General features: G+C 39.0%; 5 protein-coding genes and 1 long non-coding RNA gene across 9 annotated transcripts in view; 3 read left to right on the top strand and 3 right to left on the bottom strand.

Moving 5' to 3' along the window:
• ranbp10 (RAN binding protein 10) overlaps nucleotides 1–5,115 on the top strand; it is a 33,883-nt gene extending 28,768 nt beyond the window's left edge. For both annotated transcript variants that reach the window (XM_079345940.1, XM_079345941.1), the window contains exons 13-15: nucleotides 66–177; nucleotides 626–761; nucleotides 1,763–5,115. In XM_079345940.1, coding sequence (XP_079202066.1) covers nucleotides 66–177; nucleotides 626–756 — 243 coding nt within the window. In that variant the 3' untranslated portion in view covers nucleotides 757–761; nucleotides 1,763–5,115. The remainder of the gene's footprint in view (nucleotides 1–65; nucleotides 178–625; nucleotides 762–1,762) is intronic.
• Nucleotides 5,116–21,470: 16,355 nt separating this feature from the next.
• Nucleotides 21,471–29,082, bottom strand: LOC306825477. The gene is made up of 3 exons (XR_013779271.1): nucleotides 28,871–29,082; nucleotides 28,571–28,630; nucleotides 21,471–22,178 (listed from the first exon to the last, which is right to left on the bottom strand). It is a non-coding gene; the product is annotated as an uncharacterized lncRNA (long non-coding RNA).
• A 12,086-nt stretch (nucleotides 29,083–41,168) lies between these two features.
• det1 (DET1 partner of COP1 E3 ubiquitin ligase) lies at nucleotides 41,169–48,730 on the top strand. The gene is made up of 9 exons (XM_079345701.1): nucleotides 41,169–41,556; nucleotides 42,168–42,488; nucleotides 42,574–42,840; nucleotides 42,971–43,183; nucleotides 44,063–44,286; nucleotides 45,486–45,615; nucleotides 45,819–46,009; nucleotides 47,441–47,632; nucleotides 48,497–48,730. Exons 2-9 carry the CDS (start codon nucleotides 42,240–42,242, stop codon nucleotides 48,684–48,686), a joined length of 1,656 nt encoding a protein of 551 aa, XP_079201827.1. The 5' UTR covers nucleotides 41,169–41,556; nucleotides 42,168–42,239; the 3' UTR covers nucleotides 48,687–48,730.
• Nucleotides 48,731–56,082: 7,352 nt separating this feature from the next.
• map1lc3b (microtubule-associated protein 1 light chain 3 beta) lies at nucleotides 56,083–62,868 on the top strand. The gene is made up of 4 exons (XM_079345278.1): nucleotides 56,083–56,353; nucleotides 58,869–58,924; nucleotides 60,932–61,038; nucleotides 61,455–62,868. Exons 1-4 carry the CDS (start codon nucleotides 56,314–56,316, stop codon nucleotides 61,630–61,632), a joined length of 381 nt encoding a protein of 126 aa, XP_079201404.1. The 5' UTR covers nucleotides 56,083–56,313; the 3' UTR covers nucleotides 61,633–62,868.
• Nucleotides 62,869–64,698: 1,830 nt separating this feature from the next.
• On the bottom strand, nucleotides 64,699–89,683 carry zcchc14 (zinc finger, CCHC domain containing 14). The gene is made up of 14 exons (XM_079345241.1): nucleotides 88,099–89,683; nucleotides 86,547–86,774; nucleotides 81,149–81,386; nucleotides 78,773–78,843; nucleotides 78,542–78,613; nucleotides 78,273–78,340; nucleotides 77,752–77,933; nucleotides 75,361–75,397; nucleotides 74,739–75,246; nucleotides 74,435–74,532; nucleotides 73,114–73,211; nucleotides 72,833–72,982; nucleotides 69,554–70,759; nucleotides 64,699–67,419 (listed from the first exon to the last, which is right to left on the bottom strand). Exons 1-14 carry the CDS (start codon nucleotides 88,591–88,593, stop codon nucleotides 67,364–67,366), a joined length of 3,507 nt encoding a protein of 1,168 aa, XP_079201367.1. The 5' UTR covers nucleotides 88,594–89,683; the 3' UTR covers nucleotides 64,699–67,363.
• A 76-nt stretch (nucleotides 89,684–89,759) lies between these two features.
• Nucleotides 89,760–123,558, bottom strand: jph3b (junctophilin 3b). Of its 3 annotated transcripts, none has more exons than XM_079345242.1 (6): nucleotides 121,750–123,558; nucleotides 108,697–109,183; nucleotides 106,824–107,189; nucleotides 100,910–101,034; nucleotides 98,947–99,956; nucleotides 89,760–92,691 (listed from the first exon to the last, which is right to left on the bottom strand). In XM_079345242.1, exons 1-6 carry the CDS (start codon nucleotides 122,129–122,131, stop codon nucleotides 92,578–92,580), a joined length of 2,484 nt encoding a protein of 827 aa, XP_079201368.1. In that variant the 5' UTR covers nucleotides 122,132–123,558; the 3' UTR covers nucleotides 89,760–92,577. The 3 variants fall into 3 exon arrangements, with proteins under 3 accessions (XP_079201368.1, XP_079201370.1, XP_079201369.1); XM_079345244.1 differs by having other exon boundaries at nucleotides 89,760–92,699; nucleotides 98,956–99,956; nucleotides 121,750–123,557; XM_079345243.1 differs by lacking the exon at nucleotides 89,760–92,691 and adding an exon at nucleotides 97,317–98,864 and having other exon boundaries at nucleotides 98,956–99,956.
• Nucleotides 123,559–144,179: the final 20,621 nt, after the last annotated feature.

Here is a 144,179-nt window from a genome sequence, read left to right as displayed (position 1 = left end):
TGCAGAATCTATACACTGCACTGATTTCACGATGTTACTCCCCTTTTTTATCTGTCTGTCTGTAGGATGCATTCAGCCTGCTAGCGTACTCAGATCCATGGAACTGCCCAGTGGGCCAGCAGTTAGATCCTACACAGAGAGAATCCCTCTGCTCCGCTCTCAACAGTGCCATACTGGGTAATGGGCAAACATGTTGTGTGTTATACACTTATGTATTACAATTTCACTTTCCTACAGTGATACTGTGCAGATGTAACACTCTTAAGGAAGAAAGTGCAAACAATGTCACTTACTTATCAGTGGTGATATTTAAACATCATAAATATAAAGTGAAGTATGCATTGGCTTAGACCTAAGAGAGTCCACGTACAGTTCATATTTTATATATTTACCATTTAACAGTATCCGACAGGGATGTGAGGAGTTTGGCTACATTGAGTGCTACAAAGGCTGATTTAGAAATATGAATAACCCAAACACATAATGCAACGTTTAAACAACACAACTACAGCTTATTACACATTTATTGACACATTTAAGTTGTAATAAGTAAGGACAAAAAAATCTATGTATTTATTATATTTATTTATTCTATTTAATTTGACGTTTCTGTTTTCTGCTCCAGAGTCTCAAAATCTGCCGAAGCAGCCTCCGCTGATGTTGGCGCTTGGCCAGGCCACGGAGTGTGTTCAACTCATGGCTCGAGTCCGGTCTGGTTCTTGCTCCTTCGCCAGAGTGGACAACTTTTTGCACTAGCCCAGGTGAGTAGTATTAACCAGACAAGGAATTAATACAAGAGTCTCAAACAGCCATCTACTCACTGTGAATTAACAGATCAGTGCTTATGGTTGCCTTTGGCTATAGGGGACCAAAGCAATCAATCAAATGCTTTATACAACCTTGCTGTTTTAGAATCTTTTGTATTGTAGACATTTTCTATTAAAGTTTCAACAATGGGTCATTTTAACTTCTAATGTCACCTGTGGACATTGAGCCTCTAATTGATCATATTTCATGGTAAACATGCTTCCTTATTGTTTCCACAAAACCTTAACTGGATACAAAGCATTTCATTGTACCTTAAAGAAAACCCAGAAGTCTTTTCCCCTGGATAGCTGTTGAAGCAACACGCAAAGGTATCCATAACTCAGTCAACCGGCAGCTAACCAAAGCTATTTGCCAGCATTAATGACAAACGGTTGTTATTTGGTGTTGCAGTATTGTATGTTTTGACTATCCAGAAGTGAGCTTGTATAACACAATGCCCTAAAAGACTTAAATTACTCGTTTTTTTGTTTTTCTGCCAGTTCATTTCAAGGGGATCAAGCTCACAAATTGTGTTTACAAACCCATATGCAGCTAGCTTGGTTTGCTGAAATAGCTAATGAAGGGGGCTAATTTCTGTTATCTTTCAGTCACACTCAGTGACAGTAACCCTAACCCTGTGAAATAGTTATTGTGAAGTTAGTGTTAAAGATTGAGGAGGCCAGTAATGCTTTCAAAAATACAATGTTTGCGCAACACACAATCAGAACTGCAATAAGAGTGAGAAAGTACCGGAATTATGCGAAACAACAACTTAAAATCCTGCTTGATTTGGATTATTTAAACACAATCAAAGCGTACATAAGTTAAATGGAAAACAATTACTGCTACATGAATTTAAAATAGTAAACAGTAGTTGTATGATAAATAAATGAAAACTGTTTTACGCAACAACTTCACTTAATTTCTTGGCTTACAAGACTCTTTCTGTCCATAGGTTAATGTTAAGTAGCACTGAGAGAAGGCTTGTCCAGCAGGTAGGTGTCATGGCGACAGAGGAAACAGCAGGAGTGTGATTGGTGTGTTTGGCCGTCTGTCAAACCGAGCCAGCGGCACAAAGCGAAGCGGAGGAGACGAGGAAAGAAGAAAGCTTCCTTTTAATTTAGTATTATCAAATAAAGAAATGTGTGACACTATTTAAAGATAATTATTATTCTGTTTATCTAGCCATTTTTATAGTTCTATTTTTGTCAGTTTGTTGTGGTCATCCTGGACAAGACAACATGTAACTCCCCTTTTTATTTTTGCTTCTGTTTTTCATGGGTGGATATTGATTCCCTACTGTACCTTCAGTATTTGACTCACATTGTTGTTGTTTACCATATCACAGACCACAATACCTACATCTGTTTAGTCCAACAACTGAAGGTTGTCTGACAGCTCAATCTGAACCTACATTCACACGGATGAGCAAACACGAGCTCAGCATGAAAAACACCTGTTGTTGTTGTGTGGAGCATTTCATCTTTTTCTGGTCATTGCTTTTGCTTTCTTGTAAACACGCTGCTACAGTAGTTAGCTGGACCAAAGTTGGACATCAGTGGGCCCTCAAAATTGTTCCAGAAGGTTTCAGAAGGAAAGGACATAGTGCTCTGTATCACAGCTATGGTATGTTTTAAGAATGTAAAATATCTGGAGGAAAAAAAAAACACATCCTGAAAATACAAAACAATAACTTTTATAAAAACACATGATTGACAGGCCTCGGTGGGGGTGACCACGACCAGCAACCAGATCTGAAATTTGACTGCAGGTGTTGTAGTCTTGATTTTGCTGTCAGGATTAGACCATCACACAATCAGTGGTGTTGTTGAAGGTGGCGGAGCTCAGCCACAGCTGCAGCTACTATACCTGCTTACACAACTCCACACCATGCCAGCATGGAGAACCTCATTATCATAGGCAGACTAACAAGCACAGGAAGAGCGCAGCTAGAAGTCAAGTCAGTCCTGGGCGTTTCATTAGAGCAGAATTTATTTGTTCCTTTCTAAGACTGCTGTGTTTTTGTTTTTTTTGTTGTTGTTTTTTAAGAAGCAAATGGTGATAATTGAATCGCACTCTTAATTTCATTTTGGACTGGTGATACCTAACTTCTCAATAGTTGTAAGAAAAACAATTGTTCTTGTATCTTATTTTTAAATTCAGGACTTGAATCTGTTTCTCTTCTACCTGTAAAGTGACCATTTCTCATTATACAGGTTGATATAGGTAAATCAGGCTCATTAATATGACCAACCACAAAAACAGAAGAGTGTCCCAAAGTTATGCTGAATGATAACAGTATTTAAAATAAGATTTAATGAGTAACCACATTGACCTCAACAGAGTCAGATGAGCTTTAACAGAAAAAAATGGCGAGTTCAGCTTCAAACGGCTTTGAAAAAGATAACAACACAGCTACAGCATGCTTATTGAACCGTCATTGCTCTCAGCTACGTCGTAATGAGCCCACATCTATTTATTATAGTAATCAATAAAAGGGATGAATAATTGAGATATTGGGAACAAATCATACAAATTACTTCAGTGGAATGTATGATTGAACTAAAACGTAAATATCGGTCTACAGGTCATTATGATGCCCTTTCAAAAAAACAAAAACATTTCATGATTGCAACGTTCATTGAATTTTTGTATTTCCTGCTCCCTCTCTTTTCAACAAAGGCTCTAACAGCTTGTGCAGGTACTGTAGTCTAGCTTCTGTAAGCCTTTAGGCTATTTACAAGCTCTTTGTTGTGTTTTGTACTTAACCAGCTCAGCTCAGATGGTGGTTGCTTATTGACACACTGCACTAAATGGAAACTAACCTTTTTTCAAAATATGTTCAAGGCTTTATATATGACCCGCCTATCAAACTATTAGTCAAGACGTATTCTTGACCTTGGGTTTATTACTCTGCGTTAAAATGAGAAGACAGTGTTGACAACATGATGTAATGAGCCTGTTTATCCAGAGTGTGGCACTATTTTTTTCATTATGGAAATTTCTTTCAAAGGACAGACGAACAACTCCTGAGAGCTAAACACACCTTTTTTTGTTTCTTTGACTAACAGGAGACGATCAAAATGAAGTTATAACTCAATTATTTCACAATTTGTTTCTTTTACTTAAAATTATGAATTTAGCTTGACAGCCTGGTTAATCCTTTAATAACTGACTCTTTGGCTCCTCGTACAGTTATTTTGACCTTTGTCCTGATACTATCATGATTGTGTGTTTCGCTGCAGATCAGGAGGAAGGGGATTGGTTATGACAAAACTTCTGAATTAGATTAAACAATGCCATACTTCTTGTTCATATATTTCCCCCTTGGTTATACGTTTGAGTAGTTCCTCCTCATAGCTTTATCTGATATATTTGAATTCTTTCGTTTTTACACCAGACCTTTTTTCTGCCAAATAGCACTGACTGAATGTTGTTTGACTTTTTTGGTGAGCTGTTACTCCGGCTGCTTTGTCGTGCCCTGGGAATGGCTTGTGGATCCACCTTGTGTATATTACCATTTATAAGATTTAAGTCTATGGTCAACAAAACATGGTTTAATATAAAACTGGAGATGTGTGTATGCAATGCGGGGTTTACTACAGGGTATGTGGTCAAAGTTTTACCTTGCTGTTTTTATAAAGACCTTCTGCTATAATAGGAACTATTCTAATACACACTCATAACTTCTGCTTCCACAGCTGAAAAGGACTTCTGTTACACACACACACACACACACACACACACACACACACACACACACACCGTTAATGAACAACCTTTGTTGCATACCTGTAGGGAACAAGTCTCCCAGCTGTCCTTTGTGTTTGAGCCTGGGCTGAGTCTCAGCACTGTTATCACGCTCTCTTCCTCTAAATCCTGACATAGACATGGGCACTGATGTGATCAGTGATTGTTTTAACAAACAGGAGGGTGTGAACACTTTTGGAAGTGGGCCCAAGGCCTGTGAAGCCACATGGACTTTTTTTTTCTTTTCTGAGGGGCTGGAGGACCTGATTTCGGCGTCACAGTCAGATGACTTCTATCATGTTTTTCTTTCTTTCTTTCTTTTTTTTTTTTCTTTTTTTTTTTTTTTCATATTTTGAGTTTTAACAAGCAGTGAAAATAAAAACAACAACTGGGAACGGAGTTACCCTCTACTTAGCATGACTTTTAAAACAAAATAAAAAAGGAAAAATTGTAATTGAAAAAAAAAAACCTATGTACTGGAAACATGTTAAAAAATAAATATTGTATTCTGTTTAATTTTGACAGAATTATTTTTATTAAAATACATCCATAAGCATATATTGGAACTTCTGTTTTTATTCATGTTTCTCCTGTTTAACCATTTCCTTCCTGGTGGCACAGTGTTAGAGGAGGTGGTCTCAGTGGGTGGTAGTGGGCTTAATCCAAAGCTCTTGCAGTCACATGTCAAAGTGTTGTTGGACAAGACACTGATGTGAATGTGTATTAATGGCATTAGTTCAAACTGATGGACACTTTAAATATCATCCTCTGCCAACTGTGTGTGAAGTTAAAGGGATACTTCACCCATTTGCATGAAGCTGTGTATCATTAGAAACATGGTAGCAGTGTTGAATGGTTGTGAGTCCAGCCCTCATTTTGCCCTGAGACGAGAAAAACCTCGTTTTTCTTTACCTGGAAGTTTTCTTCATGTGATGCAATATTTTGCATTTATGTTATTGTCTTTATTGACAGTGGAGCAGGCATCTTCATGGCTGCTCCTCATAGGATGGTGAAATGCAAATCAAGGAAACAATTCTACAAGGGCCCACAGTATATTGTCTGCCAGACATGAAGTCAACACTGGAATTGTATTGGGCTTCTCAGTGATCATAATCTGTACTGTTGTCTGTTTTAGTTACTGTTTAGTTTACTATTTTGGGCATGTTAGAAAGGATCTGTATGGATTTTTTTAAGAGAGAAAAGCGTTGCCGATAAAAGATTATTTATTTTTTTACCTTGCAGTGAATACAAACGTAAAAATGTTCTGCATTTGTAATCTACGATCTATGTAAATTCAATTGCAATTTTCTGCAATTGTCAGGTTAATAGTTAAGCTTAATGAATGTAGTTCAGTGGTTACAGACAATTACCTATACACTATTTACTGATGTAAATGGGACTTTTTGAAGCGTGAAATCCGTTTAAAGAACATTGAGAGTGGTTCTGAATCATTTGGTAGGCATATAGGAAAGAAGTAAAGCAGCTTAGAGTCCCAAATCATTTGCTTCTTCATGGGTTACACATAAGAGTAATAAAAATCAGAACCTGCCATCAGCCAAAGGCAGCGTAACTGTTGGCTATGACAGATAAAGATTTCATGCCACCTGGCACCATGGTAGATATTTCTCATATAAAGACGAATTTTATTAAAATGGCAAATATTGAATTAAGACTATTTAGCGATGAATGTTACATGATGTATATTTCACATAGATTCTGTTTGTTATTAGTACAACTTTTACCTTTGCAAAAGTCTTTAAATGTTCAGTTACACATGCAAAATAAAAAATGTAATCTCTGGGCCAAGGGCAATGTTGTGTTCACTGCCACAGATCTGTTTGATAGTCTGTGCATGGTCAAATTCTATCACTGTAGTAAATTAAAAAGCAGAATCTTTTTTTCAATATTCAACTAATGGTATAAATAATTTTCAAACAGAATAGTGCGACACCTTTCAGTTCTTCGGAAGCTGGACAGCAGAGGGCAGAAGAAGGTTAGAAATGAATCCCAGTCAGCGTGTTTAACTCTTAAGTATGCTTACATTCAGTTATAAAATGTCTCAGTTCATTTCTCACATTTTTGACTAGTTGGAATGTTTAAGTTAAATCCTGATATATATATTATTGTAATTCTTAGCTTTAAATTCTTCTACATTTTTAGTGCTTTTCTACTTTGTATTTCAGCATTATAGTGTATTGTTAATAACATTGTGTGTTGGATGTCCTTCTGCTGTCTGTCTGTCTGTCTCGTTATTGATATCAATTGTTGGGTTACACTACTAAACAACTATTAAGACTATGCATTGATTTTAATTGATTAGTTACAGTACTTCATATCTCAGTGAGGGTTGTGTCAGACATCTATACACAATTTTAAGAAGGTAAATATTGTGAGGATTTTGAGAATAGAAAAAGCAATGAACTAATACACTCCCGTGGGACACTGTAGTCCACACCTGCACACCTTACACCTACCGTGTTCACAAGATGAGAAGCACTTAAAGACAATAAGAGACTAGCTCAAGTTCATTAAACATTGTCTGTGTGGTTGTTTGTGTTTATGTCAGCCATGTGATTGACTTGTCACCTGACGAGCGTGTACCAGACTGCTGGAACGTCCAGATCCAGATCATTATTTAAAGATAAAAAAAGAGTCCGTAGAAAAATCATTTTATGACTAGATTGTGTAGACAGTGTGATGACGTATTTATCCTTGAACCAAATACAATAATGTAAACAAGTGCAATTTGCTTTAAACCTCTTTGACCCTGCTGAACTAAAGCCTGGTTCACAGTTCAAGGGGAAAACCTGCATGAGCTTCTTGACTATGACGCATAGCCAATCAGAAAGCGAGGTGACGTAGTAGCGAAAACACCGGTAGCAAAACAACAACTACTCACATGCAGCATGCTCCCGTTGTCTCCGCTCCTTTGACCGACGCCTCTTTTTAAAACGTGTTTTTTCAGATAAAAACAGCACAAACGATCCCTATTACATCTATTTTGCGAGATTTCCCGTCTGATCGGGGACGTTCGCGAGTGAAATCGGTTCATGTGTGGTGTGTTGATGTTGCCGTGCACACCACACACTGTACGACAAAAACTGTAAAACCTCCGATTATTTATCGCCATGTGTGTGGTCTCTAAAGTTTGGGAAATCGGCCGACAATTTTAAAATCCTGCCGTGTGAACCAGCCTTAAATTATATTAAAGGAATATTTGTTAGTCAGAATCTAGTTGGGGGAAAAATTGTCTGTATATATTAATGTCATGTAGAGTTTGAACATGCCTAAACATGAAATTTATAGTTTGTCAAGTTATAATTGTCTGACAGTGGTGAAAACATATTTCTGAAGATTACCACAGAAGTTGATGAAGACTAAATATTGAAACCAACATTAAGCGATAAATGCCTGATTATTGATTATATTAATTGACTATACCATCCTTATTTTGTGTTCCTGTGTTCACACACAACTGCAGTAATACTATACCTAGTCAAGGGAGAAATTAACACATCAGTGGTTTAAACACATGGTTGAAAATTTCACATGAAGCGGTTTTAAATCCCTTTGTTGTGCAGGCATAAAGATGAGCCTGTAATTATGCACAAGGTACTGTGAGAGTCGTGGGCCGCTCCTGGCTGATCGTGTGGTTAACAATGAATTTCCTACAGCATATATCACGCCCTTGAGGCTGTAAACATCCTCAGAGTGCTGTGAGACCTCTGACCTTCAGAATTAGGATGCAACATGTTGCATGGTGCATGATAGTAACCATAGCAACCGCTTACAACGTTCTCAGAGGGGGCTTGTTTGGGTGTAAATAACAAAACACCCACTCTTATTTCAAAATTGCTGCTATGCATATTCACAGTCACATGTGAGTCATTAGAGACATGTTTTATAGCTCTATCCACCATTTATCATTCTTTTATCCTTTGCAGCCTTCTAGGCTTTTTTGGCTTGACTAAATAGTAATTACTTTGAGCCCATTCGAAGGATGCAGACCCTGCTTGCTCGCAGCTAGATTGTAATGGGTTCATAAGCACTGCTGATTGAATTGATTGCAACAGTTGGAGTCTGGCTGAGATGTACAATGGGGTAGAATATGTAGAGGCATTAATCATCTCACACACAGGGCTACTGGCTTTTCTTTTTATTTCAAGGTACAGTTGAAAATGTATACAATACAGTAAATGAGCAAGAGATGGCAGGAAATAAAAATACAGATTTTTTTTTTTTAAATCACCTTGGTGGTTGTAATGATGCACAGTCTTATCCTCAGGTGCACAATCATCATTTTTGTCCATCTTGTATCATAGTGAAAGTAATGCAATAGTACTACAAGTGCATACTGTTTAGCCTCTTTTTAGATTTAACGTATTGAAACAAAAACATAACGGAAACAGCAGGGAGGGAGGGAAATTAGCCTGCAGTATGCTGATAAATTGACTGACAGTTCTTACCTTTAGAACAAAGCCTCCTGCCACGACCTTCACCCATGAGACCAGGACCAAAGTACAGTGTGTTTCCAAAACTTACCTTTAAATTGTTGTAAGCTACCCCATAATGATTTCCTTTTATCATATGTACCATATACTGTATATATGATTTTACCTTAATCTAAGCAAACATAATGTTAATCATTAATTGTGTGTTGACAGATGAAAATAGGGCCCTGTCATTTGAGTCTTTATGGCTGCCTTGTGCATCTGAATATAATTTCAAAAGGGCTGAGACAAAGCGTTGGTATTTGACGACCAGGGATAGAAACACATTGTAGCCTCAAGTTTTGCCAAATGAATCACAAGGGAAATCTTAATCCCTTCTTTTCTATCTTTATCGAAAATCATTATGTTATTTTTTTTATTAATCATAATTTTTGTGTAAGTAATAGCATGAATGTTTGATCGCATGTCAGTGTCATTGGAGCTGGGCATTCATTGTTGTGCTTTGCTTCTGCTCGCTGGCTGGCAGCACCTGTGTCCGAACACATCTAAAACTGTTCATTTGCACTGAAATTGTTTCCTCCTTTCTCGATCTTTGTTTGCTTGTATCTGCTACATGAATTGTAGGATTGTGAGTTCCAGAAATAGCACAGACACCAGAAGTCCAAAACACCCAGACGCTGCTCATGTGTGACTCGCTGAGGTAGACTATGACATGTTGTCAAGAACATTAATGTACAACAACAAAATCACTAGTCTTCCAAAACACGTCACACTGGTCAAGATCTTATATTTGAGGAGAGAAAGTCATCAGGCTTCAAGTTTAAGCACATTTATACTTAGTAAAAGCTGTGTCAATTCAAACTCAGTACTTTATAATAGCGATCTAAATCTGTTTGCTTTTGCCTTCAAATGAATTCAATGTTTATTATGTTTGCTTCTAAACAACAGCGAGGACATTAGGCACTTTGAAACAGCACGTGCTGCTAAAAACAGAAGATAACGAAACAACATGCAGCTGGAGAGGAAAAGAAACCTTGATGAATTCATTCAGCTGATGACCCCTGCTGTTGACAATAAAGCACTGATAAGTACAGCACTCACATAATAAACACAAACACACAAGTCTTAATGTGGATATTACAATGTGGAGCTCACTGTGCTGTAAGATGGGCTGGAGTGTGGAAAGACACACACACACATACAGATAGAATGAAAGCTACACAGTTGTGACAGAGCAGCAGTTTTATTAACAGAAGAGTAAAAGGACACAAGTTTAATCTCCTGGTATTGGTTCTGTAAAGCTCTGCCAATAAAGTTGGATCTCTGCAGGATAAAGGAGAAGCGAGTGGAGAAGGGACATGGCAGATGAAAGAAAAAAGGTATGATGGAAATATGAGGGAGAGAAAGGAAAGGAAATAAGAAAAGGAGTGTGAGGAAAAGGTCATAAAACCGTGAAAGAAAAATGAAATAAACCAGAAGTGAAAACAGGTAAAAGAAATGGCATATAAGGAGAGGAGAAGGAGATGGAAGGACAGTAAAAAGGAATGGCAAAAAGAGGAACAGAAAATTAAGTAAGAAGGTGGAGGCAAAAAAGGGGTGGCTGTAGCTTAGAGTCATTCTTCTCTCAACCGGAAGGTCAAGGGGTTTGATCTCCAGCTCCTGCAGCCTGCAGTCCAGTGTGTCCTTGGGTAAGACACTTTACCTCACATTGCTCCCGATGAATGAATGGGATTAGTTACTTCTGATAGACATTTTACATAACTGCCTCTGCCATTAGTGTGTGAATGAATGTGAATGTGGAGATGTGACCTGCGGTGTGAAAGGCCTCTGAGTAGTCAGAAGACTATAAAAGATCTCTCCAAGCTCAAGCCAATTTAAAATTTAAAGAGGACAGATTATTCCTTTTTTTCACCTTTTCAAACAGTCTCCTGTGGTCTAAATGAAACATCTGTGCTGTGCTTTGGTCAAGCTATAACATGAATCAAGCACCAAGGAGGTTTGTGACCCTGTATAAACCATCTCTCCTAGAATGTTCTGTTTTGGTGTGTGTGTCTCTTTAAATGCAATGAGTTTTCCCCGAAGACACCACTCCACTGTCGCCAGAATAAAAATGGCAGACCTGCACAAAAGTTTTGCTGTCGGCTGGGAGTGGAGTCCATGGGTTGGTGGACACTCAGGTTACCTAAATATATGACAAACAATGTAAAAGTGGATTTTTCATAACATGTTCCCTTTAACATTTTACCAAAAAAAAGGAAAGGCAAAAAAGAGAGGGAAGCAGGGAAGGAAGGGAGAGGAAAAGATGGAAGGAGAGAAAATTGCAGAGGAGTGGAGGAAAAAGACATTTTCAGAAAAAACAGTGAAGTGTAAAAGAGGTTTTAAAAAGGAAATGAAAAGGTAAATGCATATCCAGCTGCTGCAGGTTATCCCAGTCAAACAGCACAACAGTATTTATGTGTGCTAGTTGTGTTGTGACTGACAAATATCTCATTAATGAACAATAATGTCTTGTTTTGCTGAATCCCGCCTTCAGCATTTGTGCTCAGTCCTATGTCCTGTTAATATCGCTGGCTTCAGCCGTGCTGACCCCTTTGCTGTTCTTCTATTTCTATTAATCTTTAATGGCCGGTAAACGGCTGCTTGCCACACACTCACTGACGTAGCTCTTTCACCTCATTACTGTCCTGGAGGAGAAAAGAAAACAAACCTACCGATTTGTCTGCAATGTACCATGTGATGTCCCCTATGTTTCTTTATCGTTACTTTAATCAGCTCTGAACTGTTTCAGGCCTCGACGAATTATCATTATTGCTTTCATTGCCCCATGGAGGTTGAGATGTGTTCCTTCTTTGGAAGCTGTGTCGAGAAAGAAGTGTAAAAATGCACCATCTGTTACACACTCATGCATGCACGCACACATACATACTGGTGCCCTACTTGCTGATCTCGACAAAGGTCTGTGACGCTGTGACATTTGAAAATAGATGAAATGACGGGCAGCTTCAGGAAGTGTTTCGCTCTATGTTTTACAGCCTTGGTCTAAGAGCTCTTAGGACCTGAAAGAAACATATACCGTAAATTCCGGACTATAAGCCGCTACTTTTTTCTCACACTTCGAGCACTGCGGCTTCTACTCCGGTGCGGCTAATGCATGGATTTTTTATGGGGGACAATGAGCTTCTGCCGCAAAAACATTTGACTTCGTCACATCGGATCTTAATATCAGTCATTTTGCGCTTCATGCACGCACACTCATCATGGAAAACACACGGAGAAATACATATGATGCAGTTTTCAAGTTAAAGGCGATCGACCTGGCTGTCAAAGAAGCTAACAGAGCTGCTGCACGTTAAGATGACACTGACAGCGACAACAGAGACTGAGGAAGTGAGTAATGAAGTCATTCTGAGGCAGTGAATGGATGGACTTTTTCTTGTGAAATATATTACGGTCATCTTTTTCATCAGCCGTGTTTCAGACACCGTCGGCTAGGCTTCGTATTGTAACGGTTCATGTTGTAAAGTCAGTAGTTGATAATATAGCGTGGACACCTGCGGCTTATAATCAAGTGCGGCTTATATATGTACAAATACATTTATTTACTTATTTTTAGCCGGTGCGGCTTATATCCAGGTGCGCTCAATAGTACGGAATTTACGGTACTCACAAACACATGCACACACAAACATGCACAGTTCTTGGTTTTCCCTGAAACTTCAATACGTCTCTCTTCCCCCTCTTCTCAGCTGAGTCCGAGTTGTGCTAAGACTCTACAGGACCCCATCAAATCTCTAAAGCCCTTCAAGGGGCCTCACCTCTGGTCCTGGAACAATTTGAATTTCTATATTTTTCTACAGCTAAACAAAGTCAACGTGTGTGAGAAAATGACCCTCTTCTCTATGAGAATTAAGTCACAATTCCTGCTTTGCAAATTTGCAAACAAAGCTGGTGTTTCAGTTTAAAGAGTGCGATGATTGAGAAATAAAGGCTTTTCACAGGAACGACACTTTTTAAAAAATAACACTTTCTTTAAAAATAAATCAAGTGGTCTATCCTTCAGGTTCTTTAATTGATATTCATGTCTTGCTAACTGGCGTTGGACTTCCTGAGATCATTTGTCAGTAAGTGGTTTTTGTAGCACGTCTTTGCATTACTGGGTTTCTCTAAGTGTCACTCTTTAATTATCTGGCACTAAGTCATTTGTTTGGTTATTTTCTTTTTCTTTATATTCAGCAAATCCGACCACAAGATCTAATCCTGAAGGATCCTAAATACAGGGTTGCTGTCTTTTAAAGATTTTGAGTTGGACTGAATGGGCATTGTGATAAGTGCCACCGTCAAGTGAAGAAAGTCTAGAAATACAATGCCTGCTTACAGTGCATACCTAAAAAGTTGTCTAATGACAGTTGGCATGATTTTTTTTCCCTGCATTTTGAATGCACATCTGTCTACCAGGTGCGCATTAGACGAGACATACAATAACATATGTTCAAGTTTTAATTAAAAGACTATCCTTATACACTTAAAATGTTAGCACAAGTTAGTGAAACTGACATTTACTTTTAGGAAAATGTCAAGGAATGACCTTAAATACATATCAGGATTGTGCTTTAGTATAGGAAAAGTAAAAGTACAGTCAACCTGCTTTTTCAAGGCAATAACAAAAAGAAAGTAAGTGACTGGGGTGTGTTGTTTTTTTTTTTGCTGCTATCCATGGAAACAGGATACAATTTATATCAATTAACATAATGTAAAGTTTAAAGATTAAAAAGCTGTATTATCTTGAGGAAAACATCAACTGCCATCAAATGGAACATTAATGGTAAAAGGTTGTTCTGTGGCAAAAATTACATGAAAATATTCTAGTTACGCTTACAGTAAAAAACTGGTCACTTCAAACAGGAGCTCTGAAGGTGCTGTGGGACGATTTGAAACAACTCCAAATTTACATTTTTAAGACAAATATTAATCAAATAACATGAATTGTATTGTGTAAGATACAAATCTGAGACGGTCATATAACCAACACAATGTCTGGAGAGGCATTGGCATTGTGAGGCAAACCTTTCAGTATTTATCTGTAGGGGTCTGCAAGAGGTATACAACAACTCCTTTTTAGCCAAAGCCTTCCTTCCACAAGTAATTTCCAGCATTTACTAACTCTTCTTTCAGCTGCTGCAGCTTTATTTGAAATCTTTATCATCTCTTGGTGAACATGTACAGCCTCCACATTGCACTTTACAATGCCCTCATCAGAGGCTGCTGTCAGAGCAAACAATACTCAGAATGACAGCTGCCTTGGCTTGACAGTACTGCCACCAAGTTTAAGTTACAGGAGCCATTGATTCTCTATGGGGTGCTGGCTGCCTGGGTTAGCACACACAATGCTGGAGCAACAATACGGCAGCATTGTCTCGGTCACAGCGCTGAGCAGGAGACTGACAGTGTACAGTGTGCTATGAGTTCATTAGACCTGCACTGTTCTCTCTTTCTCTCTCTCTCTCTGCTCCCAGTTCCCCTTGTCCTGTTCTCTTTTCCTCTCTCTCAGCCGGGGGAAGGTGCGCCCTTCTCAGTACTCATTTATGTCGAGTATTGCCACTGAGTTTCTGGTATTAGGCAAGGAACATTGGAGATTGCCACACAAGGACATGCAGCATTGTTAAACCTATGAACCCATTTGCAACACACATTTGATCTGCACACAAACACATATGCATGCACGCACACACGCAGACAGAATGACCCATTAGGAATAAGCTCCACGTCCAGTCTGCTTCTAATTTTCAAATTAAAAAAGCATATTAAGAAATAATGGGCTCCCCATAGTTCACATTACTTAGTGGCTCTGATTATCTCTTTCTACCTCTGTCTCTCTCTGAGATCTTAGGTCACTGCATGTGTAGAAGAAAAGCTCAGAGGGTAAGGGTCTGGGACTATTACGCTCCCGGCCTTGGTTATACAATTATAGGCAGCCGAATGCCGCTGAATAGTTCTATCTTAGTAGACTGAATTATACTCTTCACTTTGGGATGAAGGTCCTTTCACTCAGAGGCAAAGAGGGAAAAAAGACAGTAGTGTTCCCTATAAGAGTGCCCAAGGATGGCGCTCTTTCCTTTTTCTTCTGGTAATGTTCTCCATTAGACTAACGCTCAATCAAGATGTCATGGCCAGTTAGTGAAATCTGATTCTTATACAAAGGTTGGGGCCAAAAGTTAAAAGGTATTCCATCACATCCAATGAGAATAATATCCTTATTCATGTATTGTAAAATAATATCACCATTAACAACTCATTAATGATGGAGTTTTTAAAAAGGATATGACTACTTGTTGGAAACTTGCTAAGACTAGATGCTCTCTTCCAAAAGAGTCCTCTTCCACCATCCATAAATACAGCTCTTCATCGCTCTTCATTCAGTGACTATGCAGGTTCGACTGTGTATAGATGACGCAACGGGGCAACATTAGATGTGCTTCTTAACAACGTGTATCTAATCAAAAACTGCACCAACAAAAGTGAAATTCTCACTGTCTCATGAAAGAGCATCATAAACTTGCAGAGATCTTCTATTGTATCACAGTGTATTCCACAGGTGCTGCTGTTCTTATGAGTACATCCTCTGTATTATACAGAATGCTAATAATTGTGCAGCCAACCCGCCATCCCTGCTCACTCTTCTCTCATGCAGCTTGCATGTGATGCACGACCATAACATGAGTTTGAAACCACAATTTTTTTTATTTTTTTTAGTGCATGATTTCTTGTACAAAATAATAAGAAACTGTTTCCTATTGATTTTTGTCAATAAAGGGAAAGTCCATTAAATGGAAAGTCAGGCATCACTTGGATTTCTTGGATTGTGCCAGAGAAACAGGATATTTCCTTATTGAAGATTATGATTCACTTGTGAGATGATGAAGATTTATAAGGACAAAAGTGTTAGGACTGGTAAACAAAGCCTAAACTCAGGAGGATCAGGGTGGATTTACAGGTAACAGAGGTAACATCTTCTAAACTTGTCACAGTGTTGATTCTTGTTTTTACTTTAAATTATAAAAAGAAGGGATGGTTGCAGAGACTCATAAACTCAAATGCCACAAAGGACAGCCATGGCATAAACAAGCTTTGTTAATGGTCTGTAAGAATAAGAGGGGTCATGTTGTGCTGCGGTGTCGCAGTAAAACACACATCGTACTCTGTAGGACATGTAAATACATACTCAGTCTTTGTCAAAGACAACAAAGCCCCTCTTGTCTTTAGTAAATTGTATTTAGTTCAACAACCTTCTAGATTTAAACCTTCCTTGATTGTTGTGGATTTCATTAAAAAAAAATCCTAGTTTAAAATAAATATGGTTTAGTCCCCTATCACAACATTCCTAAGTAAACGCTGTTCTTTTTCCTTTAGCCTCCCCCTTGTTTCTTTCAGTATCCTACCTCATTCTTTCTCTCACCCTTTAAAGGCTTTCGTGTCATTTTTCACTTTCCTTTCTTCTCATATTCTGCCCTTTCACGTTCATGGAATGTATTTTTCTTTGCTTCTTTATCACATATTCTTCTTTTATCTTTGCCTTTTCTCTACCTTTCCTCTCTTTCCCCCTTCCCCCTGATCCATCCCTTCCTTCTCCCTTTTCACCTCATCCTTAGTTCCTGTACCCCCCTCCTTCTCCACCTGCTCACATCGATTCTGTGTTAGTGAATTTAGAGCTGCAGGAGCTCAAGGGAGGGAAAATGGCCAGTGAGCGGAAGTGAGCAGAGCCGGACATGGCTACTTCCTGCACAGCATGGTAGTCATTGCATCACCTGGGTCATTTGTCCTACACCCACACCTCCATCACCCCCCCACTCCTTCTCCTCCCCAAGCTCTTTCTCCTTTATTCACCTCTGATTTTGCTCTTTGTGCAGACAGGAAGATGACAGCCCATCAAGGGTCGCTGTAGGCTGATCATTAACGATGCCCTGTGGTTGACTTCAATTAGCCTGAAGAGACACTGAACTGCAGCTGTGCACAGTGAGGACATGCAGTCGGTGGATTTCTGGGCTTTCAGATGTACAGTTTTATCTGACCCCTTGAGATACACACAGTGTCTGAAAAGTAAAATGAAGATTTTAACTTTATGTAAAATTTAGCTGACAGTTCATTACTCTGATTGTGCTCTCCTAATGAAGCAATAAAGGTACAATTCTCAGCTCTCTACTTATATTAGCACATTTAATGTATTAATAAGAACAAGTCAGTGATTAATTGTCTTTCGGTCTGATATTGTTGAGCTTCTAATAACCCTGATTGACCCGACAGACCCTTTCTACATATTTTGACTGCTGTTATTGTCAAAAGTGAGTCCTTAAAAATGTCACATAGCCTGTTGACATTTGATGAGGAGGAGGGAAAATCCGGGGGAACGAGTGAAACTGCATGATGGAGAAATAGAGACAAGAAACAGAGGAAGCCACAGAAATATGTAAGGACAACATAGAGAAAATATGTGAACGGAGAGAACAAATGCACTGCAAAACTCTAAGATTATCAACCATGTTGAGAGTAGATGATTATTACCATGATGTATGTGTGTGTGTGTGTGTGTGCGTGCGTGGACAAGGGGGAGGGGGGGGGGGGCAATTATGTATAACTCCCCCTTCTCTAGCTACATTCCCCTCTGTCTGTCTACCCCCTACAGCGGCCCTGATGGGACCCAACCTTTCATTTGCTCATTGCAGTAATTGGCGTGTGTGAGGGGGAGGTACATGTGTTCTGCTCCCCCTCTGCGTCTGTCAGAGAATTAGAAAATGGAATTCTCCGAAGAGCAGTGTGCGTCTGCTTTCTTCATCCAAGATGACACATTTTCATTATTCACTCTCTGACAGAACAGATCTCTCTGTCCCCTGGCCAAAAGCATACATTATTTTCAATTCTGAAGATAATTCATGTGCTTGTTTAATTTGTTAAAGTACATTTAGACAGATAAATCGTAAATTAAGAGCCTCAGCAATTAAGCCTTTTTTCCTTTGCCACTGGTCATTCTCGACAGGGATGACAATAATGAACGATAACGTCTGTTTACATTTGAAAACAAATTGGTTCACAAATTAATTAGTCTTATTACATTGAAGAAATCTAATTGTCCCTCAAGTATCATCCATTCAGGTCAAAGTTTGTTTGTTAAATTAAATGTCTTTATAACAAAGTGGCACAGTGGCAGCATGGATGCTAACCAATATGAACTTTATTCTAAGAAGTCAAAAAGCTGAAAAGGGCTAGATAGATAGATAGATAGATAGATAGATAGATAGATAGATAGATAGATAGATAGATAGATAGATAGATAGATAGATAGATAGATAGATAGAGGGGAAGAACAGGGAAACATCTAGACCACCACTGACCTCTCACAAAGCGAGCATCCTGTACACGGCACCCTGAGATGAGGGCTGACCACAGGGGGAGAAGGAGTCAGAGAAAAGGAAACAACTGGCAGGGGGAGGAGGTGGAGATAGAGGTGGGGGGGAGGGGGGGGGTCTGTTGATGGAAGAGCAGCAGGGAAGCTGAGATGTGGAGGTGAGGAGGGCTCTCAGGAGGCAAGGTTATTTGGTTAGGTGAAAGGATTGCAAGTGGAAAGAACAGAGTGGAGGTGAGGTGCCTTGTAGAAGGGGAACGGTGAGGGAAATGGTGCAAGAGAGGTGCGAGAAATGGCAGGGATTGCAAGTGAAAAGAAAAGGTGCTATGCAAGGTTTAAAGCCATAATAAGCCATTACATGATGGAAGAAAGCATTGCAGGGAAAGGTGAAGGACAGAGAGATGTTCCATTCAAAAAATATTATATATTATTTTCTTTAATTTTGATAGAGTCTCCATGTGTACCAGAGACTAAAATAAAACCTGAGAGGAATCCTAATCAGGAAAGCAAACTTCGATCATGGCAGGTGTAAGCACACCACAGGCACACTGCATATGTTTGCGTCTACATGGCGTACTTATGCGCACAGGAACTGAAAAACAGGAAGCCAACTCAAGCTGCTGCTCACATGTCAATATGGGTCTAAAAGGTGGAGATACAAGTGTATCGAACAGCTGACTGAACAAGACTGAGACCTGTCAATATTAATTCTCGGGTAAATAGTATCAACACACGCAACATGTAACACGCACAAACACAGATACACACACACACACACACACCTACACACACACACACACACACACACACACATCAGAGCTTCCTTTATTTTGAGACATGCCATATATGAGACATAATGTATGTTTGAATTATGCCTATGAATTATACATTGGTTATAACAAAAGTTAAGTAGGGGAAATTTAGAAAAATCCTGTTTAGATTCAACATATTGGAGATGTGCATTATAAACAGCAGGATGCCATGATAAAAGTGTGCACCACAAGACGGAGTGATGGGCACGAGGATGAATAGAAGAACATGTGCTGCGTTGAGGCAGGGGGAGGGTAGTGGAGAAGGAAGGCGCTGTGTATAACAACAGGATGAGGTGGAGTGACAGGATCATGGTGGCAGTGCAGTTGACACACTCTCAAACAGGGGAGCGAGGTGAGCAAAAGGGAGAAAATGGTTGGGGGTGGTGGTTAGAGTAATGGTGCGCAGGCAGGTTCTGCGAGTGAAAGAACACTCAGTGGGTTTACAATTTGATACAATGCTTTCTTCTCTTGCTCTCTGGCCAGGCTTAAAACACATTTCTCTGGTCTTCAAATGTTCCCCTTCCTTCCACTTAATTTCCTTTCTTTAGCTTTTTTTCTCTCTTGAGAACATCCTTTTCTTAACTCTAAAGAACTCAAAAACTTAAATCTCAAAGAAGCATTTCGAAACTGTCACATCTGGAGTACACTGAAGAAGTAGAAATGTGAGGAGTATCAAGTCAGAGACAAGCGCTCGAGAAAGCTCGATGAGGGTTAGCCCCGTCTTCTCTTGAGTAAAGGTTCAGGCCTGTGTGGGAGACAGTTCTTATTGTAAATTTGTATTTTGGGATTTGGATTGTAATTTTTTCTTTAGTGATGGTTACTCTTATTTATATGCCTAATTCTAAGATTTTTAAATGTTTGGGGGTTTTTTTATTGCTTATCAAAAATCCCCAAATTGTGTTCACAAAAGTACCATGAAATAAAAATCATAAAATATTATACAGTGATATGCATATGAACAAAAAGGAGATTGTGTGCTGGTAGTTTATCTTATTTCAGTTCAAGATTTCTGTACATTTCTCCATTTATTCTGTGTTCTTAAAATTGTTTGCTGGTCTTCGATCACAATTGCGTAATCTCTCTTATGTATGGTTGCAGTAGCTCAGTCATGAAGCAGCCCCATTCTGACATCCCTTCATTAATGCATATCCACAGTTCCTGTTTGTGCATGTGTATGAACATAAATAACTAAATAAATGTATATTTAGGGAAGCTGCAAGGTAAGAAAAATTATCATAATGATATCATCAGTGCTGTTTTTAAGAATGTATATCTACAGTCTGATGTCAATTTGATTTGTTATAAAATGGCTCATACTTAAAGTCCAATAAAGAAGCAGTAGAGGATTCTTTGAGTAGAAATGTGGATATGACATTTTTTATGGCCCTAATGCCATTATCTCTAAATCTGGTCTTTATGGATTACAGCACTTTAGCAAAGATATGTCACATTTCCACCGTTAAACAGCAGTTTCCAAGATACTGGCACAATATTTTTAAAAGGGAGAATGGAGTCTTTCTTCTTTCCACAATACAGCCAGACTTTTGTGAAAAGAAACCAGTTAGCCTGTCTCTTTACGGGCCGAGGCTGAGAGGAAGAGGACAGTCTGGGTTGAAGCTAAGAAGAGAACAAGAGAGAATGGCTGAGCAAGAAGCACACATTCCTGCAGATATTCCTTATAGACCTTGACGTTCAACGTTAGGCTGCATCATTATTAATGTCATCGTTGGTTTGTTTTTAGAAGCCAGAGACGGTAAACAGGTATTATCTACTCAAGTTATGTCTTGTTTTCAAAAAAATTAAAAATAAATCTTACTTATTCCAAAAAGTTGTTAGCTTTATATGTTTGGAATCTTTCAAAACTATATTTAGCTTTATAAATTATCCTCTCCAGTAGCCATTTAGCTTTGTACTATTACAGACATCATGGTAACAGTTGAATACCAGAGCCTGAGTACGCATCCATTACTCTGCCAAATGTCAGGGCTTTCATATTTTTATGTTTAAAAAATGATGGACGTTAATTTAAAAAATAATAATTATAGGAATATTAACTTCTGGTAATTGTGATTATTTCCCTTCAATTGACTTTAACCAACTCCTGTCAGCTGGCCTTATTTGCACTTTACTGTTTAAAAACATCCTCCTTCATAAAAACCTAATAAAATGTTTTTTTTCACATGGACTACAAGTACACACACACACACACGCACGCACACACACACACACACACACCAGTTCAGAATGGAACTGTCATCAGAACAAGATTTTTGCATTCCTGCTGGTTCGTCTCTGTCGGCGACAAGCACCTGTGAGTTATGTGCAACAAAGGTTCCTAGCAACAGTCGTCTAGGAGAGACATCATCAGGATGCACACCTGTTTGATCTGCTGGGACCCTCTGTGATAAGTGGCCTTGGTTACCATAGTGACCTGGATATGTGATGGATCCATGTGGTGCTATTGAATGGCCTTGGATTATAAACACACATACATATAAAGACACAAAAGGACCCACAGAAAAAAAAAAACTTATATCAAGCTTATAAAAGTACACTGCACAGGGCTACAGTACAGACAAAACACTAAAACACACACTAAAATGAAGCTGCATGCATGCACTGTGAGCAGAGAGATACAAAGAACAATGAAGAAGTCTAGCATAATGAGGCAGCGGATCACCTCAAAACAGTCCCACTTTCACACCTGCATGACGACTCGTAACAGAATGCCCACAAGGAAGAACGCAGGGGGAAAATAGACTAAAATTCAGAATAAAAACAATCAGCAGTGTAAACACATAGACCAACTCCAAACATTCCTTTTATGAAAAAACAAAACAAAAAAAAACACTGCAGTGAAGGGAAAAACGAGGCGGCAGATGGCAAGTACATGGTGACAGTTGCTTACAGTCTGCAGGTGGACGGGGAAGCGCTTTGCCTCACGTTGAAGATCTCTGCATTGACCTTGGAGTAAAAAATGTGAATCGTTAAGTGCAGCAGTCATTCATACCAAAAGACGTACAAATCTGTACACAGAAATTCATAATTGTCTGAACTGTTGCATTTGGTATTGACTGAGAACCCTGATAGAAACAAAAGCATTTGAGTGCATTCAGAAACAGACAATGCTGCATGCTCCACATTCCAGTCTGATACATCAGGAACATGAATAGTTACCAATTATGAGACTGCAAGGGCTGTTCTTTTTAGTTCTCTATATGTACCCATGTACAGTGTGTAAAATCTAAGACATTTAAATGTAAATGAAGCAGCAGTCGCTCGTGTTATGTTTTTGAATGATGATTGCTAACTTGATAGAATGCATCTGTACAACTCTACATTACACAGCTGACATCAAAGCTGCTCTGGAAAGAAAGTTGTATTAATATGTAGAATGAACCAATAAGACAAACTACACTTGTTTTGTATTTAAAATGTGAGGTAATTAGCTCAGAAATGTTTTTCAGTCTGTCCCTGATTAACAAAGCCAATCAGCAGATCTTTAATTGTATTTCCCCTCACATAGCCATCCTGAAAATACTAACAATCATTATGCACAACAATTTGAATTAACACACTATTCAATAAGTGAGGGATATCTCTTTTTGTCTGCAAACATGGTTCTCTACAGAATATGTTGCATGATGTCTTCAGTCATTTTTATTGAATAACATGTAATACATTTAAAATACGACGTAGACGTACTTGTGTGATCGTTGCAGAATTTCTCTTTGACCTTCCAATTTTATGCATGATGCTATATTTGCATGAATCTGTATTTTCCTTAATCCTGACAGTCTTTTGTGATCGCTATTGAAATAAATCCTTTCTTACCATTGTGCAAGGGGCGAGCCTGACAGCTCAGATGTTAAAGTCTGTCAGAAAACGGACAGACAGACAGACAAACACATCCTTTATTCTACCAACCAATCATGAATCACACTCGGCATGAGGACTGAACAGCTCCAACTAAACAGCAGCGTCTATAAAGGCCCAGTGTTTTCCACTACTTGTTATACAGCTGGTAAAGAAATCTAAGACCAGATGTGGAGATGGTTCCACATCACTTTACCTGGTTGGCTGATTGGGAAAGTCTGGCTTGACAGTTTGTCAAGCCATAATTTACATGATCAGTATCTGTAGAACTTTTTCACCTGTCAGATAACGTAAATAGATATCTCGTCAGATAGCCTTTGTTAAGGAAACACCAAAAAATAAAGAACCCGTTTTTACTTTTGTAAGCAAAAAAATAAATAAAAAATGTGTTAGCCATCAATTTTTTTCCTGTTTTACTTTTTTTTTTTTTACATAATGAGTCAACGTTTGGTCACTTGATACGTTTCTGCTATTACTTCTCATAACATGTTTTCTGGACGCTTAGTATTTTTTCTATGCATTTGATGTGAAGATTATATTTTTCTGCTTTTTACTTATGAGGAATGGACACAAGCTGAGGAAGTTAGCTTTAGAAATTAAAGTAATGAATGAGGAAGAGGAAACAGACATCATCACTTTTCTGAGGCTTAAATAAAATATCAATTACCCAGCCTTTTTTAAGGTCAATTTTTTTCTTTTTTTACATGATCAGTGATTTATGTAAATAAGTAAATAACATGTGCTGTAGCATGTAGAGCACAGAACATGGGCTTAACATTGGTCTGTATGATGATGCAGAAAAAAAGATAAATGTGGTTCAGTTTCTGTTTTGATCAGTTTAGCACTCCAATTCATCAATCATGACACGCCTGCTGCTTTAGAACACACGCCTCTCCTTTCCCTAGCAATATCTCTTCTTCATCCTCAAGCATCCTCAAATCACAAACCAACCCCTCCTCTCCCCTGCTTTCTTGAGCAAATGAAAAAGGCCACATCAAACAATGGGTGAAGTTAGAGCAGATGATGGGGACAGGAAACAGAAAGATGAAGACATAAGGCCGGGAGAAGGTGAGAAGGGAGGATGGGTAAGGCTGTGAGTGGGAGTGAAGTGTGGAGGAGAAAAAGGCGAAAAGTAAAAGAGAAGAGCAGAAAGGGTTAGGAAACAGTTGGTAGGATGTAAAGGATATATATGAAATGTGCCTTAGATCTTCAAAATATGAGGAGGATTAAACGTTACATTTCAAACCGCCTGGCACACAAGTAAAAAACTATGATATAACTTGTAAAAAAAATATTTTTGTGTATTTTCGGATATTCATCCATCCATTGTCCATCTGTTCTCCATACTGCTAATCCCCTTTCAGGTGGCAGGGAGCTGGAGCTGAACCCTGTCATTGGGAGACCCTAGACCGGTTGCCTGTCAATCACAGGGCTGACATACTGACAAACAAATATCCGCTCTCAGACCTACAGGCCATAAGGGATACTAATCAACCTTGCAATCATATCTATGAACTGTGGGATGGAACTGGTTTTAATGATGAAAACCAATGCAACCTTCTGAAAGATTATGTGCTGTAAATGTCTGACTGAGTTGGAACCTTGTACGGCAGCACCGACCACTGCACCCTCACCCTCGCAGCCCTTTTCAATATTTTCACATTCATTATTTTGATTAGTATTAAAACTAATTTTGTCCCTGCAAGCCACTCTGTGTGTTTGTGTGTGTAAGTCTTTTTACCTCGCTAGCTCTTTCTTTAGTAAAGGTTTTTTTATCATAATAAAATCTGATTATAAATTCACTGGTATTTATATGTGTGTATATATGTGTGTGTGTGTGTGTGTGTGTGTGTGTGTGTGTGTGTGTGTGTGTGTGTGTGTGTGTGTGTGTGTGTGTGTGTGTGGTGTGCGGATTTGTGACTTAAATTTAGAATGACCAGCAGGTCCCTTAAATATATATAATAATAAATCTAGGTAGGCAAATGCTCAGCTACTATACTTGGCATTTTAATGATTTCACTGATTTTTTTGCTTTCACTGTCTTCAAATAAAGTGTTTAAAATACAGAATTCCCTTAGATAAAAACCGTAATTGAAAATCAGAACTGACTGTTTTTACTTTGTGGTCTCCTGGCAACATCTTTTTATAATTTGAGCCTATGTTGATTGTGCCTAAAAAAACATATGGGTGTTCTATGCTGCCTGGCCACCACACAAGACACGAGGCTGAGTAGCAGAGGTCCATCCAGCTCTTTTTACTAAATCTTGAGAAAAATGTCATTGTAGCCTACAATGGAGTCATGTCAATGACTGTATCCACAGAGGCAGGGGAAAAAAATGCACGACCAACAAATGTTGAAAAAGACTTTAGGGCCATTGTTGGGCCAGATGGTAAAATAAAGGAGAAAAACAATTTTCGTAGGCAATTTAATTTATCTTGTTGGTTTTGTCTCATGGAATGAGGGTTTATCAAAGGATAAAAATTATGTCCATAAAAGGTCAAGATTAGGTTACACGGTATAAATAGTCCAGAGCCCCTGAAAGTGTGGTGATTTTCCTAAGGGGTAAATGTACCCAGGATCAATTTCACTGATTAAAAAAATGAATTGAATAAAAAAAGCACTTTTATTTAACCCAGAAAAACATTTGTTTCTCAAGAGTATACACCAAAAGTTAGTGTAAGTAAGCCAGGGTTAATACAACAGAAATCCTTTATAATGATAAATGTGGCCTTAAGTATTTATTTGGTACCATATCTGTGTTTTCTAAAATGTTTGTATCACATAGCTACAAAAACCACCATGTTTTCACTGCTGCACAAAAAGAGACATTTTGAAGTCAGATTTAAAGAGCTCTAAAAGTATTATAGGCACTCAGAGTAGAGGAGGAACACAGGAAGTGCAGGAGGGAGGCAAGGCGGTGAAGGGAGGTCAGAGAGGAACAGAGGGTGCAGGAGGAGGAGGAGGAGGAGGAGTTGGTGGAGCAGAAGGTGAAAGCAGGAGAGCGGGGGAGTGATGGCAGAGTCTCCCACCAGCACTGTCACAACCACACGCTTGGCTGCTGCCGCCGCTGATTGTGATTGCTGTTCAAACAAGGCCGACAGCTGCCACAAACATCGCCTTCTTAATATGACACATGTACGCTCACCTGTGGACATACACTAGGACACACATGCACTGATATTGCTCAGATGTCACTCTTTGCTGTCCCGTTTTATGGCACCCTGTTATCTTCCTTTCTTGTTCTTGCTTTCTGATAAGACTGTTGCCGCTGTGATTGCCCTCTGCTCTCTGCTATGTACGACAGCTCAATCACTTATCAAATCAAGATGTTCTCTCATCATGATGGAATACACTGTCATTCTGTGCCTTCTTGGAAAACACAAGTATTCCCATCAACTTCAGAATCACATAATTATTACCACCTTTAGTCAAATGATAAACCCTTGCACATGCTTTTTTTTTTGGTTCATTTGTTCCTTTTTTTTTTTTTAACTAATATTTTATTACTTAAAAGCAAGGCAGCACACAACTCTGTCTCACAAGTTGATGGTAAAAAGTCTTCTTAAAAGACCTTTTTACATAAGAAATTCAAAGCATTGACATTTCCAGTTTCTCAGATTTGATGATTTTCTGTTTTTCTCTATTTGATATAACCCTTAATTAAAAAATGTTTTGACATTTACAATGGAAAAAAGACCCTGGGTTATAGAAAGTGTGATGAATGCTTTCTTTAGAAGCTTTTTGATCGGCGTACTCACACACACTGCCTCATAGCACAGCTATGTTATGCTGTGTATTTGCAAACATAAGATGCAACTACTAATCACAACCAGTTTATCTTTAACACTTTGATCGCTCTACTGTACCATGGGAGCCTTTTTTGGATTAGAAATTAAACATTGCTGTATGCAAGTGAGGCAAAAGCCTGCAGTTTCTAGACAACCTGCTAAAGCTGATAATGACTCGGGGCAAAAGGGATTAGTTTTGTATTCACAGCGCGTTCTCTCTGTAATATATATGATTCTCAACAATCTCTACATCACCACAGATGCACTGAGGGGCTCTGCTTTCCTGCTGTTTTCCCTCTGGTGCCATCTATGTGTCATCCTCTCCTTTTCTCTCCCTCTCACTATGCACACACACACACACACACACACACACACACACACACACACACACACACACACACACACACACACACACCTCCATAGCAGTTGTACATTATGGAGTGGTAACTAGGCAGCATCTAATTGCAATAATTGGAAGAATGTACTGAGCGGCCTGTTTGAACACCTGTTAGCACTGAATTTCTCTCATGGCTACAGATTGCATGTGCTGTGTCACATTTGTTGTGTGCATGTGTATGTGTTTGAGTGTGTAGATGTGGGTGTACCCATGTGTGAGCTCGGATCACATAAACCCCCTTCCGTCACCACCCAGGCACATGTAATGGGGGTGGTTGGGTGTGGGGGTTGGGGGGGTATGTAAATAGAAAATTCTGGCTGTGCTCCAGATTCAATTTTGACACCTCAGACCCTGCCAGAAGGAGTCTTCCCTACTACTGATACATCCTAAGAATATTTACCCAGAATAATTTTGGGCTTCAACAAAAAATGAATAATATGCATGATAAATCTTGGCCTTCACACTTGTCATGCTGTCAACAGAGGCCTCCTTTTGAAGACGGTATTAACTCTTTTTATCAACTAAACATTATCTTTTTAAGTTATCTGCCTGTTTTAAAATCTTAAGTATAACATGGACTCTGTATCTTTTGTTTGTGTTCCTTTATTGCCTTTTCATTGTATTCATAATTCGGCCAGTGTCACTATATACACTAGCCTACCTCCTCCCTGTCCTCTTCATGTCCTTGCTGGGGGGCTTAAACTCAGATGTGTGGAGCTGTCCACTACTGCGGTGCTGAAATCTGCTGTGAAAATCTCCCCATGTTAAACATCCACCCGCAAGAGCCATTGAAAGTATTCCTTTCAAGGACAGGGTTTTACACAAAAAATATACAATTAAGTACGTTTTTAATTGTAATTTATTCTCTTCTTCACCAGCTCTCGTTTCATACGTTGAACATTAAAAATGGCATTTAGGTCTTCCCTTTCTGCCCCTCTCTCCCGCTTTCATGTTTCCAGTCTGCAGGAGACCGGTCGGATATTGATTGACTTTAGAGGTTCAGCATTGAGCTGTTGTCATTTGACCCCAGGGAGGCCAAACAGGCTGCGGGGCGAAAGACGCTCGTGAACCTTTAGGGGACCGTTAAAAAAAAAAAAAAAAAAAAGTAAATCTGGTGTTGCTGTTTGTTATATACCAATTAGGCTATAATTGGTCAAATTAAGTATTTAGATCAATATGCACTGCTTTAAGATCAAACACGAGGCCGAGACTTACTTTGTCCGAAGAGGTTGGCCCTTGTTTCTAACTCTAAATAGTAATTTATTTTATTGTGAAGATGATTTGGCTCACTTACCTGTTGATATCTTGCAGGTCAGTCGGCACCTCACACGCTGCCTCTTCATGATCATCAAATCTGAACATGGAGAAAGAAAACATCGAATCAGTCAAGAAAATGGTGAGTTGTCTGTAGTTTTCATTTAACTTGTTCAAAGTGGTTAGAATTCTATCATTTGTTACTCCATCCTGTGTCCCCGCTGGCCGCTTATCTCCGACAAACACCATCACAGCGCGTTTCTTTCCTCTAGCCCATCTCTAAACCTTTACTCTTCCAGGTCTAGTCTTTTAGTAAAGTGCGGAATGCCATGAGTCTCACCTGCATGGTCGCTTTCAGTCCGGCTCCACTGTTGCCGCCGCCGGCGTGTTTTCTGGAGAGATGGAGGGATGGAGAAACACGCTGCCTCGGAGGACGCGTACAAGCCTCCGGTGCGCTGCTGCCTGCTCCTTTAAAAGCAGTCAGTGGTCCAATAGGAGGTCTTTCATCTAGATGGGGGCCTGACGTAATCCACGACCCCCACTCAATTCGAATTGTATGATATAGTATATATAAGCGTAATTTCTTTGACATAGAAAAAAATAATACATTTGATGCCAAACAAAAAGAAGGACGAACTCACCTCTGTAATGTTCCTCCCCCGGAAATGTGTTTATCATTAGGCTATTTCATGCTATTATTTAGCTATTTCTATTTCACTCTCTTTTCATTAAGATATGCTTCCTTTAATTGTTTATTGTTGTACATGAGAAAGGCGTGCTGGACTATACAATTCTAATGCGTCTGTTATAAAATCCCCATTTTTTAGTGCAAATGTTTACTTTGAAATTCTTGTTGATTTCAAATGTATGTGAGATATGCTTCATACAAACGCTTCATTTGCCTCAGTTCTAATAAAAATGTTGAAATAACAAGAAAACTATTTTTTTATTAAAGAAATACAATCAAGAATAGTTAAAAAAAAAATTAAGTTTTAAGCATAACTGACGCAGGTTTATATTTTATTTGATATACAATATGACTTAAATGTTTTGCTTCCTTTTTTTGGACAAGCTTAGCAAGTAGATGCATACATACATACAATGTATGTATGTAGTATTCATCCTTGAACCACACTATTAGACAACTAAGGATACTATGTCAATGTCATTCATATCTTTTGTACTTGATTTTAGTCTTTCAATGGTGAACATGTTAAAGGAGGTCATTGCTTTAATCAGGTTTCTGTATTGTTGTGAGCCTTTTTCGACTGCTTTTTATGCAAAATTTTACAAGTTTAAAATACATTGTGTGTTGTAGAACACACCCCTTTTAAAAGAGAGAAAAATAAACATATTATAGACTTCAGAAATGTGTTAGATTTGACCAAATTTCATTAATATAACTGTTAAGATTTCAAACAGCTGGTAAAGAGACTGATGAAACGAGAAGGTTTCAGAAGTTTATCTCGTGCACTAAGTTAGGATTACAGTTAGGGCTGTTTCTTCACTTTTCTCTTCTTAGCCGTAAGCAGCAGAACTACCACAGTGTCTAGAGCCAATTGACAAACTGTAACAAATTAAGTTACATTCTTCACATAAACGGTAGTTTCACAGCAGATGATGAATATGCATAATCTGTTACTGTGTATCTCTCTGGCTTGTGAAAGCAGATACGTTAGAAAAAAAGGTCTGTTTTCAAAATGAGCCGTTTGTAAGCTATTGTATGTTGTGTGCATCATTGAATTTTCTCTTCTTTTTTTTACTCAGAAAGAAAGCATTGTGGGATATATAATTGTTTTGTCAAGTGCTTTATTGTTGTTGTGGTTTTCTGTGGGTTTGTGTTCTTTTGTGCAACTACTGAAATTGGTCTAACACACACACTCACACACACCTACACGCACATACATGCACATACACGCACACACACCAGACACACGTGTAGTCACAAAAGCATTTTAACAGTGTTTGTTTTTTCCTCTATCTTTTAGGGAACTTGTGTTTGCATCTAAAACATGTCACAGCCCTTTTATGACAGATTCAAGTAGTAGATTCAAAGGTTGTACTGACTTTTCTGCACTCAGCTTAAAAACAAGCAAGTACACTTCACTTTTTGTAACCACATCAGTTACAGATAGTCATTTTATGCACAAATTACAAATTACATTCTGCCCTCAGTAAAGACCCTGATGTCACTGTTCTTATATCTTTTATATATATATACATACACACACACACACACACACACACACACACACACAAATATATACACATATATACACATATATACACATATATATATATATATATATATATATATATATATATATATATATATATATATATATACCGGTATATATATATATATATACATATTTATACGATAGCATAAATATGAATACCCTTGAGTCAACTCTATTGAAACCAAACAATGTGTCTCTCATTAACCACTGAATGTATTTGAAGCATGCAGCATTGTGAGCTTGAATGGACACTCATAATGACGTGTGATTATTGCACCAAGCATCCACCTCACTCCGCCATGGAAGCACACTTACACTTGTTAGATGTAACAAGACATAAATGCTCTCGCAAGGGGAAATTTTGACAAAGTTAAATTGTTGTTGATTGATTGTTTTTCCAGATGTTTTGCACAAACTACTGTTATCTGACATCCCGACAGACAACCCAGCGCTCAGGAGAATATTATATTTAGTAATGTAGTACTTTCATGGAAAGAGGTGTCATGGTCAAACACGCTGCTGAGTGATTAATATCAACTGGCAATTCTTTCACTTACCTTGGCCTGGTCAGCTCCACATTAGCAGTAGGCTAATACTTTCAATGTGCTGTTTGGCAGAACTACAATGCACAGTTAGTCGTCTTTAAACAGCTAATGGAAACGTTTCAGGTAATCTTTGAGACAACCAACCGAATAGAAAGGTTAACACTTACCAACAAACAACAAATGCTGCTATGATCACGTTTACTTCTTTTACCTGCTTTGAATAAAGAACAGTAACATTTTCATCGTAAAATTACTTGTTTTTTTAGCATCACGTTACATTTTATCTCTAGGTTATAAACAATAATAATAACTTAATTGTATAGCACTTTTTAAAATCATGGTTTGCAAAGTACTCTGACGTGCAGAAGCAAACATAACAACAACACATAAGAACCCAAAAAACAAGACAAAGAAAAGAAAGTGTTCATTATTTTAAAAGATTGCTATATATACATTCTAAGTAATCCTGAATTAGGTCCATATTGTAAGAAAGGTTATGGTCTGAAACACACATACACTCACATAAATAGTTACAAATTGATTCCTGACAACCAGTCATGTGTGGGTCAGTGGTCAAGTTGGTCGTCTCTTAAGATTTGGGGTTCGATCCTAGATTTCTACAGCCATATAATGAAGTGTCCATTAGCAAGACACTGAACCACAAATTGTTCCCACTGTGCCAGTGGCGTGTAAATTCATGTGAACGCTGTTTGGTGGTTGTACATACATACTGTACGTGTGTGAATATGTCAATGGTTGAATTAGACATGTAATGTAAAGGCCCTTTAAGTGTTCAGAAGACCTGAAAACTCATCCTATTGGTTGCCAATTCGAATTCATGATAATTTTTTAAACAATGGATGAGTACATTAGATAATTATTGAGACACATAACTGCTGATCAATGTTTTGTTTACTGAAATAGCTTTTACAGGCAGAGTTTATTAGTGATGGTTAGTTACTATAACTACCTTTCCCTTACTTATAACATATAAGTTGTACACAGTAATGTTTTTGATTAGCTGTGTTTCCCTCTTTCGCAGTGGTCTTCTATCATACTAAATAGTTTATATTGAACCAACCTATACTTCAAGCATGAATATCTTCTCTTTACTTCTTCTCCGTGTCCATCAGTCTCCTCCAATAGATAATCTGAGAGTGCTTCAACCTGCAGACACATAATGCAAGTCAAATTGTGTTTTCAGTGGCCTTATTTCACCTCGCTCCACACCGCGATCTAAACTTAACCCTGATTCATGAGTCAGTCCACAAACTAACTGCTATCATTGTTTTGGAGGTGGCGGTGGAGTTGGAGGTGCACATCTGCTAAACAAACACACTCTCTCTCACACACACACACACACACACACACACACACACACCCACACACGTATAAACCACACAGACATTTTTAAAAAGTCCTGTTGTTTTTATCCAGCAGTGGGGGCCCCACCCTGGCAGATAAGCTTCTGGTTACATGACTGTAAAGAGCAGCAACGAAGGCAGAGTCACCTCAGCAGATGGCCCTATCAGTGTAGGGTAAACCAGCGGCCAGAGCAGCCGTGTTTGGCTTAACAGCCTATAAGTAATTCATTGTGTTCACTGAGAAGGAACATCTGCTGACCCCTTTGGCCATGGAGACACACAGACACCACACAGACACATGCACACACACACACACACACACACACACACACACACACACACACACACACACACACACACACACACAGACGCTCACACACACACACACACACACACACACACACACACACACACACACACACACACACACACACAGACGCTCACACACACACACACACATACACACAAAGTTGTGCATAGCTGCATCAATAAACATACTTACATGAGCATTCGGTCACATGCACAAATGCAGGCACACACATGAACACACAAGCACACTCCTTTCAAGCTCATTGGCAGTACAGGTGGTTGGAGGGTAGGAGGAGTTTTTCTTTTATTTGACCTGCTCCGATCAGATAACTACCGCTTAGTTAATACTCACTAAGAACTCATTAACCTGATAACATGGAGGTAGGCCTACATAGATTGACACAGACAGAAAGAGAGATGATGTAAAAGCAGGAGGAGAAAGATAGATAGATAGATAGATAGATAGATAGATAGATAGATAGATAGATAGATAGATAGATAGATAGATAGATAGATAGATAGATAGATAGATAGATAGATAGATAGATAGATAGATAGATAGATAGATAGATAGATAGATAGATAGATAGATAGATAGATAGATAGATAGATAGATAGATAAGAAAGATAGATAGAGCAGCTGCAGCAGAAGGTAAAAACTCCAACTACGGAGTCTTAATACTTGGAAATTGCCTTTTAATGATTCAGTCAGTAATCATTTGCCATCACTTTTGGTCTTTATTCAAAAGAATTTCAAACAATCACAGCTCTCTTGCATACAATGGATTCTGAGTCTTTAAATACACTGCAGCAGTCAGTGCAATTATAATTACATTCAGAGGGTATTTCTGTCAACCTAAACATCCACTTGAATTGCATTTCTTTTTTCATAACAACTGATCATTTCTGCATCATGGTAAGTTTTCCGAAAAGAGCGCTCAGAAAAAATATGGTAATTTTATAAATGACTTTCAATTCAAAGTTGGTGATTTATCATAAAAAGATGATGACAAAGAACAAAAACACATGCAAAGCCAACAAAGGTGGTAATATTTTAGACATTGTGATTGTCAAGAAATAAATACAATACACAGATGGTTGATTGAGTCAAACAAACATACTATTTAAAATAATGTCTGTGTATCTAAAGTTTGATCTCTCTTAACACCAACATGCTTTATAGTTCCACCATAGTACTGTCGCACTGGATGATTTGCTCCTTCAATACAATACAGATGGGCTGAGTTCAGTTGTCTCACTCCTGCATATTCTGTCCTGTTTTAAATAGAGCATTTAATCTGTGACCGTCTACCGCTGAGTATAGTTCCCTTATAGCTAGTGTCATAATTACTCATAAATAAAACAAACGAAAAGGAAGATTAAAAACAGCTTTGAGTCTCAACTTTTATGCTGCACAGATAAACTGAAGAAATGCTTATTGTTGTAAGGAAAACACGTTGCACTTGCATATGTATAGCAGGCTGGCATAGACATTTTTTCCAACAATAAAAGAGGCACACAAGCAACATAAAGGAGTACTAAGATTTACAAATTGTAGATGTACATGTAAATCACTTTTGAAATAATGTTGCACATTTCACACACATTGAAAGTTCTGTCAGACAGAGTTGTTAGTCAGTAAGGATCCAAGTAGTAAAATACAAAGTTCTGCTGCAGAGCAATTAGCCAGCAGGTAAAGAAACAGTTGCTGCCTCTGCCATATAATGCAGGAGCCAAGGATGGCAGATGGAGGATGGGATATCAAATACTGTAGCATTTGCAGCTGTACTTGCTTTTCAAAGTTAACGATACAACATGACAGAGTTACTTTTACAAATACCTTTTCCAAATACTGCCTATGTCTGTTGGACATGTTCTTAAAGAATGGTTGTTTCCATCAGCAAGCACTCTGGAAAAAGAATAATAACAGAAAAGTGGCCATCACTCTGCTTTTCAGCTCACACTCTAAAATGGCAGAAATTACAGGCCTGCTTCAGCTCGAGCTGTTGAGACTCGGCTGTAATGTTCAGAGACGCTCAGTCCCCAACCAAGGCCATTCGCCTCTGACTGAATTGGGAAGTGAAAGGGTTGTGAGGCAAGTTTAGCTGACCCCTTTTTAAGCTCTTCCTTTGAGCAGGGTCTATTTTTTCTTTGTGCCTCTGACTTCATTCATTCATTTCAGTCAAGTTCAAACATGGTGAATGTGAAATTAACAGGAAGTAATTGTGAAGGAAGCCACTTAACTTAAATGCAATTATTTGAGAATTATCTCATTCTCATTTTATGCTTGATTGTTCTTCTGGCTGGGGGGGGGGGGGGGGGGGGGGGGGGGGGTTGGATTCGAACCCTCGACGACATTGACTCTACCAACTGAGCCACAGTAACCCCATTTTATTGCTCTGATTTTGTCCCGAACAGAACACTGTTGTGATACACATAGAGCTCAGACACCCACCCCAGTTGTTGTAAATGGTAAATGGACTTGAGTTTATATAGCACTTTGCTATTCTACTACTCCAAGTGCTTTTATGCCACACCTACCCATTCACACATTAATGGCAGTGGTTGCTATATATTGAGATTCATATATATATATTGATACAAAGCTTCATGCAAATGGATGAAGTATCCCTTTAAGTGTCTTGCCTATGTCTTGCACATGCTGCTGCAACAGCTGAGGATTGAACCTTCAACCTTCCTGCTTGACAGATGAATACTCTACACGAGCCACAGCCGCCCCTTGACCCATTGTCCATGTTGCCCCCATGCAGATTTCTGCCAGATACTCCAAGAAGATTTAATACCTTAAACCCTCTTGTTCATTGGAAAATATATTATGCATAATGTTGATTATGGGACTACATATTGTATAATTAATCATTTCATTGATACCTTTTTCAAATGTCATCTATTGTTTTTTTTCAAATATAACTACTAATTTAAAAAAAATTGGAAAGTAATTTCACAATATTGGGTAAAAATGTAGTGTTTTTGTGTATATATAGTCTTTTTGGAAGGCATCCCACAACCCCCATCCCCCCTCTCACTGCCTCCCCCACTTCACTGAAACACTGGTTTAGACTGAACAGTTGTTGAGCAGAGCCTGTAAGGTCTTACTAAACACTGGTAATGTTATTCAGTGTTGTCGTGCTGAGTTAGAAACAAGAGACATATCAAGCGTGTGATTCTGTTGAACTAATGCTTTCATAAATACAGGAGAAAAAAAAAAAAGTCGACCCCTACCTATAGAAAGTACCTGTACCTCACATAAACCTCATGTGTGATTGAGTCATGTGCAGGTGCACAGGCAACAGGCGTAATATAACAACTCACATGCTCATGAAATCACATATATACACAACCCCACTAACACACATACTCACACACACACACACACACACACACACACACACACACACACACTTGCACTTACACTCTCACACACACCTATAGCCATGTGTATTGGCTGTGGCATTTTCACTATTCTTCCTTTTCCCCTGGTAACTGACATCTAAAATTATGTCTCACTTGAAGAAAATTGAAATTGAAAACGTTGAACATTTAGCAGAAGGGCTCTAAAGACATTACACATGAACCAGAGCAAAGCTTCTAGAGGCTCAGGAGTCATTATAAGCTAATGTGTATAAAAAATGTGTATAATTAATTGAATTATGTAGGTCTTAATCTGAAGATTAATTAAGCTTCACAAAGAAATGATGAATCCACCATTAGTGGTATTGTAACCAAAATGACTAAGGTTGCATTTTCTTCTGACTTTAAAGACCTGTTGCTATGACCTTGTTTAAAAGAGAATGAAGACAAATATAACAATGTTTTTCAGTGTGTGTGTTGGTGATTTGTGAGTGGTGTCCTCTGTGTGTATTTAACCCCAGAGACCATCTTGTGCATGTAAATTGAGATGTGATTTGTGTGGGTGGATTTACTCAAAAGAAAAGAAGAAAAAAGCAAAAAATGCAACATGATAACATTTTTTGACAAAAACATTATGACTTTGTTTCTCATTTACACTGTTGTGACTCTTGGCCTCTGCCTCAGCACTACATATGTTTGGGAAAAATTTGTTTGAGGAAGTAAACACTTAAGTGCTGGTTAGTTTATGTGTTCCTTTTTTAGGTATTCATATTTTATTCCATATGAAATGTGTCTCACAGCAATGTGTTCTGTAATTCACTTGAATATTTTTTAAATGTAAACAGGCAGTGTATAAATTTGTTTAATAACATCATGGACAAGGACAACATGGGGGTATTCTTCTGCAGTCTTCGTAATTTTTGCACATTATTAGTTAAGAGGCTATTAAGCTGTCCATCAATTTAATGTTATACTGACTCAATTACAAAAACTCTCACACCTATGCTTTCGTAGCAATGTAGGTTTCAGTATCCTCCCCAAGGACATGTTGCTGCTGACTTCTCTTTCTTATCCTAAGCCTGTGACGACCAGGGAGTAAGAACATAGAATCAGGTGTTGACTATAATGAGGTTTATTGCAATGAAAGAGAGATGGAGATGTGTTAATGATTCCAGAGGTTTGAAGAGAGAAGGGGAAGATGGCTGACCAGATGGCTGATGAAGAGGCTTTGACTCCAGCGAGCAGGTTGAGGCAGATGGCTGAGCAGGAAGGCAGGTGGGTTAGTGGTGATCTAGAAGCAAAAGAAAACAGCATGAGAGTTACAGCATCAAGAACTAGAAAAAATGATAGAACACTCTTCAGAGAATCAAATCTTTAGAAGAAAAGCCTTGGTCATGGTTGTGATGGAATTTCTCTAATTACTTAATTAAATGTTATGTTAATTCACTGGTCCTATAATGTCAGTCAGACCTGAGTTCAGCTTTGTCTAGAAACCAAGGACAGCTTAGAGAGTCTCAACAGCTCTTCTTGACATCTGCAAGTATGTTTTGGAATACTTGTTGTTTGCTCCAAGCTCTTACACGTCACAGATGGATCAATGTGACACAACCCTGATAATGATAATATCTTTTTAAATCTATGCAGAGTCTTAGGTAGAATCTGGCAGTTATGTTGGAGCATGACACTGAACCACAAGTGTGATGTTGAATCATGTCTCCTGTCGTATTCATCTGAAGTATAAACTTTCACCAACATAAACCATCTGAGTGTAGTGACTTTTATTGTGTGAAGTCAAGTCTTGATATTTTTTTTCAACTGTGGTTTACCACAGTAGCTGACAATGGAAATCAGGTGTGCAGGTCTGAGCAGGTGGATGGAATAAACAGCAATCGGGAGGGAGCCATGGAGTGTCATTTGGGAAACCCACACCCACACCCCAATGCTTACAGTCACACACACAGATAGACAGACTAAACAAGGGAAACAAGGGAAGCTGTTGGCATGGCCAGAGCCATGACAAATCCATTAGATGAATCCTTGTGCATTTTATTATTTGAATTATACAAAACTCTTCCTATCTAGCTCTCACTGTCCAGCAGTTCGGACTTTGCAGAGCTGAGGACATAATGCACTTGTAATTTCTTAGAAAACCCCACCAGAAATCATCCACTGCCAAAGGGACACAAAAAGTTCATAATAGAGAAGGATTGGAAAGTTACAGTGTTAAAATGTCCTATTGTGCTTTAAAATTAGACTGGATCAAAAAGTTAAAAGCTTTGTTAAATGCCAAACCCAACTGTCTGACTAAAAACAGCTGCAGGAAACGCTAAAACAATGTATTACTTTTACTGAATAACCTTTTCTAAGTGCCTCATATATAGGAGTTTTATCAAGTCAACGACTTTGCTTTATGCTGTTCTTTTCTTTCTGATGTCCTTTAATGCAAATGCCCTTTTATATGTCTGCCTCTAAAATGATGGTGACGGCATCACTCTGTTAAACTCCATTATTTACCTTTCTGAAACGGGGTGAGAGCTCTTTTTGTTTATCTTTTAACTTTTTTGACCCCAATGGGAAATTTGCTTTGCAGCCAGATAAACTGTAAAACAAAGAAGAGGCAGGTACAAACTGTAAACTCAATTAAAAGAAACATGTAAATGTTAATTTTGTTTTCAAATTTAAGTGAAGTACTAACAAATGTCCTGTTGATATTAACTTTCCAAGGAAATCAAATCGAGCTTGAGCTTGGGTTTTCTCATTGATTGTGAGCAAGGAAACTTTCTTTTGTCATCAACCTTTCTTCCCTTGTTGGATTATGAGGATGTTGTATGGGTGCCTTGGCCAAATGTTTACAGCCATTGGACTCCGTGTCTCACTGTACCGTAAGATATGTGACTGGCTGTAGATGCTTTACTCATTACTGTGACCTATACACTAAATCTGATTGGCTGTCCTTGAAAATGTGCAGGTATGTACTGTTCTTGGTTTAGTTCCTTCTTATTTATGTTCATATTTTTCAAGAACCAGAAGCCATTATGCCTTGAGTTGCTGTGATGTTTTTTAAAACTGTCTGTTCCCCGTGTTTGCGCTGAGCTTGGAAAAAGACTGTTTAGTTTCGCCTTGCCCTATGCTTGGAATTTTCTCCAAAGTGACTTGAAAATGGTCAACCATTAAATTTCTCATTTCATTTTAAGCCTCTGGCTCGATAATAGGACAAAAAATGTGAATAAATTGGACTGTGTCTGTGTTTTTTGAATTGTAATCTGTCATCACGACTCTGCACTTTATCTGCAAACTAATTTCTACTTTGTAATTGTTGTTTTCTCTTGACTATTTCTTAATCATGTAACATTTACTATATTAAGCCTGCTGCTGCAGTTTTGGCCAGGTCACCCTTGTAAAAGAGACATTGATCTTAATTGATAGGAACTTGTATGATATCCAGAGTTTCTCTCTTATAAAAGTTTTGAGACAAACCTTTTATAAGACATTCGAGGTCTCAAAAAAATCAGTACATCCTGTTTTGTATTACTTTAAAATCCCTTATTTCACTTAAATGTGGCAAAAAAAGAACCATTTCAATTCTCCAGTAACTCCATTTTAGGGTACGATGATAGTACCATGTTATGTAGTAATGAACAACATTTCTGTGCTGTTTCACCTGTAGAAGTGAAGTGGAGACACTGTCCACTTTGGGCAGTGAAAAAGCCCACAAGGATGAAAAAGCGATCTTAAATAAGCACCTTGTTTTTTGGCTGAAGGCTGAAAGCTGAGGCGAGGGTCCAGCAGTATGTGGTTAATAGCTATCTTTTTATTAGCAGAAAAGCAAGCAAAGGCAGAACAGAGTTTCTATTTTGAATTACTGTGTGAGTTATTGCTGTAGGGAACAAAACATGCAAGCACACATTGTGAGTAACAAGACACAACAGGTTCCGCTAAAACATGGGTACTTTCGCACACAAAGACCACATTTTGAAGCGGAGGCTTAATCAGGCATGGTTGGGAAAGAAAATGCCATTAGATTTCAAAGTGGATAATTTCACATTTTACCTCCATTCATTTTTTCATTTTTCTTTTCAAACTGGCCTTTTATGCACACCTCATGTGCTTTTATGGCAAATTACAACATTTAAACGAGACTCTTTGGTCAGAGATAATTTGCACAAAGAACCATTAGCAGTCTTCAAGACCAATGTTCTCTGAGAATTTTTCTTTTCCTTTTTATAATGCTTCTCTGAATCGGTAAGAACATGCCTCATAAGAAAGATGATAATCAAAATCAATTATCTGTTATTATGGGGAGCAAAACCCTGTCACCTTTGCTTCACTCTGTTACATGCTGTTTAAAACAAATCTATTATATTAAATAGGCTAAACAAATAAGGGATATATACACAGTACAGTGGCAAAAGATTTGCTGTTGTCATCTGCCAATTTAGCTGAAGTGATTATAATTGTGTTTAAAGTTTTCCATGGCACTTGTGCCCCTCACATGGAAACCCACCAACTGATCAGTAAATTGCCACTTCAGCGAAATCAGCAGGTGTGTGTTGGGTTCAGCCACTGGGAATGTTACCTCAAAATGCAATCCATTGCAATTATCTTTTTAGAAATTGTTACCAGTGTGGTCATTTTAGTTGTATGTATATGTATATATGTGTATATATATATATATGTGTGTGTATATATATATATATATATATATTACGTTTCGTGGCATTACATGACTTAAACATCACCATGGTTTTGGTGAGTTTTAGTATCTGAACATATCACAAAGCCAGTGATTTGACACAGCTCAAACAGGTTGCAATGCCATGTTACACCTGAGGAGGATGTGGTGGCGCTGTTTGAACAGCAGCGCTCTTCTTCAGCCCAGAGCTGCTCGCTTCCTCTTCTTCTTCTGCGCTTCCTTCACGGGTCACAAACATAGCGGCTGCTTGTCACCACATTTTCTAAGGCTGTTTGGTGACTTATTCAACTATAAGTTTTAACTAAACGTTACTGTGACTTTTGCACTTTTCGAAATGAAACAAGCTGGACGAGCTCTTTCTCCATCGACTCAGGTAGCAGTTAGCGGCTGATAGCTGACTGCTTGTTTGCCAAACTTCAAACCTCTTACTAACATTTACAATCAGCTGTTCTGGAGGACCAGTCAGACCTCTCAACAAGGAACTGATTGGGTCAGAAAAGAGGGTAAGGGCAAACTTTGTCATTGCTTTAATATTGTAGTGAACTCACAAACTTTTGAGAGCTGTGTCAGAAATCTAACCAGACCAGGTTAGTGGGAGAGGGTGACTGGTCCCATCCCTGTTATAGTTTATGGGTTGTCCTGTGAATTGGATTTATGTACTCATTTATAAACAAATGCATTAGGAGTTGTTTTACATATTAAGATCAGAAAGCATACTTTGTAACTGGGGGGAAGTGGAGGATTTTTTGACGCAGGGATCTATTAAAAACATGTCTGATCAAGTGTTTCAGATCTTTAGACATGTAGCAGGCATTAAAAATCAGCAACGAATGTGCGTCAGTCTTGACCAACTCAATCTCAAGCTCGTCTCTTGTGTGATATTTATGTAAGGCCAGATATCTGTATTCAGTGGGGTTTTCAGTCATATGGAAAGTGCAAGCAACTCTTTGCTTTTTTTTAAACAGCAAATGTGTTTTACTTGATTTATACTAACCCTAAAGTTAATGAAGTTCACAAAATAGTCAATCTATTTATCAGAATTATAATTAAAACATGTTTTACCTAAAAAATGTACGTAACTTTCATCTTCTCCTCATCTCTCATTTTTTCCTAGATATTACCCCTGACAGGTCTCTACTTGTGATGTAGTCATTTCCCTGTTTAAGATCATTCCTTAATCCCTGCAATGGATGAGGATACTCAAACGTTGAAACCCAGACGTATCCAGAATCAAAACGTGGTCTATCGTCTGGAGAGGCGTAGGATCTGCTCAGGACGACCAGGAGCTCATTGGTACAGAGTGCGTTGCTTCCATCAGAACCTTTTCCCCAACTTCACCGTGGTCAACGTGGAAAAGCCCCCCTGCTTCCTGAGAAAGTTCTCACCAGATGGACGCTGCTTCATCGCCTTCTCCTCTGACCAGACATCTCTGGAGGTAAGAACAGAGAACCGAGGGTTACTAAGCAAAGCGTTGTTTGCTAAACCCCTCTAAACTTTTTCTCAACCCTTCCTTCCTGCAGATATATGAATATCAAGGCTGCCAGGCTGCTCAGGACCTGTTGAGAGGCCAAGAGGGAGAAACCCTTCTCACAACCAACGACCAGCGTTCACTCAATATCAGGGGCCGCCTCTTTGAGCGCTTCTTCTCTTTGCTCCACGTTACTAATGTTGCTTCAAACGGCGAACACCTCAACCGGGAGTGTAGCCTTTTCACAGATGACTGCCGCTATGTCATTGTTGGGTCAGCCGTGTATGTCCCAGAGGAGCCACCACCTTATTTTTTTGAGGTACTGACACAAACACACCTGCAACAGACAAGCAATCAACCACAAAAACACCGAAAAAGATATATTCTGACCTGATTCTCACCATAAGTGTCCCATGAGTGTCATGTTGCTCCCTCTTCTGTCCCACCAGGTGTATCGGAATAACGAATCTGTCACTCCTAACCCCCGGTCCCCTCTGGAAGACTACTCCCTCCACATCATTGACCTCCACACTGGCAGGCTGTGTGACACCAGGTCCTTTAAGTGTGACAAGATCATCCTGTCCCACAACCAGGGCCTCTACCTGTATAGGAACATCCTGGCTGTGTTGTCAGTCCAGCAGCAGACCATTCATGTGTTTCAGGTGACACTTTTGTCATATAAATCTGTATTTTTTTGTAATTAATTGACAGTGATTTTCAACTTTAAAGATCCTATATTCTGCTCTTTTTAGGGTTCGTATTCTAATATCTAATTTGTGTCTACTAAAGTACGTTCACAATCGCTAATCTACTCGCCGATCTACTCTCTCGTAATTTGATCAGTCGTTCGGCTTTGTTCTTGATATGTTTTGTCTTTTACCATATTGGGAATGCTACAGTCATTTTTAGGGGAGCTTGTGCTAGCTACAACGAGCCTATGGACTTGGATCAGTGACATCATGGGTTTGTGATGTCACAAAACTCATTTTCAACCAGGGGGGCTAGGGACCGAGCGTTTCATGCAGCTACTGGAGGAAGCTAACAGGAGGACGAAGGAAAAGCCACGTTTCCGCGGACTTTGAATTTTTGCATATGGATGTGCCCAAACCTGCACAAGACACCTAGAAGACACACTAAAGAGCATGTAAAACAAGAAAAAGCAGCATATGAGACCTTTGCATATTCTTACAGAGTGACTTGCCTGACCAATGATTGAACAGCAGAAGCCATGTAATCATGTCATTAGTGTGACTACAAACGCATACACACATAGTCCTGACCTGTCCTGCTGACAGCCCCATTAACACAGATGATTAGACTCTGTTACTTCCTCCTTTGCCTAAAAAGTGGAACAACTATGCCCTAAAAATCCACCTTCGTACCTTTTTATACAGAATAATTTGGCAGAGTACGTGTGAAACACCTTGCTCCTTGTCTCAAATTGTTCTGTATTAACTCACCATTAACCATAATTATGTGGTGTTTAGGTTACTTTCTGTTCAAACGGATTAAAAACGACATCCCTTCTCTCCTCTTCAAAGGTCACTGCAGAGGGAACGTTTCTAGATGTGCGGACTATTGGCAGATTTTGTTACGAGGACGACCTGCTGACTCTTTCAGCAGTTTACACTGAGGCTCAGGCCGAGAGTCAGTCAGGCTTCCCCCGCCTGTACACTGACAAAACCATCAACTCCCTCAAGCACAGGCTGCTGGTGTACCTCTGGAGGAGGGCCGAGCAGGACGGCAGCGCCACCGCAAAGAGGAGGTATACAACATTACTGTTTTTCAAACGGTTCTTCACTTCAGGGCCCAAATTTTAACTGTTTTTGTAATACTAGAGTTGCTCAGCGGACTGTCCCGTGTGATGCAGAAGACTCTTTACTATGTTTTAAGTGATGACTAATCATGTTTACTTCAGTTAAACTTTTCTTGGGACAGAATCTTTAACGATGATCACTGAAGCTCATTGTGAGGCATTTGTGTTCCCAAAAAGTTTAGGTCGAGACGTATTAAGTCCTGTGTCATTGCACTCTGTTATTGTCATTGAAAAATATTTCAGAATATACATTTAGCCTTCAAAACCAGCTGAGTACTTCTGGGTTTCAGAACACTTGAGCCAAGCAGAATAAAAGTCATCCGCAGTGTCCGTAGCTGCTTTACAGACTGAACGTGCACGAGCTCCTGTGACGGGACGCAAACAGTGTGATCTCCTGAATGTATTCTGTAGCGTTACTAATGGAGCTTTATGGTTCAGAACCTTTAAATAAATGGATATAACCTCCTCTCGGGCCACAGGAAGAGTTCAGAGTGAACTAAACATGATGACCCAGCCAGCGTGGATACATGGGGAAACTCTGACTTTCAGCCCAACATGCCTGACAAGAGTGTGAAAAAGAAGTCTTGTGAGCCCTCACACAATCATTATATATCCTTATCATCGGTCATAGTGGAGGCTGAGTTTGCCAATAAAATTTCTCTTCATAATATCCTAGTGTGGACAAGACGGCTGATTTATAGTGAGCACCTGGAAAAATGTGTGTGAATCTGTGTGGGTCTTGTCGTGTACACATGAACACTGCAGAGCCGCTTGGCGTGATGATCAGTGGTGGATGTTTTGGCTCTGCATGAGGACTGCAGTGTGGTGTCTGATTTATCTGTAGTTTCGGATCATCCTGCTGTAACAAACAATGTGTTGTCTAAACACCAGTTCTTCCCCTTTAAGTTGCTGTGATCCACCGCAAGGAACTAGCAGCTCATTGAATGTGTTCACCATCATAAGGTGCTGTGCATTGATCGTTAATGGTTTAATCTGGGAGGAATTTGAAGCTGATCCACCTGTGCACATTGAACTGTTACAAAGGGCGCTCCCCGTTATGTACCCTTGAGGAATGACTTCTACCTTTTCTGATAGAATATAGTTTTATAATAAGTGGGATTTACCCAGCTGTCTGTTTTGTCGTCAAGATTCTTCCAGTTTTTCGATCAGCTGAGGAGGTTGAGAATGTGGAAGATGCAGCTGTTGGATGAGCATCACCTCTTCATTAAATACACCAGTGAAGACGTGGTCACACTCAGAGTGACTGACCCCTCCCAGGTAGGAAAATACTAAATGTATTAACTAGATGTTATTTCCTGTCTTTGTCCCATGGTTCTCTTGGTTGGATTTGTAAGACATAGTCCTTTTGTACGTCCCCAAGGACACCGTGCTCCTACCGAGTGTGTTCAGTCTAGTGATTCGTTCATGGCAAAAAAAAAAAAAAAAAATGTGTAATTAGCGCCCCCTTCTTTCTTCTACAGCCCTCTTTCTTTGTTGTGTACAACATGGTTTCTACAGAGGTGCTGGCTGTTTTTGAGAACACCTCCGACCAGCTGCTGGAGCTGTTTGAGAACTTCTGTGACCTGTTCAGGAATGCTACGTTGCATAGTCAGGCTGTCCAGTTCCCCTGCTCTGCTTCATCCAACAACTATGCACGTCAGGTCCAAAGAAGGTACAGATCTGAATAATGTACTGTTCACTTACTGCTGAATAAATGGACTTTTTTTTTTCTTACATATTTCAGATATTTTAGTGCTAAAAATATTGTGTAAGCAAGCTGCTGAGGTCTGATGTTCTCTTCACGACTCAAAACCTGCAGCTAATGTAGGAAGGAAGGAAGGAAGGAGGGAAGGAAGGAAGGAAGGCAGAACAGCAGACATTTCCTGAGAGAAGGAGAAAAGAACCTGGATAGACACCCATTAGGCCGGACAGCGTGACTAAAGGACCTGTAATTGAATTTTCCTGATTGACTTGCCAGTGAAGGTGACAAAATCCGATCTGAAGGGGGAGTAGAGGGGAACAGACACAAGATAAAGTACAGTTTGAGTGGGCAAAAGAGCTTTGAGTTGGGTTATAAAATAGAGAAATTAACGTCTGGAGAGAAGAGAAGCAGATTTGAAAACCACTGAACCACAACTCAGTTTAATTCTGGGTTTTTAACACATCTTTAATGGTTTAAAGTGGAATAAAGAAAATGGTCTTGCCAGGTTTCAGGTATTGAAGCCTCTGATAAAGTTTTTCAGCTGGTATACAACAAACTGTGCTGAGAAAAGAAGGCAACTAGGAAGTGCCCAATATTCCAGTACCTCCAGTAGACGGCATGAGGCCTGTGGAAATATGCAATTTAACACAATTTAAAGGTCCCATATTCTGCCTTTTCTGGTTTTTATGTTCTTCGGTGTGTTTTCCAGGTATCTTGTGAATGCTTAGGCACATCTATGTGCAAAAATTCAAAGTCCTTGGAAACGCGTCGTCTCCTACTGTATGTCCTCCTGTTAGCTGTAGCTGCATGTCACGCTCGGTCTCAAGCCCCCCTGAATAGGATTTGCCAGTGTGATATTACTGATCCAAGCCCATTGGCTCGTTGCAGCAAGACTGAGCTTGTGCTGCACGCCAATGTGACATCTGTGCTGAGCGACTGACCAATCAAAACAGAGTGGAACAGCCGACCAATCAGACCAGGCCCAAGTGGAGACCCTGAGCGTTGCAAACACAGGCAGATGAGAGACGCTGCATCAAGTGGCAGGACATGAGAACAGACACCTTTTTCAAACATTAGTGATTGAGAACGTACTTTAGTAGACATGTAAATTAGATATATGAACCCCAAAAAGGGCAGAATCTGGGACCTTTAACAATGAAACTTACATCAGCTACAGCAACACAATTTAATCTAGTTCTGTGAGGCATATGATGTTTAAAAAAAATGTTTGGCCAGATAATGAACCAGCCAAGGTTTCAGACTGTACAGCTCTGACAGTTTGGATGTTATGGAGTTTTAGACTACAGTATCAAAAGACGCTGCTTATTCAACGATAAAGAATCCTCTCTTTTGACTGATTTAATGCCGTTATCCTTATTGAGCTTGTTATCTGTGCCACAGATTCAAGGACACCATAGTGAATGCAAAGTACGGCGGGCACACAGAGGCTGTGCGTCGACTGCTGGGTCAGCTGCCGATAAGTGCCCAGTCCTACAGCAGCAGTCCTTACCTCGATCTCTCCCTCTTCAGCTATGATGACAAGTGGGTGTCAGTGATGGAGAGGCCAAAGACTTGTGGAGACCACCCTATCAGGTACACACAATACCACGTCCTCAATACATTTCTATAAATAATGTCACTAATAATACATCCCCAAGGACTATGAAGAACATTATCCATGAAGCTTAAATGATGACTTTACGTTATCACAATCAATTGATTGTTTCGTCATTTTTTAAGAAAAATGGCAGTCACTTTCACTCCACTTTGATTTAGACAGTTATAGTACTTTCACGAAACTCCTAAGAAAAAAAAAACTGTTATTATCTGGAGTTTCTCTCCAGCCACTTTGTGATTTTCTACAGAAAGTCACAGTGAGCTGACGCAAGAAGCATCAGGAGTTTTCCCATTGAGCGAGTGTGAGGCGGTGGTAAAGTTTGTACGTCGCTAATCCTCTGCTTTCTGTTGACACGATGGCTTTTTTTTATATTGCGATTCCATCGAACTATATATAACATTGTAGGATCATTCTTTTTACTTCATGTATTACCTCAGGAGATCTCCTGTCCCATTCAACCAGTATATGGGAGCAGACCTGAGTTTTTCTCGATATTTCCAGGTGTGCCTATGTGAAAATGGCTTCAGTTAGGCATCACGAACTAAAGCTGGAGAGCATTTCTACAGGAGAGTGATTCATTCAAAAAAAAAAAAAAAAGTGATTGTGAAAATGATCATTAGATGTAGCCATAATTCTAACATGTAACTTTTTAACAGTTGAAGATGTAGTTCTGTTTTTAAAGATTTAAACTTCTGCATTTAGCTGTAAAACCTCACTCTTCCAATTAGTCCTGGGGAAGCACAAACTGTGTGACTTGGATGAGCATTCAGAAACCTACATACTGGACTAGATTTATCCTCAAATTATCCTGTTTTCTGTCTCCCTCTGTCACTCACAAGGTTTTATGCTCGGGACTCTGGCCTGTTGAAGTTTAAAATCCAGGCTGGCCTATTGGGACGGCCGGTAAATCATGCTGTGCGCCGACTGGTTGCCTTCACTTTCCACCCTTTCGAACCTTTTGCCATCTCTGTACAGCGCACCAATGCAGAGTATGTGGTCAACTTCCACATGAGGCATGTATGTGCATGACAAGCTCCTGGATGTAGTTGCTAGCTTGGACACAAATTGAGGGACTGTTTGGCTTCTGTTAGCCACTACCATGACAACTCAACAGACAGTGAAGAGTTTGATCTGTTGGTCGCCCTCTTCTGCTCCAAAGGAGATCACAAGTCCTCTTCATTGTCTTGGTGGAGGCCAGTTGTCTTCTCCTCTTTCCTGCTTCATGCACAGTGGTCAGTACACTCTTCCCCCTCAGCGAGATGAGAGCAGCAATTCTGCCTTCTGCACTTCTTCGCCTCCTCTTCCCCCTTCCTTCGCTACAAAGAGCGACCTAGAGGGGGGTAGAGAGAGTGATTGATGGCCATTGGAGGCGGGAGCTTTAGGCAGCTGGATGTCTTACAAGGAGCCAAAGGTGTTTTTATTTTCCTAGCATGCTTGGAAAGCTGCACATTCAATTGCTTATCCAGTCAGTTTAGGGTCAGCTGTCCATTAAATGTCTTTTCCTCACATGGATAGGGCAATAATGTCTTATGATTTCTTACATGTTTTTATACTTTTTTTTTACACCTAATATTGCTTGTATATATTTTATGCCAATAAAATTGTGCAAATTTTGATGCTTATTTTGTATCAATATTTAACGTTAGGTCAGGGGTTGTAGTGGGACGAGGAGGTTTTCTAAATCATAAATAGCTAGTTAGCTGTTGCTGTTACAATATTGTTGAGCTAATCTGTCTACATATCTACATATAAGAATACCTGTAAAAATTGGCTGGTGTATTTTCTTCTTTGTGAGTGGAAGTTGCATGTACCTGGCATTTCTTTGCCGTATGTGGGATTGAAGAAATACCCGTTGCATATATTCTCTCTCTGGATAATAAGTTTTTGTGCTTCAGCAGTAGTACTGCCTAAGACCAAGTAGTTCTCAAAAACATCTTGATGTGTAGCTTTAGTGTGTGGTGCCTCAATATACCATCAAACAAGATTACCATCAACCATGGCAAGAGTAAACAAAATAGTGTAATATTATCTTTTATTTGAATAATGATAATTTCTTCTGAATCTGAAATCTGCTCTCCTTTAGTCGAAACGATTAGGACTTTACTGTTTCAGATAACACTCATTCATTCTGGAGACTTAAACAGAACAAACATCTGTTTGGACCCATGAAAACAGACCCAAAATATGCATTGTTTTCACACCCCCACTCCTGGCGTGAATGCTGGACATAAGGGCAAAAGCACACAGCCAATAAGCTGCAAGTGGCCACGGTTGTATGGAAAGCAGGTGCTGAGGGATTAAGTGTTCTCCCAGGTTACACACTGCACTGGACCTGAGAGACGTGTGCCTGGGAGGTAAGCTTGCAAGGGTTTAAGGCAGATGGAAGATGATATTTAGAGATGAAAAGATGATTGAGACGTATAATAATAAGAGATTGGTGAGAGATGATTGGAGGAGGGAGGGGGGGGGAAACAGGGGACAGGATAAGGAGAAGATGTATCTGGTCTGTGTGCAAGGACTGTATTGTGCAGCTGCTTGGTGTTTGCATAATCACAGTACTATCCTGTAGATCACGGCATAAAGAGGCCATATTATGTCATTGTTATTAAAATGGCTTTGTTTAAGCCAGTGTGTCACAACATGCTGTGATAATCAACTAATTAAAGGAAGCAACACAGCAGGGACATATACAGTATGAGTTGATTGTTGCCTATAGAATATGAACAGGAATGTATATGTTTAACTGCAGGTGAGGAAATGTAGTGCACCCTGTCATTGTTTATGGGTCGGTGCAACGTTTGTGATGTTTTCACCAAATCAAAAATTGCAAGGTTTTACAAATTTTTTCAGTGAACCTGTAATGTAAGCCACGTCGCACCTTATATCTAAAGTGTACAAACATAATAGGCAATTTTAGTTTTATCACAGATGTCTGAAAGGCAATGAGGATAACGGACTGTTTTTAGTTAAAGTTAGTGCAAGGATCCTGGATGAAAAAAAACATCACTGTGTGAACTCAATGCCTCCCAGTAGTACAATGAATATGTCGTACCTACCTTATTCCTATGAATCAAGTAAACCCAGAGCCTTCTCTCTGACCTTGGTTGCTACGGAAACATAACTGCTCTCTGCTTAGTAACCCAGTCTTTTCTAATTGCTGTTGTCTTGGCAACAGTGCAACCAATGTAATCCTGTAAAGGCCACAATCCTAACTGCTTCCTGTAGCAGTACTCGCCCCTTTTTGGAGCAGTCTCTCAACAAACACAGACATTCAATTAGACAACAGTCGTCTCCAAAAACCTGGTGCATAGGGTGCAACTGTAGCTATTTAGTTATGTTAGTGAAATAGGCCTACACATGTAGAGTAACAAACCCCTTCCCAATCTGACCAACTTTAAATTTATCAGTTAAATGATTTTTTTAATGTTGACTTTATGTTTTCAAGCACAATAATTCAAGTGTTCCTTTTCTCTCTGTTTAAAAGCAATTGAAAACACAAATACACTAACAAGAATAGAACAGAAGAGCCCTGAGCATACAGATGGCAGAAATTACCTTGGTTTAAAAATAACAAAACACAACCATATTTAATAAATACATTACTTTCAATGATAATCCTTAAATGGTGTGGTGATATCCCATCAGAAGTAAGATGGATGTCCTTCTACAGTTGCAATAGAAGTACAAATATGCAGGAAAATAATGGACGTAAGTGTAAAACGTCTTGAGAGACATTATTATTAAGAATAAAACTTGGTGGAAAGCCAGCAGATTGGTCGAAGCACTTTGATAACAGTATGATAGTATACAAATAATGGTGTCCTTAATATAATGAAAAGAAATGCTGGAAATAGATACCTGAAAGTAATTGATAATGGTTGAAATACAGCTTAAGCAGATGACAGGCTCGTTTGAAAATCTTAATTAAAATATCAAACAACACTTTTAACTAGTACAAATAAATTATATATTTTATTTATTCACATTTTCTTAAAATTATGTGTGGTGGAGTTCAGAGTTTGACCCATGAGTAGTGCAGCAAGTGTGCCTGTTGACTATTTCAAACAATAAAACACACAAAGATAGTGACGGAAGAAAGAGTAATTACAGCTGTGAGCTGGAGCCTGGCATTTTTAGCAGCCATGTCCAGACCAGATCTATCATTAAACCTTTAAGTCATATGACAGCAGGCAGCTGCACAATGCCTGAGAAGGTGTAACCTGCATTTTACAGTTGGTTGTAAATGACAGATTGTGATAATGTTGAGCTACCAAGCAAGATGTGAGACATCAAGTTGGTTTGCAAGAGGAATTATGAATCCACCTGGTTGGTGATAAAAGCTGTATACAGAATTCAAACTAGTGCCAAATATATGTTGATCAAAATACATGCACAGTGGTCAGTACACTCAGCTACAATGAAAATGAAGTACTTTATCAAAACAACTTAAGATAATTTTGTGGTTTATTATTGCAAAGCTCAATCCTTCTACCAGTAACAGGCTGATGTTCAAAGAGGTTAAACTTCAATTAATTGAAATAGAAATCAAGAAGATAAAATCCAAAACTCAGTCAAAAAAATGGTATGGGGATAAATTCAGCCATTTAAAGCGCTATATCTACCACAAAGTCAATTAATCCTATTTGATGGAGAAGGTTCAGAAGATAATGCATGTCATGTTTGGGATAAACTGAGCACAAATTGTAGGAGAAGAAATAATTAGTTTTATAGTTTCTGGAAAAAAGGAGGGATGTGTCTTAGCAATGCAAACTCTAAGTGTGTGCATGTAATTCTGATTTGTTCAGAATCAACATTTTAGCTTCAGACCGTTTCTGAACATTGATTAAGTCTTTGACAATTTCAGTAGAAACATTTGATACGTGTTCCCATAGTAAATGCCATCTTAATGATAAAATAAATAAATGATGCCTACAACTTACATGGTCATGTTCTGAACTCAATAATGTTCTTACAATTAAATATGAAACAGTTGAAGTTATTGGTCTAATCAGATCATCAATAAGGAATAATGGAAGAGGAAGACTTGAAGAAACATACTGGAAATCATTCATTGTGCATTTTTTAAAACTGTGTGGACAAGTGTAGAGTTCTGTTTAACATTACCCAAATACCTACCTGCATTTATACGTTTATTTACAAGTCATGTAAACATCAATGCCGCGGGTTTCTGTGTTTGCATAGAGCGGAGTCTTTGTCCTGGTTACAGTAGAAACCCAACAAACCTAATTTGATCAGTTTCTTGTGATTTGTTTCTCAGAATGGAAAAGTTCTGCTTTTCTGTTGTATCAATGATTAGTAAATAAACTGATTCTATGTGCCATTTCCTTTTCTTTGATTAATTACACTAATTTAACAAACAAAAAAACATTCTAAGATTTCTTGTTACTCTCACCCTAGTGTACTCCCTGTGTGGAAACTATTACACACAATAGGAATACTCACACTTGAAAACACATGATCCATTTTGCACCCCTGCCCCCTTAATTCCCTCTCCTGATATTGTTATCGACCCCAAAGACATCGGTCCAAAAAAGGGATTTTTAACACTAACAGTGTCAACATTTCATATCAGTGGATTAGCACTTGAGTCGGGGTCAGCTCTTGTGAGGCTTTCTGGTGAGCACAGTGAAAACACACAACTTAATGAGTGGAGGGAGCAGGCTGCACATAGGAATCAAGGATACAATCCAAATATTGTTAATAAATATTTGACTGAAGGGTAGGGATGTTTCCAGCTTAGATGTGTGTTCAGAAACAGTGTGCACACACAGATAAACACACACTCTGGAAATACAACTTCCAATTTCATGTGTCTGTGCAGTGATCAGTGTTTGACTTGAAAAGAAAGAGGTGAAGCGTCATATACTCACAGTCACATGGTCCTCAGAGCCTGGACCATGCTGAAACAATTACACTGCTTGACTTTGGTAGACTGTTTGATGACGAACAGACGCACGCGTGGCTGAACAACAATAAAGGAGGTGGAAATCTGCAGGGAAGGTTTCATAGCACAACCAGCCAATAAACAGAATCTGTTTGGGATCTTACGCTAACAAGCTAATTTAGCCATCATTGTTGCAGTAAGAACAGGGAAAACTGTTCTTTTACATGTGTCTGTTCATGTCAGTGAAGTTTATGGTTTATGTTATCAATTTGGATAAGACTTGTCAGTGACTCTGCAAAATAGAAACGGGTATCCACATAAACTGAACTCCTCTACTCCTGTCCCCGGAGTCCCCGGACACAGCCAAGGTCCATTTCACATGACAGAGCAGCAGCAACAGGTGATCAGAGTGCGCCACCTGCTGGACAAAAAAAGAACTGCATCCTTTACGTGGCCTTTTTTGTTTCAATTATACAATTACCTACCACTATTTTCATCAAAAAAAACGGATGTCTACTAAGGTATTACATTTTGCTTTTTGTTATGAAGAAATATTACTGTGATACAGACTTAGATCTGTAAGTAACAACTCCAGCCTTGTTTCTTGCTCTTTTTAACTATTTTGATATATTAATATATATTTAATTTACTTTTTCACTTTGAGTTTGTTTAATATCCTGCTTTGCTGCTGTAACACTGTAAATGTCTCTGATGTGAGATGAATAAAGGATTATCTTATCTTACCTTTATTCATCTTTTCTCTTATACTCCACAACAACTCTGGGGGAAAATAATGAATGATTCTAACAGAAGAAGCTCACATGCAGCATGTGTTTGAGCTCATTACTTTGGTAAGTTGCTGACGAACTATTTACATATCGAAAAGAAGGCACTCGACCTCAAGGAACACTACCAATCAATCAATCAATCTTTATTTATATAGCGTCAATTCATAACAGATCTCGAGATACTTTACAAAAGCAGGTAAAGGACCTTACTGTTTGTCTGTTAACAATAACGAAAGAGCAGGTAACAAGACCATGCTCATCATTATGTTTACAAAAAGCAGGTAAAGGACCTTACTTATGGCTATATTACAAGAGCCCAGCTTAATCCGTCATAGCGTGGCAAGAAAAAACTTCCTTTTAACAGGCAGAAATCGTCAGCAGACCCGGGCTCATGACGGAACAGCCATCTGCTAAACTGTGCTGGGCTTGAAATGGGATGGGGGAGATGGGACAAGATGCAGAAAGAAGAATAGGATAGGATAGGTTTGGGGGCGCGGGATCTGGGCAGGCCATCCTCGTGGGGGGGGGGGGGTTGTTTGGGCAGGCCATCCTCATCAACAGTCCCAAGGAACCTAAGAGAGCTCATGAGCTCCCAGAAAAAAGGAGAGGTTAGAATATAAAGATAGTGACAAGCAGTAATAAGATATGAAAGCTGGGAGAGAAACACTACAACAATACATTTCTTTTCTGCGTATATAACTTTACTGTTGAATTGCAGTTATTAAATAAAGACTTTAACGCTAAATGTTTAAATCTCACTTTAAATATTGTTTAGTTTACTGAAGTTTGAAATTGATCAAGCTTAAATGCATATTTTAAACAACTCCAACTAACCACTCAACTTATTTACCATGACTTTTTGCTAGACTTAAAGTTGTTGTAAGGAGATTTTAGCTGATTTGAAAACAGAAAGGAATAAGTACTGATGCCTCTTCAAGTAAAAATGACAATCAAAAATATGTTGATTATTCATTTGTAATGCCTGTAACTGCTGCCACAAAATAGAGAATGAATCTATTAGCTGCTACATTCCAACTGTTATAATTAACACCATCATGATTTCCCATGTTATTGCCATTTAAGTTGTTAATTTTAATTAGTGGATTAAAATACTTTACTGTTCCCACTAATATATAATAGTATTTTAACCATTTACTAACAAGCCATTAATCTCTTGTAGTCTGTGTTGTTTTTGTCTTGTTCTGTCTCTATTGCTGTAAGCCCAACGCATTCACAGCAGATGAATTTTCCACATAAGTCTGGATATGCTTGAGGGTTTCTGCCAAGCACAAATAAGTTTTCCTTGACGCTGAGTGTTGCAAAGTGCTTTGGCCATTGTAGATTAATATTGGTTCTCTATAAGTTACATAAATTATTGTCTAGACCTGCTCTTTTTAAGTGTCTTCAGATAACTTTTTTTTACCCTTTACAGATAAAGATTGACTGGTCGACAAAATGTTGACAGTTTATCATAAAATGTAGTACATGAAAATCAAGTCGCACACTTTAAATGAGTTGGCAAAAAAAAAAAAAAAACAGTCAGACAGACAGAAAATACAGAGAATAGAAAAAAAACAGGATCTAAACAGTTTACAGGTCATCCACACAAAAAATGTCAAAGAGAAACATGCTGGATTTTACAAAGTGAACTAAACGTGACGCTGGATAGGAAAAACGTCAACATGAGAACGAGATCCATGATCCAGACAGAAGAGGAGGAGGAGCATGACGTCAGAGGTCAGCTGATAGGTTTGTTTTGCTTGCTCGAGTTGATAAAAACACAGCCAGAGGAAGGAAGCAGCGACATCAAACTGTCTATGATCTACTTCTCTTCAGCCAACATTTTAAAAATAAGATAATAACGCCGACGCCACGCCATATTTTATAACCTTTTATATTTTTGCCTTGAATTCAGCCGCCACCTTTGTTTTCACCCTCTGCCAGCTGGTGGACTTGACGCAGTATGCCTTCAGAAAAAACCTTCAAACAAAGACGGACATTTGGTAGGTGATATAACTGTTTGTTTGACCTTTTTGCAAACAACCACTTTGCCTTGTGTTTTATGTGTTCTTATATTGTTTATATCAAAAGCTGTCGGCTGTTTTTTTTTCTCTAAATTGCACAAGATAAACCTATTTTACCACAATGTAAACGGGACAGCTGGCTGCTAGTTTAATCCGGTTGATCATATAAACGACGGACTTGTGTGTTTGTCTCAATTTATCTAAAAGAATATCTTTAGGAAACACACTTTTATGGTATTAATAGACGTTAAGTTGTCAATACATCCGAATAGAAAAGGGTAAACTGCAGGCCCATCCGTGTATGCGCGTGCGTGCGTTTGTTTATTTGCATCAGAGCGGTTGAAGAAAACAAAGTGGTGCCGAAATGCAGGGCAGAGAAAAAGAGCTGCAGTATTGGGGGATGGGACACTTTGTAAAGGAGATAAAAAAAAAAAAGGGCAGAACAAAGAAGGAAATGACTCAGCTTGTACACGAAAGTGCGAAGTTGGCCATTCCGTTTCTTTCTGTGCATAGATGAGAATTATTTTAGGTTGTGTTTTCTGAGTCACAGAGAGGAAATGTGTGTTTGTGGTTTGTAAGTTACTTCAAATTATCAAATAAAAGTTTCAACAGTGAAACGTAAGCATGTGTATGCTTTAAAGTACTAGTCAGTTTGTCGTACACTTTACACATCGATTTATCTGTTGCTGGAAATATAATTCCCAGAAAGAGAAATACCTGAGGTAACTGACTTCCGGTCTAACATCACGTTATTGGTCCAAATGTTCACAACGGAGCACGTGCGGGGCAAGACAGCAAAGACACAAAGTGTCACGTGGCCCAAACTTTTTCTACTAGAGCCAAATTAATCTTTATAGAAAATTAACCATTTCAAACAACAAACTGATTGATAGACCTTTTTGGTTAAAGTTGCCATATTGATATTGGAACCAACAGTTGTTCTTGTAGTTGTTGTTTATGAAGTGTAGGCAAAGTGAAAACTACCAACCTTTGTTTTCATTCCACTTCTGTATCATCTTTTATTCCTAATGTAGAGGGTTAACATGATCAGAATGTTTTATTTCAACAGCCATTTTCAATTTTGGAGTGTCTAACAGTTAACGTTTAGTATCTTTATACTGTATAATATGACTCAGGTGACCAAATTGAATCTTCCAGTCCTGTCTGGTGGTAATGACTAAGTCATACATTATGACAGAGAAGAAACACCTCTTATGAGTCATTGGCTTCCTGTTTTTTTGTGTTCTTCCTTGTTATTTTGCCTTTGACACAAAGCAGATTTTGACTTATCCTGGTCATGGGACACAGGTGATCAAGCCCTTTTTACATTGAAGTTCTGCAATAAAGTCCATGGATGTAGTCGCCATTGGTTTCAGAAGCTCACTTTTGAACCCCTTCGGTGGAAGTAAACATTGAAAATGCTTTCTTGTGCTTTTTCAACACCAAAAGTTGCTATTTGGCTATAATGAAATTCAAGTGCCGACGGGCTGTCCTGTTGATGTCTCTGATGTGACAAGCTTTCTTTTTCCTGATTAAATGTAATCACAGAACAATGACCTTCATTTGCATTGAAATGACTGTATCTTCAGGAAGACATTGAAACAGATTGTCTCATTAGTTTGGCAAACATTTTGGTAATGGTATGTCACAAGACTGGATAGCATTAACTCAGTTTCACCTGACTATTGATGACTAACTGGTTCTAGTTTACTTCTTTTGACTGCTTAATTATAAGCAATCACTTTCATTTCCACCATTACATGATTCACTTCATTTCAAAGTTTGAAGGAGATTATGATCAAATTGAGATCTTCATATGTTCTGTGTTTATGTCAGTCTGTTTATTTGATCAGTATAAAGTCAACGAGGCAGTTAAAAACCCAGGTAGTTCGGATCCCATTCAGCCTTAGGTTTTCATTCAGCTTGATTGTGTGTGTTTATAACGGCTCTCTTCAGTGAAGTATTGGATGAGTCTAAGATACTGAAACAATCCAGGCTCACTTCAATTTTAATGTCTTGTTTGTTAGCTACTCACACTTTGAACACACTCTGGAGAAATTGAGTAGAACATAACTGATTTGTTCTTTTTGCCAATAATCTGCTAATCACAATGCGGTTACAGCGTGAATGGATTTTAATAAAGCCCATTATGAGTTCACCAGGGTTTCATATTCTCCTGAGCAGGAAGCTAAAGATATTCTGTGTTTTATACAACGTTTTAACAAAAAATAAACTTTTGATATCGGATCATAGTTTCTTTTTAACTACTGTTTGATAAGCATGGTGGAAGACAAATTACAGCTTTTACATTCTGAAACTAAGATTTAAAAAAAAAAGGCCTTGATGGCTGCTCACCAAATAGGAGTGTGTGTTTGGGGGGTGGGGGCTTTATCTTATAGTGTCTTACATTTTTTCTGTGCGTATTGTATGGTTGACCTAATTTTTTTTTTCTTCCTGCCATTCAAATATCTTTGTCTGTTCTTCTGCTCTACAGAACAGAGAGTAGAAGATGTCAGACTGATCCGAGATCAACACCCTAACAAGATACCTGTGAGTAAAAATGGAAGCTTATGCATGAAACACTTTGACCACTACTATAAGAGCAGAAATGCATTATGTGCACAGATCCACGGAGGAAGACAGACTGCATCTGAAAAGGTTTCCTGGTTGAAATCAAACGTCCTTTGTTGGCCCATTCCTGCAAGGGATTTGTGCTTGTTGAATTCTGGTTAATCATCACGTCACCGTTAATTAGCTTGATTGAATTCATTATTGCGATATCATTCTTCTCAATATAAATATAACAAATGTTTGATAGATTTAAAACTATAAGTGCACCAGAAGACGTGAGGCTAAAACGGGCAACATCACATACCTTTTCCACCATTTGAAATAATATCACCTGTGAGAACACATCGAAAGTAAGACATGTGCAAACGTCCAGAATAAGTGTTTCGGATTGTGAAATGTTTTTCTGGTATGGTTTGTCATGTTCAGACCATAAAGAATGAATACACCACGATTAACCAAGTGGTTTATTTAACTTGCACTGAGAAGCAACAATCAGCCAATTAACACAAACCTCAGAAATAAAGGTTTGTGTTAATTATTGATATCGTGTTGCGTTTTTAATCGTGATAGCATTTCTTGTCATATCACCCAGCCCTGTGCCATTAGAAATGTTCTCATATAAAATGGGTGTGGTTGCATCTGCTAATTTTTTTTCAGATGTGAAGTGACTCCAAGCAACCACTAATAAACACACAACTCGTGTTTCACCTGCTCATTTGACTATTTAGCGATAGAGTTTCACCACAGTCTTCCATCTGCCGCTCCGTAAGAAGCCTCTTCTTATCTTAAACACCCTGAGTGTTTGTGTGCGGGGGATTTCACTGCACTTTCTAGGGGTCATAAACTGCTGTGTCATAGTAAGCGTTGAGGCCAGAGGCAGATGCACTGTACTGAAACTGTATTCGTCAAAGGTGGCACCTGTGGGGGAGCACAATGCTGTATGACAGACTGATTAAGTGTCTCAAACCAGATCCTGCCTCTATAAAAGGAGCTCAGTGCTCCTTTGCACATAATATGGAGCGTGTTACAAGTAATTTGTATCAAAGGAAAATGTCATTTTACAAACAGTTCAGGAGAAAATCAAGTGTCTACATGTCTGTCTTTTCGTCATCTAGATTTTATGAAACACTAAATGGACTAACATAGCACCACTCAAAGTGCTTTTGTACAACATGTCACCTTCACCTTTCACACACTGATGGCAGAGGCTGTTACAGAAAGAGCCGAACTTGCAGGAGCTGAGAATAGAACTGCCTACCTTTTCACTGAAAGATGACCCCCTACCACTCAACCCCAGCTGCCCCGTTACACTGGTTATTAAATCCTTGATCATATTAGAAATCTGTTTAAAAAGGTCTAACTTTTTATATAACCAATGTTTATGTCAGCAAGCGTTGCTCTTACCAAAGAGCTAAAAAGTATTTCTTTATGATGCAAACCAATAAAAACAATTAAACCTCACTTTATAACACACAGTTAATCTATTTTCCAATATAGAGCTCATCAAAACATGTACTTTACTCTGGTAGATTATTTTCAGCCTGTGAAAACAGGATTTTTATTAAAACATTGGTTTCTTTCCCTGAGTTAGCAGTTAGTGTGCCCAGGTGGTATGGATCAGTCTCCTTTTTGGCTTCGACAAAACTCACGAAAGGTTACCCAACAAAAGATTAAAGTGTGCTCTATGCAATCCTATCAGAGGTAATATAAACACAAGTGTTAACATTTAAGATTAGAAATTAGTAAGCAATAGAGAACTTTATTTGTCAAAGTGTGTGCTTAATTGTTTAATGTCAGAGTCGGACAGGATGACAGGGTGTCATGGTGTTACAGCAAATTCAACTTCGAAGAAAGTGAACTGTCAGACATGAACCTTTATATGTTGACCATATTTTACAAAATCTTAGATCACTTTCCTTTTACATCTGAAACAATCAGAGTGAAAGGGGAGACGTTATTCACTGAGCATATCTGTGTCTCCTGTAGGTGATCATTGAGAGATACAAAGGAGAGAAACAGCTTCCTATTTTGGACAAGACCAAATTCCTGGTGCCAGACCATGTCAACATGAGCGAACTCATCAAGATTATAAGGTAGAGCTGAATTTCCCGCCTGGCGTCTCCCCTGTCCTTCTTTCTTTTTTCGCCTCTCCTTTTCCCTTCTGTTCCTCTCCACATATTGAATTATTTTTTTGTCCCTCTTCTCTCTTATCATTGTTCTTTCTCTTTTCTTTCCTTTTATTTATGTGTCCATTCTCACCTCCCTTCTTCTTTTTCTCTCCCTCTAGATCTTTCTTCTCTTCTTTCTTTATCTTCTTGTTTTTGCAGGTTATTTGCCTTTTTTTTTTTTACTTTTTCTCTCTGACGATTCTTTCCCTTTCCTTCTTATCTTTTTTCCTTTCTCTTCTCTTTTTCCTTTCATATCCTCTTCTGTCCTTATTTGTCTTCTAAAATACAGATTTTCTTCTTTTCACTCCTCCTACCTCTGCCATGTTTTTTCTGTCCACTAGGAGGCGCCTCCAGCTTAACTCCAACCAGGCCTTTTTCCTGCTCGTCAATGGCCATAGCATGGTCTCAGTGTCGGCTGCCATCTCTGAGGTGTATGAAAGGGAGAGGGACCAGGATGGCTTCCTTTACATGGTGTATGCATCCCAGGAGACCTTTGGTGCTGCAAGGACCACCCAGTGAACAACCTTCCTTCTTCTTCCACCCCACAAGCCATTGGACAATTGTAGTTTTTATCCTCCTAGTGTTTGTTGCCACACACATTTAGTCTGGACCGTTTAATCTAAACCCAGTGTAGAATATTTCACAGCTCTATTCGGCTCAGATTTTATTGTTTGATATCATGATTGCTGTGAATGAATCGACTGCTTGAGTACAACCACTCTCTCACAGATGCAGAAAGACGAAGGAGTTGATAAGAGTGGCAGTATTTAAGTAGAGAAATCCTCAAATCTGACTGTAACTCAGGTCAAAAGTGTTTGTAGTGATTGCCTCTTCTTCACACTTCCTGGTGGATCGTGTCCATTGTAATGGCAACTTACTGCCTGTTGATGGCAGTTACTTTTAGTGTTGTGGTAACAGGTCTCCGGAGCGGTCTTAATGTATGTATACATTTCATGTAGTATGACATGAAAGTGGAAATGTTTCACCATGTTACCATATATACATTAGCCATTTAACATGCCAATCTAAACTATGAAGTGTTTGGAGACATACATGAAAGAGGTAGTTAAAGGTGTCTGGGGTACGAGATGCAGTTTGGCGATTTGATCACAGTTTGAAGGTAAAACTTAGTAATATTAGTTTCCATCAAAGTTATTTTCCCAGAGAAAAATGCTAAATGATGTAGAGAAGCTCCATGTTATTCGTGACATTGCTGCTGTGCGTCTGCTCTACATTCCCTCAGTGGTTCTTTGGTGTTTTTATCCCTCCCTGCTTTTAGTCTAAAGCGTCGCCACTGTAACAAAGACATGTAGAAACTGCTTTGACTTTTGAAAAGGATGATCGTTATCTGCAGCAGAAAACTTGCCTTGCTGTGCAGATACCATTGAATTTATGGCTTTGAATATACAGTATGAAGAATGTTACCAAGTTGAATTTAGACACGCTTCAAGGAGCATGTATGACTATGTGTGGATGAGGGTTGATAGTGTTTCTGTAAAGATTGAAGAGTTGAGTGGGTTGCCCTTTTTTTTTTTCCTTTTTTCCCTTTAAAATGTATTTATTAAGGTCATCAAGGAGTGAAGTGAGAAAAAAGACGGTTGAGCATCATTACTGATAATCTGTTTGGCCTTTGAACCACAGGGCTGATGATTCAGACCTGTCGTTGTTTTGAGTGTCACTGCACTGAATCCAACAAGTGCTGTCTTTGTTTTGCACTCATTAATTGGGTTCTTTTGTAAAAAAAAAAAAAAAACATGTCCCTCTACTGATGTTCCTTCACACTTTTTATTTCGATGTGTAACGCGTCCTGACATTATCTTAACAAATCCTGATTTAGCTGCTTCTATATTGCAGTATTTTATCATATTGGATCTTTTTATTAAATGCCTTTTTTTCATTTTACTTATTGTCTGTACCATTCTCCGTCTTCTATCTATGAGGTACAAAGGAGATTTTTGCTGACAAGTGAAAGCCACTGTGTGTTTGTTACAGAGGGGTGGAGCATTTGTTTTAGAGCTTTCTTTTCTGCCTGCTCCTTTGTTTCACATACAAATCCACCATTCTCAGCAATATCACATAGTCTACTCTAATGTATTTATGTTGTTTCTTTTTGTAAACAATAAAACAAGAAAGAAAGATCATCTGTGTGGTTCACTCCTTCTGTTATAATACTGTCTTCAATTTATTTGAATTGTGAAACAAATGTGCTCATAATAACTGGTACATTATAGAAAAAATTTAAGTGTGGCCAGATTGTAATGACAAAAGTGAACCAGTGATGTAAACTATTTCACAGAATGGCACTGCTGGGGTCAGTAGAGCGCGAGTCCCATGTGCAGAGGCTATATTTGTAATGTTGAAAAACTGAAGGAACTTTACTTCCTGTGTACCAGCCTACATTTATTTTGAAATGAAACAAGCCCATTCTGGTAGATTAAACGTTATGACATTTTTAACTATGTAAAAAGGAACTTACAGATCGAGGACATAATGACATCAGTTAAATGTCATTAAAGTTAAAGTTTTGGAGTGAGAAAGTGAGTATTTATTTTGACTCGTCAACTGAGGCTTATAAAAGTTTTTTATTTATTAATTGAAATGATCCCTCAAAAGTGCTAAAGGAAACTTACATTCAGTGCACCTAAAGGGAGAAAATAGTATGTCGAAAACCTTAATACATATTAGTCTATGTGAAGGAATTCATTTTAGTACCTTAATTAATTGCGATCAAATACGTAACACGGACGATCTTAACAATATTTAATGTCAATATTGCTAATAACAAATATCCTTAATGGTGGCAGTAAAATGATGTTACTTTTTAAAAGTACAGTACATCTCAATTAAAAGTGAGGGATGTTAATTTTCCCTTGTCAAATAACTAAGATAAATCAACCCACGTCCAGGAGAATGTAAACCAGGCTTACTCATGAAGGAGGGACTTCAGCCCAAAAACGTCCTTAAGCCCAATCATTTATTAATTCTTTCCACAGTTTTTCCTAACTGTGAGTTGTGGGATGTCACTTTCAGGTGCACAATGTAGTTTTAGGAGAGAAGTGTACAGATTCGGTGGTATATTTTCATAACTCTATACACAAACTGTCCTCAGAGGAAGATTTGGTCCCTGGAACAATGTTTGGAGATGATGGGCGACCACAAAATTTAAACCATAACTCTCCTGGTAGCTTTTTAGCTCTAAACAGTGTTCCAGGGTCCACATTTTTTTCCTTCAGTAAAGATACTGTATTCAGTATAGAAACTTTAGCATAGACTTGTTTCACTTATTCAACTTTCACATTTTTCCACCAAAACTCAATAAAGTCAATTCATTCATTTAAAACTCAATAGTGCACCTGGATTTAGCATACTGTGGAATCTTATGCTTATCTTATTAGTGCTTGTTAAGAAGCTGCCAACATGATTCTTTCATAACTGAATCATTACCACAGATCTGTATAGCACAATTTAAAAAAGCCAATTGTGGGAACAAGAAAAACAGCTTTAGCGCAGAAAACAAATTATTAAATGCACACATCTCTTGAGACAGTAGATAGCTTTCACATGATAAATAAGAAACACAAAGTGTTATAAGAATCAAAAAAAATATTTTATTATCCAAATATCTTTATCTGTCAAAGTTTTAAACACAGTATGTAGTATAAAATCAGAACAAAGAGTGAACCATTCAGAGTTTTGCACAAAAACATCAACAAGCACATTTATTAAAGATGAAGCAACATGCATGCTTGAGTTTTTTTTTAACCTGGTTTTAACTCCGACTCTTACAAATTACTTGCTTTTAAAGAGACAGTTAAAGACAGTTTCAAAAACCCGACACAAGATGAATTATATGGCAAACGCTGAACAAAATAAAAGGCTTTTTTTTTGTATGAAACATGGTATCATCATTTTCTGCTGTGCAACTTTGGAACAAATGGTTTTTATACAGCCATGTTTATCAAGAAAGTTCAATGAACATTTGTGCTGTTTGATACAGGTTATATTAAACATTCTTTCGCATAACATTATAAAAGCACATTTCGACAATTTGTCTAATTCAGAAGTAGCTCTTCTTACTTATTGTTCCATATTTGATATTTTAAATAAACGTGATATGCTGTGCCCTCCAGGAGTACAGGTAGTTTCATCGAAAAAGACCAGCTGTCTTTGTGTCTGTAAAACTCTGGGTCCTGCCCAGCAACTAATCCACAGAAATAAACTTGAATATAATGCAAATCATAAAAATAAAAACTTGCTTCAACTCAGTCATTCTAAAATGTTATTTACATAAATCCTGTACATTTGAGATTGTAGCCCCTGAATCCAAGTAACAAAGTTTAAGAACATGTGTTCAGAGCATGACGTGTATAAAAGATAAGTTCAATCAAATAAGAACAAAATGAAGATGTTTTAAGAGTAAAAAATATAATGAATTTGTTTCAATAACCCTCTATTTCTCCTACTCTCGAGGAAGAAAAAGTTTTCCAATCATTGTCCAGCCACAAAACATACATTGACTTAGATCGACATGATGAATGATACATCATGTGTCAAAGTGGCACTCAGGAAATGGCAATCCAGTTTGAATGACCCTAGAAACTCTGGTGTGGCCTTCATAATCATTCTATACAGCAGGAAAAGATTTAAAATGTTTACAATATAATGTATGGATCCTGTATTCATAAAAAGTGCAACACAAACTTTCATTACTGGACTGTATGATGTTCATTATCATGGACAAAGATTACGCGCATATTTATGTACAATATTACATTAATATTTCATTTTGTGTGCAATATTACTTTTCCACTTTGGGCTTTATTATATTCATTGTGCAATAATCTTCTCACAACACTTTGACTTTCATGTACAACATCACGTTTCTTTATAATCATGTAAAATTCCCATAAATATGGAACATTGTAATCCAGGTTATGTTCCAACTATCGCTGACCTGTCTGCACACTTCAATTGTGGGACCCTTAGAGGTCATGTGGTAGGGTAGGTAGCCTGGGTTTGTCAATACTACTATCAATCAATGCCATTAAAGTACTTGTTGTACTTAGCTTCCTCTGTCACTTGTACCATTTTACCCACAGTTTGTCTAAACATCATCCACTTAAAACTGTTCATATGTTGTGTTTTGCTTTTCATACATTTGAGGCTCTTATGTTCTCCCCAGAGCCTTGGTCACTCAAAAGCCATAATTGATTCCTTTTATTTCTTATGCCAGAAGTTTGGATGCTTGGCCCATCTTATTGAATTCTGACACAGGTTTGTCCATAATCAGATGTGACATTTGTAAACCTGCGAAAATTCCTTTCAGTCTATGGACTACAAATCACCATCATCAATAGCTTGACACTATCCTTATTCCTCTTGCTAGTCTACCTAGAAGAGGTTCTGTTACTGTCCAACATTACAACTGTTATCTTTCACTTGTTCAGAGTCAATATATTACCATATTTCATTTTGATGATCATAATGGCCATCGAGCTACAATTTGTGGTATCAGGTTTTTTTTTTTTTATTAAATCTGCCAGCCTAGGTTTTTCCTCCTTCTATCCACAGATAAGTTACCTTCACCAATGACTCCAGGGCCAAGAAACAGTTCAAATCCCTACTCTGCCACTTTTCAATATCAGACTTGCTGTATGTCTGCCACAAAATGAGTTAAATCTTGCTTTCTTAATTTTTATAATATGTGTGTATTTTACGAGTACAAAATGTCCTTGGCTGAGCCCCTATAGCTATGTTGATAATGAAGTAATTTGCCTTTATCTATAGCCCAACTGTAGGCTGGGAGGCATATTTTGAGATTTTCTAGTCGTAAGGCAACATAGGAAACATGTAACTTAATGCCTGTTTAAAACATTTGTTCTGAGGCTAAGGCAAAGCTATATAGCATGAAGCACTACAGAGACTACAAATCTATCCATCCTTGTGAAGTTTGGTTGTAATATAGGAGAAATTAAGAGGAATGAAAGCACATTTAATTACAAACACATTTTGAGCCACCTCATTTTTTCCCGTACTACCTGTAACTGTTGTACAAGAATTATAAAAGATACAAGCGGTCAGTTCGTTTGGATCCAAGGTCTACAAAAAGTTATCTCATTACACCCAAAAGTGGTGTGCCGCTGTTCCTCCCTTTTGTATTATGTGGCTTCTGCATGTTAGCTTCAGCAGTAACATGAGGTACAGTTATATCAGGAGTAATTCAGGTCAAATCTGCTGGTGTTTCTGCTTGTTAGTCCGCTGAGTCCTTACTGTCAGAGTGAGGAGAGTAATTCAGTCGATAAGTTCCTGTGAAACATAACAGAGAAATGCAATCATTGTGTTAAAGCACTGAATTACCCAAACAGCTGTATAAATGCAAACAGTATTGCAAACAGTCCTCTTAAAAAAAAGAAAAAGCTATTTTAAGTTGCAAAACGACTTTCAGAACATATTTTCAGACCACATGCTCATCAGGTCCTTTATCTCAGCCTGCCTCCACCTCCCTGTCACACCAGAAAGTGTCTGTGAGACCACAGATTTCCTTTCAATTTAATTAAAGATATTTATCTCTATGAAGGAGAATTGAGGATGGTGGGAGTAAAATTCTGCAGTCAATGTTTCTTGGAGAAACAGAGAATTCAATTTTTACTATTGTAAAGAAAAGTTTGAGTAAAACATCTACTGAAGGTGCACTCACACAAGACACAACTGCCCAGTGCCATGCCGAAGCACGATTCCCCCTCTCCCAAAGGCTGGCCTGCACTGACATTGCTCCAGGACAAGACAAGCATTAGTAAGATTACCTCTTGAACAAACATCACCACCATAAATAGTGTGCTCCGGCAGCACGTCTACTGAGGACCATTTTCACAGTTTGCATAATCCAGATAAAATTCATCGACATTTTTTTCGCGCGCTCACTTATGTGTATGTCGCAATAGATTAAAAAAAATAGAAACAAACACAGTATTCAGGTATCATTTTAACATTTAAGGTGGCTTGATTGATTCACAAATTAAAACACTCCAACGTAACATTTCAGGTGTTGTGCTGAGAAATGCAGATAAGGCCCTCTGGATTTCTAGATTACGTGAGATTATCGATTATACATAATCTTCATGTTGCAATCCCGTTCATTTTAAGTATTAATAGAATTAATGGGAGATCTCACAGCAGCTACTTCTGCGGATAATGATATAAAATGCTGTTCTAATATTATTCAGTTTAAAAGAATGCATACAGAAAAAGTCATGGGAAATGATGATCTTATTGAATCAATCAAACATTAAGATGACTGTAATTGATTGATGTAGTGTGTTTTGTTCATTCAATGAAGTTAGCTATTTGATTTAGTATTACACTAACATATGTTGTATTAAGAAAGGGGGAGGTATTATTAGTTTTCTAATTCCTGCTCCTGTTTGTACATGTACAGTACAAATATTTGTCAAAATAGGCTTTTATGAATGCTGTGACCACTGAAACGTTGCCATTAAATTTTGTTTGCAAAAAATCTTGTCTTTTTTTTGGAGGGGGGGGGTCTCGCCAGTGGCACAGTGGCAGTGCGCGCGACCCCATGTATTGAGGCTCAGTCCTAGCGCAGGCGGCCCGGGTTCGCGTCCGGCCTGTGGCCCATTTCCCGCATGTCTCTCCCCACTCTCTCCACCTTTCCGACTCTGTCCACTTTCCTCCCTCTATAATAAAGGCATAAAGGCCAAAAATAAATCTTTAAAAAAAAGAAGAAAAAAAATCTTGTCTTTTTAGTCTTGGAAAGTCTGTCATTCAGCTCGGGGAACATAAAAAGAACATGTTTGAGACATGTTGGAGGCTCTGAGTGACACATGCAAACTGAAGGAAGAACCTTCCTGTCAGTGTGAACATGGTGCTCAGAACAACAAGCCTGAGATAGTTGGACTCTCATTTTAGGAAGTCATTATCCCTCAATATATTCACAAAGCTTGTATTAGCTATATAATAGCTTATATATTGGGTTTTCGCTACATTTATATTACGGTAATAATATTGCATATATAGTCTGTATGTTTCAAAAACCGAAATAATAAGTTTTTATTGTGTCTTTACAAGAATAAAACACTTTTAAAGGCAGCCTCAAGTCTGCAGTGAGCAGAATTTATAATAAAGTACATTTTTAATAAAAGTATATTTTTTTACAATAATTTATTTGCCAATCTACCAGCAATAATCTTTATGTTATCAGCTGTCCATGGCAGCATGTTCACATTCTAGTTGAAATACTGCTGCATTGTCCTTGAAAAGTTTAATGACATGTCTTTGATTTTTTTTTCTTCTTCATGAAAATTGATTTAAACTTAGTAAAATCTATTTTAAATGGCCCAGTCATAAAATTATTTTTTGTTGAAATAACCCAAAAATTGAAAGAGTTGAAAAAACTCTTTAGAGTTCACAATCTGTCACTGACCTTGCTGTGCTGATCCCATGGAGGGCTGTTTGCACTCCTCTGCTCGATGTCCGTTGGCACCGCAGTTATAACAAGACAGGTTTACTGCTGGCTGTTTCTGCATGCTGTGAGACTGGTAGAAGGCAAAGCCCTGCTGCTGCTGCTCATGAGAAATCGGACTGTTTCCATAGAGGGGAGGCGGCATTTTCACGGGGTAGGAGAAAGAAGTAGCTCCGGTGCCACCAGCACTTGATGAGGTGACCAAGGGACTGAAATGGAAAAGAGGGCCAAGAGTAAAGAGGGAGGGGCAGGCTGAGAACGACTGCAGGTAGCCAGTCGCTGTGTATCCAGGCAACATACTGTAGGCACCACAGTTACCCCGACAACCACAGGAGCTGCAGACACACAGAGACAGGTGGTGACCTGAACTTTGATCCAATAAAGAACCAGAGCAGGAGGAAGAGGAGGGACTAGACGTAGGCTGTGGTAGGTAGTATGGCACTGCATCAATGGGAACACTGTTTGCCGTTGCAACGGAAATAAAGCCTTCACCATTACCTGTGCTGCCAGTCTTTGTGGAAGGACATGAGGAGGATAAGAAAGAAGAGAAAGAGCAGGAGGCAGATGAAGTAGGTGGGGACGAGTAATATCCAGACAAAGAGGGTGATGAAGAGGAAGAGAGGTGAAAGTGCAGAGGGGGATGGGAGACATGGTGCAGGCTGTTGGATGTTGAAGTCAGAGCAGAACTGGTTTCTACCATTAGACCCACGGCACCTCCTGCCATTTCACAACAAATTAACGAGTCCTGTAGTTTGGTGGAGCCATCCATTTTGATCCCGGGGAACAGGTTTTCCACCCTCACACCAATCCCTACATTTAGCCCCTTACTGAATCCGGCACTGGTTGATAGATAGCCAGAGCCCATTGGCTTTGTCCTTTCCTCAGTGCAGAGTGGGGGAGGCCTTGGCTTACGAGGAGAAGTCAAGATGCGGGCTGGGTTTGAGACTGGGGAGAGCAGTGTCTGGGGGTAACTAGCCTGTGGGTGGTAGGGAGACTGTGGGAGGCTGAAGGAGCAGGAGGGAGGGAGAGAGGATGCTGGATCAGTTTGGACAGGTAGGACCTGGGCGGTTGGGCGGCTATAGCCAGTGGGGCAGCTGGAGTTTAACACGAAGTGGCAGGATCTGTCTTTTTCTGGACCAACCCCTGCTGTGTCTGGACCAGACACACCTGTAACACAGATATAGTGTTCTGAAAATAAAAATAATCATAATAATTGGTATCTATTAACGGTATGAACATATGCACAAGCATATCCATCTCCTCCCATTATACAAAAATCATAACAAAAAAACCTTGCAATGGATGCTAACATACTGCCCTGTTGACATCATCTGGAGTTACGACATGTATCTGGCTGCTGGAATTTACCCCTTTAGAATTCACCTCGCCCCTTTGGCTAATCATTGCACAAAATTAAATAACTGATAAACATTAAAGGTCCCTAAGGTCTGTACTGTCCTCAGACAACAGAATCTTGAGCCGCTTTGAGGCAAACAGTTAAGTAACCTTTATTTAACTATTGTTAATCACCGTTTTTTATCAACAAAAAAGTTAACAAATGTCAAGAAAACACTGAAATGTGTTTAAAGTAAACAACTCAGTGATTCAAAAAGCTATACATATCTTGATTTCTTATTAGACAGTTTTTTTGGTCTCTATTAAGTAGAATTTTGTGCCTGTTTTTTTTTATATTTTAACTTATGTGCTGCTGTTCCTCCCTTTTGTATTATGTGGCTTCTGCATGTTAGCTTCAGCAGTAACATGAGGTAAAGTTATATCAGGAATAATGCAGGTTGTCTTTAATGGTATAATTCATGCCAATTTATCAGAGTCGCTCATCTCTTAACCATGAAGGTTAGGGTTTAATCCCCAGCTCCTATAGCCACATGTTCGATGTGTCCTTGGGCAACTTAACCCCAGGTAGCTCCCGCTGCTTTATCAGTGGTGTATAAATGTCTATGAATGGGATACGCTAATACTGAGAGCCACTTTACATGTCATCAGTGTGTGAATAGGTAGGTGTGACCTTCTGTGTAAAAGCGCTTACAACAAGCTTAAGTCCTTTTTCTTAGTTACTATAAATAAAGGTTTACAGAAAAAAAAGTATGTAGCATGTATAGGAGCAATATCACCCCAGGTTAGGGACACAAAAAAGGAAAATTGTCACGATTCCTATCATGACAGGTCCTTCCTTTCCTTTTGTGTGTTGTTTGTATTCCCTGTATGTGATCCTCATGTTTCTTTCCCCTGTCAGTCTGTGTGTAGTGGGCAGGCAGCAGGTGAAGCTCATCTCAATCAACCCTGGCTGTATATAAACTCCAGATTTCCTCTGCATTGTTGCCAGACTCTTCCGTCTCACCAGTGTGGTGATTTTTAAAAAGCTTGTGGCCGTAGTGTTTGATAGCTAAGCTCAGGTTGTTTGATTCTAACTCCTTTGTGGGATCTTCCACTACAGATTCACTTCATATTTACTCACATGCTCAACCGTCTACCTGCCTGCTCCCCCGCTAGGTACTGCTATTCAGGAGACACTAAGGAACAACACTTTAGGATTTTTAGAATAACGTCACGCTTGGACCAAGCACAACTCTTCACCACTGGGATCCCTGGACACATCACCCCTTCCCCCTCACTAACACTGTGTTTTTATCTGATTCTTATTGAAGACACCTGATTGCCACTGGAATCTGAGTCATTGCTTTTGGGTCCTAATCTTTAGAGATCTTAACAAAAATGCCCCCCTATTTGACTGCATGCATAAAACAATAAATCACCTCTTTCGTTTGTTCACAATGTGACGCTGTCTCAGAAGTCAATCGATCGTTATGAACACCCTGACTCATTATTGAAAGTGAGGGTTCTTGAGAGAGTGACAGAAAAGAGTAATTGGAGGGGAAAGAACATGTAAAGAGTGAGAGAACAGGGTGGGAGATGGGGAATATTAGCGTCAGCACCAGAGGATCAGTCTTTCCAATTAAAATGTATGAAATTAATGTATTTTTTTTAAATCTTGGCTGTTTCTTCCCATACTACCAGGAGATGTTAAAAGGCTAATTGAATGTGTAGGATGTAAGATGAATGCATCAGTTGGCATTTTGCACACTCAAATTTGATAATACCTTGTACTTGAACGAGAATTGACTGAATTGACAAGAACTTAGCAGTTAGAGCATTTTAAAAACTTCACCTGTCCTCGTTTTTAGGGTTATGACTGCAAAATTCAATAGTTTTGGGACTTACGCCGATGAATGTCTCTGGTCCTATCATAAGTGGAGTCACAGCATAGTTGTGTTTTGGGGGAGCAGGGGGAGCTTGAGTAGCCTGAGGATGAGCTGATGTCCTTTGAGACAAAGTGATGGTGCGGCACAGCATCCACCTCCACCTGAAGCTCTACGGAAACATGTACACCACAGTTTTGGATTTTGGCAGCTACTATTTTGTCTGGTTTCACATCTATGAATGACTTTAATCTGTGTTAATAATGTTAAATGAGCAGAACTGAGATACATAGGCCTTGTTACCTGCAGTGGAGTTTGGATTTGTTGAATGTCCCATGTGACTTGAAGGGGTCACCCTAGCGATGCTGTTGCAAGACCGCTTCTCAATCTTCATCTCCCTGCTGAAAAACACATTTACAGAGGTTTTATGTATTTTGTGCAACATTAAAGTGTTCACTAAATACAAATGAGAAATTACTTTAAAAACGTAATTAAGCTGTTTAACAAATGTTTATGCGTTCGCTTCCGTAAAAAAGTTAGACAAGAACTTAAAGAGGAAATAGAACGTAATATCTTAAAAACTAGTACAGGCCTTTATTTTCTGTAGTGCTAAATCCTTTAAGTTGTTTACAAGGGTCAAACATTGTCAACCTGTCACCAGCAGGGGGAGACACTGTCTGCCCAGGATCCCTACTGCTCTTTGAAATTGTGTTTGAAAAAAATGTCCCATGGAAAACCACTGCTGGAAATTCCATTTTCAATGTCTTGTTTAAGCATGCTCACACACAAAACACACACACAAGCACGTCTGATGGAAAACTGTTCAAAGTGTGCTTAGATGTCCACAGACAACAGGAGCAGGCTTGCATGTCAGAAACTAAGTTATGTTGTGTGCAAATGTTTGTTTGTGCCTCTATGGGGGTTTGTATATGCTGAGGAGTTGGAGCATATTGACACATCAGCCTGCATGTTCATGTTTGGTGTATTTTTCTGAATGTATTTTTTGCTGTTTATCGTCACAGATGTACACCTTATCTCTGTAGCCCACCTAAAGCTAGTTAACCATTGACACCTTGTGGTCCATTAAAACTATTTATTCAAAGTTGAAAAAAGCAACTGATCGGTCAGTTTATAAATAAGTATATATAAGTATATAAATAAAGATTGATTGATTGATTGATTGATCTCTGTTAGCTTCACAAGGTTTGTGTTGATAATAACAATAAATAAAACCTTGAAACCTTGATAATTTCTATATGGTTTTCTAATCATGTTGTACAATAAAACATATGACTATGAGTGAATCAATAGGAAAAGGAAAGCAATCGGTAGGTCCTGGCCATATGGATTTTCTCTTATCTGTGCCTTTAGTTGCTTTTAATGATATATTGAGAGCTGTGAATATTTTGGTTTGGTGCACTGCACATTTGTCCAAGGTAGTTCCTTAACTTCAGATAACTGTTGAACTCTGATGTAATATAGCTTCATGCCTACTTCAGCTTGTGGAATGTTTAGGGCTGTCACAACACTTTTCTAAGGCTTGATATTAAAGCTGGAACCAGAAGGGTATTATACACTACTCACGGTGACACAAATATAACATTTTGGATACATAAAATCTTACTCTGCTGACTTCTGTAGCTCTAGCTGAGTCTTGAGTTTCTTCTTTGCTCCTTGAGTCAGGTCGTACTTATCAAGGTCTTCCTCTGTCAGTGCTAAAAACTGTAGGTAACAAAGCAAAACAAGGCTTGTGCATTCAGTGATGGAAGTCAAGATTCCTTGATCTTATTTTTATAATCTTCAATGACTTCTAGTTTAAGGGGACAGACATAATTACACACATACCCTACCCTATACGAATACACATTAATAACAGAAGGAACATTGAGTAAAAATATATGAAAGGATAGAACTAAAAGCTCACCCACCTCCTCCATGGTGAGCTGTTTAAAGACTGGGTAATACTTATGGAGCCGGAGCCTGCGGAGCCAGTCCAGGATTCCGTTCTGCTCTGGGCTGTTGGGCTGGGACTGGGATGGTACTTGTGGATGGGACTGGGAACGAGACTGGGAATGGGATTGAGGATATAAAAGGGACTGAGAATGTGAGTGGGATGTTGAACTGGAATGGGGCAGGTAAAGGGTCTGAGGCAGTGCGCTGGACTGACTGCTGGTTTGTGCAGGGAGGTGCTGAGAATAAGAGATGGACTGACCATGTGACTGGGAGGAGGAAGGATCCCCTCCGCAAGCCATTGATCCCTGAATTGGCAAGGCTGGCACAGGGGGAGGGAAAAAGGACAGCTTGGGGGAGTGCTGGGGGGGAGGTATGGAAGAAGGAAGAGGAGGAGGCAGGGAGGACATGTGAGGGGAAGGGTGGGTCAAGACTGAGCTTTGATTGCTGATGACAGGCTGGACACTGGCCACTCTGTATATTGCCCTGAGATGGGAAAGACAGTTCAGAGGGGCAGAAATGATGAAGATGTTGATATTGATGATGATGATGATGATGATAAGTGATAGGAATACAAAGAAAGAGAGAAAAATAACCTACCTGTTGGTTCCTCTGTGCTGAACCATACAGCCAAGATCTGAAGAAGTGAAAACAAAAAAGAGCCTTGTTATCTGCTTCACATCTTCAACAGTTTGAAATTAAAAAAAAACAAATACTGTACATGGAAAATATTTTCTTTACTTCGAGGATCTCTCTATTTCTCTCTCTCTGATGTCAGAGCCCAAATCCATATAACATGAGGGCTCAATCTATAAGTTGAAAATGATGCTGCCAGATCGCAATACTGGTGAACACCTTTCAGAAATGTAGACCAATACTTTGAACATTGCGCTCCACCACCCTTATGAAAAGGAAAAACGTTTTTGGAAAAGGTTTTGTTGGAGTAGGGCTGCCAACAAATAGATGATCAAGCCACTTAACAATGAGGAGATCCTCTTAATTGGTTATTCTGCTGCAGAAAAAAACTGCAATCTTGCACTAAATGAATGAGCTGTACCACAGGTTTATGGGTTACTGCTGAGTCTTTACAGATGAATAGGACATGGGTTTAAAATGTTTTTTTTTTAATGGAAGTGACTCTCTTTTTATTATTCTCTTTTATATTATTTAAAAATATACATATGCACAGCAAAGTGTAAGTTTTTCATGGGTTATCATGTTATTACAATTAATTGTAGCGTACTGTAGCAGCGCTCAGTATGAGTGTATCTGTCATTGAAATGATCCCGACCTGAAACATTACAACTCTTCAGTCCACTTGTTTAGTATTCAAATGAATGCATTGTTGTGTGAACACTGATGAACACTTGGAATGTTAATAAAAAGATTTGATCATAATTGTTTTTATGCACAAATTGGTGCATAAAGACAGATTTTTTTAAAGCCCTCTGTTGGAGGTGGGCCCCCGATTGCCAACAGATATTTTGCACACTGATTTCTGTATTTTTTTAACCTGTACTGGAGACAATTTTTTATGCTGGGTTACACTACTGCAGACATGTTTTGTTGTGATTCTCCATGTTGACTGATTTAGGTCTATGGAGAGAAATAAATTGTATTTTCCTCAGTCTGCAGCACTGGTCTTGTCAAGTGTTTTGGTGAATATGTGCACTTTATCTGTGTAATACAGTACTCCAATCAATGACAAGTTCAATTGTTAAAAGTGATTAAGGTTAAGAACAGCAGTGTTTAACTGGTTTAGACAGTATTAAGTAATATGAAGTCTTTCATATGGTAACAAAATTCGTTTTTATAAATTGGTGTATAGTTTTGACAAGAGTATTACATTAAGCAAAGGGTCTGATGTATTCTGCTAATTGGGTGTTTTTGTTGTGCTAATTGTGTGTAGTGTTTTGAGAAAACGGGAAAATCGTGCTTAAGCAATTCAAAAAAATAAAACTGTAATATAATTCTTGTTTCTGTAGGGTTTCATTTAAGTTCAGACACACACACATATACAGGTTAAAAATGAAGGGACACAAAATACAAGCATGCTTCACAGAGATTTAAACTACTACTGCTGGCTAAAAATACATTGTGATTAAGTCACACCGGTATCAAATACACACAGACCAACACACCAACATGAGGTCATCACACTCAAGCTTTCCAACACAAATACGCCACAATGGATTCCCACACCAGACCAAAATAGACCCCATCAGGTCCCTCTGAAACGCAAACTCAAAAGCCTGCTTACAGTCTCAATTCTCACACTTTTTCACAACCACACACCATCCAAGACCTTTGCACACTTTGCCTGGTTCTTTCCTTTACCTCTTTAGCTCTCTCACTTCTGTATTTCACTTCCAACTCCAATATCTAAACATGAAGTCTTTAATCTTTCTTTTCTTTCACTGTGCCTCGTTGGCACCTTATTGCCCAGCATTTAAAAATAGGGACCATCTGTTATGTATCCCTGCTGCCCACCTAAAGAATGAATTTGTTTCAAAGAATCTGCTGGATCCAATTTCGTGTGAGACGTAGAAAATCTATCCATCATTGTAAAATATTATATTATATAGTATCTCACTTTATAATATTACCATAGTTGGGAGTGATGTTCTTGTGGCTGTGAGTCATTCTTTCAGTTTATCTGTCTTTCTTACTGTCTGTCTAACATCTGTGTCTGCATGTTTAGTGTGAGTGCTTGTTCATTGACTGACTAAGATTAGACTGTCATTAAAAAAAATTAAAATAAAAAAACATATATTATTACAAAGAGTATGGTTAAGTCCCCCTAAAAATGCAACATTTATAAAACAACATTTGATGTGAGTTTCCACTTTATAAAAAAACATTGATTGATTAGTAGCTTCTCTGTTAGTCTTTCTTCTCTGTGCTGTAAATAATACAAATAATTGTTATGCCTTTAAAATCAAAAGTTTTAAAATAAACACCTTTGACAGACAAAAATGACTAAAGACTTACTAGAGCTGGAGGTGAACGGATATGTAGGAGCCACTGGAGCTGTAGGTATAGAGGATGGTAATGGCGGACCACCAGGGGATGGGATGAAGGGGGGGGAGTTGGGTGAGCGGGGCCTGGTGGAGGTGAAAAAAAGCTGGAAACGTTGGTGCTGAAGGACATGGCCGGGCAGAGCTGTAAGACACCTACACACAGGAATACAAAGTACACCAAAGAGGAAGCACAGAAATGTTAACTGGATAGAAAAACTACAAGATGTGTTACAGTAATATGAAACAGTTGCCACTTCAAAGACATAATATCCAGCTCTTAAAAGGAACTCGTTTTCTTTCCAATGTAACTTTTGCTACTTGTGCAGTGCTCATGATGGATTAGGGTCTTGTAATATAGCAATAAGTAAGGTCTTTTACCAGCTTTTTGTAAAACGTCTTAAGATAACACTTGTTAGTAATTGTCGCTACACAAATAAAGATTGATTGATAAATAAGGTGAAATACATAAATGCTCAATCACTTGGAACTAACCTGGGGTCAAGCTCTATGGACTGGGGGAGGTATTTTTCTAATCCTTCATCAGGAAATGCCTGTGACAGCTTAGAGAGAAAAGTTTGACATTAAAAAAAAAATACAAAAACTAAGTTATGGAAAATCTTGTCATTATGTTTGACACTGATGAATTCAAGTATTGAACCTCTTTGAAACACAAACATTTAAAAACACCTTAATTGATAGATTCAAAAGATGTTTTTGCTTGCAACTTTAAAAAAGAAATGTGTATCGGTAGTAATGATTACCTGAGAAAACAGTTCTGTTAGCTCATCCTGAGTTCTGACAATGGATGACACGAAACCATCTGACCACTTGACCTGAAAGGGGGAGGAGTAAAAAGAAATGATAAGGAGAAAGAGATATACGGAGTGATGGAGTAGAAAAAGTATAAATAACAGCTGCAAAGAAATGATGATGAGAGAAAAGTATGATCAGGATCAATAGTACAAGTATAGCTGTGATTAAACTGGACCCACCTCAAACACATATTCACTGATGTCTTCAGACGTGTGCGTTACTCCTCTCAACACCACACTCTCAATTTCCACTGAAAGTAGCAGATTGATTCACAGGCTGATTAACCACACTTTTCACATTTGTAGTACTTGAGTTATTTTATCAAGCGTAACTACAGTGAGCAATATGTGAACTGGCCAGTTGTCTGCACTTTGAGTATTTTCTCATGACTCTACACAGGTTAATATCTACCACAAAGCTTGCTGCTGTATCTGATCATTTCACCTTAACATTACAGCTGTGAGTTTGATGATAAACCTAGTTCACACAGTGATGGGTGCAAATGGAGAGGGCCCCTTATGACAAGACACAATGTGCATCACTCCACAACAGCCCTGTTTTCTGAATATGATTAATGAATCACAATGCTTTTATTTCACATGTGTGAAGGTGAATAGAAACATAGTCGGTCGGACGGACGGACGGACGGACAGACAGACAGATAGAAAGATAGATACTTTATGGATCCCGAGGGACATTCAAGAGCACGGTAGCAACAGTGCAGAAGAAAATGCAAAAATACAACCACATGTTGTATAAAAGCAATATGACTGTAGAGGTTGTGATCACGTACTGAATATAAGCACAGCTGTGATTATCTTGGACACTTGCCCAGCAGCTTATGATTACGACTCACAGCTAATATTCAGTACGAAATAACGCCCTCTCATGAAATATTGTTTAACTATTTCTATATTCTTTCTCTGTCCTTTTTTATCATAGTGTTAGTGTGTTGGTAAAACAAAACAAAAAAGTAATCATAAAAGCAACAAATGTGTGTGTGTGTGTGTGTTTGTGTGTGTTTGTGTGTGTGTGTGTGTGTGTGTGTGTGTGTGTGTGTGTGTGTGTGTGTGTGTGTGTGTGTGTGTGAGCATGTGTGTGTGTGTGTCTGTTTTGGTGACAACTATGTGGGGTAGTGAAATAGTGGAGTATTGTGTTACAGACAGATGCAGGGGACCAAAGACAACAACAGACTGGACAGTGAAAATTAAAACTACAAATACAGTTTTGCAATAAAATCTTACAATTACATTTTTAAAACTGGAACTCTAAATCTCCATCAGTAAATGATCTGATACCAGATTGTCATATTGATTTACTTTGTTAAACTAAAACCTGGCTGTCTCAGGATAAATACATTAGTTCAAATAAGTTCACACCTCCCAGTCATTTTAATACCTGGAGAAACTGGCCGAGGTGATGGAGTGGCAGCTATTTTTAATTCTAGGCTTCCAATTTAACCCTCGGCCAAAGCTGAATTATACTTCTTTTGAAAGCATTGTTCTTGGTCTCTCACTTCCAGTCTGCCCTCCTGACCCTTAATCAGAGTTTCGATCAAAATGTTTATCAAAAGTCCTGAGCACCAATAAAATATTTATTGTAGGTGATTTCAATAATCATGTGGATGTTGATAACAGCACGTTTTAATGTCGGTGTAAAATTCACTTGGCTTCACCCAGAGTGTAAAACAACCACACCCTCAAACTTGTTTCTGCAAATAGCCTTGAAATCGATAACCAAGCATTTTTTTCCAGAAAATCTTCAATTATCAGATTATTTCTTAATTAACTCTGACGTCCTCCTACTAGACTGTCACTTTTAATCAACACAAGTGTATGGAAGCGCATGTCAAAGTTCTTAGGTTGTAAAAAAAAACAAAACATTCACAGACGTTGGGTGTTTTTTTTGGGGACTACAATGTTGCTCTAAGTTCCACAAACCCTGCCAACCCAAGTTGTCCTTGATATCAACTAGTACTAACTAACTACGAATGAGAAGTTGTATGAATTATGCAAAAAGATTAAACCTCTCATAAAGAGCACCAAAGGCTAGCCTAGCAGATGGTCCACCGAGGCACAACAGTAGGCATTTTATTAGATTAGGAAACATTATTGATAAAGGGCTACACGGCGGTACACAAGATACATAGCATAATTCAACAGCTTGCTCAAAGTTTCAGTTGTTTTAACTACATTTTCATGTACTTAAATAAATCATGTACTTATAATGACTTTCTACATTTCAGCTTCGTCCCTCTTTTACACTCACGTGCAGGCTGATGCAGACACCCACGCGCATGTACGCACGCACACACAAACACACACACACACACACACACACACACAAACACAAGCCTAGGGGCAGCATTCTTTGAGCTTAGTTTTAGTGTTCAGAAGATATGACAGCATGCCATATCTTGCTCTACCAGACTTAACTGGGTGTATAACATAACACTCCGACTTCATATTGATACGCACACTTGGAGGGTACAGTGGAGGCCATGCATACATTATAGTCAGGTGGAAGCACTCTAATACCTGATGAAAATGGCTCACCTTTTCCTGCCTGTACCAGGTCGATTTTGCTTTGTGCTGCTGAGTCAGGACCCTGCCCAGCAGGTAGAGGAGTAGAGGTATGAGGAGGAGGGGGGGGTGGTGGAGGAGGGAGAGGAGGGGGAGGCGGAGGGAGGTCTGACAGAGGAGAAACTAGTTCCTGGCTGACCACTTGATCTCGACGTCCTACGGTGACCCCAGAAACCAGCCCTGCAACTGTGTTGGCCTCTCTTCTTTGACTCTGGAATGTAGGGGCGAAAGACAGTAAAAAAAAAGGGAGGTTAGAACCATAGAGCAAAGGTCAGGAGTAAATGAATTCAGGACAGAAAAGAATTACATAAACTCAAGTATAACTTGTTTGCGAAAAAACATGTTTGTGGTACCTTTAAAAAAAGTGTCCTGTCCTCAAGGTTTTTCTTTTTTGGGTTAACAGAAAAAAGTTGATTGTTAATCCTGCTTCTTCTGTGGTTTCAAAGTCATATTCCTAACAGTTCTGCAGAGGAAACCCTGAGAAAATCTCTGTTCCGGACTGGCATGCTTAAAATAAAGCTCTTTTTTATATCTTGTGAGAAGACCACTATGTTTTGTGTCTGGCATGTTCTCTTGACATTTTCTTGTATTAACATGAAGTGCTCACTGGTTGGTACCTTGTATTTGTATTTAAAAAAAACCCAGCAGTCTCAATTCATGTATAGTCATATTGACGTTGGCAAAAATAGTTTGAAACAAACCCGGCCCCGGTGAAATATGAGTTTCATAACCCTGCTCTAAATGCTATCTTAATAAAAACATAAATATACCATTCTATCAACGTTAGCAGCGTGTGGCTCTCTGTTCCACCAAACACACAGCATGTGGCAGTAGGTCTGAAAACAATAAAGTGTGCTTCTGCCACATCTGCATGTTACTTGCCCAGCCTGCCAACTGTATTTTTTTGCAGATGGCAAGGAGTTTGCTGCTGCAATGTAGCTAAAAAGAACTAATTTGGTCAACATGAACCAGCCTGAAAGATTAAAAGGAAAAAAACAGAAAAAAAACAGACAAATTAGTATTGTTGAAATTTAGTTACGATATACTCTTGTTAATGTCCCTGAACTTGGCTAGCAGTAATCATATGGTAGAAACACATAAAAACTTTAGACTGAAATCAACCACTTCTTACTCTCTCACAAACATCAGTATAGCTCTGTTATTTATGTATGTAAATTAGGCACTCTAATATAACTGTCTATAACACTGAACCTCACACACAAAATTCTGCTGAAATGAAATTCAACTCAGCACCCAGCTGCTTCATGTTAGAATAAGGTCATGCAAGTTGTTTTTAAATCCAGGAGGAGGAGACTCCATGCAGGCAGAGTAGCACAGTAAGTAAAGAGCTGTAGTTTAATGTAGCTTTATAAAGACATAATGTAACTAATAAGATACCAAAATATAATGCCATTTACACCTAAGTAGTTACAACAATAATGAAAATCTTCACATTTGATGTTAAGAAATACCAAAAAGAATTGACCAATTCGCTCTCTTTTTACAAAATGTATACCAAAAAACTGTTGGAAAATAGCTGTTGACAATGCCAGCATTACATTTCATTACCTTTCACTTGACTTTAAGGCAGCAATTAAGAGCAAAGTGACTGTTTTCAGAAAAGTTTCTTCAGAACAAAAAAAGCTGAGAAAACTGTCAATACTCTAATTCCGCTCTGTCTGCCCTAACCCTAACAGAATTTATTTTGGTCCGCACCAGGACTTAAACCGGCGAAACCTCCGGTTCCCAATACAAGTCCATGCGTCCTATAATCATATAGGCTAACCAACATTACTATCAGTTCAGTTTGACTTTGGCGCCCTAGAAGGTCTCTGAATTCAACTGCACTGCCCTCAAACCGCATTTGCCCGCATTTGTTGGCAAAAGGAAAGTCGTCTGTAGGGTAATTTGTGCTACCTGAGATAGCTTTGTAAGGATCTAAACTTATAAAACCAATTGGAGATCGACAAGGAAACTGACACATTCTTGCTGTAAAATGCATTTATTCATTTTTTAAACCTGAGACATAATTGTTGTACCCTGCAATCTGTTGTAAATAACATCTGCAGGGATTTACACTCTGCCATCAGAAATTTAATTTCCAATCATGAAACAGATCATATTACAAACTTGCTGGCTGATAGTGTAACTGTAGTTGCAACTGTCCAACATCAGCATAGCAATGTGTCCCACCTGCAGGTTACTGTATCGCAAAGGTTTCTCCAACCCGTAAAAACCTGTCTAATAATTACTCTGTTTCTGTTTTTCTCTTCCTGGCTTCCTCATTCGCTGTCTTATTCTGTATCTTAGCCTCAGCCATTATCAAACAGTGCCAAAAATAGGCTTTTTAGCCGAAGGCTGGTGGTGAACCAGTGTCATATAGCCGTACGCATTTCCCGTGAGACTACCCTTCCCCGCTTCCAAAATGACAGCGCCATAAACAGGTGGCCTGGAAACTCTGTGGAAATGGGAGAGAAACCATTCTCCCTGATAAAATTAATTGTAATATGAGAATGATTATTTTTAAGTGGAAAAGTAACATTTTGTTGCTTTACATTGAAGGAAGAAAAATATGGCTCCAATCTGTAAAATGTTTTAATAAATTCACCAACAAGCTGTTATCTATGTCTTTACATTTGGTAGACAGAACAAGCCCCAATGTTTGTATGAATGAATGTATGCAACAATATCTGAAGACACCAAACCAAACAATACATTAAAGGTAGAGTCAGCAGCATTATAAGTTGCAGCTTGTAAACACAACAACTGGACACCTCTCCCTGGGCTCATCACCCCAAAGAGCACACACTCACTGCAAACTACCACACAAAGAGGGACCCATAAGTGATGACTGAGGTGCATTACTTTTGTATAAGTTTACATTTGATCTTTGAGTAAAACGTTACTGACTATCTAAAATAAAGGTTCTTCTTCTACTGAGCAAAGAGTCAAGCGTTTCACACTTGCTTTTACACTATAGCATTGTGGCTATTTTAAACCATGTAAGGAGATGCATGCCTTACTAAAGATTGCTTAGCTGTCAACTTTGTTTGAAATTTCTCTGGTCAACAATGAAACCTGTCATCTCCTCTTGAGCGCTGAGGGAAGGAAAGAGAGCTGGGGAGAGAGAGTGAGAGCATTTATAACTTCCTGGGGATTCACTAGGGACACACACACATGCATGGGCACACCCTCCCACACACACACACAAACATAGAGGCCCTTGCACACACACACACACACACACACACACACACACATAAACACACCACAGAGGGTTGATTTCAGCATTGAGAAATGTGCTGACCTGCACTAAGCAGGAGCCAAGGGCAACAAAACACTAAATACAAACGCTCCTGTCGAGGCAGGGTACTTTCCCTTCACTGCTCACACATGTTTAAGCAGTGTGCTTGCCTGCCTGTGTGTGAGCATGTAAGTGTTTATTAATTTCTGTGTGAATGAATGGAAGAAAGTAAATTCAACATAATGTGTGTTAAACTTTTTCCATTTCCATTTCTTTAACAGCATGCCTTAACTCCAGATTATACGCCTGCACAATACAATCTGCAATGTGCAATAAAAATAAATAAGCCATGATTAAGCATTTCTCCTTCTTCCTGCTGCTCAATATGTGTTGCAAAGAAAAGCAAAAATTATGATAAAACAAATCATAACTTCGTCCAAATGGCAGAATTTTTCATTTGTCAGGGATAGACCTTCATCCACCAAATTGTCTCTGTTCTTCTGTTGTTTTTCATCTAGTAATCCATACAACTTTCATATCAAAACAAAACGTGTAATGCTGTGTTCCAATTGAACTGGGAAGTGGGAAATTCCCAGTCGGAAGTGTCAACTGCAACGCCTCCTGAAGTCGTATTTACTAGCCCAAGTTAGAATCCAACATGGCTGCTACGTGTGTACGTCATCAACCGTAAGTTAAAGCTGCAACTATAGTGTTTATTCGCTGCTTGCTCCTCTTTTTGTGTACTTAAATCAATGACAGCGATAGTATTGTGCGTTTGCATCTGTGGACAATCTCTTTCTTGAGCGCTTATTGTTTTCTTTTCTGAAGCGCTCTGCAGATATATCCCCCCCTTCTCCATAACTCCCAGCTGTTCTATCGGGAGCATTTTCTTTAAAACGTTTACATTATTTAAATTAAAAACGCACCTCCAGCAAACAACACAGATGTGGATACCTCAGTAGTTGTTGGTTTTTACCATTGAAGACCCCAGGATGGCTAGGACTTCGTCTCGAGAATTACACCCTCTTCTAAATGACGTTTGTTTACCAACTCTTGTCTTCGGGCTCAACTTTTATGAAATGATTACAAGGTTTATCAAGAGGCTATGCGATTGTCTGAAGTCTTCTTCATGAACTTCAGAGTACAGAGCAAATGTTAACATACTGTATAATTCTCCTCTACTATGTTCTTTATTGTAAAATGTGCTTTGAATGTGGTCCTTGGCACTCTTGGGAGAGGAGACAGCCTGAAGCTTATTGTGCATATTATAACCTGGAGCATAAATCAGTGCCTCTAAAACTGCACAACCATTGTGGTTGGTGTAGTTAACCGTTTATTACCAGTTACAACCATTAAGGCTGGAGTGTGAAGAGATGTATGGTCTGTGATGATCCCACAACCACGGGATCCTGAGCCATTCAAACTTTATTTTCCCATTGCCATCATGGGGTATGTAAAAGTATAACACATTGGACACTTGGACTTTTTTTTGGTCTATGCTAGGCCAATATGTTACCATATTCATGCCTTTAGAGATCTCCTGAGATTTAGTTAAGCTGGAGAGATGGGTCCTATAAAAATAATATGGACAACAGACTCTATAAGGGCTCAGACCTATTCATTGGATTCATTATTCATTGGACACAAACATTCCAAGCACTGAGCAAAGCTTAAAAAAAAATGTTGCTAAGAATATAGCACAAGATGTGTTCCTCAGAAAGAGTGTGCAGATGCAAGCAAGCAGTCTCTGTTTCTCCCAGTTTCATGGGTGTCAAGTGGAGTTAGAGATGTGGTTAAAACAAAGAGCAGTTCAATCAATCAAAGCTCTGTTGCGAAACTTCTCATCCCACAGAAATACATCACACAGTAAATCATCCTCAGAGATTATTACTTTTGTAAGATTCTCAACTGAAAACAAAAGTTTGATCTCAGAGCTTTTCATCTTATTTTCAATTACCAATACAATTATTCAGTTGTGTTTGTTTGTTGCTTTTCCATCAAATTATAATACATTCAGAAAACTAACAGAACCACAGACTGGCAAATACATCTTGTGTTTTTTCTTGAAGAATTGCTGCTGTTTTATGCACATTTCTAAAGTAAACTTTTGTTGTGAATAGTCCATACCTTGTGCCAGCAGGGGCAGTGTGTATGGCAGGTTTGGCTGGCAGGCATAGGCAGGTGAGAAGCACTGGCATCAGGCAAGGAGCAGGAAGTGAGGGGCAATGAGGCCAATGGCAGGGAAGCAGGCTTGCTGTGATCATGGGGAAGAGGCTGAGTATAACAGGTGGCTGCTTTATCATTGCTAGGGCCTGCTGGTGGAGTCTCTGCTCCTCTTGCTGCTTCAGTGCTCACCTGCAACCACCAACATGCTGAGTAAAATACCAAAGGAGATAGACAGCTTAAAAGTAAGATGTTCAGTTATGTCATCTCATGATTAACTAATGTCTAGTATTTTCATTACAATATTTATTATGTTATTGTCTCATACCAACCTTTGTTAAAGTGTAAACTGACCTATCAGAAATGCATTTAGGTGACTATTGCCATTTTCACTTACTCCAACTACCCCTAACCCAATAGTTTTCAAACCAGATGTCAAGTCATTTTCATCATACACATTTCTCCTGAACAGTTCAAGAAAATGTACGTTACTTGGATTTCTGAATTAGTACTGTTTAGTTTTGAAAAGTTGAATGTAAAGCTTGGTAAATTGAAATCCTTAACAAAAACGTTTTAACTTCGAAGCACTGTAAAATAGTTGCATAAAGATAACGTTGTGAGTATTCAGTGTTGATGTGGAGAAAAAAACAGATTGGAAATCAGGAAAACACTTTAAGAGTCAGTACAATTTTGACAAAACATGTTAAATGACATGTTTTAGCAATTACTCATTTTGGAAAACGTGTCTTTAATGCTCAAAAAATACAAATGTTAGAAGAATAGTATTAAAAACAGGCAATTTAGCATGCTTTAAATGTGGATCATGAAAACCAATATGATAAAACAATGTCAAGAATTATTTTTGTTACAATTTACCCACTCACTTATGAGCACCAAATGCTTTTCTCTCCAACTTCTTTTTAGAATTTGGATTGGATGGGTTGGAGATAAAAACAGGGCAGGTAATGGCAAGAGCAAGGCGTTGTTTCATCCCAGTCTATCGTTGCCTTTGAAACAAGGAATTGAATCTCACTAAACCCTCTCCCAGTATACAGTCAAGACTCAATCATACTGCAAAGACAACACAAACAAAGAAAAACTTTGTTCATGTCTTTAGTGGATAAACAGCACTGACTTAGAATTTAGAATATATTATATTTAATGTATGCTGTTTATTTATCACGTAATTACAATGCTAAATAGCTAATATTTCCCAAGCTAAAACTGTCAAATGGAATAGTATGGCATATTAATTAACTGATAATTATTAAAATGATTAAAGTTCCTACTTTGAAACCTATCCTTCACTTTACATCTGATTGTGTAGACAAATGATTCTATTAAATAATTTTAATAAATAGTTTTAAAAATGTTTGATTCCCTTATAAGCCTGACTTTCCGATTCCAAGTTGTTTTTTATAGGCCTATGCAACAGATGTAATCTATACTCCTGGTAACCACTAAAGTGTTAGGTGTGAGCTTATGAATGGCTCTGTACTTTGTGCATCTCTCTCACCTGCAAGATCTCTTGGATTTGGCTGAGCTGCTGTCTCAGTACTTGCTTCTGGTGGAAGCTGAAGGCTGGGTGATGAGAAGCCATAGTGAATAGTAAGAGGAACTGCTCCTCTGTTCTCCCGTCGTTAAGCGCCAGGCCGTAATTATTGATCACAGAGTCAATGTGAGTCAGGGTCCGATACAGAACCCCTGCCGCCTCCCTATTGTCCGAGCCCAGCAGGGCGAGGGACACCAGCAGCTTACTGCGCACCACCTCCTCCGTGATGTTGGTGAGGCCAGATAGGTCGATGGGGTTGTTGGCCTTGATCTCTGCATCCCGAAGTGAGTGGTAGTCCTTGCGGGCCAAGTCTTCCAGGCAGGAGCCGAGGAAGCGCAGTTCTACGGGAACGCAGAGGTCCAGAAGGCCGCACAGGAACTCTGCACGTTGGGCTGAGGTGAGGAAAGAGAACCAGCGGTACACCCCCTCCCTCTGAACACAGCTCCGGCTTTCCACCATAGTCTCATACACTTTAACGCAATAACTGCACCGAGAGCAAACTTTATAACAAGTTTGAATGCGAACGCGCGTAATTGCTCGGGCGCGCGCAAGCAGCGTTCTTTTTAAGGGCCATAAAGTTCAAGCTTTGTTTGTCAACTTTCAGTTTTATCAATGTCTGTTACTATTGTGTTTTTTTTCCACAAAGGGGAGACTACACAGCCATTAAACGAAAGTAGAGACAGACAGCTGCACGCCTTTCAGGACGTCATTCTTACCAAGTCCAAGTGTCTGGTTTGCATTGAAGAAGCAGCACGGCAGCCAGGAGTCCCTCCACCGTGTCCCTCTCCGCCGGTCGGACCGTCCCCCCCCCCAGCCCCCCAAAAGTACAGAAACAGCTCCAGCAGATTGACAGAGATAATCAAAACACTCTGTCACATTCAAGTGATCGCCCAAACAAAGGCTTTTTCACATGAGCTACCCCTCCTGTACATAACAAAAAGATCCCTCTCCATAAAGTTGTGCCTCCGTCCTCATGGTTTTCCACAGCATGCGAGAGGAGCCGTCGGCCAAGATCCCAGCCGCTAGTCGGTGCTTTGGTTGACGTTTATAAACAAAATAGTAGTGGCCCGAAGCTACTACTGATGCTGCCAATGGATATAACATTATTACATTCTCGGTACATTACCTCATCGGACGCCGATGTGGACAACGTTCAGAGTCCGACATAAAACACAACCATCTGTAAAAGTTTGTGACTGCATTTCTCGAAACATGTAGGCTTCAACGTGCCCTGCAAACTACCGTTAGTCTTGAAATGGAGTAAAACAAAGCTCTTAACTTTATCCCAACTCTGGAAGCAAGAAAAGCCCACCTTACAGGAAATGACTTTTCTGATTGGCTGCGAATCCTTTCAATCTTCAAAGCTTCATTCGTGATTGGCTCAATGAATGTCCGCTCACTTACACCATCCTCTCCAAGGAATAATTGTCTCTGCTGAGTTACTTAGACTTTAAAATGACAGATAGCTTACACGTTAAATTGACGATACTGAAGTAGTCTACCTAGGCTACTTGCTATAAATTCCCAGCCCCCCCTCCCCCCAACTCATACTTACTCTCACTCGGCAAACTATAGTTAGTTAGGCCTACAGAAGATGTCTATTAGCCTATCAGAAAGAGTGGATTCGTGGATTTTCATTGTAGGAGTTTTCCTTTTTACATTTAACGTTTACTCTTATGGACTGTTATTCTAGTATATGTTACTGAATATTACTGTCTTGGTTATGTTTCTACGTAGTTTATGATAAGGGCCAGACGATGGCGCCATAAGCCCATGTTGCAGAGGCACACTTGCTTTAGGCTGCTATTCTTCATGTTACAACATGAGCAGGGGGAAAACGTTTGCAGACATATTTGTCATCAGTTTGACTAAACGCAGGTTAACTCCGCGGCATCATCAGCTCTTGGTTTTCTCACTCTTCCTATCTCTGCCTTATACAACCTTGCTTCATCCTACTTCTATAGAGAACATTGGGTTTTTTTGGAAGCAAGCCCCGCCTCAAAACACAAAAGCCCGTCCCTTTGCTGACGGAGGAAACTTTGGTTAAGGTTGCTATAGTAACCATACCCCTCCCTCTTAACCAGGCCAGTACAGCTCCCTCTCTGCATAAAGGATGCTACCTTACACAGAAAAACACACACAAATTAATGAAAACACAACACAACATGGCAATGCATTGATAAAGAAAGACAAGGGTCAAGAATCATTTTCTTTCAAACACTTTCATTATTTTCTCCACATTACTCAAAAACAAAACAAAGTATTCCCAGAAACAGAAAGAAAGAAAGAAAGAAAGAAAGAAAGAGGATAGTCAAACAATAGAGAGAGCTTGGCATGCTGTAGCATGCTGCGGACAGTGTGGCGCAGGGCATCATCACCAGGCTGATGACATACAGCAGGACTTCAGTCTGGGACAAAAATGAAAATAAAATGTATTGTTCTGCCTCTTGGGTGCAGGCACATTAGATGGTTCTCTTGTAATAATGTTGGTAAACACCAGCAATAAGCCTACTGCTGAGTTTGAGTACCAATCCTTATGTTGAGAAACGCTGTCTGACAGAAAAAAAACAACAGCGAGTCTCTCTGCCCCCTGGAAATTGTTACTGATGAAACCAGGCTCAGCCATCCTATCCTAACAAGCGGAAGGAGGCAATGCATACACATGTTCGACCGCTCTGATAAGCATTCATGTGCAAACATGCAATCCATATCACACACACTCACACATACAAATCACTCATCAAATCAAATCAACAAATCACAAATCTGTAAAAAATGGACAATTGTGACTGGTATTTCTGACTTTACCTTAGTCTGTTTGTTAGTCTTGCAACGATGGAGCTCTGGAGTAAAGGCTGAGGGACGGCAAAGCGAAATCCTGATTTCTACAGTGGCCACTGTTTTAAAAACTCATGACATACTTGCATCTTTCTTTAGACAATCTTTGCAAACAGTGAGTTCTTCTTGGACTGTGTGAGTATCGGCAACTAAACAAAGAGGCTTCAATTGATTTTATTCAACCCAAGATCTATGAACGTCCATATTAGACATTTTTGGCGGTTGTTTTATTCTGGATTTATTAGTGCCAAATACAATTTTCTGCAGAAACTTTTCTGAGAAATTGACATGCACATGATTCTGAAGATCTTTTCACTTCGAGAGTCAACGCATAGACATAAATCTTAAATACATATACGTGCATTTTTGTATTTTTATTAGTTTAAGACTTAAAAAAAGTTGCTACTATTAATTGTTCATATATTACAAGTATAAGATGAAATACTTCTTGTCTTCATTTTAAGTTTCAAGGATGGCTTTGGAGGCATGAATTTATCATTATCATGTTGTATTTGAAGCCAAATTCTGGATGCTTTACATGCTGACTTCAATAAGGGAATGCATTTTCATCTGTAAATACATCTGCTAGTAATACAGTTAGCCCAGGGCTTTGCCAAGAATTGTCTGTCTTGGAGAGGTAGCTCCATCCTCTGACTGGTTTGACTGGGGTCTGACTGTGTAGGAAGAGGGGACACAAAATATGTGGCTAGATGTGGATAAGCAGTGGCTGTATCTTTACAAAGATCTATGAGATCTATAGTTTATGAACAGTGGAAAAAGCCACTGAGCTACTTTAAGCCCAAGCAGAAATTCATACATACACACATTTTCTGAAAAGACACTGACACTGAATTAAGTAGGAAAATTCTCATGAAAACCCATTTACACCTCAAAAACATTACAGTATACAGTATGTAGAGATGCGCTTAGTGTGCTCTCATTTCTTCACACTCACACATTCTGGTTCCCAGCACAAGATGAAGAGTGAGATGAGACAGTCATCAGAGTGGAGACAGTGTGTGCATGTGTGTGTGTATTTGCTTAGCCCCTGATTTTTTCACAGACACACAAGAACACACCTCTAAGGATCAGTAACATTCCAAGGGCAGGTGGAAGAACCAAAAGCTTGAATTAAAATAGGAGGGGCACAAAATAAAGAATATATCCATCAACATATTGTACATGAGAGAAAGAATAAATAAAATCATAGGTTACAAATCTGAACCTAGTTAAACATGAAAGTCTGTCTTGTCAGTCCTGTCTGCCAGCAACTAAAGCTGATGTTTTGTTGTAATACCTGCTTGGCTCTTGTGGCCTGGGAATCAGACCAGTCTAGGCCGTTGAAGTGTATAGTTGGTGAATAATTCAAGCTCACTCCAAGTTCTGCACCATATTATCTCACCTTAGTCCAATTAACTGGGCTGCTTCCCCCTCTTTCATTAATTCCTTTGGGCTATTTACTTCAACAACTCATTTACAAAGAGGATCAACTTTTGCAGATATTAGCCAGGGCTACCTTAAATAATGGCAGAGCCCTCGTTTTCCATCATCCAACACAGTATGGCGGGCAGCAGATTTTTTATGTATTATCGGTACACATGCTCTTTAGTGTTGGAATGTAGATTGGCTGACAAGGGGTGCTGTTGTTAAATAAAAAAGTGAATAAATAAAATAGCCACTCCAATGTTGAGCAGAATCACCATGACAACCAGGATAGAGCTGTAGGCCTGTGTGGGAGAGAGAAAGAGAGAGAGAGGAGAAGGGGAAGTATTAATATTAAGAACATGTATTCGCACAAAGCTCACACACAAAGCTGTTTTCACACAGTCACTATAACCATGCTGATTTCCATTTATATCCATCCCGTTAGTTTCTAACTAAATGCACAATTGCAAATTTACTTAAGAAGAACGACGAAATTAAATCAAGTGGAAATATAAAAATGTAATAACATATTAAATAATTGTTTATTTAGTGCTGTCTGAAGTGCTGCTGTGTAATGATACATAAATTAAAAAAAAATTGTTAATAAGATAGCTGAAAGCGAGCACATTCTGTGAGACCTATTTAACTGGTTTAATGTCAGCCACTCAGCCTAAGTAGGATAAAATCAGTTCAGAATTAAGTCTTTAATATATACAGTAAGCAAACTTTTTAAAGGTATTGGAGATGTCATGGTTCAAAGAATTTTAAATGTGACGAGAACACACTGAAATAACACTGTTATTTAAAAAACACTAAATTCTAATTGGAAAGACAAATGCAGTATTTCTTCGTGAAAAATTGGAAAAATTCATAATCATCATCAGGACTTGACCAGAGATGTTTGATCATTTTTGTTAAAGTTCAACATAGAGTTAAATAATTATTAAAGATTTCTGAAAATAACGTTTGAGTCAGAAGCCAAGCAACCTTTGCATTGTTCAAAGAGTTTGCAGTTCAGATTTAGAGCAAATGTTGTCATATTAAGAATTACACAGATGGTAACTTATATTCAGACTATTTTTAAACCATCTGGTTTCTCAAATAACTTAAGCTGGACATCATGTGCATATCAACAGAAGGGCTACAAACTGATGGGTAATGGGGTTTAAAAGGGAAAGTAAAATAATAGTGAAATAAACATGTCCCATTTGAGCCTTTAAGACCTCGTAAGGATGGAGGAACCGAATTTCTCCCTGGGATTAATAAAGTATTTGTGATTCTGATTCTGACAACTTGAACATCCTTCGACCATAATATTATTGTAATAAAAAAGACTTGGTTAGGATCATGTTACATTGATGTTATCAGGAAATATTAAATAATTAATGTGTATTTTATTACAGCAAAACATAATAGCAAGTTAATACTGCGTAAAATGTGCAGTTTATGTCATTGCACATTAACTGCATGAAGATGATGACATGTATTCAGTGTAACGGATGGAGGGGCAACTTGCATCTAAGACAAATAATATTAGCCTAGCCTGTGTTGATGGCACAGGGTAGCACACTCTTTCTGACAGAGTGAGGTCAGAGGGCAAGCACTGGTGCAGATCAGCAGCCTGGAGCTGATGGGAAGGCAGCGTCTTCCCAGATGACACTTCACCAGATGTCTGCTTAGATTCTGGGTCTTATGGGTGAAGGCTAGCCTTTCTGACCACCTGGCCTGGGAAATATTATCATTGATTCAGATAACTTTGCTGAACACACAGGTGTCAAGGACCTGTGTCATATGTCCTCTGAGAGTTAACCTCTTTATCTCTGTTTAGTTATGTAATGTTTGCCTTTATTTCAATGCTGTGTAGTTCAACGGAATCACAATATCATCATAAGAGCGCAGAAGAACATATGGTAAACAAAAAAGCGAATGCAATTTATTTAGCCTTTTATTACATTGAGATTTTTTATGGTCTGCCCCAGACTTAAGCAATAGAATCTTTTTTTTTTTCAAGGGAACATTTTCATCGAAACTTATTTCTTTGAAATACAACATCAATTATGTGCATGCTGTAAAGTTTTAAACTGTAGACATACACACAATTTGAATTCTTGGCCCTTCATCTTGAGGTTCGAAAGGCTGCACTTACTGGTGTTGTTACAGAACCCCTTCAGCAGTCAGTAATGCACTTTCATCCTCAACAAACCTCATTACCAGAATTAAATAATAATGACATTGTTCTTTTTGAAGATTTTCAATGGAACTAGTTGACTCAAAGGTCTGAAGATTTTCAGACACACTGTGAATCATTGAATCTTTTTGAGATTGTTGATAAGCTAACTTGATCAACCCGAAATGTCCTGGTAAGTCATGATTAATTGATGTTATTTTAACTAATGTTTCTCAAACGTATTCCTCTTGGTCCATCTTTGCAAATGATATCAGTACTAACCACAGTGCTATTGTCACATTGAGAAACACTAATTACCAAATCCAAACCACAGCAGATTAAGAAACCGTTTTGTTAAACTATGATTTTTTTCTTGATCTCTTTGCCTTTGACTGGGATCTTATTGATGATGTTGAGAGTGCATGGAAGTATTTTTAGGATGGTTTTGTTAGTATTATTTATAAACATGCTCCTTTCAAAAAATGTAAGGATAAAAGGCTGTGATATCACATGGTCCATTGATTTATCCATGCAAGAACATGGAGCTGGTATTAAAAAAAAAAGGAAAATTCTCCTGTATTTCAAGTTAATGGACTATCAAAATACATTTGAAGCTGATCTTAGGGTCCAAAAGTTGCAAAATGTAGCTTTTAGTTGCTTTTTGTATGTTGAATGTGTAAAATATGCCTGTTAGACATGGTGGCCTGTTTTTGCAAGCCTTTAAATGCCCATATGCGAAACAACGAGTCACCTCAACTTAGCTCAGTATTTGATCACTACCAAAGTATAACTGTAATAACTTTTTTTAAATTGATTTTTTATTTGTAAAGGGACCATGTACTACAATATGAAACATGTATTTTGCCATTTGATGCATTGTACCAGAGTTAGCTTAGAGCTAGTTTACATTTGCAGTCCCTTGGCAGGTCACAGTTAAAACACGAAGTTAACAATTAAAACATTTATCATATTTTTATTACTCCTCTTTTCTTTATGCTATTGAATTTGTCATATTAGCTACTGGGGTTTTGTACACAGAAGTGATTTCAGATAAACATTATGTGTATTGTTTCTGTAACTTTAGAAAGTGATACTTCAATTATTGTTTTATTGTGAGTTGTTTTGCCTGGTGACTAGTAGAAAATCTGTCCTAGTTTTTTGGGAGCACTGCACATAAGCATTAAACATTCTGCTTCTGAAGTATATGCAGTTTGTATAATAAGATATGCAGGCTCTATATTTATAGGTGCAGTTTTAAACTGGCCTCAGTTTTTTCTGTTTTGTTGATACTATGTTGTCTGGTCATTTGATGACCAGTATTCTGCTCAAATTTGCTTCACGGTTGTTTTGGTTCAAGGCTCCATATTTGGACTTCTGTCCAAAGATCTTATGGTATTTTCTTGCAAAATGATGTTATTCATATTATTATTATTATTATTATTATTATTATCTGCTTCTGTGTTTGTTTAATTACCAATATAACCTTTACCGTTGTTTGTCAAAATAGTTTTCTTGTCATGTGAGTTAATCACATGAGTCAGTTCTCTCAGGACATTTCTTATTAAAGTGTTGTTATTGTAAAGAAGTGCCTTTGGGATGAGAGAGGAGTAATGTTCCATGATGATGACCGATGTCTTTGCATATTCTGAACTATTTTGGTGCAGAAGTACTCTATAGGATAAAGTAGAAGAGGCATGTTTTTTGGTACTATATGGTGCATTTGCTAAACCACCACATCAGTTAAATGAGAAGTTGATTGATAAAAAGATTCCTGTGTGTTTTGTCTAATATATCTGTATGTCAGAGGCAGCATTCTCTTTGTGTAATCATCTTAGTGTGATAGTATCTGTGTATGCTGTGAACCTGCCTAACACAAATCTGCTGCGACTATCTGTGTGCTGTGAACCTGCTTAACACAAATCTTCTGCAAACACACAAGCACATACAGCCCACCTCCAACCACCCTCCAACCCCCCTTTCACTGACACACGCCCACTGATTGGCCACCATTGAAGCAAGGCATAAGCTGTTTCCTAGCAACAGAGCGCTGGTTAACCAATAGGGTGCCTTCTGAGAGGATGGGACTAGTTTGCCAGTCTGCTGTTACTAAGGTGCAGACAGGACTGCTGGTGTTCTCTCTTTGCATGTATATTGGTCTGTATGTGTGTGTGTGTGTGTGTGTGTGTGTGTGTGTGTGTGTGTGTGTGTGTGTGTGTGTGTGTGTGTGTGCGTGCATGTGTGCGCATGCATGTGTATGAGTGATTGTGCGTGTTTGCATGCATGTGTATGTTCAGGAACAAGAGAGTTTGTACTCATGTGCTCAGTCCATATCTGTTGATATTGTTCATGACTGATGTGATATACTAGGATTAGCTTGGTCGTGTCTGTCCACCGGCCCAAATCAAGACACAGCCAAAAAAATCTATTAAAACAGCATAATCCTTCTGCTAGCTCAAAGTAACAAAAATCTTTATTTCATGAGGTTAACCCTTGTGCATCTCCCCAGGATTATCTTAATATGTGGGATAACAGTGTGTTATGTCACCAGGGATGGAATATATCCTCATGACAGTGAGCAACAAATCCTTTTAGTCAAATCAATGTGTGGCAGTGACATGACAGATATGACAAATGAACCATACAGCTACGATGGAGAATGGATATTTAGGCCAAAAAGAGCTATGCAGGGCCTCCAACTGTTCAAAGTGGCAAATTATCAAGAGCTTTTTATGACCAGTGGATTAAATGAGAACTGGAAAAAAAAAATTGGACTGTATAGAGAAAGATCATTTGGCTACATATTAAAAAACTCTTTTTTTAGGTTTTATAGCCTGCTAGTTTGACATTTCAAGTCTCAGTGCTCCCATCAGACTTGTTCCCAGAAGCAACCGTATTCTCTTTTACTTTATTAATCCCTGACAGGAAATACAGCTTTTACTCACTGTTTTTGAACACACCAAACACACAGAGGCTAGAACCTAGACATGCACAAACAAGAACCGATGGACATGCACGGATGGAGAGATTTCGGAGTGAGGGGCTGCATACAAAAGAGTGCCCAAGCAATAATATTAAATTATTCTTAAAATAGCCATGCAGACAGCAGACAAAGCATTGACTATAGAGCCAACAAATGAATTATTTTAATTAATGCAGGCTTAAGAAATTTTAAGGGGTATACATGTGCAAACTATGTGAAAGTATCTGCACTTAGTATTTATGTTTAGCCAGTAGATTCTGTGTACTTTATATCTGGTTCCTTTTAGGGATTTTATACCAAACACAAAAGTCAAACGATTTTTTTTTCTTCATTATGAAAATGCCTCGATGCTTGAAGCAATGTCTCAAAAAGTTGTAGCGAATCTTTGCAGCCAGGTTTGAGAGAAAGCATTGCATTTAGAGCGAGAAGCCACATCAGCATCAGATTTATTTTAGACAGTGAATTTCCGAAATAATGTTAAGGTTGTGGATTAATTTATTCTTTTTGACATTATTTTCCATTCCCTCACTACTGTTCCGATGTCAGTTTTCTGTACTATTGTATTCAAGACTATCTGGTGTTGATAAGCTAAGTAAGAGAACGCTCTCTTATACAAACTCCCAGGTCAGACAAAGCCTGCAGAGGCGCTGCTTGTCAACAAGTAAGGCAGGCAACAGCTTGGGGCCCCAGGCCAGAAGGGGGGCCCCCAACAGCTGACAAACTTTAAACCACAGCATTGTCTCAAAACGTGCACATTTTGCAATGACAGTAAGAAACCCACCTAATGGGGTCCCATCTGACAGCCCTTACTCTCAATGCCCGCTAAGTGTTGTGTGCATTATTGGTGTGAAAATAATAATGGATGCTGTTGGAGTGGCCCCCAATGAATATTTGCCTAGGGCCCCAACAGACCCTATAGAAGTCCTATTTTCTGCCCTGTTCAGAGATGATATTCAGACTAAACGTCAGCTCTGTAGCTGACATGGAAACAGTGTTCAACTGAAGAACATCTTAGCAGAGTAAAGTCTTTTTTTTCACTCTACTAATGCCATTCCCAGTGCTCCCTAAACATTACACCAAGACCTAATATTAATGAAACCAGGTAACGTTCATAATAAGTTCTGAGTTGTGGCACTTTATGCCTACCGGTTCATACTGCTTAATTAGCAGGTTGATTTTAATGTGTTTTTCTTATGAAATAGAGGTTTCAACCAAATAAGTGCTGAGAGGTTACATGTTGAAGTGATAGTTTTGTAGTTTTTTCTCCTGAAGTTCAGCACAAGTTACCTGAAGTTTTTGATGATTGACCACAAGTAGGATCTGAAAGTCAATTGCAATTGCCATTTTTAATATATCCCAGTCATGATGTTGTATCTGTAACAGAAGGGTGTTAGACTTTTACTTGTCTTACCGAGTAGCTTTTTTTTTGCAGAAGGCTGTGGTCCTGTTGCTCTGGTGTGATGGGAGAGGACTTCAGAGGAGGAGAGAGAGTAAGATCCCGTCGTAGAGGCTGAGATTCCATCTTTTCCCCCCCTCTGTCCAGCTTGTGCACTGTGTCTTTACCCCCCTCCTGCCCCTCTTTCCCATCTCTCCCTTCCCTCCTCTCCTTCGCATCTCGGTTCTTATGCCTTTGTCTCTGCACAGTATGCAAGCGCCCCTCTGCTTGAACACGACTGTGCCCATGCCTCTCTTCTACATGCCCATGGGGTTTGTGGGAAGCTGAGTCTCTCGGCTGTAAAGGCTTCATCTCCATTTCATAATTGCTAATTTTTTCCTCATCCTGCTCGAGCAGCCGACCTCCTCTACTGTGCACACCCCTGTGCCCTGACGTCCAAGAGGCAGAAGAGGACGACTCTGTCCACTTGTCCCTTCTGGTCTGTCTATGATTGGATGACCCATGCTCTCGGGACTTGTGATTGGAGGAGCTGTGTTTGTGGCCGTTGATTCGGCTTGCTCCTCGTCCGCTGACCCCACCTGTTTTTGAAAACATCCCTCTTCTTTTGTCCTCATTCCACGTGTTGGCCCGTGGATACTCCCCTTTCCTTCCTCCACCCTCATCCCCTCCCCCACTTCCTCCTTCCATCATCACCTGGATCTCTGTCTGCCCCACCCCTCCACTTTTTTCAGCCCTTTCTCCCGGATCCCTTGCTCCCCCAGTGTGGTCAACAGCACTTTGTCGGTGGAAGCGGGCACTCTTGCTGCGCTGTGATGGCCGAGCAGGGGGAGGAGGGGTGTGGGGCGGTGAGGAAGAAGGGGGACTGAGGTCAGGTGTAGCAGCATCATTAGAGGGATCGTCTGAGGCTGTGCTTTTTACATAGAGGTCTGGGCTGTCCGTTGTGCCAGCGCTACTTGACAACCCCTCACCCTCCACCTCACTGGACACTTGACGTTTGGGACGCTGGACCTCCATGCCTTCACAAGAAAGATGACATCAGAAAGATAACACACATAATTAGTGACAATCACCAGCTCTGAGGTAGCTGATAAAATCACAGATGTTGTCCCAGGCCAAGAATCCTTTTAATTAGAATGTACAATAGGTTGACATTGATTTATTATAACTTTACAAATTCTGATTTCTTTCTGCCCATTAAACACGCAATCACCATCGTCTATCTGTTTCTGATAGTATATATACGTGTCATGAGCCCAGTTTAGACTGTATTTCCACAGAAGCACCATAGTTAACCTAAGCCATTATTATGTCTTTGTACATTCATATTGATTCCGTAAAGGCTTAATATTCTTGTCCTAGTCTGTGAATTCACACTGCAAACGCATGGTACAGCAGGAGCTCCACATACACACAGTCAGACATGCACCAACACACAATGCCGCACTCCCCTGCTGGCTCAGCTGATCCTGCCTCAGCTCTGTAAGGTCTCAGCGACTACCTCTGAAGATATTACAGAGGGAGGCTCACTTTCTCCCCCCATTATGTTCTGGGACATTCTGATTGAAGGCGAAACATCACAGAGACGTAAATATCGTGCCTTCAAATGGCAGTCTGAAATAGGCCTGTGTCCGTGTGTGTGTGCGCTTGTGAGTGTGTGTGTGTGAGAGTGTATGTGTCTGAGTTTGTATGTTTGTGTGTGTGTTTGTGTGTATTACTGTGCTGGAGTGGGTAGGCCACCTGCAGTGCTGTATAGGTTTGAATGACAAGGCTAGAAACTCAAAGCTGGAAGGTGGTGTACACTGACCTTTTTCATCAGCCCACACACATATACACGTAAAAACTTGAGTTTCATTGTTCATGCAGGTGTAAACAGGCACTCTGTTATTATCTTTTCAAGAGGTTTTCAGATCATGAATTATGTACTGCATATGAGGGAAAATGTATAATTTCTTCAAGTGTGTTTGCTCACCATTTCCTGGATGCTGGAAGGAAGGAGAAAATTGTTTGGCAGTAACCCTTGCAATGCGACTCTCTTCTTGGGCTTTTTGAGCTGCTCCAATTGCTGCCTCTGCTTTACCCTGTGCATGAGCCGTCCTGTCAAACAGAAGACAGGAAAGTATATATGTAGACTTACATAAATCAAACAATCAAATACACAGATATACCTCATACCTCTATCATAAATTAAAACAATGGGACGCGTTTGTCCATTTTTTCAATGCCTTGACGGCAATCATAGCAAAGTAGCAGTATCTTTTGTTGTATCAGCCAAGCTTGACTAGTTGAGTTAAAGTGAGTAGTTGATGCTATTAGCAAGCCTGTTTAGCCAGATTTATGACACAACAAAGGTGGCCATTAAAAAAAAGCGAAAAACATACTATTTCCAAAAGGAGTTGGAAAACCAGTTTTTGTTCACAAATGAGGCAGGCAGTGATCCTTATCTGTAGGGCACCAGCACTTCAGTCAGCAAAGGAAGTAACATGGAGTCATAAGTCCAACCATGGTAACCTTGCACAGGACTCAGCAGCAAGCAAAACAAAACGACTGAAAAGGCAAATGAACTGAACACTGAAAAACAGCACATTGTATACCAAACCAGTGAAGAAGGCCATTATGGCAAGTTGCACACATAAAGTGCAAAAAGCCATTGAAAAATGTTTGTTCCTTGACTGTCTACTTAAGGCTGGCTCCAAAACATTCACACCCCAAGTTAAAATGTCTATTTTGACAGTAGAAATCAGCTTGCTTAGACCCTGGTATGAAATATGATTTTGGTCTGAATAGCTAATGTCTTTTTCTGGACACATTGTACATAGGGGGGATTTTTTTTTGTACACTTTTATAGTGCTGAGCAGTTAATCAAAGATTTGACTCTGTTAACTGTTAATCCAACGACCAAGACATTAAATTCGAGATCAGTTAATTCTTTTGATATTAGACAAAAGTTAATATTAACATTAATCAATTGTGTCAATTAACAACAAAAACGTCATTATTTTTGCAATATAAATATGATGGAGTTCTTAAGAGGCCACAACGACTCAAAAAACTTTGAATAACATGGTCCTGTATTGAAAAAGTAAAAGTAATAGAAACTCTTGTCATTCTGACAGCCAACTCATTATCCCGTCACTTAAACAGCTGCTGTTCTGAGTGTGTATCGCTCATACTGTACATCCTTAGCAAGATCTGATTCCTGTGATTCCAACCACGTAAGCAACAGTATTTCACGATCCACAATCTACACATTATGGATCACAGTTTTAGGATAGAATTTTCTTACTGTCTGAAAGTCTACTGAACTCATCTTGCATCTGCAAGCGTGCTCATTATCTTAACACATGACATCCCCAGAGATCCTCAGATTGATTGTGTCAGCTGACTGGCGTAAGCTAAAGTAAATCCAATTAACAACAATAACATTAGACAGAAACAAAATAAGGGTAGTTAAATCTTCCATTAATCATTTATACATTAATAATGACTATTCTCAAAATCAATTAAAAATATAAACGTAGAAAAACGGTTAAGGGATTAATGGAAATTTGCTCAGCTCTACCTATCTGTTTTAAATTTTATGGAGATTAAAAGTTATTATTTATAAGGGGTGTGGCTGATTTTACTTGCAGACAGAGTTATTGTAGTTGACATGGGTGTAAGCTCTGCCTCAGCTTCGGCTCTTTGCTGTTACTAGGTTGACTGAAAATCATTTTGAGGCAGCATTTCCAATATGCCGAACGTTGTCCCCCCTTTTTCTTTAATGGAAGTGTTAGCAGTCTTGTGCAGACATGTACATTGATGAATATGCATATTTTGCTCTTTGCCTCTAAAGGCCTAATTTACTAAAAGTGAGTGTGTCTTAAAACGTGTGCGAACTTAATACCACTAGCAAAACATGTCCTATCTGATCTACTGACTGCACGCAGTGAGGATTGCGTCATTCACAAGAGCAAAACAAAACGTATTGTCTATTTAGTACGTTTGCCTTAATGACTATGAAATATGGGGCATTTCTGCTTATAGCGTGCAAAATACTGGGAAGAGAAAATGCAAAAAAGTTAAGCTAGTACATGCATTACAATTTACCAAGTCTGGCAAAAATTGCGGTGATCGTGACAATGTCTGAATTTAACACCTTTGAAAGGAACAGGCTTAATCCAGGAGCCCAGTGTTCAGGCTGCAGTTATTGTAGGAACGAGGAGACAGAGGCTCAATAAAAGAAGGTATAAAGATTACGTTTTTCCCTCCACACGTGTTAACATGTTTTAAATGACAGAAAAATAAATTGTTGCATTTATTATATTATTTCTCTTCAATAATTGTGAACACAGAGTAACACTTTGAGTGAAATAATAAAACTGAACATTTACGGCCTCTACATTCTAAAGAATTTTAACATTGACATATATGTCTTCTTATTTCGCTTTTTTCGCAAACATTGTTTTATTACAAACTTTCTCCCCCAGCTCCTCCCCCTTACGGTGCACTCCTCTCCCTATCACACTCCTCTCCTCCCTCTACAGCCCTCTTGCTGCTGCACTGTAGGACGCTTGGATTGGGGGACCTCAGCACTGCTTACCCCGTCTTCGATACCTCTTGCCAGACACAGCTTTATTAAAAGCCACATTTTCTTTTTGTTGTATTCAGATTTATCTGCTGTCACTCAAAAATACTGTCTGTTTATTTTCCTCTCCCACTAATACTTATTTTGCGCTTGCAGTCATCCTGCTTTCCGTCCAAACTCTCTCTGACCTAAACCAGTAGAACACGCGAAAGCCTACTGTAACTTAAATACTACCGCCTCCACAAGCTTTGCAACGTTCATGCACATTTTCTTAGTAGATCCCCCGCAAGACGCCCACAAAGCAAACGTGCCATTTTTTGGATTGAACACGCAATTTAGTAATCTTTAATTGGGATCTTAGTAAATTAGGCCCTACGTTTGTATTTGCCCATTTGCACTCTATGCCAATACTGCTATGCCAGGCCAACAGTGTACTCAACACCACTGTGTGTGTGAGTACATGGCTGGAGGTTGTGTGGGAGGTAAGATGTGAGGAAGGAGAGGAAGCCTGTCTTTCATTTTGAGAAAAGACTCACATTCAAAGTTGTTGATTATACCATTGCAAACCCACTCTTGCAAGGTAAAGTGTGTTTTAACCTTGGAGCTCACAATAAAACAGGAAATACTCCCTTCATCTCTTCTGCTCTTTTACTTTGTCCACCTCTCTCCTCCCTCCCACACTTCATGTCCCACTCATGTCTTTTTCTGGTTTCACCCTTTTCTCTCTGAATCAACAGCCTGAACATGGATGCTTGTTTAATGTTAAAACAATTATTAAGACCATATAAATGATATACATTGCAAATAAGATGGGACCCAAAACTGACCCCTTTGAAACAACTTTATTAAATTATTATATTGAATAGTTCCAGCCTTTACACAGTTATCCAGTTATTTATCAGAAGCCATTTGGAAATGCTGGAGTGAAACACAATGATACTGAGTGTCTGAATGAGAAATTCAAAAATTACAAAAATAGAAAAAAAAAGGTTTTATTTTCAAATGTGATTGATGATTAACTATAGAAATTTAGCACTTGATTGTTTAACAGCCCATGTCTGATTCTGACTTCGTACCTCTGCCATCACATTATTGGACACAGAATCACACTATCCTTGAGCCAGATTGCAACAATTACATCTATAAGAAACATCGATGTCGATTCATCGAATCTTCATATCTTTCATGTAGATTCAAGAATATCTGCAGCAAAGTCTTTTACAGTCTTTCTGTTCTGGGGATTCTCCAGTTGCTCCTCAAGCAAATATCCCTGCTGCTCCAAGACACAGAAGAAGAAGCTATCCTGCCCTGGGCAAAGCTGCTAGTGGATCTAGGTAAGAAATATTCTGTGTATGGGTGTACCTACATATATATAATTAAATATTAATAGTCAGGGATCCCCTCACAAAACTATAATGGCTGTAATCTATTATTCTTGGTTTTTCTTTGCTAATCCAATAACTTTACAAGCAGCATGTAGAAAATATAAACTAAGACCATAACTAATAAATAATTATTGTGTACAGTCATCACATCAATAAACCACTTGGTGTATTGATTAAGTAGCACAAGTATTGGAAGCACACAAGACTTACTAGCGTTTTTAAGACAGCAAGTTCTACATTTTTGAAATACCACCTTTGGCTATGTCAACATCTTGATTAATTTGTTTTTTTTCTGTCAAATCACAACAGTATCTACTATATCAACTGAACCTCCCTATAACAAGGGAAAGACTAAGTAAATGAAATAACTTCCGAAAGACCTAAAATATGCCCTAAAGCAAATAAAAAATTGTCCTACTTAGGTTTTTTACTTGTTGACTATTAGAAAGACTGTCTGTCTTTTACGGTCCTCTAATCATACATTTTAATATCCGTAAACTTACAGATATTCTGTGTATTGAGCAGCTCATCTACTGTGTAAGCTAACTGATAGTTGTGCAATGATTAAGGTAAAGGTGAATTTAGGAAAATGAAGATAGACCCTCTGGACCTTTTAACTGGTGTAGTTTAAGCGCTGACGAGGGGCTTCAATTCATGCTAACACAAGAGTAATCTAACATACTTTTCTCAGTGTGTAAGACAGTATTTTAACAAGTAACTTATTACCTAACACTGGTGACTGTTTTAACCTGTTACTGTACCATGCATGCTGAAATAAAAGCAAGAGACTCAGGCTAACAACGTGGATAAGTTTTAAATCACCCCTAGAGTTTTTGGAGATTAAATCATAAAAGAAGATGGACCCCCGTCCACCTGAGGATTTTAAAAGGTTTTGAGTTCTCAGTAGATAAAAGGGTAAATGCAATTTCCATGAAAAAGGTTGAAATTTGATATTGAATGAAAGTACACAAACAAAGGAAAGAATTACAGCTCTATCATTAAGATCTTCAAGTATATGGACTCACCCAGGGGCCCAAGTTTAGTAACATGATATTGTACTATGAAATTAAAAATGTGCGACGAGCTAAATCTGGTCGAACCGCCTTTCATTTTTCTTTTTCTAAATTAACAAGGTCATTCCACACTGTCCCTTAATAAATAAAATACATTAATTGAAACAGTACTATGCAATATACCAGATTGAAGAGCAGTCACACAAATTAACATTAAAACCTATACATTTCTGGACATTTGGCCAGATCTGCCTCACAGGTTCTTGTAATTGGTCCAAACACTCTAAATGCATCCAGAAAATCATCTCACAAAACAATAAATCATCTGTACAATGTAGTATAACTAGCAGCAGCTCTATTTTACACCCAGTTGAGTAGCTCCTTACTCAATAGTGCTGGACCTTAAGATGCCTTTAAGAGTTAAAGCCTATGTAGCCAATTGTCCCGTCTTTAGCCATAAAAAAAAGTCTAAGAATTCCCTTTGTCCAAGTATTTAAGGGGCAGGGGTAAAAAAAGTCATCCACAAAGAGTACTAAACTGATACCTGTCAATGAAAATGTACATTTGAACATTTGAAGTTTGAGTTAATCACAGTTTGCAGAGAATTTGGTCATACTCAGATTACAGTATGTAAAACTAGATGAAGCGTCCATTTTTATAGAGCTGGTAACGTGAGTTGTTTTGCTGAAAAGTTTCAAATAATGTCTAATGAACTAAAATTAAAAAAAGCCACACACAGGGAAGCAATTCTTTGACTGAAATCTTAAAAATGATTGCTGTGACCTAGGAGGAAGGCATACCAATAAAATAGCCAGACAATGTGACTTTAACGTAAGGGAAAGGAAAGGACTAAAAATAAAATAAAAGATATTATAATAAGTATAAAAATAAGTTATTTACAAACTATCACGAAGCCCCTACCTGGATTGAGCGATCTCAGCCTTTTGCCGGGCAATGTCAGCTGACTTCTGAGCTCCCTCCACGGCTCTGTCAACCTTCTCTCTGATCTTACTGGCCCGGAGGGGAATCAGGTTCTTCCTTTTGCCACTCACTAGGATGTTTTGTTTGTACTTCCCCTCCTCTTTTGTGCCATCAGGAAACGTGGTGCAGCCATAGCCGTGGCGTTTGTTGCTTAGCCATTCTCCCTCATATTGCAGCCCATCTGAACGTCGACTCACACCAAATCCAGTTCGCTTATCATTCTTCCACTCTCCACTGTAGGTCTCTGTTGCCGTGGCATCCACCTCGTCGTCGGCAATAGCCAAGTCTGTGTCTGCATCTCCAAGACTAGAAAGGTGAAAGGTATCATTTGTTCAACAATCCCAAATATAATTTTGACAAAAATAGGTCTTGTTGTAAGGTAAGCTATATAAGAGCTCTTCCAATATGTGTGAAAGGTAATCCAAGGCAGTATACTTTAATATTTCTACTTGCTTCAGTGTGGTCCAAAGTCTAAAATGTTGTATTCCAAACAGAAAATGACTTCTGAAAAAAACAACAAATTTACTACTGTTCCCTTCACTTTCTGTACAGCTTGTATGGATGTATCATTGCTGATGCAAACCAGAGTGGCATTCCCTACATCTTTTAGAAATGTCTGTGGCCCGGTGTTTAGGTCACGCCCCATGTACGAAGGCTTTGGTCCTCCTGTTGTGTGGCCAAAGTTTGGATCTGGCCTGTGGTTCCTTTCTTGCGTGTCATTCCCTACTCTCTGCTTTTGTCTCTCTTGGTGTCCTACTTTATCCACTGTCATACCAAATGCAGGAAGAAAGCACCAAAGAAGTATTCAATATTTTTCAGGCACTTGAAGATCCACTCTTCACTGATATATGTCCTAGAAGAACTCTTTAAAAACAAATAGAAGGCTGGACAGTTTTTATTGCTACCACTGCGACCTAACCCAGGATAGGCAATCGCTGGATGGGTTAACATGAGTGACATGATGTTTCTTTTCCCTCATCCTTGCCAACAATTCACCACATTTAATAAGTCTGTGCCAGCTTTATAGCCTTTAAACAGATCTGGAGCTGCTCCTACATGGCATGTAATAATTGTGTCCTTGAAAATGAGACACCTGAATCCAGCAAAGTTATATATTATATGTTTAAGACTTTGACTGTCTATGTTAAAAAAAAAGATCTCCCAACAGCATAAGTACACTATGATTAACTTTGAGCTGGTGTGCCCTCTAAGATTGGTCAACAAATGTTAAAACAGACTACACAGTAAGCAGGGAGACTTAGATGGCAGATGGAGACTATGAATGGTAAACTCAATAAGCAACAGGAAACTTTTAATTAGGGACTGTGGCCAGATAACCATGCCACTGACCTTTTGCCCTGTAGGGAACTTGCATGAAGAAGAAGGGCACTGTCCATGAACTTAATCAATCCTTATCCTCTAACAACACCCTTTCACCTACTTTTATCAGGTCATGATAAGAGTTTAGAAATCAAACTGTTTTCATTGCCATTTACAGTGGTGCAATCTGTTGGATATACTTGAAGCTGGTTCAACTAGATCATGCTTTTAACTTTTCTGACCTATCAGTCAGGTTATTTTGTTGTCACTAGTTGTGGGCATTTTATCGAGATTGTTAGGTACAACAACAATACCGAGTTGCTATAGTTACCAAAACAAAAAAAGGCATTCTTTCTTGTCATGGTATCTTCATGATATCTGTAACTTCAGTTTGAGGAAAACATGTTTTGACAGGGCTAGAAGATGCTTTAGAAGAGGCCTGCAGGAGTGCTATAGCCAAAGCCATTCCTTGCATCATCCACTTCTGTATTACCTGATCGTAGAGTTGATATCAGATGCAGCCGAGGAAACGGTACTCATTCCAGCCTCACTTCTGAAGGAGCTCTGTTTAGACCTCTGGGAGGCGAGAGAGCTCCTGGACTCTGACTTCCTCAGCTTGAGCCCAGACAGAATAGACCTCCGGAACAGCCCACCTTTTCTCTTTCCCTTCAGCAGCTCAGCCTCGCTGTGTGCTGTTAGCACAAAACCTCCACGAGACACAGCAGGGCTGCTGCCACTGCTGCCTGTGCTGCACATGGACACGCTAGTCGTAAGAGTTCCAGGAACAGGATGAGGACCAGGAACCACCACTCCACTCCGGTCCAGCAGTGCTGTTCCATTGCTGTGCTCTGAACCGGAGCGGAGAGAGTTTATGGAGGTACGGAGTGGAGAGCGGATGACGGCCGCCATGCCATATGGGACACTCTGACGAACTCCATAGCCATGCCGCATCCCACCAACCCATTGGCCCTGATATGTTCCTATAGGAAGAGAAGAACAATTACCATTACAATTCCTTTCAAATAACTATGTCTGTAAATTCATTATGTACACACAATTTGACACAAAACCAGCTAAGCAACAATGATGCTCTTGTTACAGGACACTGCGCAGCTAACTAGCTTGGGGGTTTACTAAAGAGGATAAACATTACAAATTGAGAACTAAACAAATGTATACACATACATACATACATAATTTACAAGGTAAATAGGGAACATAACTTCTAATAAAGAACATAACTGTTGAATTAGTCTCGCTAACCATCTATTACACGACTGTAATACTGGATGTTTGCAGTGACTGGTTAATGTCGCATGACCATCTTCTAATGTAATCAATCTAATTTGTTAGAACAGTGAAGGATCATTCCTAGATCCCAGTCTAATCCATATTAGCCGCTTATTTGAATAAAATTCCTCATTTTACTGGTAGCTCCTCCAGAATGACTCATAAATGACCCTGTAGGTCAACTCAAAAAACATTTTACCATAAGTATTTGTGTCACAAAATTTTACAAAACGCAATCCTATTTAATACATTTCGGGTTGTGATTTAGAGATCTAGTTAGTCCTGAAGAGTGTTAGTTTGAATATGTTTGTGTTATTCTACTTTATATTGTGCTTATGTGGTGTATTTTGGGTCCATTATAACGCAATGGCTGATTTCTTTGACCTTGTATTGCTGGGTGAAAAGTGCAGTATGACCTCAGTGTTATAGTTTGTTTTTCTTTTCTGTCTCTCTATAATTCAACATCATGTCTTATTTTTTACAACTTATTTGTTATAAATTGATTCCTGCTAACAAAATTAAAAAAAACTGATACCTTGTCACTGCCCCCCCCCCCCCCCCCCCCTCTCTCTCTCTCTCTCTCTCTCTCTCTCTCTCTCTCTCTCTCTCCAAAAACTTACAGTAAGTTGTTTTTAATGATGAACAATTATGTTGAGAAAATAAAAATACATGGAAAAGTAGAACAGCACACAGGAGTGACTTCCTCTTGTCTGTCCATCTATTCCCACCATGTTTCTGCCCCACACATACTGCAGTATAATAGTCCTTACATCCCCATGTTGCTGGAAAGTAGGGCATCTCAGTGTGTGTGCTGCTCTCTCTCTCCCTCTTTCTCTCACTCTCACTCACTCACACAGACACACACAAATGAAAATGTGTGTTCCAATAGGAATACAAGAGATCCATCCTGCCTGCCCATATCTCTGATGTAACAGCACTCTGATTCATTCTGTAGCAAACGCACTCGCTCTAACCAAACTACATGACCATATAAGGACTGCAACAACGTTCACCAGCTCTTTTGCAAACACAAAAACACTTTCTTTGTGGGCTCAACTGTGAGTGAAGTGGGAAGGAGTGAATAGCAATAATGTTATAAAGCAATCACATTCTTGCCAGGTTCTAAGACTCACTTAAAGTGAGTTCAATGTCAGTAAGGAAATGTATTTTATCTGATCATTTCCTGATCATGCCTATATGCTACCTCTTATACTCCAAACAGACACCATGTCCGAGGCCATGCCACAAACAGCTGGCCAGCACATCTGGCCAGGCCTTTGTAATCATTTTGGATCACAGCACTACAACCATATGACAGACAGATCAAAGAACTTTCACACACACACACACACACACACACACACACACACACACACGTCTCACATACACAGACAAACACAAATGCACTAAGTTGACAAGATTACTATTTTAAATGTAATCTAAAACAGAGACAAGATATAAGTATAAGAATCCATAGGAAGAGACAGAGGGAGCTTCACCTGTGTTTGATCAGTGATTCTGCTGTCATTAAAGGAAAAGGTAAACAGACAGAAACATTGTCTTCTTGCATGGATAACATTGTTGGTAATAACATTACTAAAAAGTTGATTTTTGATGAAAAGAAAAAACAAACTCTTGCTATTAGATGTACAACCCAGTTAAATGAGATAGATAGATAGATAGATAGATAGATAGATAGATAGATAGATAGATAGATAGATAGATAGATAGATAGATAGATAGATAGATAGATAGATAGATAGATAGATAGATAGATAGATAGATAGATAGATAGATAGATTGATTGATTGATTGATATCAAATTATATAGCATTTCTTCCAAGCATGTACAACCCTTAATCACATTTGCCCAAGTAAACAAAAACTAGTGGGCCACCATTCTGCTCTTTTGATGCTGTATCAGCTTGTCGCTCTCCATGGTGCTGAAAACTAAATCTGTGTTATTTATTAAGCTTTGTGTTTCCTCCCTCATGTTGCCAGTTCGTAGTGTTTCCTTGTGTACCTAGTCCTAGCGGTTTTCTGTCTCTCACCTCGTGTATTACTTCTGCCTGTCCCTCATTGCCGACCTTAGCCTTGTCCGCTGGATTTGTTAGCTCCTCTGACTACCCGTGTACCGAACCCGTTTGCAATAAAGGACTGCTCAGCAAACTTCTTATAACCCTCGTGTAAAGGAGAGATTCACACCCTCAACAATAAACTTGTAAACTAATGCACATCTAGTCATGGGTTTAAAACGGTTGTCTCTTAAGGTCTTTATCTCTTTTTAAGTTTATAATAAAAATAATTTCAAAACTCTAAAGGTCACCTTACAAAGAAAGGATAATACCTTACCATATATATTGTATTCTGGAACTTCTTCCAGTTAAGACAAGGTCTATATTTCATATGATCTACCGGGTAAGATCTTTTACCTGCTTGTTGTAAAAGCGTATTGAGATAACACTTGTTATGAATTGGCGCTATACAAATAAAGACTGATTGATTGATTGACTCTGTTACATTGTTGCCCTGATACACCTACAATTTTGATAGGACAGAGCAGCAGCCAATGAAGGACTTTAAATGGTTGGGGTTTTTTCCACCATGTATCTGATTTGCGTATCAAAATTCCTTTGGTAGTTAATGCAAGTAAATAATCAGTCCTGACATATTCTTTCTGAAGTCTTATCTCATACTTCATTAATAAAGATTAGAAATGTACAGTTCGAAAAAGAATTTATATAACCTTAACAACAGTCTGCAATTTCTTTAAATATCTCCAAGTACTAGCCAATACTGCTTCAACATGTTTAACTTAAGGGGGCAAAACTGGAAAAAAATAATATTAAACCCAATGTTTAACAATAAAACATGAAAGAAAGTAATGTTTAACAGTTATTCTGCAAAGATAAAGAAAAAACAATTTACTGTATAAATGTATACATTTCAGCACCATGCCCATGTGTTTTTAGGAAAAACTCCCTCAGTATGTCCAGTTAGTATTGGTAGTTAGTCAGAACTGATTAATCCTGACAACTAACATCAAACCATTCCCATTACATAAGCTAAAGCTACAGTGGGTTTTCTGTGGCAGTAGAGAAGGTCTGCATTAGAAATACAGTAGACCAGAAAAATTAAACACCATAATAACTTGCAAGCCACTTACGGAATATTCTCTCAAATCTTCATATATGCCCATCAGTCATAAATTAAAAAAGTGATGTGCAAAGCTGAGGAGGAAGCATATATTTCTCTATTTTTGTGATTTTTCTGAACTGTTATTTTGTTTTCTCATGCAATAAAAACCAGTGTGTATGTGTGAAGACAGGCCATTCGATTTGTGTATCACTTGCTAAGATGTAATACCTTACGTTGTTTGAGAAATTATCACAGACAGAAAAAAGTTAAGATTCAAATTTTGCCAGGATCAGGTAGCAAAAAGGCAGCTAAAGACTGCTGACATGCAGGATAAAAAACTTGACAGACACAAAACAGTTATGCTGAAAAAGCATGTACACGGTCAAGCTAAAGTCTACTCAAATCACTGAACACAGCAAAGCAAGGGGAAGTCAATTCGAAGCTAAACCTCTGCCTGTGTAAATCACTGTGTGGGTTTGTTATCCGTTTAAGAGATTTTGCTTAGGCCCTTTTCCTGTCTGAGCCTTTCAGATTTCCATTTAAGGATTATTTATCTGGTAAGAAATTTCACTAAAAAAGACACATGATATCATGATGTTATGCATTAACGTCTGAAAATATCTGCACTTGTCATTTTATCAGATTTTTCTGTGTTGATGACCTCATACATTTGTTTCATTTGCGCACACAAAAAATGTCATTCAAAAATATAAACGTGTTGATTTAACTTTGCTTTTGAGTTTATAACTGATGGAAAACAACCAAAGATAAAGGTCCATAGTAGGTGGCTTAAAAAATCAAGAACATTTTTTAAATGCTCTGTTAGCCATTTTAACACAGACAGACAAAGATAAAGGACTTTATATCTTTATGTTATTTAGTACTCTGTCAAAAACCATTTTGTGTAACCTGAAGACTTAAGAAACGTGGTCATAACCATTTGCAAAGTAATTGAACAGGCTTGTTTATAAACACAATCAATATATGGCAACCTTAAAGGGGCTATATGAAATTTTGCCACATAATTAAATTGTATTTTATTGCCCATTAGTAAGAGAACAGTAACTGATGTTAAAATGAGACATCTCCTGTCTTTCTGTGTTGCCTGTATCTTTTTATGTAACTTTTTATTTTTTATGAACTTGGGTTGGATTTTTCATGAAAGCTGCAGGAGGTGACGTTCTGTGCGTGTTCTCAACGTCCTCCTCACACGGCTCTACTTACAGAGAGTAACAGTTGTGCCTGACTGGATGGAGAATGAAACTAAGATGGAGTATGTAATTAAAAATGTACACCCAGCCTCTAGCACAACACAGACTCCTTCACAGACTCTATGTAAGCACAAGAAAACAAAAAAGGTTTTTCTCTGTACAGGTCTCTCAAGCCAAACTGGACTCTGACCAGTGTCAGGTGAAGAGTGAACACAGGAGAACTTTTCATTCATAGGAGCTTCGATTGGTTTTAGGTACAAAAACCGACCCAGAGATAGCTTCAATTCTAGAACAGGTAAGATAATTCCTCTTGACCACGTGAATCCGCAGTCGATGAAGATACTTGTCCTTGTCATATAAGCACGCCAGTGAAAGCGAGCAACATGTTGCTGGTGCAGTTAGCCAAGCGACCTGCGGTGTCACTACTAACGCTCTGTTTTTTAAAGTTACCTATAGGCCCTTTAAGTCACAAAGGAAAAAATATTATAACTACACACAATCACAAAAAAAATTATAGAATTTTCCTCATCACATACATATAGGCAAACATGTCAAGTAGTTGTTGAATGAATGATCATGGATGTTTAACCCCTCTTAGTAATGTGGATGATGACTTTTTCAGCATATTGGTGTGCATATTCCATGCAAGGGTGCTCTTTGGATTACGTTTATAACCATCTGATGAAGACAAAAGTGATGTCGAAAAGTTATGATGATTAAAATATTGTTCCAGTAGAGACAGTAGAATGCTTCTGTAAAAGATAAGGAAGGAGAATGATCTAAGCGGACATCTTAAAAGGCAGCACATTCTGCCTACCTCTTTTCGTTACACCATGGTGTAGATCCTCCTTCACATTGAGACTGCACAAGATTAGCAACTATGCACGCAATTACAGTCACACACACTCATACAAAGTCGGATCACCATCCTATCCATGCCAGGCAAGTGCTTAACAGGATCATCTTGAACAGAATAAAGGTATTAGTGAGCATTTAGCTACAGGAGTAGCATGCTAGATTAAACAAAGAGGGATCCTGTACAAATCACAACTCACTCTGTATAGATGTCAAATGATCGAATGCAGCTTTCCATTATAGTATGTCAGCATCTCTTGGAAATATTGAGCAACATTGTGTTTTATTGGTCCAGTTTGTCAAAAAAGTGAAAGTTAATGACCTGCAAAGTACTACATAAAGATCTACCCACTTATATTTAGAGTTTAGGACTGAGGTCAAGGAGGTTAACTGTCCCTACTGTTCGCTATAACAAATCACAACTTTGAATTGACACAGGAAATAGGACATTGTAAGACTAAGACAAAGGTTAGAAAAAGTTGCAATGCTTGCTTAGGGGCCTCCTCGCACACAAATAGTTTATAATTAATTCATCTTTTCAGCTGACTCCTACTACATGACATAAAATAGGTGATCTAGATTTGTTGCCCACCTGTCATATGTTGTATTAAGGTGTAATTAAACCTTGAGTAAAAATGCCAGTTTAGTGGAATAACTGTTCAGCTCTGATAGTAGCTTGAAGCAAGTTAGGAAGATGTGCTCATGTTGGACAATTTTATTTAAACTTGAGCATATTTGCAAAATCCTGATTGGCTGTTAAATTGGCTCTGTAATTGATTTGAGTGGAATGACATCACACTTGTCATGAAGTCTTTATTTGGGGTGATACAAGGGATATTTGAGTGAGTTTCTGTCTTTGACCCTTTGTGTGGAGAGAGCTAGACAAACAACGATTGCACAGTGTAGTTGTTATATCTGCCTCTCATTTTGTGACTCATTTCATTTCTACTAAAATAATTACTGAAGATGTCTTCATTTATTCTACTTCACCCTCTCTCTCTCTCTCTCTCTCTCTCTCTCTCTCTCTCTCTCTCACTCTCGCGCTCTCTGTCTGTCTCTCTCTCTCTCTCTCTCTCTCTCTCTCTGTGTGTGTGTGTGTGTGGTTTGTAATAAGTCAGCTTAGCTCTTCATCTTAGTAAACACCATTAGCAGAAAGAACAAGGGCCAATCAGGGCTCTGTAGACACAACTGAGCAGCCAATAGAAGCCCAGAACACAGAGTCCCTTGTGACAACTGACCTGCTGCATGTCTATGAGTGTTGCTATGGAAACCCTACTGTACAGACTGGCTGCGGAAAGGAGCAGGGAAGAGGTAGGAGGAGAGAAAAGAGAGATGCTGGTAAATGTAGGAGAGAAAAGAAAAGCCAAACAACAGCAATTACACAGTATTTCCCAGAAATGTGGCACCATGGTAAAGTTGGAGAGAGACTACCCATTCAGATCAGACTGTTGGAAATGTTGCTAGACTTCAAGTGAACACAATATTCTTTAAATACTGTATGTAAGCAGCAGATTAACTTGAAGGGTAATTGGCTCCTGCTTTTTATTGCTTGGGAAAAGCAACCCCAATGGATGAAAAGGTCAGTTGTGGGCTTAAAGTTCTATAGATGCCTACCTTTGAACTCTTGGATGAATACTTTAAAAACAGATATTTTTTTTACTCAGGTACGACTTAAGTACAGCTATAAAATGGACAACATTAACAATTTGCAGCAAAATTAGCATGAGATTGTAAAAGTTGCTATCAATCAATGTTTTCTAAATTGAAACTAAATTACCTATGTGTATGATTCATTTTTAACCTTTCCCTGCTCTATTAATTTTAATAGCACATTAGTTTGAGTCTAATTACATACACAATGTCTTTTTCAAGAGAAAACAGTGTTGTCAAGTGACTTGGTTAAGAGCATTATTACCAGCACTGATGCAACACCTTAAAACCATTGCATGAACAATAAAAATACTACCTGAGCACAAAAAGCAAAGGATTACATTAAATTGTCAGAAATGTAATGTAAGAGCAATAAGCAAACTGCAAAGACTGTCATATGTCAGACAACAAAGTTTATACTATTAAATTATCCTCTGGTGTTCAACCACATTAAAATGATCAAACACCACCTCGAAATGTGAGCCACAGAAACTTAAAATCCATCTAATTTTAAACACATTTGGAGGCAGGCCCTCTTTCTCTTAACACATACGCTCAGACAGACACAAACACACCTCTTGAACCAATGTTGAAGACCTGTTTACTTTCCCTGCATTTAAAGGCAGCTGGTTAATACAAGAATAAATTGAAACTCTCCCACAGATCCTGGAAATGTTTAAAAGAAGCGGCCACTAATCCATTCTTGCTCTAGTCAGGACACCATTTATCTCTCCCAAGTGGGAGGAAGGAGTCATCAACCAATGCCAATGAAAAACTTGTGAAGTCTTACCAGAGGGACTTCAAAGCTTCATCTTATTAAGCATGATGGCAGTGGTCTCATGCAGTGCCATGTGAAAATCATTAGATTAGAATCAATGTTGATAAGAAGCTAGCTCATGATTGCATGATATACTTTCCCTTTTTGACTCATTTTTATGCCTTTAAGTTTAGAGGTATAGGACATTGGATAGAGTTGGAAATCAGGAGAATGATAGGTCAGATTCGACCTCAGCAAAAATATAGATTTATCACAATAAATATGTCAAGCCATTATTTCTTAATCAGCATGCATACATTTTACCTATCAGATTTATCAGATTTAGACCATGGCCATGCTTTACCAACATTTTGTGGCCATGAGATGAAGCTCAAGCAATTTACCTGTAATACTCACATACATTGGTGACGTGGGAATTTGGATACAAACACAGGTATTGTGACAAAGATGTACAGCAGATGGACATTCAATCTGTGAGTTAAAATGAATGGCTGTTGGACGCTCCTTAGTTATTTCTCTTCTTCTTCTCACACTGGTGAGGCCGCTCACACTCACTGCTGCAAATCATCTACAGTAAGAATCTAACGATCACTTTGTTAATTCTGTTGATTTATGATCACGGTAATCTACCTTGATGACACTCTCTGATGTGTTTTGGTTCAACATACACTTAAATCACATTACAGATTTATAGAAAGAACAAATGCATGCTGCTAAGAACACTGTGTACTTCTGGAGCAAGATAAACACTCACAACTAGGCCAATCTCTGCCGCTTTTATAGTATGTGGGTTCAAACACTTTGCAGAGCTACAGTGTCTTTTCAGCAGGAAGGTTTTCTTTTGACTTCTTTTGCAGTCTGCTTTTGTCTTTCTCATCTTTTGTGTAAAGGCATCACTAGCTATTCAAAAGCATATCTAATCGCAATAATCATCCTTATAGCCATCCAGCAATCTTTCCATTATCTGTTCATTACTTCAAGGATTTATCGTTCTCATCTGTTCTCCAGTCTATCTCTCCTTCCTATCCCATCTGTCTGGTTATTTATCAAGCCAACTTCTTCTGACATGTCCTGATTTAACCCCTTAAACCAGTCTCAATCTAAGGGTTTCATCAGGCAATTTGGGACAATGTGTGCGTGCATTCAACTGTGTGAGTGGTTCAGAATGGCACTGTAAACAGCCTTATAGTTGTAGTTATGTAATTCAGCTTTAACTGTTTGTTTACCAATTGTGTTTTCATGTATATTTTTGTGATCATATATAAATTCAGTCCCAGCCTACAAGAGACTGAAACAGCAGCACAGAGTCCTTGGAGGTGTTGACTTCCATTTCAGGCAAATCTCATACTGATATCAAATGTTTTATATTTTTTTGTGGAAATGATTAACATTTTTTAATGTTAATTTCACATTATCTTTTAAATTGTTGCAGTGGACAAATATTACAACTTAAACTGAGGTCAAGCCAAAGCAAAAACAACATGAATGCACTCATGGATGTGTCACATGCATTAAAATATCCAACACTTAATATGCCAAACTGTTGAATAAATACATATTAACAAAATATTGCATTCAGATTATTTCTGTTAACTTCACAATTAAATGTATTCTTATGGGCTTCTTTAGGCAGTATGTTTAGTTCTTCTACGGCATGGTTTGGGATAGTTGTGTCAGTCTTGCTGTTAGTCAGTTGATCAGTCCTTTTCGTTGAAACAGTATCTCTGACAAAACCTGGATGGATTTCCACAACTATTATTTTATTGGCATACAATGACACATTGACCAAAGGGGGTAAACATACCAAAATGTATACTGAAAATGTATACTGAACCAAAAATAAGCTTGCATGCATTCTCACAATAAAAACGCCTCACAGTAGCACTAATTTGTGTAATTTCTCTTGTCTAACAAGGAGTAACTTTAACAATTACAATCTTATGACGCAATGAGAGAATATTTGACGTCACATTTATTGAAAATATTTGTTGATCATTAAAGAATAACAACACTCGGGCCCTGATTGATTGATAAGCTGGCACCCTATGCACAGATGCTAAATTCCTCATGGTATTGGTCACAGGCTTCACTCCCTATCCTGATGCTGTTTGGTGCACATCATTCCTCACTCTTTCACCCCAGATTTCCTGTGTCTAGAGCTAACCTATCATATAAAGCACTACATTTTGTGAAACGATTGCATCATTGTAATCTGTTTTCTTTAGCACTGTGCTGTCTGGGGACTTGTAACTCTGAAGCATTTGTCCTCCACTGTCCCTCCCTAACCCTTACTCGTCCGATATGCCTAAAAAAATAGGCCTTTCAGTACCATGTCCTTATATGGCTAAAGTGAGGAGTGACTTTTGTAAGGAAAGAAGATGGTGAGAAAAAAGAAAGAAAAAAAATTGAGGATTCCATAGTCTGTCCTTATACAACCTCCTCTATGCGTGTGTGTGTGTGTGTGTGTGTGTGTGTGGGTGTGGGTGTGTGGGTGTGTGTGTGTGTGTGGGTGTTTGTGTGTGTGTGTGTGTGTGTGTGTGCGTGTCCTTTAATCTATTACCTCCAAAAGAACCATTTGCCAGTAATTCTAGTATTTACCAACTGAAAGCCCATCCCTTTTACAACCTGTGGCATACAGTAGGCAGTGTAAGCAAGTGCTCAGGCCACCGGCTGTCATAGGGTACAAATAAAAGTTAAAGATAATGAGAAGAAGAAAAAAATGGGTCACTCAACATTATTATATATCATTGTCAATCTACAGTATTGTTTAGTAATGTTGCAAAAGAAGCCAAGAAAACATAACTGCATCACTTATTTAAAAAGGCCTATTTTCTTGCTCTCTGGATGACCCTGACCAGAGGCATCACAACGCAATTCATAACCTCCTTATTATGGCAAAAAAATAAAACAAAGCCCTCAAGGGTCCAGGTTGGCAAAAGAAGAAGAGGAGGCAAAACATGAATAAAACTGTTAATGTTCTGAAGGAATCAATGTTTTATCTGTTGCAGTTCTTCAAACTTAATGGGTGGATGATGTTCGCGTCTAGTTACCTAATTCCTAATCAATAGCTAGATGGAATGTCAGTTATTTCCAGTGTATTTTCATTCATAAAGATTATTCACGTGTTTAAATAAAAAAAATATTTTTTTTATTTTTATGAGGTATGCTATTTAGTCTTTGTGTATTTAGGAAGCTAAAATCCCTGCAGATTAAAAACAAAGCGTTTGTTTTCCATCATCTGTTGTCATTAATAGTTGTAAGCGCTTGCTTTTTGAGTATTTACATCAAAGAGCATGCGTGCATTCTGTGCAAGTAGTCCTCACTGAATACATACTGTATGTGTGCATACTGTTGGCTGTCTTGTAAGAAAAACGTTTTGGCTAAGTTGAAAAACGATGACGAAGTTTCTGTACTACTCTACATTTTTTTTAATTAAGCTTTTAAAAGTTTGTATTTTATTATCACTACTTATTTCCTATTATAGAATACCGTGTTGGCTATGATTTGAATGAACCCAGTACAGTGTAAATGTAGCAATGTAAAAAGGAGGTTGATTGAATGTTTCTAAACCAATTAGTTTTTTAAGCTTGTTTTACAGATTCTTTAGAGTCTGTCAGCACTACAAGAATCAAGTGTACTGTAACTTGGAGGAGCTTGTTTTTCTGTTTTTTCCCCCCAAAGGAATAGTCACAACAGTGTTTTCTGAAGGGAAACGAACAGTAGATAAAACACCACTGTACTTGCACAAACAACACAAACTTCTAGAAGATCAGCACTTTGTTTCTGAGGCTCTTTAACTGTTTACAGGTCTCTTTTACTTAGCACATATGTTCTCTCTCCTTCACAGGTTATGTACATTGTTGTTATATAAGCATGAGTCTAATGTTAATAGCACAGGTTTAATCTGTAATTATGTTTACTCTTAGTCACATAGGGGGCTTCTAAATCTTGTTTCGGGCTTATTGTATAGGGAGGGGGACAGTGGTTGTATATTGTAACTAATGTCTTGTGTCCTGCTTGTCTTGTATACTGCTACTGGATGCCTTGAATTTCCCTCAAGATCAATAAAGTATCTATCTATCTATCTATTGCATTTCTTTCCAGCTATAGTCTAAATATTTAAATCATTAGTGTCCAGACTGATGTACATACATACATACATACATACATACATACATAAACACAGTAAATCTACGAAGCTAAAGACATCCCTGTCATTAGTTTTCCTGTTTAGCTCAACGTTGTATACACAAATACTAATCTTCTCTCTACAGATGCACTTTTTAAATATTTAAACCCATTCCTTGCCCCTGGGACGTGTGCGGCCATTTCTGCTCCCTGCACTGGGTTGTTTGATATTTAATGTTCTGTTACATTATTTATTTTGGATTAATTTTTTTACTTATGTTATGATACAAATAAGTGTTTGTACCATTGTATTGCTGTTTGTTCAGAGGTATTTTTAATGTAGAATCAAGGAAATCCTAAAGTTGAATGCCAGTGTTCTTTAAGTGTATGAATATTATGATTGGTGGGGGAATTGGCTGCAATACAAGGGACATCAGTTGAAATCTTGCCAATTGGGCACCAATCAATTTGGTTTTCTGAGCATCTCCAGTCTTACCTCCATCTGAGTATGTTTCAGTCCCATATCCATCCTGCAACCCGTTGTTCCACGTCCCTTCATACTTCCCACTTGTACCCATGCTCTCACGTAGGCCGTAGCGTCCCTTAAAGCCATGCGTCCACTCTCCCTTGTATACCCAGCGGCCTTTATTCTCAACACCCACACCATGTCTCTTGCCCTGAGCCCAGGTGCCCTGGTAGGTGTTGCCGCTTGGCCAGGTGTAAACACCCAGCAGCTCAAAGCCATGGGCCCAAGATCCACAGTACTCTCCCTGGCCCTTGGGCCCTGTACAGATTCCGTGGCCGTGCGCCTTACCCTCCTCCCACCCTCCACAGTATGACCCCCCATCGTCAAAGTTGAACCTGCCGCCAGTGGACATGCATGAAACAGGTCTTGGCAATTCTCCTGAAGCCTCGTAAAAAAGAAAAAGAAAAAAAAAAGAAAAGAAAGGGAGGAAAAAGAAGGACAGGTTGGTGCTAGAACCAATCCATGGACCAGGTCAAGGATAAGGAGGAGGCAGGAGTGAGAGGGAGAGGGAGAACTCAAACTCAACTCAAGGTCCCCCCCACCCCACCCACTTGTTTCAAGGTGATTTAGAGAAGAAAGAGAAAAATGTGCACAACAAAACGTTGCCCCTTGCAGGGGTTTCAGGGGTGTCCTGGGCTTGTTTATGTTGATGCTGTTTACATCATCCTCTTAGTGGCCACTTGGTAGCACTGACTAGCCCTTTCCACCTTTTGTGTGGCTGATGCAGGTAAGAGAGGAGGAGACTGGGCACAGAGTTGCCATTATCCTCTCTCAGCAGGAGTTCTTACCCTTGGCAAGATCCGTCAGCCTGCCAGTGGCCTGCCTACACAGTCTGTGACACACATGCACAACTCCTCCACCTACTTCTTTCCTGCTTTCCACTCAGGCGCCCGCGCTTAGTGGCCTCCTACCTGATGATGCCTACACCTCTCTGGGGTGTACTGCCAAGATTTCTCCTCTTTAGACCTTTAAGCATCCAAACCTCCAGCACAGAAGTCACTGCCTGGCTCCTTAATCAGCACCAAGCCAAAACTGGTTGTGACAGCTAGTGTAATTAATGAAAAAAATAAAAATCTGCCCCCTTCTTAACAAATATTTCATTTTCATTCAAGTCACTCCGGATGATAAAATGAATTGAGGCCATTTAAAGTCTGACTCGTAATCTGTAGCTCACTTCAGGCTTCACCATTCTCCTTTTTATTCATGGTCTGCACATTACACATTGTGCCTGGTTGCACCATGAAGAAAGGCACTCATGAACAGAGTGAGGAAGAGACAGAATAATAGAGAAAAACATAAGGTTATCTGCTTGGCTGCCTTTGTTTTTAGTCTACTCTGTCTTGCTGGAGAGCAGCAATGCAGTGTCCTGCCTCAAGCATGGACTCAAGCAGGTTAACACATTTTGTTTTACAGCAAGTGTACAGAGACAATCAAAATAAACATCTGAATTATAAATTTCCTGTTCTCCCTCTCCCTCTCTCTCAGTCTGTTTGTAGGTCTTTAATCCACTGCGTCCATAAGTGGTTTATCCTCTGCGTGGGTTGTCTTCAGATTGCCTGCTTGATAGTAAAACATCCATCTTTATGATCCAGTTACGGTATGTTTTGTCCTCTTCAACATCTTCTGCTCGTCTCCATATTACCCTATGGAGAGTCGGCTAACACAGCCAGTCTTCCGGTGTGTCTTAGTCGAATCTCATCAGCTCTTGTGGCTGGATCACTGTATTTCTCTCGTGTGTGTGTGTTGTCTCTCCCAGAAAATCTGCTCATTAAAGAGGACTGTTCCAATGCAGCCAACCACCCCCTCCCCTTCCCTCCTGCTCAATGGCTCACTCCAGCTCTTAAAGAGACATGCACTCCAGCTCTTAAAGAGACATGTACTCCCTTGAGAGTATGGAGCGTCTCTTTCTTAAACCTGTAGCTTTCAGTCATTATTACTCATCCTCAGACTTCCTTCCTGTTTTAGTTGGTTGGTTTGATCTTAGAGTCCAAAGATAAGTTGCTGAAATTTAGATGAGAAAATTGTAGAGAATATAAAGAACAAATTAAATCTGAGCCAACATCTAGCTTGCCAGTTAACTTTTTGCTGTTTTCAGCTACATTGATCACTGTATGTGGTTTAAATGTATTGAGTTGACAAATTGCCTTTCCTTACCACTGACACCATGGTAAAGTAACAGAGTAATAGCTATTTAGGTAGTTATTTATTGTGAGGCTGTGGGAACTGCATCTCAATTCAGCCCCTTTTCCTATATTTTGTTTGTTCTATAGGCAATGTAAGAAGGACAGGTTCAAAGTTTCCCTAGAAGGGGATTTAAATGTAGCTTGTGTTTTATCATGCAAACATAATGTACCCAGGTTAAAAAAATGCATTTGATTGCACATAAAGTGTACTTTAAATTCTCAAAATCTTGTAGTAACACGAAGTGAACAGTCGCTCTGAGTTCGGACAGTTTGTGAAGCAATGCTTGTATGAATGTTAATGTTTGTTACAGGTTCATAGTTTATGTTGTGGTTAACATAGCAATTGTGTGTAAGATCTATGCCTCTGACCTTTTTTAAACACATCAGCTTGCCACAATATGTTTAAGTACATTTGTACACCTAATATACTTCATGAAGTTAATTTCAAATTAATTATTCAATACTTATTAAGGACAATTTGAATAACCGGTAGAATATATGCTTGATTATACAACAAAAATTTATCATAGTAAATTTATCCAAAACATAATTATTCGACTCTTACTTAGAATACCATTTAGTTAGACTATATTTAAGTATCTTAGCCCAAAACTGATAAATTTTTGCCCCAAAATGTAACAAATTGTTTTTGTAACATCAGTTATTATATTATGGGCTGGCAAGATATTTTTCTCCCAATAATAATAATAATAATAATAATAATTTTATTTATAGAGCGCTTTTAGACAAAGTGCTTTACACAGCTTAAAAGCTCAACACACAGACATAACACATCATTAAAAACATCAGGCATAAACAGCAGTGAAAAGGTGGGTCTTCAACTTTGCTTTGAACACATCAATGGAACAAGAAAGTCTGATGTCCGCAGGGAGACTGTTCCAGAGAGTGGGAGCGCGGAATGAAAAGGACCGCTCACCAATAGTCTTTTTGCGAACCTTAGGGACAGCTAAGAGGCCAGTCCCCTGTGAGCGAAGTGACCGAGCAGGCACATACAAATCTAAGAGACCAGTCAGGTATGCTGGTGCAGAGCCATTTACAATTTTAAAAGTCAGCAGTAACACTTTAAAATCCGCTCTGGCGTGAACAGGCAACCAGTGGAGAGAGGAGAGCACCGGAGTTATGTGCTCATACCTGTTGGATCCGGTAAGAAGGCGTGCTGCAGCGTTCTGCACCATCTGCAGACCTCGCAGAGTCTTCTTGGGCAGACCCGACAGAAGAACATTACAGTAATCCAACCGTGATGACACAAATGCATGGATAAGAGTCTCAGCATCATTAAAGGACAGGATTGATCTAATCTTAGCGATGTTTCTTAGGTGAAAAAAAAAAAAGTAATAACTTGTGACATTTTGGGCTCGGCATTGTGCTACATTATTGACTAGTTATTACATTTTGGGTTCTAAAGAGTAAGGTCCTTTACCTGCTTTTTGTAAAGTGCCTCGTTATGAATTGACGCTATACAAATAAAGATTGATTGATTCGTTCATTCATTTGTACCCATATAATAGGCAAAAGAACCCAAAGTTATCCTAATATTATCAACATTATAAATTCATTAGAAGAAATCCATTAATACCCCTTTTTGTTGTCCTTGCCTCTCTCTGTCAATGTCTTGAAGAGCTAAGCCAGTTTCAGCAGAGATTACTGTAATAAAATCACTGCAAGGCTGAGGATTATGTCTTAGGCCTCTAAACACACTACTTGAAGGGGCAGGTGAATGAGAAGACAAGAAGGAGAAGGCACAGATAGTGTGATTTCCTGACCACAACAAAGGGATTAGGATTAAGAGCAGTTGTAGCACGAGGTTCTGTTCACTGAATACTATGACATAATTTTTTTAAGTCAGTTAGAGATGAGAAGGTACAGGAATGATAAATGGAGCTGAGATTTTATAGCGCTTTTCTAGTTTTCTGATGACTCAAATCGCTTTTTACAACACATATACCCTTTCACACAAATTCACAACTGATGGCAAAGGCTGCTTTGCAAAATGTCCATCTGTATTAATCAATCCATTCATACACATTCACATGTGCTAATGCAACAGTGGCAGCAATTTGTTGTCCTAAATCTAAGGTAAAGTATTGTAATTATTACGTTATAAGAACTATATAGTGTTAAGAAATGTTGATAAAGTTGTAAAACTGTCCCTGAGGTAAGGATACAATGATAAAATTAGCATATGCCCAGGTAAATTGGGAACATGTTGCAGACCAAATTACAAGCAAGTATTTATGTAGTATAATTTATATACAGTACATACTCAGTCAGATGAACATCAGGTTGACTGCCACAATGATCCTTTGATTTATCTTAAAAGTTTGGCGAGACATCACACATTCTTTGAGAAAGATACACTTTTATTTTCATGGATTAATAGTTAATGGATTTGAATTGTATTGTCTTGTATCATGCTTTTCTAGTCTTCTTCGGAACACTCAGAGCTTTTACACCGCATGTCACGGCAATCAATTCCCACCCATTCACACACTGATGAATGTGTCGGAATAGGATTAAATACTACTATAGTTGTTTTGTAAAGTGTCTTCCCAAAACACACATAGGACATGTAGCTGCAGGAGCTTTGGATTAAATTTAAATACTCTGACACTTTAACTCCTGTAGTAGCACCTTTGTCACTTTATGCACTTTTAACTCTGATGGTCACTTCATACTTGTTTATTCTGACCAAAATCAAATAGTCACTCTTTACTGATATATATATATATATATATATATATATATATATACATATACATACACACACACACACACACACACAAACACACACGTGTACCAATTTGACAAGGAAACACAGATGGAAATTAGCCTATGACTATAATCTGGCATATTTACATGTTCATGTACATTAATGTGCACTGTCCCTTTTTGAATAAATATATAAAATGAAAAAAAAAAACCCAACCATGACCGAATCTCCATTCAGATGGAGAGAAAGAGGAATAGAGAGGGACTTATACCGGGCTCAGAATTCTTAGCCTATGAAGCAGTAACGCCCAAGAGACCCTTATCTCTAAGCGTTGCTTTGTAGGGTAAAACAAAAGTAGAGGACGTTTAATGTAATCTTGTAATGTTGACTGACCAATAAAAAAAGGCAATTTTTTTTCATTCTATTCCACAGTTTACGGGTAGTCAAAGTTTAGACGCTAAACTAGATTGTTGCAAAGTTCTTGTTAATAAAAATATTAAGAGATTGAGAAGGGCAGCCTGGCAATCAAACCTACAAAAACAATGTCACTTAACTCGGTCGAAAAAAGGGGATTGTTGTAAGTTTGTTTGATTTAGTTTGAAGGATATCTCCTAATCAAAGATTTCTGGATTTCTGGTGCTAGAGGCAAGCTGCCTATACAGCTGCCTATAATTAGTAAATGGGATTCATAGGTGTCTACACACTTTGACTTTCAGGTGCTGAATTTAGAAGCAGAAAATGGGTCATCAAGGTCTTTATGTCCTTTAGGCATACTTGAATTTGGTATAATCTGCATAATGATGAAGTATTTGTGGAGTGAATAGAAAGTAAGCATCAAGTCTAGTGGAACACCTTGACTAACCCGTGACTGGAGGATACATTGTTACTGTAACATGTACAAACAGAGATAGATCCAGTAAATAGGATTTAAACCAGCTTAATGCAGTTCCTTTAATGCTGATTAAGTGTTCCACTCTCTGCGATAGGATGTGATGGTCAATTGTGTCAAATGCCACAATAAGATCTCAGAGTATAAGTCCACATGGAAGTCTTCTGCTCTAAGTGATAAGAAAATCATTGTCGCTATGTCACTATGAGGTTCCTAATTGTTGGCTTTAAAATTCCATGAGTAAATAAAAATTAAAGAACCAAAAACCTAGGTTATTGTCCTAAAGAATAGGTGGGTGATGGAGCGAGTCATTTTCACAAAAGAAAAAGTAAAAGCTTAGCAGAATGTGTGTGGGCCTTTATTGAAAAGACAGAACAGTGGATTGAGTCTGGGAGATAGAAAGTGGGGATTCATATTTGGGAACGAAGCCACAGGTTGGATTTGAACCCATGCCGTCCACTCCGAGGACCCCAATATCTGTACATGAGGTGTGCAAACTAACTATTTGGCCTCTAGCGCCCTCATGTGAAGAAACCCTGATTACCCAAAGAAGAATTGTAAGAAAACTCCTTGATCAAAAGGCTGTTTTTATACGGAGAAAACACCTCAGTTACGTTATCTTTGATTAACTGTTGTTGTCCTTGGTATTAGGACAACAGCAGTTTGATGCTGGGTGTTGTTTTTGTGTTACTTTTTGTTTGGATCTTTAATAGACCTGGGACCCTTTTTTTAAACCTTGTTTTGAACACTTGGTTTATTAAACAAAGTCCTTTATATCACACATTCTTCTTCTTCTTCTTCGCAATAATCAATCAAACATTTTTAACCTATATCAGTATCAAACAGCTATAGTATTATCCCATTAGAATTATTACCATTACACATTTAGTGGCAGTGGTAGGGTCCCTTTCTTTCTTGTTGTTCCGTAATGTCTGACAAGTGGGCCAGAGAGCACCATGTGTCACGAAGGCGAAAAACAAGGAGAGTGGACCCAATCGCAGAAGTAAAAAAAGATTAAACAAAAGTAAAAAAAAAAAATTATAAATCAGGGCAATCAGACAGGAGGGAAACGCACAAAGCAGCAGCAATAAACACAAGACCAGAAACACTATGGACCACTACCAAGTCAATCATGAACACTGAAGACACAGAAGTCAAGAATGCAACAAGACACACTAGAAAATGAAATGACGAAATAAAACTGGAAACACCAAAGACTGAACTAAGAAACACACAAGGGAAACACCATGATCAGAAATGACAAAATAATACAAGTAACACTTAACACCAAACTGGAAAACATTATGGGAAACAAACAACAAAATTGGAACAAAAACAATATAAAGACTAAAACTCTAAAAAACAAGTAAACAAGACAAAACCATGACACCATGCCAAGGTTGGAGACAAGGGTGTCACATTATTCCTGACTAATCAGCCATATGTCATCATTAAGAGGCTGATGTAAGTCCAGGAAAGAGAATCAACGACTGAAACACTTGCAACAACTGAAAATTGTCAAATTGCTGAGTGAAAGTGTGTTATTAAACAGCCTGCACTTACATTTCAGTCAGAGTTGTGTATATATCATATAGAACTGTGATGGACACAGCCACACATTAAAAGGTTGTAGGCCACACAACATTGCACTCACATGGTAGTTGCAAACATTTTGAATAAATGACACAGGTTATTTCTTTTAGCTGAGCATGTTTATTAAAGCCTTTGATTTAAGTACACATTCAACTTATTTAGTCACTGTTTGTTTTAAAAGTAAAGTGGTAGTAATTCATTTCTCTTTTCCTTTTGAGTTACCTGGCTGGTGTGCTCGCCTTCCTGGTTGAGCAAAGGATGAGGCTGAGGGTGGAGCTTGACTTTATGGAAGAGGACCATACCAAGTGCTGAAATATCAGGAGGGGGGATCAGGGTCCCTTGGGCTTAACTTTAAGTTATTTTGTTTGCCGTCCTCCCCTGTGTGTTGGTTTTGGTTCTGGTCAGTAGCTTTAAATATCCCCCTCAGTTCTCATTTTCTCAGGTCTGTTAGTTGAGTTCACACACTGTTTAGTTAGCACAAGCTTTCAGTAGAGTTATGTTATTTTGACCTCTTTTAACAAGTCATTTACTTATACACCCTGACGGTGTTTGTTTTGCCTTTGTTAAATAATATTTTTGAATAAAGAAACTTGTTTTTTGAACTATTAACCTGTGTTCGCTTATCTTGACTGCTTGGTCCATGACAAGAACGTATACCCAAAATGCATAATAACAGTACATCAAATTACATTAAATTACTCATGGGATTTAATGGCGCACTGGCCACTACTCTTTATTTCTTAGTTTTGGGATACATCAAACACTTTGTTGTTTTCAGTCAAAAAATGATAAAGATTTTCATGTGTCTAAGTTTTAGTACTTGTGTAATTTGTGTAGTTTGTGCATTCTCTCGTAACATATTTGAAGTTTCCATTATACTGGACAGGCTATGGCCTACATTGTATCTACAGTTATGTCGTGAAGAGAAGCCGAGACGCCATGGAGCTTTTCTGTTCAGTTTTTTCGTCTTTTTTGAGCTGAAGCTTTTTTTTCTGCAGTAAACTAATGGACCTGTGGACTCTAAGGGCCTGATTTACTAAGATCTCAATGAAAGAGTACTAAATTGCGTTTTCATTGCAAAAGTTTGCACGTTTGGCTTGTGGGAGTTTTGCATTAAGTGTCCAAAACAATAAGGTGAAACCAGCATTAAGTGTCCAAAACAAAAAGGTGAAACCAGGAGTGATTGGGGTGATTGTCATTAAAGTATCCAACTATTGAGGAGTGGATTAGCATTAAGTGTCAAAGACAATAGAGTGAAACTTGACCTAGTTAGGGTGATTATGTCAACCATTACAGATGTAGCATAACACAACAGTAGGATGAAACCAGACATAATTAGGGTGATTATCATTAAATTAATTGTTTTTATTATTATATGTACAGCACTTTGGAGACATTTCTTTGTTGTTTAAATGTGCTATATAAATAAAGTGGATTGGATTGGATTGGATTAAAGTGACCAGTGCTCAGTAAGGTGACTATCAATATGCATTAAAGTGTCCAACCGGAGGCTGACTCTGAGGTCAGCAGTGCAGATGAGAAGTGAGAAAAAAGTGAAAAATGAGTCCAGGATTCACCGTGTGCTTCTTCTCTGTGTACAGGTTGTACGTAAAGTGTTGTACAGTCTAATGGCCAGGGGGACAAAAGAGTTCTTGAGTCTGTCCGTGGAGCACGACTGTGACAGCAGTCTGTCACTGAACATGCTCCTCTGCCCGGTGAAGGTGCTGTGCAGAGGGTGGTATGTGTTGTCCATGATGGAGAGTATTTTATCCAGAGTCCTCCTCTCTACCACTGTCACCAGTGAGTCCAGCTCTGTACCCACCACAGAGCCAGCCCTCCTCACCAGTCTGTCCAGGCGTGCTGCGTCCCTCTTCTTGCAGCTCCCTCCCCAGCACACCACTGAAGAGGACGCTGGACACCACAGACTGGTAGAACATCTGCAGCAGCTTTTTGCAAATGTTGAAGGACCCCAGCCTTTTCAGGAAGTACAGACGGCTCTGTCCCTTCCTGCAGGTAGTGTCCGTGTTAGGGGACCAGTCCAGTTGCAGCCCCAGATACCCGTAGGTCCTGACCACCTCCACGTCGACCCCCCCTATGGAAACAGGTTCTAGATGTGGTTTGTTCCTTCGGAAGTCCACCACCATCTCCTTGGTCTTGGAGGTGTTGAGCTGCAGATGGTTAGCACTGCACCACGCCACAAAGTCCTCGATCAGGCTCCTGTACTACTCCTCCTGTCCATCCCTGACACAACCAACCATCACAGTGTCGTCTGAGTATTTCTGCATGTGGCAGAGCTAAGAGTTATACTGGAAGTCAGAGATGTACATGGTGAACAGGACGGGGGAGAGCACAGTCCCCTGTGGTGCTCCGGTGCTGCTGACCACAGTGTCAGATGTGCAGTCCTTCAGTCTGACCTACTGTGGTCTCTCTGTGAGGTAGTCAGTGATCCACCTCACCAGGTGCGAGTCCACCCTCATCTCAGTCAGCTTGTCTCTAAGTAGGAGGGGATAGATGGTGTTAAAAGCACTTGAGAAATCAAAGAACATGAATCTCATCACGCTGCTCCCTTTGTCCAGACGAGAGTAAGCCCTGTGTAGAAGATAGAGGATGGCATCGTCCACGCCCACCTTTGCCTGGTATGCAAACTGCAGGGGATCTGAAGTCGCCTGGCTCACTGGCGTTTTTCTTCTTGGGGACCGGGGTGAGGCACGAAGTCTTCAAGAGCATAGGAACCTTCCCAAGCCGCAGGCTCATGTTGAAGACGTGCTGGAGTGGCTCCCCCAGCTCAGCAGAGCAGGCCTTTAGCATCCTGGGACACACCTTGTCCTGGCCTGCTGCCTTCCTGGGGCGGAGTCTTTTCAGCTCATTGCTCACCTGGTCCCTGGTGATGGTGGGGGGGGATGAATTGTCTCTGGAGATTGTGTTTGTCCTGGTGGAGGTGTTGGGGGGAGTGAGAGGGAGGGAGGGGGTGTGTAGAGGGGTGCTGGGGGGACAGGCACTGGCTGTAGTGACGGGGCAGTCAAACCTGTTAAAAAACAAGATCGTACCATGGTTAAAGTCCCCTGAGATAGGAATGAAAGCATCAGGGTGCAGTGTTTGAAATCTCGAGATGTTCGAGTGGATGACGTCACACTCGGTCTCAGAGTGTGCTCGCGGAGGAACGTAAACACAAACAACAATGGCGTGGGAGAACTCCCTGGGCATGTAGTAAGAACGGAGACCTACCGCCAGCAGCTCGATGTCTTTGCTGCACGTTGCCTCCTTCACAGTAACATGTCCATGGTGGCACCATCTGGTGTTAATACGATAAAGTGTCAACAAAAGAATAAAGGGTCAATATGCAAGTACAAATTTAAAATACAAAAAAGAAGGTATGTGTGGATAGCAAACGGAATAAACAGACATGCAGTAGTGAACAGATTTAAACAGAACAATAGTGCAGTAAATAGGAAATGCAAGTAGGCAGATACTAAATAATACAGTGACCGTGGTGCATGGCAGATAATAGAACAACAACTTTATTAGTCCCTTGGAAAGGTTCCAGAAGCAGGTAGCAAAAACAGGAAAAGCACTACATACAGTGATACAAAACATAAAATAAAAAGACAAGTTGTATATAGATGTATACTGAACACAATAGCACTGCACTTTTTAACTTGTGTGCATACTATTTGCACCTTCTCTGTACAATCGTTACTTACCTTTAGACAGAAATACCTGCAACTTTTCTGTGCACTCTCTTCCCTTTGGTAAAACGTTTTTGCAATATCTCAACCAACGTCATGTGCAGTTTTTGTACCTTATTCACTTTCTCAACCAACATCATGCAAAGCTGTTGTACCTTGTTTGCATTATTTTTACCATCAAAGTGGCCATGATATTTGCCATATACAGTATATTGGAGCAGTCATAAGCCAATGTACATGTCATATTATAAACTAAGTTATCCTTGCTTGATAAGTGTCTTACTGTAAAACATTGAATCCATGTTGGTAGAGCTGGTCTTCTGCTGGTCGGAACGAAACTGGGACTGGAACTGTTACATCATTGGCTCGACCTCTGGAACCATTAGCAGCACCACGACATTTCCCATCACTAACCACGTCAGCTGGTCCTATCACAAACAGGTAAAGAGACCCAAATGCACGACTCAACGGGCAAAAACTGTTTCTCAAAAATGTTTAATACAGGCAGGGTTCGGTACACAGTAATCAGTCCAAGAAGGCAGAGGTACAAAATCGGCATGCAGAATCAGGATCTAAAACAAAGCTGGTTCAGGATCAGAAGTCAGATACAAAATGCTGGTAACGCTGCTATGAAAGACAAGACGAACTGGCACAGAGTGAGGGGAAGACAGACATTAAATACTGAACAGGGGGTGGAGTTAACAAGACGCAGGTGAGACACATCAGGTAATCAGCAGGCTGAGACACACTGGGGGAAGGGCATGCAGCCAACAGACCTGAAACGAGACACAGGGTAAGTAACAAGTAAAATACAAGCACAGGACATGATACAAAAGGGAAACATAAATAAACAGACACTTGACCCGGGGATGTGACAGGTCCTCCTTCTCAAAATGCTGCTTCACCGATTTCACCTTAACCTGTGGAGACACAGATTAAACTGTTTACTATCAATGATGCCGAAAAGAACAGGTTTAGCCTGTATTCTTTTCTATTCTATGTATAGAAGCCTACCCCATTTTGGGCAGCCATTCACTTCGACTATGTTGGACTTAAAAGTGGACAATTCCCTGAAGTGGGAATCTTTTCTCTGTCTACTACAGAGCTAAAACATCCTACTATAGAGTCCACATCATTCTTTACTCTAAACTAAGGGAATACCTTAAGCATCTAGGCTAATCTATCTAATCACAGCAAAAATTACACAATACTAAATATTATTAATTACTACAATAATAAAATAAACATTTGACAGAACATTCAAAAACCCAAACAATAAATAAACAACACAATGGACCAACAGTTCTTGGTTAAAGAAGACATGACAGCAGTCACACAATCCATCCATTTTATAGGGGGAATCCTGCGTCCCTATAAACATGAGTCAATGTTCCAAGGCTGTCCTCAAGATCCAGGTGTGGCAGCTGAGGGGTTAACAGAATGTAAATTGTGATAGATTTTCCAACAACGCCACCCCAGACTTCCTGGGGAAATAAAGTATTACAGCCTGAAGGCACGCAAGTAAGTATATTGAGAGTACAAGGCAACCGATTCCATTTAATTTACAAAACGTTATTTTGCATTGGTAGAAAACATTTAATTTCATTGTAATTACAATTGTTGTTGAATAAAATGAATGTGAAAAGTGCTCATTCATTAGAAAGATGAGTTTTGTAAAAACCTCCTGCCAGCCTGCTGTACAAAACCCAGGGTATAAGAACCTGGACTGCAACAGAAACGTCAGATGTTTGGACCCAGAGCCCACGGTTCAAAGTGTCAGGTTTGGAGACACAAATGCGCAGAGCGCAAACACCCGAACGTCGCACGGGGAGCAAGGCAGAGCAGAACGAAAGAGGTAAAGGCAAAGGCAAAACAGCAGAGGCAACGTGCCAGTGCCACTGCAGACCACTGAGGACACCTAAAGAAAAAAATACATTTGGATTACTAACTAAACTAAACCTGAGAACTGAGGAGCTACCAAAATGGGGAAACCTACCGCTGAAGGTGCCTCAAAGCGCACGGTCCAGGGCTTGGATGACCGATGGATAGGGCTCAGCAACAGGTTACCCGCTAATGTGAGCCAGGAGTGCACAATGCAGAGCAATCTGCCTGGCCTGCAGCGTGGCTGCAACCGAAACATTGGTTAGACAGTCATTTTTAGAAATTTATCAGGCATAGAAAAGAGATGGGACAAAGGAGGTGCAGAAGGGGTGCGGGGCTCACAGCCAAACAGCGGCATTAGAAGCGTTATAAAACAACGGCTTAGTAAACGGAATTTGGAAGGATTATTTTATGGATTTGGACAGGAAATGGGATCTACCTGGAGCTGGAGGAGAAGACGGCCAACACAGAGGACCCGGAAGAGCATGTGGTCAAAGAGGAACGAGTGAGAATGGGAGCGCTTAAATAGTCCACCAGACCAGAGCGACAGGTAAGAGCACACCCAACACAGGCCTCCAAAGCCTGTCTACCACACAGGGTTTCTCCTCTGGGAATCATGAACTGCGAATAATCGTGGCATCTCCCTCTCAAGGAAGGGAGTGTCCAAAGGAATGCCTGAACATCCTTTGGGAGCGTTGGAGTGCCAGTAGTACTCCTTGACTCCGCCCGTATCAGATGGAACATCTCTTAGGACGTCTGGATTTCCACCTACGGACAGATGGAGTGTCTGTACAGACGTCCCTACACTACATCCATCTCTTTGGGAAACCAGGCTCCTTCAAGGCACAACACCCATCAATAAGAGGAAATAGGACACTCCACCCGACACAAAAGAGAAATCCAAGAGTACCACAGACACTCCAACGCTCCCAAAGAGGAAGTCCAAGCACCCGGTAGAACAATCCTGACCTCAAAAGGAAGATCACAAGACTTCTTCACAGTCCTTTCATCCCAAAGAAGAAGTTCAAGTCCGACACAAGAGGAGCCCACGAGTCCTGTAAGAGAAACCAAGGCGTCCCGACACCCAGGCAGAGACTGCTTCCAGGATTCCCTGGAAAAAGCAACACATCATCATTAGTGATCAAGTAATAATCCTGCATTTTTCATGACACTTTACACAATTCTCCATCAGATACAGAGGAGCTTATTGTTGGAATAATTTACCTAGCTATATCAGAACCAGCAACAGCGTCAACTCGTTTAAAAAACAAAACAAAAACTATGCATTTCCTGCGTGGCCAATTAAGAAATACTCCATCTTAAACATTTTTTGCCAAGTGCTTATGTTGTCCTCTTCCTTAATATTTACTCTTTCTTGCTGCACTTTTACATTTTGAGTAAGTGTTCTAGTTAGCTATATTATATTAGCTTGGACTAGTTGAATAACTTATTTCTGTGTTACCACTCAACGAGCCCCTCTGGATTTAATTGGCTTCTCCAGCACATTTCTTTCAAAAGCCATCCTTTTTTTTAGCATTAATTAATCATACTGTCCTTTTTTTCATTTTCTATTTTGTTTGTTTTAAGTGCATGAAATAAATAAAGAAACACCTCAATCCTTTGACCATTTTCAATTTTATGTTTGGAGGACATTTAACTCTGGAAATAACGCCAGTCTTACCATCACATCACTGGTCAGTGGCCCGTACGGTATACATGTCAGCTTGAGTGAGTAGTGAGCAAAAACTGAAAGGAGAGAGTGAAAAAAAGTCTAAATTATACTTGTCTGACTTCTTGAAATCATAAATGTGCCTTAATTTGTAATTGTAACTAGAGCTTACCTTCAGTGGAGGCGGCGTGGTGGACTTTCTTTGATCTTTGTGGAGGCTTTGGGTCTTTGAGGAGCCTCTTGCTACAGAGATGGATGACGTCAGGAGTAACATCTCTGCATTGTTGATGGTCGTCATCCCTGCAACAACAGCTTCCATTAATGATCTATACTCAAGATTTAACTTACCCTGGTGAAGTCCTCAGAAGATGAATGACATTAGGAGAAACTTCTCTGCATTGTTGATGATGGCCATCACTGCAGCAACAGCTTCCATTAATGATCTATAAATCAAGATTTAACTTACCCTGGTGGAGTCCTTTGGATGGCGATACAAAAGGCCAACAGTGTGGACTTTCAGTGTCTGCAACGTGGTGGACTTGCTTCAATCTTTGGGTCTTTGTGGAGGAGAGGGGGCGCTGGCCTCTTGCTACAGAGATACAAACATTTGACAGAACATTTAAAACACCAAACACTCAGAGGCCTTGAACTTGCTTTGCTTGGGGATTCAGTTCTGCATTCTTTTTATCCTTGTGAATAAATCTCATGTTGAGTCACCTACCGTTTAATCAAGATTCAACTTACCCTGGTCAAGTCCTCTGAAGATGGCTGACATCAGAAGCGACTTCTCTGCATTGTTGAGGATCGACATCCCTGCAACAACAGCTTCCATTAATGATTTGTACTGCTCAGTCAGCATGGAAGATGCTCACAACCGTTGATGTGATAGGAAAAGAGGGGATGGCAGTGTCCTGCAGGATAGGAGAACAGAAAAGGGCCTCCGGGCTGTCGTAGAGTAAGCAAGAGGAGACGAGGTAAGAGCCAGTGGGAGAGTGTTTCAGTCAAGCAAGTGACTGCCTAACATCGACCGAACTCCTCCAGGCCTCCCCTCCTTCCTACTCCACAACATCATGGATGCCCTAGCTTCCTCTATCCTGCAGAACAACGCTAGTCCTCCTCTCCTGTCCTGTAGGATGCTCACACCAACAGCTGTGACTGACTAAGCAAAGCACCTCCTCCTGAAGATGCTACCCAGTGTTGTGAGCTCCTCGCGATCACCACCCGATAAGACATGTGTCAGGGTTCCCGCACTCCGCAAAGCTGCAACGGTGAATCATCCCTCTGGCTCCATCTGCGCAGAATCCTGGGGGTTGGAAGCGTGTTGCAGGAGGTGCTGAACAGGAAGCTCTGCAACACTGGACAAAAGCAACATATCATTGTTAGAGATCAAGTAATAACAGCTGCAGTTGATTAAATGTTCAGAGTAAAGTACGTCACTTTATGAGCTCCTTCAATAAACGTGTACTCCTACAAATGCAGACAAAACAAATAAATACAGATAAAAACAGTGAATGCAGACAGAGCGATACATATCCCAAGCAAGCACAAAAAACACAACCAAAAGCAGAAAACACGGCCAACAGGGGACAATACTAAAGAATCATATAAACAGAGATGGGAAGAAAAAAAGTTCATAGTTTACTCTTTTGAGCTCTGTAAAATATAGCCAAAGGAAAACACCACACATAAATACAGACAACTTAACCAAACACAGCCAACAATGGCATTCACTGTACTTCCCTTTGAGTCACACCACATATTATTGCACAGGTGAGTGCAGGAGAGACTGGTTGGAAATGTTGCATCACAAAATGCAGTGATTCCCACACAGACTGTAACTGGGTGGCTCCCACAGGTACGTTTATAGACACCCAAGTACATTAGCAAACCACATAAGCATTTTTTATGTTCTATATTTGCAAAAAAGATTCATATCCAGTTGATGAAAACAACAATTAGATAACTATTTCACCATAAACAGCCAGCAAAAGATGATAATGAGGAAGAGAAAAACATCAATGAGTATGGAAAAATGGCCTGGAAAACCACAAACAGTAGCTTCATTCAGCTGATGTGTGCTGTGTGAATAAATGCAAACGATATGCAAGTAGCTCTTGGCCACATAATTTTGTTCAAAGTAGCTCTCAGATGAAGAAAGGTTGGAGACCCCTGTTCTACAGTGTTAAGAGAGATGTTTATGGGACATGGAAATATTGGTGAAAATAAATTGCAAAATAAGATAACATACCTGTTTTAATGAACATCTGTAGAAAAGCAGTGATGCAGCACTTTCACCCACTATCAAGTTCTTCACCTTCGTCATCACTGTCCTTCACAGGCCATGTGATTTTGTTGAGGACAGTTTGAAAAATATATTTTGGTGTCTAAGAGAATTTATAATTCAACGCTAATGAAAAGTAATACAGATTACAGACTTGGTCATTGAGAAAATATCCAGCTAATTAAATTAGACAATAAGAGTAACACACACATTTATAAATATTTAAAGTATTGTTAATACGTTTGATGTACTAAACTCACCTGGGGTGTAAACTGCATTTCTGCCATTTTCGGAAAGAGAAGTTGGAAAACATGGGGTCTTGATATCAGCAGGTGCCAGAGCATCACATCTTTTTTCAATCCCTTTCTCAACTGCTTAGTTTGGCACATGGTCCTCCCGATGACCTGCAAGAAAGGCCAAACCCATATTACCCACCAAATTCTAAGATTCAACAAAAGTTGGCACTGTAGAAAGTGTTTATAAAACTCAAAACAAAGATGTATTTTTCCCATATTCTATTCTTTCATATTGCAACACCAAACTACTCCCTGCACAGATTACAAGTTAAAGAGAGTTTAGGTATAGTAATAATCTTGTTTGCAGTTCCAGTTAGTTTGTGACTGAAATACAGATTTGCCAAAGAAATGCATGTGATAGAATTGTTTAGCTTGAAACATAATTGATGGATAAATGGGAGATGAGTTAAATTTTAGAAGAAGAATTCGCCAAATCAGCAGGGGAAACTCACTGCATATACGAGAAGTTTGTTATGTAGCCACCTCTGATTAGTTTTAGTGACTGCTGGGAGACCCCAAGACAGAGAAAGATCTGATACTGTGTCCTGCTGTTCATGAGTAAGTTCTTCAAGTTCAAGCTAGAATGGAGATTATACAAGGTATTACACCTGTCCAGCTATTTTGCAAATCAAAGGTTTTTTTGTTTGTGTGCTACATACCATTTTTATAATACTCCTGATGTGTAGATCAAGACAGTCCTCGACAACAATTATTGCAATTTCAGGCTCTCCATTGAACAGTACATCAATAACAGCAGGACTTAATCCTGTCACATGGGGGCCATCATCCAAAAAGGAATGGGCTATCATCCTTCCTGCAACCCGGAAGAGGTTGCTCTTAACAAGCACTTCTGATGCAGCTGGAACGAGATGGTCAGGCTCACTTTGAAATAGCAGAGTTTGGCCCATTCCTCATAAGTACCAACAGAGCAGGGATGGAAAACAGACAATTCACTTTTAAGCATGACATTAACCTGAATAGTAGCACATTTAAGCTGGATCCATGCTGGATATTATTGTTGTCAGAAAGTATCACATCCTGTACAACAGCAGCATCACCAAATAAAAAAAAGGAAAAAAAAAAAGAATACTGTGTACTGATAATAACGCACTGGAAATAAACTCTTATGCAGACAGCATGCACAGCCAATGCAGATGATCATTTCATGATTAATATCAGCCAAATGACCTGATGGGACCAGGAAACCACTAATACCATTCCATGTAGCATATCATTGATATTGATGTAACAGGATATATTTACATTATAAACTCCATTCTACTAACCATCAAGGGTATAATGAAGTGGACATGCCCATTCCTGTTGCTGTTTATAGAATGAGAGAAGTGTCCGTTCCCTGTCCTCCTCACTCTCCCTGACATCCATTTTCAGTCTAAGAAGCTTCCCAGTTGCATGTAGTAGAGACCGGGGCATGTTGTCACATTTTTTAATATATCTTGAGATATATATATCTTATTGTTATAAACTGCAAACCAAATGAAAGACCACAATCTTTAGTATATAAATTGTAACCATGTCATTTTTATATTTTGTTTAATTATTGACTTATGAGCATTTAAAGAGCATGTGTGGACATGTGACAACTTGCCCCATTGTGGGGCAAGTTGTGAACCTGTTGTCAGACTAGATTTTACTCATCTTTTTAGAAAAGCCTTTCTGTAACTTTTTTTGCTTTTTATGTTTTACCCTTTTATCCTTTTAAACTGTAGCAGTTTGAGATTTAAAAAAATGTACAAATAACATTTATTATTATTAGATTTTGCAATGAATAGGACAAGCTATTGAATAGATATTTTTAATTTTAAATTCAGTTACAGCACACATTAATCAGACTATTCATCAGAGCCAGAATTTTGGCCCACATAAATCCCCATGTCATGAGCCCAGTGCCTACACCTCCCACACTGAACCCATATCTCAACCTCAATCAAATTGGCGACAACACACATAATTGATAATGTATATAACACAATTCAACACTATATTAAAAAATGGAGCCAATGTCAACTCGCCAGAGCAAGTGTTTTTTTTTTTTATCAGTCAGTCACTTCAAAGTATTGGTCCAGAAAGAGAATTACAGTCTTTTTTCAGCCTCCTCCAGTAGACAGATCTTTGTGATCGACTTCTCCAGTACGTTGCATTTGGCCTGAACTTTAACAGATTGCACCAGTCCTTGTTCATCAGGAAAGATCTCCAACATTTTCCCCAACAACCAAGATCCACAAGGAGCTGTAGAGTCTGCTACAATGATGACGTCTCCTGTCCTTTGACAATTATTGTCTTGCCTGCAACAATGGTCAGTATTCTTGAATCCATCTTCGTCAACAGAGGTCTGCCAGAAATTGAACTCCATCGTTGTTTGGTATACAAGTCACCTTTCTCAAAAACCCCTGGTGGTAGAGCATGTTTGCCTTTCAACAACAGAATGTATGTAATCTATCTATCTATCTATCTATCTATCTATCTATCTATCTATCTATCTATCTATCTATCTATCTATCTATCTATCTATCTATCTATCTATCTATCTATCTATCTATCTATCTATCTATCTATCTATCTATCTTGATTGTACAACACTTCACTGTCACGGCAGGGAAGAAGCGCACGGTGATCCCTGGACTCTTTTTTCACTTTTTTCTCACTCCTCATCTGCACTGCTGACCTCAGAGTCAGCCTCCAGTTGGACACTTTAATGCATATTGATAGTCACTTTACTGAGCACTGGTCACTTTAAAGATAATCACCCTAATCATGTCTGGTTTCATCCTACTGTTGTGTTATGCTACATCTGTAATGGTTGACATGATCACCCTAATTAGGTCAAGTTTCACTCTATTGTCTTCAACACTTAATGCTAATCTGCTCCCCAATAGTTGGGTACTCAATGATAATCACCCTAAGCACTCCTGGTTTCAGGTTATTGTCTAGGACACTTAATGCAAATCACTGCTCCTTTAAGTTGGTGAGCCAATTTACATTCCTGCATTGACTGTTTAACGACTGTACTCACACCTCTGGCACTACCTCCAACACCTCTGTACATGCACATGTAACTAGTTTCTAGAAGGTCAGCACTTTGCTTCTAAGGTTCCTTAACTGTTTACAGGTCTCTTTTAACCAGCACATGTTTTTCTCTCCTCACAGGTTATGTACATTATGCTATATAAGTTTTAAGTCTAATTGCTAATGCTAACTGCACAGGTTTAACATATAATTATGTTTATTCTTAGTCACATAGGGGCTGCTAAATCTTGTTTGGGGGATTATTGTATACAGAGGGGGGGGGGCAGCAGGTGTGTATTGTAACTAATGTCCTGTGTCCTGCCTGTCTGTATACTGCTACTGGATGCCTTGAATTTCCCTCGGGATCAATAAAGTATCTATCTATCTATCTATCTATCTATCTATCTATCTATCTATCTATCTATCTATCTATCTATCTATCTATCTATCTATCTATCTATCTATCTATCTATCTATCTATCTATCTATCTATCTATCTATCTATCTATCTATCTATCTATCTATCTATCTATCTATCTATCACAAAATAATCTGCAATCCTTCATCGTCCACATTTTGCTGATAAAATACTGAATTCAGCACTTTTCTGACCATGTGAATGATACTTTTCCATGATCCACCATAATGTGATGCTGCAGGGGTGTTGAAGCTCAACTTCACTCCATAAGAAAGCGATGTGTCTTGAATTTTCCTTTGATTCAAGGCAGATAGAGCCTCGCATTCCGCTCCCAGTTCCGTTATGTGACCTATCCTCTTCTTGATATGAATCTGCGCAGTGCATTGATGCATGGGCTTGTGTCTAATGAGTATGCCACTTCCTGCATATGTTTGATGATGCTGCGGCCACGTTTTACTTCAAAAGGGCCAAAGTAATCAACACCCACATTTGTAAATGGTGGAGTGTCAAATTGAAGTCTTTCTTTTGGCAAGTCAGCTGTCTTTTGTTTACCTACCTTTCTCCTGTAACGTCTGCAAATAACACAGGAAGGGAGGATCTTTCCGGCAGCTGCATTTGCACTGGTAATCCAATATCGCTGATTGAGTATGGAAAGCAGGTGATTTCTTCCTAATTGCTCATGAATGTAACATAAAATGAGAGTAGAAATGTGCTGATCTTTAGCCAGAATGACTGGGCGTTTCATGTCATCAGGCATTGCTGCTTTGTTAAGCCGTCCTCCAACTCTCAAAAGCCCCTTTTCCAGCACTGGATCAAGTTTATAGATGTGACTGCTTTTCTTCACTCCAGATGTTCCACCTTTCAAAGCAGTTATTTCATCACTGAACCTTTTCACATGATAACACTGAATTATGGCACTTTCAGTAGATTCAATGTCTTCAAGAGCCAGGGTTTGACCACCCAGTGTGGCTTTGAATTGCTGCATCTCCTTTTCCGCTTTGTTCTTCTGTTGAGTCCGATCAAATACATTTCTGGTTTCAGAAGCTTGGATTTCCTTTCTCTTGTTACTCAACAACTGCAACATTTATTTTATCTAGAGAAACCAAGCAACTGAGATCTTTAACCTTTTCCATGAGGAGAAATAGGTTATAAGCTGCTCTGTTGGATTCTGTGCCTCCTCAATTATTGTATTTGTTGGATCTTAAATGACAATAGCATTAACTGTTGCTTCACCTTTCACCTTTGGATCATTATTGCTGATTAAAACAGAGTACACAATATTAACAGACCACTTTATTTCATTTTTAAAAAGAAAGTCTGGGCCATTGGTCCATCTGTTTTGAGTGAGAAGGTACTCTTTCCCCCCATGAGAAGCCTCATCAGCAGGGCTTTGAGTCAATGTACCTCCATTGTAAAATACCAGTGGCTTCTCTTACAGTAGAAATCCTGTTAGCCACAAAGGTGAGAAAGCGCTTTGTGTAATGTCTGATGTATTTTAACATCGTTGTTCTGCTTTGAGCATCCTGTCAGCTCGCAATGGAAGCACCACCGGTGTCAATTCCATACTTGGGATTGCAACTTTCTTGACAGGAGAAACTAGTGCTTTTCCCATAACAAAAGCCAGATTAATCTTCTCCTTTTCATTCTGCAGCCTCAGATATGAAACTGTGCCATAACCATCCTCACTAGCATCAGAGAAGTGATGCAGCTGTCCAAAATCCTTGGGCTTGATATGAATTTGCGCAG

The sequence above is a fragment of the Symphodus melops genome, assembly GCF_947650265.1.
Source record: "Symphodus melops genome assembly, chromosome: 6".
In the NCBI taxonomy this organism is placed as follows: Eukaryota; Metazoa; Chordata; class Actinopteri; order Labriformes; family Labridae; genus Symphodus; species Symphodus melops.
The sequence above is the reverse complement of the archived record's forward strand: the minus strand, read 5'-3'. Positions and strand labels throughout refer to the sequence as shown.

What these genes read in the sequence shown, in the direction of transcription:
- zcchc14 (XM_079345241.1), bottom strand. Translation starts at nt 88,593, where the DNA reads ATGGTGGAAAGCCGGAGCTGTGTTCAGAGGGAGGGGGTGTACCGCTGG. An exon ending in TCCATAGAGCTTGACCCCAG is followed by an intron (nt 77,934 to 78,272) that starts GTTAGTTCCAAG and finishes TCCTGTGTGTAG; the next exon opens with GTGTCTTACAGCTCTGCCCG. An exon ending in CATGGGATCAGCACAGCAAG is followed by an intron (nt 67,420 to 69,553) that starts GTCAGTGACAGA and finishes TATGTTTCACAG; the next exon opens with GAACTTATCGACTGAATTAC.
- map1lc3b (XM_079345278.1), top strand. Translation starts at nt 56,314, where the DNA reads ATGCCTTCAGAAAAAACCTTCAAACAAAGACGGACATTTG. An exon ending in CAAACAAAGACGGACATTTG is followed by an intron (nt 56,354 to 58,868) that starts GTAGGTGATATA and finishes TCTGCTCTACAG; the next exon opens with AACAGAGAGTAGAAGATGTC. An exon ending in GAACTCATCAAGATTATAAG is followed by an intron (nt 61,039 to 61,454) that starts GTAGAGCTGAAT and finishes TCTGTCCACTAG; the next exon opens with GAGGCGCCTCCAGCTTAACT.
- jph3b (XM_079345242.1), bottom strand. Translation starts at nt 122,131, where the DNA reads ATGTCCACTGGCGGCAGGTTCAACTTTGACGATGGGGGGTCATACTGT. An exon ending in GCTGAGATCGCTCAATCCAG is followed by an intron (nt 101,035 to 106,823) that starts GTAGGGGCTTCG and finishes TCTGTTTGACAG; the next exon opens with GACGGCTCATGCACAGGGTA. An exon ending in AAAGCTACTCGGTAAGACAA is followed by an intron (nt 92,692 to 98,946) that starts GTAAAAGTCTAA and finishes ACAGGCCTACAG; the next exon opens with CTCTATCCTGGTTGTCATGG.
- det1 (XM_079345701.1), top strand. Translation starts at nt 42,240, where the DNA reads ATGGATGAGGATACTCAAACGTTGAAACCCAGACGTATCCAGAATCAA. An exon ending in GCACGTCAGGTCCAAAGAAG is followed by an intron (nt 46,010 to 47,440) that starts GTACAGATCTGA and finishes TCTGTGCCACAG; the next exon opens with ATTCAAGGACACCATAGTGA. An exon ending in TGTGGAGACCACCCTATCAG is followed by an intron (nt 47,633 to 48,496) that starts GTACACACAATA and finishes GTCACTCACAAG; the next exon opens with GTTTTATGCTCGGGACTCTG.